The sequence below is a fragment of the Semicossyphus pulcher genome, unplaced genomic scaffold, assembly GCF_022749685.1.
Source record: "Semicossyphus pulcher isolate SPU_LCO1_2020_fin unplaced genomic scaffold, fSemPul1.0.p SCAF_19, whole genome shotgun sequence".
Taxonomy (NCBI): domain Eukaryota; kingdom Metazoa; phylum Chordata; class Actinopteri; order Labriformes; family Labridae; genus Semicossyphus; species Semicossyphus pulcher.
The window spans coordinates 10,743,124-10,872,416 of NW_027211692.1; the positions used below are offsets into that span (position 1 = coordinate 10,743,124).

The window sequence follows — 129,293 nt, forward strand, 5'->3', positions numbered from 1 at the left end:
GTCAGTTCGAAAATAACAAATAAATAAATATAAAATCAAAATGTCAAGTTTTCAGGAACTCTCAAAAAACACCCTTGTCTATCTTGATGACACATTTTTGACATTGAGCTGACATTGAATTGATGAGGTATTTACTGTTTTAAGGGTTTTTCAACCATTTATAGAAACTAAATTCAAAGATGAAGACTTTTCTTTTGAACCAATCAATCAATTAGATGATGGACAGAAAACCAATCTGCACCCATAACTACAATTTAACAGGTGATTAATTGCTTTAGGTTTGGGCTGTAAGTTTAAGACCAGTGATGATTTTTATTCCGTCGCTTATTCGAACAACCAATTATGATTTAAGGGAGTAAATCACTTACAGACTAATGCTTGGGAACATTTTACCGCTGATAATAAGACTACCAATGTTAGTTACACTTTGAATGCAGGTTGAGGATTAGGTTATTTATTCCTGCTCTGGTTTTCGGCATGAAACAAGTGTGAGGTGCTGCTGATTGAAGGTTTCCCTCCTTTATGTGTGTGTGTGTGTGTGTGATGGGGGGAGGGGGTGGTTAGGAAGAAGGGAAAGAGAGGAGTTGAGAAGATGAGAGTAAAGAGGGTGAGTGGGAGGAGAAGGGGGTGGGGTGTTTGATGGGGGGGGTCTTAAGAAAAGAGGTGGGGTACACTTGTGTGTGTGTGTGGGTGGGGGGTGCTGCTGGGGAAGGAAAGGAAGGAGGGGAGGGGTGGGGGGGAGAGGGAGTTGTGGTGGTGGTGGTGGTGGGGGGGGGTATCATGGGCGGAGCTGCAGACAGCCTCCCCCGCCCTCGCGCTCGTCTGTGTGCCCCTCGCAATTACCTGTTCCTCCAGAACTGATGTGAGCGCGTGTTAGCGAGCACATGCCACGTTGAGAGAACAGCCGAACCTGAATCGAACTGCCTTTTTACAGCAACAGATACTCGCGAGGACCATTTCTATTAAAACCACCTCCAACAACCGAAAACAACAAGAAAAAACCTCCACCAAGTGGTTTTTAACAAACCTCCGACACAAACTGAGGACCTGAGAGACTCGCAAGGATGCACTTGTTGTCCGCCAGCTGCGTGTGTGCCCTCCTCGTCACCGCTCTCCTCGGCCAAGGTAAGCTTTTGTCTCGTTAACCGGCCAGTGTGGCGGGGTTTCACGCGGGGTGCGCTCGTGCACCGGAGCCGCAGGTATATGTTAGGGAAAAGTCTCAGCAGTGTACACGCAGGTGCCATCAAAACTTCAGCCCGGGTTATCGACCACATTCCGGGGAGAAGTGGAGGTGGCACGGTGGTGTTTTTTAGTTATACAAGTTAGTTAGCTAGTTATAGTTCTTGTTACTTGTGTTTTATTACATCATAGATGCTTCTTTTGATATTTTGTGCTCGTCTAAGATGGTTTACATGTAAATTTTAATTTGAAATATTCCCCGAATTTAAAAAAAATCACACCAAAATGCTAGATAATGATCGTATTGCTGGTTTTGGCAGCTTGTAGACCTCGTATAATTCATTAACAACTTTTCTTCATTTCAACTGAGCTAAATTGTGAATAAATTCCTCCTTTAATGTGTGGAAAAGTCTAGATAAATACGCAGCTTCTTTTAACTTTGCTCGTCTAAGTAATGGTTAATTAATATCCTCCTCACATCCATAAAAGTGACTTTTCTGGGAATAAATCTCCTACGCGACATGAAATATTGCCCATTGTGCCACCCCCATTCTTTCTAAACCCCCCACACGATGGGAGAGGCAGGCAGTGAGGGAGGTACTCATCACCACCCATTCTTCACATGTGCTCGTGCCATGATGTCATCATGATGCCTCATTTTCTTATGTGTTTTCTGTCCTGTTAATGCCGGCTGTTGAACATAATGATGCTGCGTTCACATCCTGTCTGATTTATTGTAATTATGGGCTGCCTGTTGGATTGGGGAAACAGCTCCTGACAGGCTCCCTCTAGTAATTACACGTAGGATTGGACTCATTTTGGACGTGGATGTTTAATGGATTGTAAAAGTGAATGCTTCCGAGTTTTTGCAAGAAATCTTTAGTTTTGACTTGAATGCAGGAACTTGGCTTTAAGTGCTGATTAAAGTATGCTTGGATAAACCGCATATGTTGTCCCTGGTGGCGGATGAAACAGGGCTGCTTCTCAAGGCCTGTGTTTCCTTGTTGTCCGCTCTCTCAGGCCAACAGGTAGCAGCACCATGTGTTCCCATCACTCAGCAAGGCCATTAAGCAAAGCTACACATAAGCCAAAAGCACTCCCTCGGAAAGGAAAGGGGCGGAGAGGTTGATCCCACTGTACTCCCTTCCACCTCGTCACACTACGGTGGCGCCTGTTGTTGTAAATTAACACCATGCAGCACCTATCAGTCAGGCTCAGGTGGTTTATTTGAGAGGAAACGAATGGCCCTTTTAAGGTGCTTTTACAGCGCTCTGCCTCTGCAGTGCCGTGTGCTTGAGACTGGAAGAGAGTGCACTGAGTTGGTAATGAGGTTACACTTTATGGCTGTACTCACTGCTGTGTGTTTAGCAGACGTGCTGCCTGGAGTGATGGTCAAAACATGTGTGTGTTTGCGTACACAACAGATGGTCGCCTCTCCAGGTTGTTCAGAAATGATGAAATGATCTCCTGACAGACACAGAAACACTCCTGATTCTTTGTCAATTTCATCAGAGTGGTTAAAATGTGACTGAAAGGGTTTATTGAGTTTGGGATTTGCAATAAAAACTGCGTCGATACTCGTAATACTCGTGAAAGCCAGGCCTGCGTTTATTGTATTTGATCAGATGAAAAAGCTACAGCTCGCGGGGCTCTGGCGTTGAAGGCCACAAGGAGTCAGGGCCACGACCAGATAGACGAGGAAAACCAGGGGCCCCCGGTAACTCGAAGAACAAGCAGTCCAGGAAGAAAGATGCATCTGTTTTTTTTTTGTTCACTCCCCCGTCTCCACCCTTCCCCCACCACCACCCTAAACCCCCCCCCGCCTGAACAGACAGGCAGCGCTCGGTGTCACAGCTGGTATTACTTGTCGAGCGAGTGGGGCTCTCCCTCTCGCTAATGGACTAATCTCTTGCGGGGGGTCACCCAATTTCACCTGAGATAGATTCACTCTCCCGCCTTTCATCTTTAACCGGGTTATGTCCGGACTTGTCGCACGGATGTTTTGATGTTAATGAGCGGGGAAAAGTACACGTGTGATACATGTAAGATTGTGTACTACTGTGTTTGCCTCGCCTTGTTTGGTGGCGGTTTTCTCTTGATGTTTGTAGACTGCTGTTGCTTGTTTCTGCTTTGAACAGAGATTTCTTTGTGACTTGCAAAGTATTGTATCCCTTCATGCAAAATTCAGATGCAGTCATGAGAAGTGTGGCAACTCAGCCGAACCATGGCTTTGAATAAAAATGCAGCATCTGTTTTTTTGACTTTCCTCACTTAAATACTCCCTCTATTAAAAAAGTTATTTGTTGATCACATTACGCAGATGGCTTGCGAGCTAGCTACTGAACAAAAACTGAATTATGAATCAAAATTGACCGTCTAAACAACTGCGTAAACACACGAGGGAATAAGAGAATGTGCTGAATTTAAAGAGCTGAATTGCAAAAAGATCATAAACTAACAAAAGCAACAAACCTCCCATTTAATCCATAGTTCTTCTCACATATTAGAGCAGAACAGCTCGAAACGGCCCCAATGGGATATCCACAGATCTCATTATCCTGCTGGATGCTCAACCCAAATCTAGCAGCTCAAAATGTCCCTCAAGAGGCACTGTAGGGCTCTCAGTCCTGTGTTTGGAGGGAAAGTGTGAAGTGGAATCTTTTGTAGCATCACACACTTACTATACTTGTCTTTCTGAAGAGAAGAAGACCTTAGTATTGAGTAGATGGCACACAGATGCGATGACTCACCCAAGCGAGAGAGATATATGAAAGAAACAGATGTTCAATGAGGAGAATTAGTTTTTTTCGTGATTGAACGTCCTCACAAGAATAGGAAATAAGCTCATATGTGAGCGGAAGACAGAGATGCTGCTTTCAGGGACTCCTCAGACAAGAGACCCCCATTTAGACGTACTGTAAATTAAAGCAGTATTGGTGTGGGGAGCCCCGTGTCACTTCCCATCAGGGGGTGCAGGATTCCTCTCGGCGCCCCTGGCAGCGCCGCTTTATACCCGGGATGTGAGGATCAAGCTAAATTAACTACTCACATTAAATTACAGTTAACTTAAAATAGACTGCAAGTTCTGGGGGGGTGTAAAACCAAAACTAACCTGCAGATCTGATGAAATTAAAACCTGGCCGTTACATAATCTCTCTCATGCAGCGAGAAAACGAGCAAAGAGGTTTTAGTGAAATGTGGAAATCTCGGATTAGAGTCGATCATTAACCTGCTCTACTTCTGCGAGAGGAGAAAACTCTTTGGGTGCTTTTGAGTTTTTACTAGAAATCAGGTCAATGCACAAGCTTGTCCTCGGAGAAGTGATGCTTATAACAAATGCAGCCGGACCATATGGTTAGGAAACGTTAGACCTGCTAACATACAGTGGACCTAAAACTAGATCCAGGCTTATCAGTGCTCCTAGATTGTGCAAACATTACAATTGCATGGTAGTTCTTATGTAACACAGTTCAATATGGACATGCTTCTTTGGTTTTTGTGTGCCCTGCCCCCATGCAGTGGGTTGGAGTGGTGCGCACACACACACGCACACACACACACAGCCCCAGCAGGACGCTGAACAGGTGGAGTAATGTTGTTTTCTTTAGGGCCGTAGAGGGGCCGCGTGTCTCTTTATGATTCCTGTTTGTGTGTGCAGTTGTTGAAAGAAAAGCCGTCTGTTCCCACCACTCACATTGAGCCAAATTATTATTCTAACCTCATTGTTATCTTGATGGTAACTTAAAGAGGCGTTTCTTTGTGCGAAAAGTTCTTAAACAAGATGATACACGGTCTCAAAAATCTCACTCCAACCCAAACATCGTCTTTAGATTGGAAGCGGTGACAAACAGTGAAGATATAAGAGCTACCGCATGAACATGCTGAGTTTCCTTCATGTCACAGAGAGCAATTCCCTCTCAGCTGGACTCACCGAGCCGGGAGATGTATGAGAGGCTTTGCCTTGAGAAAATGAAAAGACTTGTGTGGCAAAAGTAATCACTCTCAGGCAACGACTCGGCGAGAAAAAAAGGCCTTTTGTTCGCCCGTGACAGTTTTACACACAGGATTATCAGTAAAACAGGAGCAAGTGAATCTTAATTACACTTTGGTGATTGGCTTGCCCCACTTCTCGAGCCAGAGTGGGAGATATACACAATTCTTATAATCTCACTTAAAATTGCCTCTTCAGCTGACTCTTTCTTGGTGTAATTTGCCCGTCAGGTTAAGAAAGGCGCGTTGGATTTAGAGCTTTATTGACTTTCATCATGCTGTTTGGCAGTTTACTAGTTTAAACTGAGGTGAGATCATTTTAAAGTGAGAGGCAGACTGGAGTCTCAGTTTTTCTCTTTGCCATTTTCACTTCCATCTTTTTCCGCACACAGGTTTCTCGCTCTGCCGTGCAAAATAATGGTTTATTTGTTATCCAAGGGGAGGGACCAGAGCTCTATTGTTTCAGCCATAAAGAAAGGCTTAACAACAGGAGAGAGATGAGTGTGCTATGCAGTAGTGCCTCCTTCTTTATGCAGGAATACCCCCATTGAAATGCATGAAGGTATCCTTGGTTTTGGTGAAAGACCAGCCGCACTCTGAAATCGGGCGGCCCTTGTTTCAGGGACAAAAAGTGAGGTTGTTTCTGTCTTTTGTCACTGACGCAGCCCCCAGCTTTCACTGGATTCCTGTGGACTCCCGCCGACTGTATTGTGAAGCCGCCTCTTTTTAAACAAATGAGTGTATGATAGCGACTTCTTGCTCCCGCTCCTCTCTTTGTCATTAATATGGAACAGCACACACCCCTCGGAGAGGGCACAGAGAAGCTGCTGCCTGTCCCCCGCACCTCACATGTGCAACCTGACGGAGGGAGAAGGAGGAGGGTGTGTGTGTGTGTGTGAGGGGGGGGGGAGCATCTCTCCTCCATATGAAAAGCCGGTGGCCACACCCAGCTCTAACAGGGGCCTGGATCTTTGTTCAAATCCTCCATTAGACTCATTGCTGCTGTGTTAATGAATTCTTTGAGAGGCCTCCATTAACTGTGATGGTAATTATTTGACCTCAGAGAATATTAGGGGAATATACCATAAAGAGGCGCATGTCTATGGAAAGCCGGAGGGCGTGTGCTCATGCAGCCTTTGTTTTTTGTGAATCACATCTAATGAAGTTCTTTTTCTCATTAAAATGTATCTTATAGATTAAAGAAAGACAAAGCAGTAACACAGTCCCCACTACTGACAGCAGCAGGGGCTCCCTCTGACCTATAAAGAGGGGTCAGTGTCGAACCTTTGATATTTATGCCTGCACTCCCATAAAGCCATTATTTCTACCTATTTATGGGAGCCAAGTGGCAGGACAGGAGGTTGCTTTTGTCTCAAACCTTTATTTTGACGTTGTCTAAGGTTCGGGAGAGTCAGTCAGGTTGACACAGCTTTTGTGCAAAGGTCGAATATTCATTTAGAGCCCTGGGCCAACTGATACAATGACATGGAGTTTTTGTCTTTCCATTCATTTCTGAATCATCCTCTGTTGGGTCCAAAGCTCTTTTGCAATACTGAGTGGTTGCTCTATTCACTCTGTTTAGCAATTTTTCATTCATGAAACATCACGCTGCTGTCCGTTACGTAGCGCCTGTGGGACTCAACAGAACAGTCTTGTGTCTACATTTGACCTCACATTCTTGCCATTTTAAAAGCTGTTTCTTTGTGTTCAGCTGATGTCCACCATCCTGCCTTTATAGCAGCAGCAGTCTGCGTTGCCCGAAGCTATCTTTGATTACACGCTGCTTCGGTTGAACTTGCAGGAGACAGGAGTTCTCATTCAGGGAGACACTTTCTCACAGGGGATTGCCTGCGTATATCTCTGATTGGAATTAAAAGCCTGCCATTTTGTCAGCACCTAAGTAAGATACAAGATAGAGGATTAAACGGTCGGACGGTTTCCCTGGGTCATCGATGCATCAATGCACTTGGGAGTATCTGAGAACACAATTGAAGTCTATAACATTGTCATGGGGGAAATAAAGCCCTAACCTGCTCTCAAACATTGTACATGCCTGCCTTGAAATTTCAAATAGTGGTGGGTTTGAGGGTATTTTTCTTACAATGGTGGTCATCTTGTTGTAAAACTTTCATTTAATGGATTTCAAGCTGCTCTATATGCCCCCCAAGTGGGTTCACTTCTGAAGCTGCCAGGGAGGATGTGGATTGTTGAGTAGCTTGATAATTCGAACAGAATTTCATTTAAAAAATGTGTGTTTTAGATCAAATTAGTACACTCTTAAATTGCAAGAGTTTTTAAGCTAAAATGGGGCCAGCAGCTTTTATAAAAGTCTGTAGTTTGAAACTATTGCGTGAATTTAGCAAGAGTTATGCTTTAAAACTAGACAATGACCCACTTTACACCACATCTTTAAATTGTAAAAGTACTGAATAAATGGTTTATTTGGATAATAGTCATAGATTAACAGTTAAAAAAGTTTGAGTTAAAAGTTTAAATGATTACTTAAACGTAACTTTAAAAGTAAATATTTAGCTTTAAGTTAATAATTGGTGAAAGTAAAAATGTGAACTGTCTATGTAAATGTACATTTGAAATGGTGAGGCAACAGTGAGTAGCTCACAGGTGACGGCTAGTTCAAAGCTGAAATAGTTACCTAGTTGTAACTCGAACAGATGAATAATTAAAAGTAAACTAGCTTAAATTAAATAATTTGCTGTAAGTAAAAACTTGAACTGTCTATCTCAGTGTACATATTTGTAATAGTAAGGTCACAGTGCACAGTTGAAATGGTTAGCTAACAGGTGACGGCTAAAATAGTAAGCTAACAGTGAACAGATGAAATGGTTAGCTGACGGGTAATGGCTAAAATAGTTAGCTAACAGTGCACAGTTGAAATGGTTAGCTGACAGGTAACGGCTAAAAAAGTTAGCTAACAGTGAACAGATGAAATATTTAGCTTACAGTTAGCAGCTAAAAAAGTTAGCTAACAGTGAACAGTGGAAGTAGTTAGAAGCAATAGAAAAACATTTGAATTACCCAACCAAAAGTAAAGGATAAACGGTTAGAACAGCTTTTGCCACTAAAGAGGAAGTATAAATGCAACATTTATTATGCAGTTGCATGATAAATAATATTAGCATGTAAGCAGTAGCCTACTTGCTATGATGTGCGATGTGGCAGCATCGGACAAGATTGAAAAACACTTAAGTATTCTTTGGGTTTTGTTGAAACTGTCTTGTGTATGTTCCAGAGAAGACATGTTCTGCATGTATTGAAAATATTACTCATTTTCTGACCCTGTCTGGAAGCCTTCCCTGCTCTAAACTGTTCATATATCATTAAGCAGTGATTCCCCAATGCAAGCAAGACATTTACACATTCCAGCCTATGAACGATCGGCCTCAGGGCATGTACTTCCTAATGTGCAACTTATTTTGAAACCATGATTAAGTGGAAGAAATGCAGCCCTCACAACAGATTACGGTTTATTATTACAAACAATCGAGTTGAGCAAAATGAATCAGCATTAGAGGACGTGTTTCCGCTGACTCGACGTCAGTCTTTGTTCCAAGAAGTGAAGTGGTGACTTTTTGATAGCAATTATCTGCCAGCGATGCTTTGGCTGATGCACGACTTGTGGATGTGTCGGATGTTTTATGATTCGATGCTGTGGTTTGCTGTTATGTATTCAGCTGCTCCATTGCTGGACCTTACGAGGAAGGTGAAGAGATGCTTGTCTGGTAATTGGATGCAATACTTAATTTTCTAATGGGACGTCTTAAGAGGTCAAGTAGCCGTCTGTTCCTGGGGGGAATTTTTAAGCATTACACATCCCCCGGGTGCATTTTAATAATGACATTTGCACTTACTTATCCTCTTAGCACTAAAATATAACTCTGATTTCACTGTGACTCGACTGCAGGGTGGTCGCAGAAGAATAAAGTATTAACATTTAACAGGAAGATCAGAAGCACCCCGTCTAACCGAGGCCTTTGCCGCATAAAAGTTGCCTTGCTTCTCCATGAAGTGTGAACTTTCCCTAAATTAACTAGAAAGTATTTAATTTTGAGGAATGAAGATGCCATAACCCATTATGCTCCCATTCATCAACCCCCGTTGCAGAAGTAGCTACAGAATAGATGACACATCATTTCCTCATGTAATGATAGTGACTTCATTTGGGGTCACACAGCCGATAATTTGACAGTGAAAAATGAACGGCAGCCTCTTTTCGGCAGGAAATCTCAGGATTACCTGTCTTTTTGTGAAGGGCTTGTTACAGCATGCTCACCCAGAGACAAAACCAGCAGAAACGGCAACACCGAACCACAGCAACATCACAGCCACAGTTTGTTATTACAAGAATGTTTGTTCAGGCAATATTATCCTCCAGAGGGTTTCTAATAATTGGACAACTTTGTTACCTTTCTGCTCAGGGACGCATATCTTCAGGTATCATGCTTGAATTAATACATTTTTTATGTATTGTGTTTTCTGCGTTTTCATATCTCAGGTTATTACAGCTGCAAATTTGCATTTTATTTATATTAATAAATGAAGACAAGTGGGAGTCGAGTAGCACACTTTAGTTATTTTTCCCCCTATTGTTCTGCTTATGTTGACATATATTTTCTGTTTTATGGAGACGCTCTTATTAACTATAAAATAATAGCTACATCCATGCTAGCAGCTCTGACTTAACAGCAATGCTTTTGCCAACATGCTAATAACAATAATGTTAAAATGATGATGTTAGCCAAGTATAATGTTATTTTAACCATTTTAGCATGTTAGCATGCTAAAAAATAGCCAGTTCCAACTGCAGTCAGTACTAAAACGAAGTTATAACAGTTAGCCTAATCCTGATTTTCATTATTAATTCATTTCATGATTAGGCCTATTCCTTGGCTGAGTGAAAACTGCATTTGACTAAATAATGCCACGAAATGATCAAAACTAAGGATGGGACTGAATATCGACATGGCAATGTATCGTCGTCCTGACCAATACAATTATTAGGCTGGCGCCAAATATCGGTATCTTAATTTACAAATTTCTGCGGCGCTCTCAACAGATTTCCCTCCGATTTTGACTCACCGCGTCACTACCTCATGACTCCTCGTATGACATGAATGAGGGTAAACATGAACGTAAATTAATTGGCCAAAGAACAACTTAACATATCATAATGCAATATATCTGTTATCACAGAATCGTGTATCGTGATATTATCGTTATTGTGGGCCATGTATCGTGAGTTACCCTGCGATTCTCTGCTGTTCAACTGTTAACTTTTACCTCTAACTTGTGTTAAATCTCATGGCAATAGATCCAATAGTTGTCCAGACGTCATTAAAAAATAACAACATTTTGGACAAACAGCAATTTTGACCTCCTTGTGACACTAGCTGAAACTCTGGGCTGTAAGCATCGTCTCTAGGCTTTTTCAGCTTGGCACCGTCAAACTTTAATGGCCATCCAACCGGATTTTTAGTTGAGATATTTTAGCTAGGACGAAAACAACGGACCAACATTGCTATCAGTAGAGCCATGCCGCTAGCACAAGCTAAAGACACATCCACATTGTATCGTCTAGTTTCCAATGCTAACACTGAGTTTTCCTAATCATCAGGGGTGTTTTGTTCTGCTACGATTTATAGCCTCTCTTGTCTTTCAGGGGAGCCTTGGCCCCGAGCTCCAGACTTTTTGTCTGACCCAGCAGCAGAGGCTCCTCCAGAGGACTCTGTGAACAGTGTTGACTCAGTTTGCTTGGAGGGGGAAAGTCTGTCCGTGGAGAATTTCCCTCTTGAGCGCTCCTTTTGGCCACAGTGTAGATATTTTTATAATCTGTAGATACATTTGAGGCGTACAAGAGTTGGCACATTTTTGCTTATTGACATGTTTTTTTTTGTGTGTGGAGTGTTTCTCTGCTGCTCCACTATCAGCTCCATCTGCGGGGCTTTTACTGCTCTGGTTTTGGTTGTTCAATGCAGCAGAAGAAGCAGAACGAGAGCGGTTAAATATGTGCGACGCTAGGCAGGATGGTTAAAAGCACTTACCTTGATGTGTGGCTTCTCCTCATGTCATGATGGACGGAGAAAATGTAATAGCCTCTACTAATGAAATTATTAGGCCCTTAAAGGACCTGTGTATCCTAGACGACTGTGACATATGCTGAATTAAACTGAGAGTGGTTATCTCATCTTACAGAAACAAAAGACGCAAAGAAAAGAGCAAGGCTGGGCTTGTTGGAATCTTTTTATCTGCTGTGTGTCGTTGAAAAAACACTGCTTGTGACCTTGCTTTTACAGAAGACAAATTGTTTTCAGACGTAATTTAATTTATTTCACATAAGCAGACATTTTCCCCTTTATAGAATACACAAATTCATCATACACAGAAACAAGCTCGGCCTTTAACCTCTCAGCCAAATCACGTTAGAGATTCTCCCGCCACGTAAATCAGAAAGTCCCGAAGTCGTAGGAAGACTCGGCGGTGTGACAGCGCGCGTTAATCTCCGACCTTTCACAGCCCTCCATCAAAGCACACGTTGGTCCGTGGGTATTAAACGTGAAACCACACAGATTTGATGCGCAAGCAGGTACATAATCCTTTGTATGTACTATCTGCATTCCATGTATTCCTCCCACAGCGCCCGGGCTCTCTTTAGCCAGCAGAGGCTTTAGGACCCCCCCCGAGTCAGGAGCTAAAGCGGGACACATCTGAAACCGTCCTGTCCTCTTAATACGAACCAGGCTGCTGCGCTTATTAGGATGGGGAGCATCGCCTGCGCTGTTTCACTGTGAAGGGTTAGAAGGTCATGTCTGTCATTATAGGAGCACAACAGCATACATGACTCTGCTCGACTAATGTGAGAGTATCTGCCTCTTTGTGGCAATTACCGCAGATGAAAGCTACACTGGCCGTCTGCTGAACGGATGAAAATATTTACCTGTTAATATTTGCTGCTGTTTACAGCCTAACAAGGCATACATTATTGATACAGCAAAGTAGGTGCGGTGCATTACTTTCAGACCGCAGTAAGAAACTATCGCACACATTTCCATTCATCATCTTTTCTGTGTTGGGAGAATATTAGTCCATGCCTCATACGGCGTCTAATGAAGCACTTTAAGATCGATAAGTGGATCCGTTCTTGTTTACCCGCGTAGAGAAATGATGGGCCTTGGGCTGATTCATCTCCCTCTTTTTGCCAACCGCTTCGGTCAAGGCTGCGTGTGGGTTTGTTGTTGTGTATAAAAAGGCTCACTTTAACTCCAGCAGGGCACCAGGTTTGATTGGTATCCTCGGGCACTAACTGCAAATGTAATATGGTCATACAGATAGTATAATAGTAAACACAACCGCTCCCCCAGGACCAATACTGCTGTAGATGTTCAAAGGATTTCCCCACTGAAGGGAGGTGCGGGGGGCACGGACAGGGCGGGGCCGCTCTCACAGGAAGAGGAGACAGACAGGCAGGTACTTTACTGGAGCAGAAAGCTGATTGCACTTTGAGTAAATACTGGAGTCTGTATCTGCCGGCTGAGCTAATATTTTACAGACAAAAAAGGGGAGGCTAATTCACTGGAGCTGCTGCCAGTAGGAGGATGCTTTTAGTCTCATGGTGGAGTGGATGTTTCTATTTTGACCCTCCTGGCTGCACGTATATAAAATATGTTCACCGGGAGAGTTTTCTTTCCCCCTCACTCTTGGCTAGACCTGCAACCAACACTAAGTTTCACAGCTAATTCAGCCGCATTTCTGTTAGTAAAGAAACAGGAAGTGGCCATGACGTGTTCTCAGAGGCTGCCCAAGAGACTTTTGGGGGGGGGGGCGTGAAAGTTTTCTTTCCCCCTCACTCTTGGCTAGACCTGCAACCAACACTAAGTTTCACAGCTAATTCAGCCGCATTTCTGTTAGTATATAAACAGGAAGTGGCCATGGCATGTTCTCAGAGGCCGCCAGAGTTTTATTTCAAGAGACTTTTGGCGGGCGTTTTATTTTTGTAGACTAGATTAAAAAAACAATTATTAAACAAATCATTTCTGTACATCATCATTAGTTGCAGCCTTAATGTTTCACATGAGGATTTGTAAATGGGGTTTTAATTTAATTACAAAGTAATCTGTTGTTTATCCTTTTTTCAATTAACTAATTAGTTTATAAATGTCAGAAGACAATGACAAATCCATTTCCAGAGCCCAAGGTGACATCTTTAAACCGCCTGTGTTGTCTGACAAACAGCACAGAGAAATTCAGACACTTTTATAAAACAGAAAAGAAATCCTTCGACGTTAGAGCCATTATAAAGTTTGACTTCTGTGCGACATTAATGGTAAATGATTGACCGATTGCTCCAGTATCTGTCTGTCTCTCTTCCTCTTGTGCTGTTTGACGTTAGCGCTCAGTTCCCTTTAGGCTAATAATAAAATAGATGAAAAACTATGTCCAATCTTTCATCCGGAGAGCGGACACGCACACCCACACACACACACACACACAGGAGGTTAGCCCTCCTCGAGTTGGCCGGGTCGCTTCAGGCGAGCGAGGCTGACAGGTTCATGGCCTGTGTGCGAAAAAAAAAAGATCCGTCCTGTCTGATGTGATACCTCTTGAAGAGACCCGGTGAAACGACGAGCACTTTGATGTCAAGGAGGTTGTTTTGAATGTGTCAGGAATATTTCAGCGGCTCCTATTAGCACATCTGGCCGAGCAAAGGGGGGGTGAAAAATGAAAGTGTTATAATAACTTCAAGATTCATTTCCTGCACTTAGATTTATGGATATCAGTTCAAACGTGTCAGAGACTCAAAGGGCACTCTGCTCGGGAGCATTACTCACTGTTAAGAGTCTCCATCTGGAGCGTCACACCATCTGCTGCACCTCTTTAACCCCTACATTTATTTTATTAGGCTGTAAACATTTATTGTGTTATCAGAGTGGCTGTGTTTAAAGCCTTAATTGGGTTGATTATACTTCCTGTGATTGCTATGGGAAAGGTGATGTTTTATTTTAATTACGCGGGCTAAAAAAGGCTTTTCAAACAGGAAGTCGTAACCCTCGGAGGACCTGCTCGCCTCTATCTGCGCTTTATTATCTCCAAACCATTGAAAACACCAGGGAAGCATGTGATCAGATACCTGTTATCGCCGGCTCTGCTGAAGTCAGATGCATCCCCTTAAAGTGGCGTGGGTCTTGATTCATCGAACACCCCAGAAGACACACCATTTTTAGCATGAGCGGCAGGTGGTGTATTGAGGACATGTGTCGCCTTTCATGCACACACTCTAGCTGTATCCGTGCGGCTCAATAATCAACAAGATCTGCCTGTGATCGAAAAATATCTTTGGAATAACGATTTAGCTCAACTTAAACCTCAAACAGACTCTCAGAAGAACTGTTTCAGTGAGATTGACAAACTCGAATTCAAAGGCTCCGAGATAAGAAGCGGAGCGTTTGCTATGCATGCCAGCTCTTCATTAGGCGTGGACGAGCAGGACGAATTCAATAAAGCTCGTTGGATCTGCCACCATAATAAAGTTTGAAGGCTTCTCGGCGTGCGAGAAAGTTATCACATTTAAATTACGCGGAAATAATTAAGATTGAATGGGTGGTTTCTAATCGCACTAGTTGAATGGAGAGTTAATAAGGCCTTCAGCCCCGCTATCCTCTGCACGCAATCTAAACACACTCTAATGTTATAGGCGAGCTCTCTTGTGGGCTTTTACGTATAAAGGTGAAAGGGTTGTAAACTAAGTGGATGGACTTTTATAGATGAATCAAATGTAACATAAAGACACATGTTGATTCTAAGGCTGAAGGTCACTCGGTATTTAAATGTATGTTTGTGTATGAAAAGGTTTTAAACCCCTGATTGACCCGTCAAAGCTCGCAGATGCCTTTAAGCAAGTTAAGTCTGATTATCATTTGCACCACACTAATTATAATAAGCTCTATCCACGAGGAGAGGAATTGAAGTTGCCAGTTTTTCCGATTTAATAGCTCCGAATAATTTTCTAATCCCATTTTTCCCTGTAAACTAGTGATTTGCTCGCAGACAGTGTCTCCTCTTAATAGCTTTATTATCTCTTTGCAAGCGGCGGAGTTTTTTTAGATACTTACCTGTGAAAGCACGGTCATTGTGACACAGTCGAGGCATGCAGATCCGTTAAAAGCTTCTGCTACACGTTGGGAATTTAAAAATCTTTTTCATTCATATCCCGAAGACGCAGGTGAGGTAATGCCGGCTCTTCCGGACACAGAGTGAAGTCATTGCCAGAATGTTCGCCGCTGAGCTGCATTAGGAAGGGTTAATGGACAAGTAGGAAGCAGTGTGCTTAGTTAATGGCCTAACGCTGCCTTTAATGGCGCGTCGTTAATGGGAGTTCTCTGGATGTTTGGAGTCAGGACTGTTAGATCTCCTATGATCTGCCCTCAAGTCTTCCCACAGGCTCCTCACAAGCACTTCTCCCCTCGGGTCCCGTGGCCCCGCGCCCCTCAAATACATAATTCACGATATAATGGACGTGATTTCTGAGTGCACTTACCGTCCCGATCGCTCCTGCGGCCTGCTGTCTTAAGAGCAGTCCCTCCGCCGGTGCTACTCATCCGCACTCGGACGCAATTTATGACGTTTTTTAAGAGGGTTTTTACGGATGCTTGTGTGGTCGAGAGCACAGAGAGGAACATTTGAAAGACTAATGATCATGCCACAGGATCAATTTCTAAGAAACCTTATGGCAAGTCATTTAGCGTGATAATCACCCCTCTTGTAATATGCTTTTATCTTCCCCATCTGTCTCGCCCAGAGGAAGATGTAACAAAATGACTCTGTGATACTGCCTCTAATGCTGCAGGGCGTATAGAAAATTTAAATACTTTTTCTCTGATAATTTGTATTATAAAAGAAGTATCTTGCATCGTAATTGTTTGGTTTTAAGGGTTATGGTAACGTGTGTTTGTGCGTCCATTAATTCAAGCACCAACTTTCCCTCCCAGCTGTTAATTTTCTTTAAGTGCTTTGCTGGAGCTGAAGACGACAGTTTAAGTTACATCAAAGACGAATTTTCTGCTTTGATTGTGTTTTCAGCATCTTGAGTGAGACAGTGATTTAAAGGAACTTTAACATCATTTATTAAAAAAACGCCTCCTTTTAAAATCTCATATTACACTCAAATGCTAATCAAAGGGAAAAATGCAAGAGGGTTTTGAATCTGTTGCAGTTTCTGTATTCTGTAAATCTTATTCTTAAGCTTCAAATATTTATCAAATTATGACGAATAAAATTCACATTGCACTCAAATGCGGCATATTGTTGGAAGTACGAGAGGATGACTGTGCTGGAAGAGCTAATGAGACAAGGGTTTGCAATCTACCTGACAGTCTGAGGTCTGTTTTCTTGTGTTTTTTCTTATTACCTCAGATAACGCCTCAAACACCGACAACCTGACACCATGTTGAGATGCTTCCACTGCAGCCTCGTTAGATATTTAATGGAAAACTTTACGGTATAAATCTTCACCGGGAACTTTTTCATGACACTCCCACAGAATCAAACACCTTCTCTCATTATGTGAACACTTAGAAAACCTATGTAGACAATAAAAAGATAAATTACTCTGACAGTGTCCCTAATGGACCAGAATGCAATGCAGTCACAAGACATCCCGTGTTCTGAGCTGTGGAAAAGGACGCCTTTGTTCCTTTGGGCTTATTATTCCAGTACACATGCTATTATTGTCTGCACCTTCAAGATCTCACAGCTGACGCGAAGCGTTCGCACCGGTTCTTTTGGGATTGTTAACGGGTGTGCTGGGAATTGTAGGAAATCACAGTTAGAGCAAACAAGAAAGCTGTCTTGTATTGTGCATGCAGAAAGTCTTGTGAAAACAGAGAGGGAGAAAAAATATGTTGAAAAAAAAGCCTCTGAAAACTTGTATTTAAACACTGTTTTAAAGAATGTTCCACCTAAGCCCCGCCCCCTTCAAATCAGCCGAAAGGAATATATAAAAATCACATAGAAATCTCTCCTGTGAAACAACCAAAACTGACATAATTTGGGCATCAAAAATATTATTTTCACACTAGAATCCGCCAGTAATAATAAAAATCTGTTAAAAAAAATTATTTGAGGGGGTCCTTTAATACCAGTGTTTAACACCACACATTTCTTTTGCAACCATTTATTACACAAATGGCTCGAAACACCTGAAGGCAAAATAAATCTCTTCCTCCTTCTCGAGCCCTCCTTCTCTTTCCTTTGTCCCTTCGTCTCAATCCCCGACGAGAGGCGGAAGCAGCAACCTGATCCCTCCGCAGCAGGTCTGCACAGGTACTGAGCCCTCCTCGGGACCAGTCTGAAAACCAGAGGAAATGGAGCCAACGTTTTCAGTCACAAGGCAACAATGGGGGCCCGACAGGTGGGACTGCAGGCGATGCATTAGCCCTGTTCCCGCCTGCTGTCGTCTGCCGGTGTCTGTTGACCACACATGATGCGGCAAATGAACATTGTTGTCTTTCGCCTGAGGGGGAGGGAGCTTTCTATATGTCGCTCTATAAAATTCACAACGGAAACTGCATTTTATTTCTAGCTGGAGGGCTGTGCAAAGCAGGTTGGGCTACTCATTTTTCAGGTACATGGAAGTAGAAAGATGCATGAAGAGCACTGATGAGGGTTATTCACTGTGCTTTAGTCCTCTGTGCAGTTTGCATTTTTTGATTCTGTAAAAGCTCTTACACACACTTCAGACTTTTCCCCTTATTTTCCTGAATAGCACCGAGTAGTGATTGACTATTTTGTTTGCCGAGCATGAATGCTATTGTTGGTTTAGTTACACAGTGGTCTAAAAATGTGCCTGTGCTGCAGGGGTGAAGGACAGGAGCCATTATGTCTAATAGACTCAGACTAGTAATACTGCGTGTTGTATACTCTACATCATTCTCCATTTGCTGTCCATCCTCCTCCTCAGCAGAGCGCAGGCTTGCTTTGCCCTGAGGTGACAAACATGGCTCTGCTTAGTTTAGGCTCCGGAAATCAGAGGAGGTTTATTTATTTAACTTTACTCCAGCTTTTAAATTTGTCTTCCATTTGACGAAAAAGGTCAATAAAGCTGAAAAGGCAAAATAAAGTAATAGATAAGTGGATTGAGAGAAATCCTACCTTTATTTTGAATAGCGGAATAAATACCATTCTCTGGTTCCAGCTTCATAAATGTTCAGATTTGCTGCTTTGCTCTGTTTTATATGGTTGTAAACTGGATGTAAACTGGAGCTTTGGGATGTTGGTCAAACTAATAAGTAATTTAAAGATGTCCCAACGGACAGAGCAATTTATTAATCGAGAAAATGATAAATCATTGCTGAAAATGAATCTTAGTTGCAGCCGTGGTTAAAAATTAAACTGCATTAAGGACCATGTGTCTGCAGAGCTTTGTCATTATGATCGAGTTAAAGCTTTGGATTTGAGGAAGCAGGTGCAGTCATACGTGGGCTTGCCCTGCAGGGTTTAACCGTCAATACTGCTTCACATGAAACACGTCATTGTTTTATTCAGTAGATTAAACACAATTATTGTTTGGATCAATTTCAATTTCTTATGTCAGATTTCAGAAAACATTGCCTGGAGCCAACGCTGACATGCTGCATGTCAGAGATTACAATCACACAAAAGAAAAACAGCAAATCTAAGCTACAGTTTGTGTCCCTTTCCTTCTCGTCTAGATGCTTAAAATCTTTGACTATTTTATGATGCATAATAAGTGAACAGCTTCCTGGTTTTCTGACTGTTAGAAGCAGATGAGCTCGTTCAAAGTTTGAGGACAGACGCCGTAAAGAGCGACTTTTTCTATCCTTCACAGAGAAAATGATATTTAATTAGAGGGAAAATAAATTAGTCTGCTGTTCTTGAGACTAATTTCCCATTCCAATATTTTTATTGCACGGCTGTGCATCAATTCAACGCGATATTAATGTCAGAAAATATCACACTCTCAAACTAATAAACGTGTAAGACTTTGGACAACTTTTTTTATGTAACTTGTAGATGAGACTCCGCAGAGAGAGGTTCACTTATTAAAAACAAAAAATTACTAGACAGGCCTACTACAGCTGGACAGCAGAGAGAGCCTGTAGGGAACACTGTCAGAAAATGAAACCTTTGTCCCGAGGCGTCCTGTCTGTAAATGGACCGCCTTTTCAGATCGGTTCTCTCTTAACGACCTTTGCACCCTTCTGAAGGTCAACGAGGCGCAGGGCAACATCTTTAGGGTGTTCGGTAGACGGCAGATGGCGTGGTATGAAATGAGGCTTTGGAAATGGCTCGAAATCTACACGTCACTGCAGTTCATTTCACATAATGTGGCTTTTGTCAACCCTAAAGTACTTGAACAAACTCCTGCCTGCTGCTTACTCCTGCGATAATAGATGGATTCAGGCAGCTTGTCATCATCAGCACTAGACCTGAAAGTATTTTCAGCAATTATTTAGAAATCGATCATTTATCAAGACCAGATATTCTCCAGCTGCAGCTTCTTGAATGTCTTTAGCATTTGGATTGTATATTAGATAAAACAAGGAGATGGAAGATATCTCGGGCTCTGTAAATATTTACTTTTCTCTGGCATTGCGGTGAGAAAGAAGTTAATTGATTAATCAAGAAATAAAGTTTTTGTTTCTGCTTGCTGAAGGTGCTCGATAAAAAGTTAAGGGATTACCAAAGTGATGAGAGTTTACCTCAAGGAAGAGATGTATCTCTTCACCAAAGTCACATCAACGATCACAGCTGCCTGAATCTCTTGAAAACAACACGTCAACCAAATGAAGTTGGAAAGAAAAGTCAGGGGTTCACCAAAGTCACTTGGGTTCATCATCTGGGCACCATGAGTTGGTGTTTTGGGACCAAAAGGTCTTTGAACTCTCTGAGTTGAACTGCCCACAGAGAAAGAACTACACCCCGCCAAAGGCTTTTGTCTGTTTGCATTTGAACGCCAGTATGTACGCTGAAAAAACACAAGCTAGCATGCGGTAGGTATGGCAACGAGACAAAAACACCAAAAGCAAAAACAAGATGGAGAACGCTTTTTTGTGTATGTGTTGGGTTTCATGATAACAGACTTGGAAAAGGATAGTGCAGATTTAAACTTCCTTTTCAACCCAATCGTTTTGTTTGCCAGTTTTTTGTTTTAAAGATCCCAATTCTTGGTGCTGCATTGGCTCATGTGTTCCAATAATCAAATCAAATCAAATCGTCAAATTGTATTTGTATAGCGCCAAATCATAACCAGAGTTATCTCAAGACACTTCACAAAAAGAGCAGGTCTAGACAGACTCTTTGTTGTGTTATTTAAAGAGTAATCAACAACTATCTTTGTCTCGATCAAACACTGTATCCCTCAAGGTTCCTCTTGTCCTGGTAGAGTACCTACTCTGTGATTTGAGCTATAAAAGAACCTCATAATGGTGTTCCAAGAACTACAATTGCTCCTAATACTTGCAGTGGGAACACTAGAAAAGTGGTGGCCATCTTCCAACTGTGTTTAGAACTACAAAAAAGTTTCTCTTGTCCAAAAAAACGAAAGATTGTACAAAATTTTAATGCCATCCATCCAACAGTTGTTGAGGTATTTCAGTCGAGACCCGATTTGGGATTTACGGACTTGCCAACAATACCACCTCAAGGGCCATAAGAAGCGAGAGAGGTGTAATGTTTTGGGGGAAAAACTACTTCCACCCTCCGTTCTCTGAAACACACAGAATAGAGCTTTCTGGAGAATTTCCTCATTACCTGTTTAGAAAATGAGTCTTTCAGCTCTGGGCCTTTTTGACGACCGGCTCTCAACATATCCGCAAAAAAAAAAAAAAAAAAAGCGGGCTTGATGCCCTTAGTTTTATGCTGTAAAGACACTGACAGGCAATTACTGTTGGTAGGAAAAGGCAAAATTACAGAGCACACAATGTTGACGGTTGGATTGGTGCCTCCAGCCTGCAACAGAAAGAGAAGCATGTGTGAAAGGGATGTTGTGTGCTGTCAGTTATCCATCAGCAACATGATTACACCCTTTCCTTAGAGAGACGCGGACAGAGATAGTGAGGATTTAGGTGCCCCTTTCTTAAAGAAAACCCTCTTCAGCTGGTCCTGATCGCTTCCTCAGCATGAAGTGATACTGTAACAGAATTCAAATACAGTCATGTGCCTGTCATAGTTAGTTAGGAGTGAACTGAGGGTGTGTGCAGAGTGAAAGAGCTAACAGAACGGCAGCTGATTCAACATATAACAAAGCGCCCATTTTTACTGTGAGTGCAGGCTCGGATGTTAAAATGTTTTACTGTTTGTTTCAGGTTACAAGTTATATAAATGTTATCATATAGCATCCTCTTGATTAATGACCAACTGAGAGGACAATGAATAGTAAAAAGTTGGAGGGACATTGGTTAAAAAAACCTATTTCATTACCTTAGATAACAGACAACTACTTCCTAGCTTACATGACGTTAGCAAGGAATTTACACCTTTCCTTTAACCTGTTTGCTAACGTTAGACAACAGCTAATGCTAGCATTCAACCACTTCCTAGCTTACATGGCGTTAGCAAGGAATTTACACCTTTCCTTTAACCTGTTTGCTAACGTTAGAAAACAGCTAATGCTAGCATTCGACCACTTCCTAGCTTACATGGCATTAGCAAGGAATTTACACCTTTCCTTTAACCTGTTGGCTAATGTTAGACAACAACTAATGCTAGCATTCAACCACTTCCTAGCTTACATGGTGTTAGCAAGGAATTTACACCTTTCCCTTAACCTGTTGGCTAATGTTAGACAACAGCTAATGCTAGCATTCAACCACTTCCTAGCTTACATGACGTTAGCAAGGAATATACTCCTTTCTTATTGTATTGTGTAGCACTACTTAATGGTACTATTAGCTTTAAGCTGCTAACGATAATATTAGCGAGTAAGTGGCTGAATGCTAACATTAGCTTTGGTTAAATATGTGTTTTACTGGAACTTGAAATATTACTAGATTTTCCTCCTTATATTCACTGTTTATTGTCTTTTAGTTAGAATAAGACCAATTGATTAATTAAGTATGATATCATAAAACTGTGTCACATTCTCCAAGTTTATAAAACTTTCAGGATGTGAAACTGTGAAAGAGCCGTTTGACATTCAGACCGTGTTAGCTTCCCACCCTGAGCGTGACGTGAGAGAAAAATGGCTGCTGTGTGAATGTGGTCAGTAGAGCTAATTGATTATCAAACTGCTGCGGGGGTGCTCTGAGGACTTTTGTGGTACACTGTGCAATTTCCACTGAACCTTCACACACTTTCACTATGACAGCAGACCCTTTATTTTTCTTTTCAGCAAGTCATGACAGACTGCGTTTATTAAATCTCTGATCTCTAATTTCAGATACCCCGATAAGGCTAATCAGAACTCAGCACTTGTTTAATTATTTAAGAAAAGACAAGGATGAGAGGCAGAAAGTCACAGAAGGTTAGGTTTTCCTTTAATTCCCGCTCTTTAGGTGAGCACTATAAGAATCCAGCCTTTCCTCAAGTATTATCGATCCTCTCGGAGTGAATCTGTCTGCCCTCCTCACTGCCGAAGCGCTTCTGAAGCGAGGCGATTTGCCATCAAGTCTTTGTGGACATGCGCCATGGGATCTCTATTCACTGCACAATCCTCATTTTCAGCACTTAATAAGTTTAGGCCTCCGATTTCTTGTTGATGTTGGAGCTGAGAGACGTGCGCACACACACACACACACACACACACACACGGAGAAACGGGAGGGCGTAAGGTAGCAAAACAGGGATATAGAAACTAGTGTGGGGAGGTAGCTGATTTCCCCAGTGAGCTTATATCTGAGCTGTCGTCACCTGTCTCTTCTCCGGGAAAGAGGAGCCTTAATCATGAACATGAAAGTGTCTCCTGTGGTGCTGCCTCCTGTCTCTGTCACTCGCCTGTCTATTACTTGATACAGAGAGAGTACGAGCTAATTTTTTTTGTGTCCGTTATGAGAGGCCTGCTTTTTTAAAAGTAAGACAAAGTCGCATCAAACCTGAAGAGCAAAGTTATTTCAGGTTCAGAGGACTAAAGTGTCAATAAATGATCTGTAAAGACACAGATGTTCAACATTAGAACAAAGTCTTATTTACAGCTTTAATCTGCATTTTGGCATCCTGGAGACCCTGGGTCCTCCTTAACGGCTTTAAAAAATCACTTTTGATACTTCCTGACTCTTAATTTTCAGAGATTTGCTCATGAACAGGATTGAGAACGAATGACACTTTTGAGCAGTCTGACACAGCTCGTGTAAAAAATGATAAAAACAATGGATTTTCATTTCTTCTCGATCTGTGGTTGCCGTTGACAGTAGTTTTTATGGCGCATTATTTCTCCATAACACAACATTAATCTATTGAATTTGTTCATTCATAATCTCCCTCTGAAGCATTCATCATTTGTATTCCCTGTCACATATAAAACATGAGATATGGCATTATTTGGTGCTATAAAAAGGCTTTATGGTCATTTCTCTGTTTGTGACAAAGAGAAGTGTTACCTTTTCAAATTTTGTTTTATATATTGGGTAAAGAAGTAAAAGTTTTAAAGGTAAAAAATTGCAGCCGTTAACAGTTCAGTACACGTATAGCCGTGGGATCTGCAGGTCGCAAACAAGAAGGAAGTAAATCCAAGCCAATCGCAACAAAACACAGGTCACCACATCCTGCTGCCCCCTCATCCTATAGACAGCTGCAGGAGGTGATAATTTTATGTATGCAGAGCGTGCGCGCATGTGTTTGTCAACGTGAAGTCACACTGTTCACCTACTTTTGTTGCGAAGGATTACCTTATCTCAGTGAGCAGCAGGAGCTTTGTCTTCTCCAACGCAACATGTGCGATTAGTTCTCATTGTGCAACAGTGTAATCTGCGCAGATAAAGCCGCTTCCTTAATACAGACTCTTATAAAGTTCTCAGAGGCGCCGAACACAGCTTTAGTTGAATATTCAAAAATGCCCATTTGAATTTGAAATGTAAGGAGTCTATTATACAGGAAGTGCGATAACCTTTTCCAACACTGTGGTTCCTGCGGAGAAGCCTGAATGTAACTCAGTGTTGTTGTTTAGCTGTTGTAAGATTCAGCAGGTTGTGCAGCAATCTCTCCTGAGTCTGAAAACCAGGTAAACATATGTGGACGTCTGCTGCCAACTCGATTCTGAAAACAACATTTGGATGTTTCCTTGGCCATTACACTGTTACTGGCACCAACACGCCCAGGTGTAGCACATTATCTAGAGCCTGACAGATTATTTTTGGCACTCTACACGACTCTAGAAAATGAAATGTAGCAGGATATTATCAGATTTGACACATGCAAAACATGTCCCCGTGTCTTGCACAGAGAGCTCATTAAATGCCTCGTCTTAATAGATTCACCATGTCTCCTTTTTCCGCCCAGCGTGTACAATCTTCTCTGTCTGGTCCAGAAACCTGCGTGTCTAGCCGAAGCTTGTTCAAGCGTGAGACTCGGTTTCATTAGATTTACATCAGAAAGACAAAAAGAAGGGAGTGTGGGATGGCTATATGAGCACGCTGCGTTCGCAACAGCAATCTGCATTTCCATTTCAGGTGGATCGGACTGATGTGCACCCTGTTGACAAAATCCGGATATGTGCGAAAGTCTGTGAAATGCAGACACAATTTTACAGCCCAGCAAAGTGCCCATTTTCTGCTCTTGAACGATGAAATACAGGAACATAAATGTGCAAATACCTGAAGTTGTGATACACTAAGTGACTTTTTGACCAATCAGAATCCCTTACCGCGACCGAACAATGCATGCCTTGATTCTGGATAATCTTATAATCCTTTTATTCCATCTTTTAATGCAAGAGGACCAGATTTGATGTGTGGCAAATCATGGTCAACACGTGTAATTACTACAGGAAGTAGCTTTAATTCTGCCGCCGTGGTTGACAAGTGACGGTGCTTATCCCTGTGTCGGGTGAAGAATTCCTGGTTAGACTGTCAGCAGTTGAAATGAGTTGAGGTTTGTTTTGTCGCGTGCTGTCACTGTTAAATGTCGCCGAGCCTTATTGAAATGCAGGGAGCGATTCTATGTGGATGACAGGCTGTGGTATCTGTGTGTCTCGAATAGTTTTCAGCCGGTACAGCTTTGATGCTCACATTTGATATTGAGAAACCGTACCTTTTTAAAGGCCCTTTTGTTCTTTATCTCCTGTCTTAATAAGTTCTTTGTTTAGCTTTTATTTAGCATCCATCAAACTAGCTTTTTATAGGTATATCATGAGGAATAAGTAAAATACTCATTTTGTATTATTTCTTTTTTTCTTGGTTAAGACAAAGAGATTTAAGAAAGCTTCAAGAAATAGGAATAAAAATAAACGTACATGCTATGTGGAAAACTACTTGTGCTAGCAGCTAATGTTTTGTTGAGTTAATGTTGCTTTTAAAGTTTGGGATTTTGGAAAATACATCTAATTGCTATTTTCCCAATCTTTGGACGAGAAAATTGATACCATACTCGCATATTTGATTAATATGTAGCTTCAGTCTGGGTTTTGTTAGCTTAGCTTAGCACGAGGGCCCAAAATGGAGAAGCAACTAGCCTTGCCCTGGTTGTGAAATCACAATTTGTCATTTTTGCACTTAAATCTTGTAAAGATTAAACAAAAGAGGTGTGCCGTGTTAACTTTGGAGTTGCTAGCCGGTAATCAAAGACGAGGAAAGCTGTTCCTGTTTCCAGTCTTAAACTAGGCTAAGCTAGCCTGGAGCTGGCTGTAGCTTTATATTCAACAGGCATGTGCGTGTTATCGATCTTCTCATCTTCCTCTCCCCAACGGAAATAAATGCATTTCCTAAATGTCATATAATTCCAATAAAAAGTTGAACTTGTTGCCAGAGGGCAGTCTAATCTTATCAGTGACAGAAATGGCAGGAAGCAACTTCAAAAGAAAGTACAGCCGACTTAAACATGAAGCAGAACATGCCTCTTAAAATCAGATTATTGAATTGTCTGTTGCTTGTCATCTGGTAGCTGTGGCGGCTTTACTGACAGGTTTTACAACCGTCAGCTTCCGACTGGAGGTTGTTTCAGAGCTGACAGTTCATAAAGATGAGTGACAAGTGTCGGAGTGTGAAGTTTGTTCAGCTGAGTGTCAGGAGGACGCCAATAACAGCAGACCCTGAGGCAAACTGTGCCATGTTGAAAGTGCAGCTTTAATGAAGTAATGCAGCGCAAGAGTACACAACAATTTTATGAACTTGTTGAGGGGGTTTGAAGGAAAGTAAAACGTAACAAAATAGGGTTTACATGAGGGAAACGGCACTGACAGAGTAGGAAGCAGACATTTGCGAACTTCCGAACTTGCTCCCACATCACAGGCAACTGTGCAAATATGCCTTAAGGGTCCCAGTTGTTAGTCTACTCTCATGTAGACAATGGTAACCATAGTAAAAGTATTTACTTTCATTCAAATGGGATTCAAATGAGCATCACGCACATAGCAAATGAATTTTCCGCCTCGCCTTTGCACGACTCTGAGGAATCCTGTAAAGGCTGACGAGTTAAGACGAAAGTGAGAATAAAACTTTGCAGATGTTTTGTGGTTTAGCGTGAATCAGACAATTTGAGGGTTGAATGCACTCAGAGGATTTTAACATCTTTTTCCTGTAAACACACAAACATTGTTGTCACTGATCCCACAGATAGAAACTGATAGGCCGCTGCTTTGTTCTCCTACACTTTACTCGGCTGCTGATGAGCTGTTGTGGAGTTTCACTGTCAGATCCACGCACCCACCCATGCGTCTACCTCAGCCTGAACTCTGGGAGGTCTCAAATGTGAATCTGAATACAAAAAAACCCCCCCAAAAAAACAGCAACACCTCATTTTCAGTCGGGCCATGGCATCCTTTTCTTCCTGCGGCCCTCTAGCTTTAACCCCTCATCGCCTCATTGAGACACTTCTGCTGGCACCCTCCACCCCTCCCCCCTCTAAAGCACTTTGTCTCCATGGAGATGTTTTGAATGAAATTTAGGGCAGGAAAGGTTGTTTTCCTACAAAGCAAGCTGTAAAATTATCAGAACTCTATAGAAAGTGCTGTCCTTAGAGTATGTAGGCGAACACTAAGTGGTATTGATAAATGTCTGTCAAATATGCACAAAGAGGGCCGACTTTGAAGCATTCAGAATAATAACGGATTTCAATTTTCAGTCAAAACATTTCAAGCTGTGCTGGAGCTGACCAGATTAGCCCGTCTCTGAAAAAGTAATTGAAAATTGTGCCTCTGCTTTTCTCTTTCGCAGTCAGCGGTTGGGAGACTGTTACCGGCCTGTACGGGGAGACACTCGAGATCCCGTGCAACTATGGAACCATAAAAGCCGAAGAGGTCATGATCACTAAATGGAAATATGTAAGTCACAGCGGAGGTCAATGGATTCAAAATGGTGAAGTCGGTCTGACACCCACTTATCATGTCTGAGCCACGCCCAGTCTGAGTGCATGTGCCGTGCATTAGAGCGTGCATCTGTGCCTCCGTATGACACGCCATGAGCAGAGGGTGTGGAACAAAACACTGGAAGTCATTGCCATATGTGCCAGACGTGTAACCGGTGCACTCTGCTCTGCTTTCAGGACAAAGGAGAGGGGCTATCAGGAGACCTGCTGGTCAAGAAGAGAAACCAGAGTGTCTCAATCAGCGCCACTGATGAATACAAGGGCCGTGTGAGCCTGGCGGCAAACTCCAGCCTGCTGCTCTCTGCGGCCAAGCTGACCGACCAGCGCACTTTCACCTGCATGGTGGTGTACGGCACAGACATCACAGAATTACCCGTTATCGTGGTGATACACAGTGAGTAGAAGCTGCAGGAGGTCTAAATGAACTTTCCTTCGCTGGGTGACTGAACATGAGCAGCACACAAATCACCTAAAACAACACCCCATTCATTAACACATTTTTTATGTATTGCAGAGATGCCGGCAGGCCTGGAGATTTCTGACAAAGCAGGAGAGCTTGAGATTGGCAAGCTGAATAAGGTGGGTTTTTAATGATAAACATTGCTTATACCTACAGTATTTTAAAGCATCCAGGGGAAATCCCTCACTCGAGCTGAGGTATCTCGAGGCATAACAGCGACCATGTTACTACAGTAATGAGTTCTTTGAAGTGACTCTCATGAATTAGTAACGAGCAGATTCCCCCCGTCCTTCAATTAAAATACCCAAAGGATCTGAGGGGCCTTACAAACGCTTTGGGCATTTCACGGTCTGTTGCATAGAAAAGTGCTCAGTCCTCGAATGCCGGAGAGGTGCTAAAAAAGCGAATTTGCTCCGATGTTTGGTCTTTTAAAAAGATGCAGATTTGTTCTAAAGTCCTCAAATGTTTGTTCAGTATTTTTGTCATCTAAATCTTCTTATGTTTTTGTCTCTCAGCTGGGAACATGTCTCGCAAAAGACGCAAATCCAGCAGCAAATATCACATGGTTGAAAAACAACAAACCCCTGGTGGCTGATGGGAAAGGTGTGTATTCCTCTTCCTGTTGCATGATTCAAAATACTAACAGCTTTTTTTTGAGTACTTGTGACATTTCTAAATATTTCACACACAAATGTATTTATTCTCTCTGCTGTAAATGATTCTTCACTTACAAATTGTGCTGCATTCGTGGACAGTACGAAAGCATTGTTTCGGTCCGTAAACATCTTATTTTCCTTGTTAGAGTTTCAGACTGAGTTGTTTGTTTTGTGTCCAGGGGTTTCCATCCAAGCCTTGGTGCTGGCAGACCCTGATACTGGCCTTTCGACCACTACCTCCACACTGAAGTACTCAGCCGAGAAAGAAGACACAGACGCCCAGTTCACCTGCAGCGTTGTGGGCACAGAGCTGGTGTCCTCTCCGGTGACCTTCAGTATAACCTGTGAGTCAACGAACCCCACTAACAACTTCCCCTGGACACACTGCACAAACTGCTGCCTGCTGATGAGCTGTAACTTCTGATCAAAATCAAAGACTGAAATGATGGTTGATGATCATGTTTTTTTTTATCATCACAGCCTATGAAAAGTTAATCTTCTGTCCTATATTTAAGTTTCCAAAGGAAGTCTTTTTTTCTTTGCTCTTTTGATTTTTCCTACTTTGTGATATAAGTAATTCATGTTAAGCCAACTAAAAACTTCCATCTGACACAGGAAGTGCATGTTGTCCTAACCAACTTATTCCAGTGTGATTAACTTGAGTAGTAAACACGTGCAGGCTTCTTAGGTGTTACAGGTAGAGTTAGGTCGTGTTCCAGGGAGAACGAGGTTGCTTCTAAGATCAGGACTCAGCTGTGTTTTCACACATCTTTCACGAAAGGAAAAGAAGTAGCTCAACATTTGCTCTCGTCTTGAAAGAAACAAAATCAGGCACACATCTCTCATGACTGATCGCCTTGGGTATTTTGGCAGAGATCAGACTTAATATTCCTAAATATTTTCTATTATTGAAAAACAGTTGAACAGATTTAGAGCAAGTTTGTTTGCTCGGAATTCATTTCTATTGAAATATAAATAAACAACACTGGGCTTTTCCACTCTTACAAAGTCCCTCTGGCCAAACTGTTTTAAGGTCAAAATAAAGTGTTTCTATTGACTGTGATGTTTATTTGCCAATTGTTAGTTAATGTAACATAACATGAATTTAAAGTTATAATCTCGAAGATAGTTCTCTTTGGCGGCGCCTGTGGCGCTAATCTGTAATTGCGGGCTTTCATCAGTTGGCTCATTCGCCATTGTGTTACCTCATTCAGCAATAGATAGTGACTTGACAGATTAATTTAAATGAAAATGATATCTTTAATTTAGAACAACAGTCAAAAGTAACACTAGTTTGGGCTTTTAGCAGCTGCTGACCCAAAAGATCTCAACAAACACCAAAACCTCTTTATGTCATCTCAGCTGTAACCAGTGGAGACAGACTCATGCTTGTGTTACTTTTCAAACTGTATTAAGAAGAAAGACGAGTAACAGCATCTTTCATTGTGATTTTTTGAAACATTTGGAGTGGATACTGTCAGCCTGTAGTGGGTTGTATACCGAATGCAGCATTAAATATTGAAGTTACCAGCTCACTGAAGCTTTGTCAGTTTCTCACCAGAGATGTGAAAACTTTGTCTCACATGGAGCAGAAACATCGAGCACTGAAAGAATTGCTTGGTCGATTACCTGAGTGTATGACTGCACTTTAAACATCTCCTCAGCTGCATTTAGAAGTTGGTTCTACCCAACGCTGAAGCACAAAGTTACAGCTCTGTGTAGCGCGCCAGCACAGTTGGTTTCTGTAGTCCCTGCAGTGAGCTGTAAGGGGCACACGGTCCACTTAATACACCCACAGATACACCCCATCCCTGACCTTACCTCCCTCTCCTATATTCTGCACAGACTCCACGGAGAACGTCATCCTTGAGGTCATCGCTCAGGAACCTCTGGTGGAAGGTGACAATGTGACTCTGAAGTGTGTGGCTGATGGTAACCCAGCTCCGACCAGCTTTATCTTCAACCTTAAGGTACCGATCAATATCTTATTGAACACTCATTTCTTCCTTCCATTCATGCTCACTGCTCGCCTGAAGAATTACAATTGTAATTTAGTCTGGAACCTCCCAGTTTATTTTTGATTTCCAAGAGGCATTATCAACATATCAACAAGTTATTTACAAGCCAACACTTACCATTTGTATGTTGCGTAAACCAGCGTCAAGTTTGCAAATAAAGAAGTCCATAAAAGTGTCAGCCATCTCGGTTGAACAAGAAAATGTTCTAACAGCGCTTAAACCCGCCCCATTTTAGATGAACAGTTGTGATTGGCCTGACCTAAATCCGGTCAAAAGAAAATCAGTCTGTACACGACGGGGACTAGGCACATTTTTCAGCACATAAAACTTGAGCTAGCAGATTAGCTCTTTGCCGCGATGTATCTACCAAATGTTTTATAAATGAATCGCCATTTGTTTGTCTGTCTTTAAAGGGAGAGGTGGTGAAAGTGGAAAACACAGACAGTTACACCATCATGAATGTTTCACGCGACACCACCGGTGAATACAAATGCTCTCTGGTTGACGACCCAACAATGGAAGCATCGCAGGACATCACTGTAAAATGTAAGTGACCAAAACAAGTTGTATATCTTTGAAATTACTACAGTAATGCCTTACACCAGCAGCATGGTCTTTATATTTTTTCTGCCTGTAATCTAGTTTGTAACAATGACAGTGAAACAAGTTTGCTAGTAAGAAGAAACTCTTTATGTCTCTGCCTTCCTGTTGCTTTGTGTAGAAAAGTGTTGTGTCAACCACGCTGTCTCTAATAAGCTGCTTCAGCGAGGCTGGGGGCCAAGCGCAGGGATGTATGGTCAGGCCTCTGAACCATCATTTCAACTTCCTCTCGTCTCCTTTCAGACCTAGACATCAATTTAAGCCCCTCTGGAAACATCGTCAAGAGTGCCGGTGAGACCTTCGTTGTTAATCTCCAGATTGATGCCTCCGGAAAATCAAAGGTCTCCTGGACAAAGGTAAAAGCAAACTTTTACTCAACAAGGCTGAAGTCAATGGAGAGATTTTTGCAGTTTGTTATTAACAGGATTGATTTTCTTTTCATCTGATTCCAGGATAATGTGAAACTGGACAAAGAGCCACAGTTTACCAAGGTGACTTACTCAGACTCTGGCCGCTATGAGTGCGAGGTAACAGTGGGTCTGCTCAGCCGGAAAGCTTCTTTTGAGCTGTCTGTTGAAGGTAAGGGCTTAAATGAAACGATGTTGGGATATTGTATTATTTTCTTTGCTTCTGTGTGTTAGATGAAAAGGTTTATACCCATCTCATGCCTGTATGATAAATATGAAGCTGCAGCCGGTTAGCTTAGCTTAGCTTAAAGACGGGAAACACAAGAGAAACAAACAAGGTAAAAATAAAAAGTGCTTATAAGTGGATTTCTAAATCTTTAGGCTACTGGTTTCCTTTGCTACCTGCTTTTATGCTAAGCTAACCTAACAGGCTAATGGGTGTGGCTCTATATTTTCCGCCCAGATATTCGTGTGTGGTATCTTTCTTCTCAGCTTACTCTCAGCAACAAAGTGAGCAAATGAAATTCAGTAACAAAAAAACATTACTCACTCATTATTCACGTTGCAGGTGCTCCGATAATCAAACATCTGACCAAACAGCTCGGTGAAGACGGCACTCATAAAGTCCTGATTTGTGAGGCTGAGGGTTCTCCAAAGCCAGCTGTTTCCTGGAGCATCAACGGCACCTCGGTATGCCCCCACTCCCACTCGCACAGCATTACCCCTTATATATATTACATGAAATTCTCACATCAAGATGCTGTAGGCGGCTTACTTTATAATTTGCTGTATGGTTTGAGGTATCACACATTGCCTAAGCGTCACAAGGTTCAGTTCGATTCATGAGTACAATTAAATTAGAAAGCCTAGTCTGCACACACTGAATGTAATTACATGTTAGGTGTACACAGCCACTGGAAATAGTTCCTTCCATAATTCCCTATTTTTGCAAAGAGGTGTTGTTTACAAAGAGTTTAAAGTTATAATCCCAAAGATTTCTCTCCCAGTGGATCTGGCGACACCCGTGGATTTCATAGTAACAGTAAGCGTGACTTAAGACGATGGCAAACACTTCCTGAGCTGCTCTGTCAGAAACACGACAGAAGAGCAGCTGGTGTCTTTGCTTTCAGTGCATCTGAGCAAACTCATGTTTTGGAGGACTTGAGACGTTTTTGAGCAATTAAGTAACAGTAAAGCTGGATTTCATGCTGCATCGTGTCCTGTAAATCCCTTGAGCATAGGTAGGCTGTGTTACTATCCTGTGGGAAAGGCAGACTCCACCACTAACAGTCAAAACTGCTATATAGAGAGAGGTAATTAGTAACATAAATAAAGTACTTTTGGATAACTGTAGACTATACATGATATGAAAACGTTTTTTTTCATAACCATTTCAAGGATTATAAATTTTAAACCCAAATCTGCCTTTTCTTTTATGAAGTGTAGAGGATGTCTTGGTTGTAGAAGTCTGCCCTTTGCTTGAATCAGCTACGCTAATGTAGCATATGAATGTTTACCGGCCTAAAACTGCAACCGAAAGATGATTTGATTTATCCTGAAGTATCCTCCTAACAATATGTTCTACATCAAAAATGTCACAAAAGCCGTTCAGCGATTTCCAGACTTCCTTGAATGCATCAGAAATGATCGATCCAACCTCCTTTCAACAAACGAGCATTTTAAAAGCACTTCTCTTCTCCTCTTGAGGACAGACCTGACAAAGCTTCATTTTGACATTTTACTAATCTGCATCATGATGTTGAAATTTTCAGCAAAGACAAGACCCGTTAATTAAAGTAAAAACGGTTTCTTTTTCTGTAAACAATGCAGCACGCGGAAAAGGACGTCTTGTCTGAAGTCGTTTATCGCTAACCGCTGGCTACACGCCCGGCATGATCACCGGTGTCCCATCGTCGTCAGACTGTAGCCGATGGGATCCGAGATTGATCCTGAAGTAACAACTGCACTTTTTTAGGGGGAATCTAAATATTGTCTTCAAAGTCGCTGAGACATAATGTCTGTGATTTCTACCTGCAGCAGCTGAATGGACGACCAATTTTGGCTTTGTGTTTCGACGCTTATTTAGGCACACACCACATTTGTTCCCTCACCGAGCAGCTGGACATTTTAAAAAGAATCCTGAAGCAGGGAAACAAACATCTGAGATGCAAATATGATTGTTGAAATATAATAGCGCTGTTTTCCTCTAAACAAACCTCTGAATAACATCAGCAGAGGTGCGAAGGTGTGACTAAACAAAGGCCGTCTGTTTCAGCCTCCTCCCTCTGGACTCTAAGGAAACCAAACAATCCAAGGGTTACCTGTATCTCGGTCCTGAGACAATTCATGTTTTGCTTTTTGGCACTCGCGCTGTACTTCAGCATGAGTGAACACTCCGTTATGTGCATAGCTGTTTGCACTGTAAGTTTTTCCCCTGCTGTCACACTCTTGAACTTATCTAGTCCAACATTTCCAGGTGGTCGTGCTCAGTGTTCGGAAAGACAACATTTCTTCATTTTTCCCCGAGGCTCAAACACAGTATTTTACAACGAAACTGTCATTTCAACACACCTTTTCTCTCCTTTGTTTTTGTCGTTTACCTGCGTGCACACTGGCAGCAGATCCATTCAGCGAGGCAGCTTGAATTACATATGAACCTGAGCATGTGGGTGGGATGGTTAGGATTCTTTTCAGCCCTTCACTCAGTATCTCACCTCAAAAATAACCTCCAAACCTGAACCTGTGTGCCATATTTAATCAGCTCCAAAGGTGTGCCGAACTCTTTCACCTTAGGACAATGCATTTTGGAGATAACACACATTTTTACATTTCAGTCAAAGTTTATTTATTCTCCCCTCGTCCCATCCTTTAAAGCTTATTCAGAGAGAATAATGCGCGGCTTGAATACAGGCTCAGTAATGGGTATTTACTAAAATGCCTCATCCTCTTGTGTATGTAGAGGATGTGAAAAGGGTGTTGGCAGTGTGTCTTTGTGTCTGAGGTTTTCCTCTGAGACCCAAACTGTCTACATCCCACAGGCGCACACGCTTTGTCATGGAAAGGCTGAGTCACATTGAACCAACGTCGCCCCCTAGTGGTGCTAAATATACACTTCTTTCAGGCTTACAAATCCTGACACATACTGACGTTTTTTCTCTTGTCGTTCAGCTGGATGAGAGCCCCTTCGTCAACGGAAAGATCACACACAAGATCACAGTTGTGCCTCATGCAAATCTGACTGTCTCTTGTACGGTGTCCAATGAGTTTGGGGTGGATACCAAAGCTATAACTGTGTCATCCTGTAAGTACAGAGTGGTAATGTTCATTCATTCATTCAACCTTTCTTTTAACACATTGAATTTGAGGAATCCTAAACACGCAGAAAACATAAAGAAGAAACAATATAGTGTAAAAGTAGAACGACTTTAAGTTAAAATCACCTGATATAATTAACTTATATGTAGTTATAAAAGATAAGCTATCTCATCAGTACGGTTCCCTTGCGCCTCTGCTTCCTTCTTTTCCTAAAGCCTAACTCCTTAATCTTAATTTGTGGATGTTTTCCTGCTGTTCACTAACTCTTCTGTCTGCATGTTTACTTCACATAATATAAAGACGCCTAAACAAGCAACGAAGCAGCTTTTAACATGAGGTTAAACTTTAGGATATTTTTATGGATTAGGGAAATACAATATTGTGTTGACAGAAACCTTTCCGGTGTATAAACAACCACTAAGTTTACCTTCAAAAATCCCCAAATGTAGTCCATATTAGGGTAAGAGAAGGAATGAGAGAAAGCATAAGAACAATATGAGTACAAAGTCGATGCAAAAATAAAAGCAGCTTTTAAGATATAAACAGAATTTTATTACATCGTTGGTGGTGAGTGAAGGTCTAACTTTCTGCTATCGCCACATCCGAGTCGAAGTGTAACTGATGCATGCTCTTAGCTCTTTGTGCACAGTGTGTCCAAATGCATGCATTGTTATCCTTCATTCTCTGCTCTCTGTTGCTTACTCATTCCTGCGTGTTTGAGACAGCATTTCACCTCTCTTTCCCCCGCTCTCTCTCGGTGTGTGTACGTTGGGATGCTGGGTTTAATCTGTTCTCTCTCTGAACTTCTTGCATGCAGACGTAGAATAGAAGTAGAGTAGTAATTGTTTTTTTTTTCTTTTGGTTGGACGTTAATTTTATTTTATATCTGATTTCAGTAAATGGGGAGGTGATATTGACAGTGAATAAACAAGGTAAGTCGTAGCAATCTTCTTGCTTGTAAGAACCGGCGGGAGGGGGGGGTGAGGAAAATGTTGGCTACTGAAAGAAGGCTCTTTATTAAATAATTACCTTTGGACTCTACAGCTGGAAAATCAATGTTTGGACAGTGTGTGTTTTTATTAATAAAAGTCAGATATAAGAGGAATGGAGCTACCAGCATCCTGACAAAATGTCAACATTGTCCATAATCCCATTGGCTGATGAAACAAGTCATAAACTAAGATTTGTCATTAAACTCAGTGGGTCATAACCATGTGCAGTGCGGATGTGTCCACTCATCAATGCATTTATTGCACATTAAGACTTCTGCTTCTCTGTATTCACGTGCATTCAGGCCGGAGTTTGATACTGGAACGTGTTGACGCAGGTTTCTGATGTTTTTTCTCTTTTGTTTTTGTTACAGACTCATCGGACGACAGCGACCAAACCAAGCTGGTGGTGGGAGTTGTTGTCGGCCTCCTCGTCGCCACTATCGTTATAGGCTTGGCGTACTGGGTCTACATGAAGAAATCCAAGTAAGCAGTCAACTTTAACATCGTCCAGTGTACTTTTTTAGTCAATAGCTTTCTCACTTTTAATCTCAGAAACTTCAGACCAACTTTACAATCATTCAGGCCTTACTACATTATATACACAACCACCTGTAATATAGCAATTCTGACTCGGAAATTCATACTGTTAAAAGCTCTGACACAGCTTTTATTGACACTCAGGAACATCAACTAACAACTTCTGCAATAAGCCCCACCTGCCTCCATTATACATCCAAATACAGATGGTAGTTTTCCATTGCAGCCCTTGTTTAAACTCCTTGTTTAAACAGCAGACTGTTCATATCCACTTCAGTATAGGCCAAGAGAACTATGATATTGTTGATATTGATATTATTTTGGTGATTAAAGTAGAACGTAAAAAATTCTATTTAGAAATATGAAACACCTAAGCACAAAATAAACTACATTTACTTAAAAGTATATTTTCATATGCCAATTAAAGAAATAGTTTGACCTATAGGGAAATAACCCTGTTAGCTTTCTTGCAGAGAGAGAGATGAGAAGATAGATACCTCACATGCCTGTACATTGAATGTATAGCTGGAGCCAGCAGATGGTTAGTGTAGCTTAGCTTAGCATAACTGGAAACAGAAGGGAAAAAAGCCAACAAGTTGCCAGGTTATATCTCGGCCTGACTTGTCTACTTCTTGGAGTCTGTGGTCGCTTGCCAGGCAACATCATGCTGATGATAAGACTTTAAGAAGTCACTGCTTCCTGCCAAGAAATAGTTCATCACAAGCACCCTATAAAACTGCTGATAAGTACATTTTTATCTCTGGACAAATCCATGCCAGCTGTGTCCCCCTACTTTCAGTCTTCACGCTAACCTAGGCTAATCACCTCCTGGCCCCAGCTTTGTATTCAACAGACATGAGAGTGGGTTTGATCTTCTCATCTTACTTTGGGTTACTCCTTGAACAGAATTAGCAAACAGTTTACCTCATTAGGTCTTGGGCTTTTGAGGCCGTGTGGGATTTTGGGAATCGAGGTCCTTTTTGTCCGCCTGGTAATCAACATTGCCAAATTAAGTGAATTTGCTTCTGTTTTATTATTAACACACAACCGTTAAATAAAAGCTTCCATTTAGTGCAAGTGGAGGGAATTTATTAGATATGATTCTGCACTAAAGTAACACACTTTTATTTGTAAATGACTGTAAAGGAAAGCATGCTAACTCTCCATGCTTTGTTCTGAATAGGCAAGGAAGCTGGAAGACCGGTGAAATAGAGAACGGGTCCTCCGAGGAGGAGAAAAAACTGGAGGAGAAAGTGGAGGAGAACAGCCAAAAAGCTGAGGTGTAAAGAAACAACCACCATCCTTTGGGAATGTGAAAGGTAGAAAACAAAACATCTCCATCATACGCCAAAATAAAGGTCAACAAAGCCATCTTCTTTTTAATGAACATTTGATTCATACGATCTTTTCTTTCCAGTGAGAACATGGAACTTTTGCACATTTCTCTTCACCTCCTTCTTTGGGGGGAAAAAAATCGAGTGTACATTGAGATGAAGACGGTTTGGATTTGGTTTCAGGGAGAATTTTACTAAAAAGCATATCCAAACATCCCCGAGCCCCTCAAACCCACACCCCTCCATTCCTTAAAAAAACAGAAAAGAATGGATTCTGTATGTGATATACATAACTTGTCTGCACTACTGATACATGTGTAAACTCGTCTACTATTAGATTCATGTTGGAATGGAATTTGGGAAAACGGAGAAATGCTGATTTTTGTTGATGCAAGTTAAAATTACTTCTAGACCAGTTGCCTTTGCTGTAAGGATGTGTAGGCCTGCATTAATCTGTGTTTGACTCTTTAACATATTGCATTTTAGTTTCACGTCATCACAGTCAAAACAACCTCTGCCTTCAACATCACTGTACTGAACCTGTTTGAGTTCTCATTTAGTTCATTCAGGCGTCAAAACCACATTGAAATTGAGATGAAATTCCAGAAAGGGCTAAGGGTATGTGCTGGTACTCGGCATTAGTTATAGATGGTAATATGATTTTACATGTTGCATTGCAGGAAGTAGCTGATGTGCCACAGAGTTCTTTGGTGTTACATGAATTATTTTTTTTCCTTCTTTGATCGTGTGTACCTCTTTTTGTTGGAAAGTAACCAGGAGAGAAATTCTGTTTTCCAATGTACTGTACATTCAACATAACCACTGTATAACACACGCAGGTAGATTATTGAGAGAATGTAAAGCATAATTCAGCTCATTTACTGCCGCACACATCGTTTTACATTTGTTTTCATGCTTTTCCTCAAGAAAAAAAAAAGCCTCTAGTTAAAGGATTTTTCATTATATATGTGAATTCTCCACCAGTGTTGAGGTATCATTGTTTATTGTGTAGCTATGGAATAATTTTGTAATCGATCACACAGAGACGACGAGGTGTCGGTCTCAAAGTAGCCGTTATGATATGTTTGCCTTCTTTTGAAAATCTACCTGTACTTTGCTTCAGTTTGTGATGTGCACTAGCGTTCATGTTTTCAGACTTGTGTAGAATAAAATACGCGCAGCTGTACATGTCACCATTTTGGTCCTTCAGGAGCATTTACTACATTTTTGAAAATGGATCAAGACCAGGATGTAATTGTGAAGTATGTGATTTTGATTTTCTTTTTTGCTATTTATATTGTGCAAGATAAAAAAATATAAAAAAAACCCCATCCTGGTAGGCTAATTCAATAATCATATCTTGGATTGAAATTGTCGGTAAATTGCTTGCAGACTCGACAAAGCTATCATTAAGTTGTGAGTCATGAGTAGGTCGCTCAGCGTCTGGTTGAATATAGATTCAGCATGTGATAATCTCAGACCTCCAAGCTGCTGTTTGTTGCCTACATCGTTTCAAAACCATCAAATTGGAAGAATGACCAAAGAAAGTGAACATTGCCATGCAAGTATTGTAAATACCTGATGTTTGTTTTTGTACTTTTGTTTAAAATAAAGTGTACATTTGGAAAAGTTATGTCCACTGATGGTTAATTTTGTTGTTTTTCATCCTTTAAAATATAAAGAAACAATGTTCAGAACTTCTGGGATGAGTGCATGTTGTGTTTACTGTAGGTGTACAGTCATTTGACAAAACTGAATATTGTAGAAAATCAACTAACAGAGCGGATTTGACTGAGAGCAGAAACATAGTTGGAAATATGTGAACAGAGTGCATGTGAATTGTTCCTAAACGGTTTATTAGAAGTATTCTTGGAATTTAAAAGGTTCTGCATCAGTGGTAAAACATATTGAACAAAAGGTAACTGCTTTAGAAAATTGATTTCCTCTATTTTCATTCATTTATGGTGCATTCAAGTTCTGCTACTTTTGTTTCAACAAGAGGACAAAATGTAAATCATCCAAAAATAATCTGCACAAAATCCAGTCAAATTGATTTTTGTTCACAATATCAGGATGCAGGCTGCACGTGGTGCACGCGGTAGTGCTGTCGCCTCACAGCTAGAAGGTTCCTGGTTTGAATCCAGGTTCGGACATCGGGGACTTTCTGTGTGGAGTTTGCATGTTCTCCCCGTGCATGCGTGGGTTCCCTCCTGGTAACGTCCTCCCACAGTCCAAAGACATGCTCGATAGGTTCATTGGTGACTTGAGTGTGAAAGGTCTTTATGTGTCAGCCCAGTGATTGACTGGCCGGGGTGTACCCCGCCTCTCATCCAATGACAGCTGGGATAGGCTCCATCCCCCCACGACCCTGAACAGGATAAGCGGTATGGATAGTGGATGGATGGATTATTAGGATGCAATCTTGTGAAACCTTGTTTCTTAACAAGAAACCTGTATTCCTGACAGCTTTAGAAACAACTTGTTAATTGAATTGTTTAAGAAAACATTAACAGAAACAGTCTCGATCCTGCTGCCAGTGTGACCACAAACAAGTGGAGAAGAAATATAAGGAAGCCGAGGTACAAGACGCGCTTATAATCACATTCAAAGCCATTTAAACCTCTTTACTTTAAGGCAAGTGGAAAGAGTGTTTTATGTACCTGTAGTTTACTTTCCATTTCACTACCACTTTGTAGGAAATATTGTAGTTCTTACATTCACTTCGCAGCTACAGTAAGTTATAGTAATACATAAACATATTACCAACATATAAAATATCAGGTATTTGGTATGAATGAATTATAATGCATGATGCAAACTTCCCTTCAGGATATCAAGTAGTTTAAATCAGATTTTCCCTTGTAAAGATGCAACAGTAAATTGCTGCATAGGTGTGCATAAGCAATAGCAATCCACAAGCCAAATGTAACGTACAATGTGTTTCAAATAAATGTGCAACTTCTCCAGGAAGGGAAACATGTCATTGTTCTTTAACTCAGTCAACCCTCAGATGACACTCTACAATAGAGACTATTTATTAGTGATAGAGGAAGTGCAGCAGGGCTCACAAAATGCAATGTTTCCCTTGGTCATGGTGCAGACTGGAAATTCAGTCAAAAGCATGTTGGGACGCAAGGCATGATGGGCCATCACTACAATAGTATAACAAACTGTAAACACTGTAAAAGCGATTCTGAACGATGGATGTGTTTACTTTTCATATTGACTGTATATTTATATACTGCTAACATGTGAATACTTCTTCATATTCTGCCTTTAGCTTAGCATACCACACAGCAGCTAAACTGTGTCTTAATATATGTTTGACTCAGTAGTGTTGGTTTTACATTAGATCATAATGTAAAACATCATGGAAACACAGTTTAATTCATTAAATAGACACTGAGTGAAGAGGGAGGAGAAAAGGTATCGCTGTTTAAACGTCATCGTGAGGTTGGCTGCATAACGCCAGACTACATGAGCGTCTGCTGCCACCCTGTGGTCAGACGATGAACTGCTGCTGACAGTTGGAATGAAGGAAAAATCTTTTTTTTTTTATCAGGGAACAAATTTTGTTCTCCCAAAGGACTAAGGGCGTAATTGAAACCCAATAACTGCTTAAGATTTATTTTGTGTTCATATCAAAACAAAACATAAAACCTGATTACACCCATGACCTCTGTAGCCGGAGGAACTTTCAATGAATGAAACAATCAGTGGTAAAAGTATTTTTTTCTTTTCATGGTCGTGATGATATTGATCTTATGATTTCATGTAACAGAAAGATTTTGCCCTTTAAAACTGAACGTCATCTTTCTCAGGAAGTTTTAAGAGAAGACTTACATTTAACGCCGTCTTAGATTTATTAAACAAATTTCCTCAAGGAATAAGGAGTAAATTAAGGCTTAATAAACCCTTTAATGTGGTTAACATTAGGATAATGTTGTCTGTTCGAGCTTTACAAATGCTCCATCTGCAGATCACTTCAGGGCATTTAGCAATGTTTTCTATGTGCTCTTATTGTTAATTTTGTTTTCACACGTATATTTGTACGGAAGCCCTTAGCGGACACGCATCCATATATTTTATTTACTCTGTTTTCCCGTGTTAACTTGTAATTTCTGGTTGTTTTCTCGAGATCTTAACTTGAGAAAACAACACTGCACCACCATAACGTCCGACTATCATAACTCGTATCCCCAGAGTTGCAAAAGCACAAAACAAACATAGAAACAGGCTTAACTTACTTCATTAGTGTGGGCAGTGGCAGCATGGCATGTCCTGGTCTGTAATATCACAGTGACCAGCCTGTTGCTTTGTTTTCTCCGGAAAATGATCCTGTTTGGCCGAGATAACAAGAAAAATAAGTACGGAAATTACTTGTTATCACGAGAAAACTGAGCAAATTAAATATACTATATGGATGCATGTCTTCCGTACATTTGCACCAACATATAACCAACATATTTTTTGATCTCTTACAGCTGTTACGAGCACAATCAAGGCAGTAGGTGTGTGCACTTGCTCTCATTAATGAGGACTAACATCCCTTGTTGAAATGTGTGGCTTAAACCAAGTTTAGATCTTCATATTTAAACAATCTGAAAATAAGACTGAGGCCTGGACCTGGTTTACTGACATGTGTAACGCTCACAAAATGTATCTTAATCGTTATGTTTTGTACAGAAGTGAATATGACCTCCTGTCAGCGTTGGCTTGAGAAACATTGTAAACTTCACATGCTCATGTTTCTCTGAGGGTTTGAACATAAGATGTAGTTTGACAGTGGTCATGTATTCATCTTACAAACCATTTGTTCTCTGTTGTTGTCTGCGCATTACCGTCTCTGCCTGGCTTCTTTGTGATGCAGAAAGCTGCTGTGGTCTGTGAGAAACACTGTGTGGTCACTGATAGGACTCAGATACACTCTGCACAGACACTTGTTGACTTCTGTGTTGAGTTAGCACAAGGAGTTAAAGTGAAAACAGTCAGCAGATGAAATGGAAAGCACCAGAAGTAAAGTCTTTATGAGTTACAGTTAATAAAATTATCTTTCACTAATGTCTTGGCTCCGAAGCTGCTGTGATTAACTTGATGACTGTGATTAACAAATCTGGTAAAGAAGGTGAGTAAACACAATGACTGCAGGCATCTCACTTATAAACCTGAGCAGAGACACGGAGGAGGATATTAATGATTCATCTTCTTACAGAACTTTTTCAAGCTTCGGCCAATCAGAATGTGGCAGCATATATAGGATCTGCAGCAGTATATGTCAAAGTAAAGTCGTGCAAAAGGCCAACGAAACAACAGTTTTAATAATATCTTTTGAGGCCTTGAAGGATGTGCAGCTTGTTGTTTGGTCCAAGGAGGGAAGGATAAGACAGAAGGAACAATGAAAGGATGACTCGGGAGGTCTAAACATTTAAAACTAAAAAGAATAGAAAAATACATTTTCCAAGTTTGACATGAGGTGTTGTGTTTTTGTTGTGTAGGGCAATTTATGTATTTACCATGAACACCATAAACAGAGTGCTATATCTCCAATGCAGGTAAGTAATAGCCCTCTGCCCCCGTCCCATATATGTTACAAAAGATATTGTGTGAAGTATACTATGGAAGCCCTAAGCGGACATACATCCATACATTTTATTTACTTTTATTTTATTTCCATTTGTTTTCTTGAGATCTCAATATTTAATTTTTAATTCACTTGCGTCAGATGATCATAACTCGTATCCCCAGGGTTGCAAAAGCACAAAACGCACATAGAAACAGGCTTAACTTAGCTCATTAGTGTGGGCAATGGTCTGTAATATCACACTGAGAAGCATGTTGTTTTGTTTTCTAGATGGCCAGAAAAAGACGCTTTGTTATCCCGCGATAACGTGATAAAAATGATCTCAAGAAAACAACCAGAAATTCGTTATCACAGGAGAAAGGAATAAATAAAATGTATGGATGTATGTCCACTTAGGGCTTCCGTATATATCCTATAATTGTCTTGTTATTTTTATTAGGCTGCCATATTCTGCTTCAATTGACTTATGCTTGAAGTTTGATGATTCGTGTGACAGTGTACATACATGGATACTACGTCATGGTATGAATTGTGCTCAGTGGTGGAAAGTAGCCAATTTAGGGTGTTTTAGCAGCTGGGGCGGCTTTCTTCTCACTGTTTTCAATAAGAGGCTTTTTGCCTGCTGCTTTTGTGTTGCAGAGCGCCTTGCGTTTTTTCCGCTCTGTGCGCCTCATGTTTTTGAGGAAACGCTCTGAGCACCTCGAGTTGAAAAAACTGCAACTCAAAGCAGAAAACCGCCCAACGTCATTGCCGCTTTTTTGCATTGTCCAATTGGATGAATATAGAGGCGGGCCTTCTGTCAGTTTACAGTATAAGAGCTAGGTTAATGACAGCTGATAAAAACGCATAATGCAAAACGCGCTGTCTGATCGGGACCTTAATTTACTGAAGTACTTTACTTTGGTACAATTTCTATTTTGTGCTACTTTTTATTGCTCTACATGTCGGAGGGAATTATTTTGCTTTTTACTCCACTGTACTTAGTTAATAACTTCAGTAACACACGCTGCACACTAATTAAAGCTACCCTACCAGCATCAACATTAGAGTGATGGACGCATTATCAACAATTCAATAATTATGGTCCAGAAACAGAATTAACATTACTATGAACAGGGATATTCTGTATGATGACTTATTGTACTTCAGGTAATTTTATGCAAATACTTCTGCACATTTTCTTAAGTTAAATAATGAATATTTACTTTTACTTCACACTAGAATCTTTAGGCTAAAGAACAAATGTTTTGCAGTGTGAATTTGGTGTTGGTGAAACCAGGTGAGTTGTGACTAAATGAGAGGAAAATTAGCCTTAAAACAAACTAAACCTTGGAAGTAAACTTAATGTTGTATACGTCACTAAACCTGCTTTATATCATATGTGTCTCCATCATCTCTCATTGTACTTATTTGGAGCCAAATTACCCCCGAGGCAGGCACTGCCATCTTGCACTGGTGACGTGATTTGGAGCCAGAGACTGCGCACTAGAGATCGGCAGGTGAAGCTTTGGTAACGATGTCCCGCCCCTTCCGCTAACCAAAACACACATTTAACTTACTGAAAAAACGTCAAAGATCCCGCACGTCAGTGTATTTAACAGCAGAACAGCTTCTTGTTATGGTCTGAAGCTTAGACTGGATAAAGAGATAGACGACATGACAGCTCCCTAAAAGTGAAGCCAAATCATCTCTATCGCCCCCTGCTGACTGGCTGTAGTATAGGTCATACAGCCCGCCTCCTCCATGTTAACAGATGGGACATGAGTCAAACTATAAAATCCTCAGACCAACACAAAGAAGCTGTTCTGCTGCTAAACACACCGTTTTACCTTTACCTTGCTGTTTCTTCGGTAAATTAAGTGTGTGTTTTGGTTAGCGGAAGTGACCAAGGCTGCGCCACCTGCTGATCTCTACTGCGCAGACTCTGGCTCCAAATGACATCACCAGCGCAAGATGGCAGCGCCTATCACAGGGGCTATTTTGGCTTCAATTACAAGAGCAGATGGAGACGTGTCGTCCATCTATATATACAATCATTGGTCTGAAGCAGACGTTCACAGATATGGAAACTTCAATGACTATAGTGATTGATTTAATTACGTTTCCTCTTGTCGTTCCTCCTCCACTCTGCTAATCAGGAACAGATCGGCTGCCGTATTTGTCAACAGAGCTGTCAATCATCCTTTTGACAGCATCAAATAACTAATTAAAACTAAACTTTTCATAAAAATGAACACTTGGACGTAAATCAGCATGATAAGAACTAAATATAATGATAGAAACCATGTTTGAGAAACAATTATTTGGCGTGTATTTTGATTTTATAGTCTGACTCATGTCCCATCTGTTAACATGGAGGAGGCGGGCTTTATGACCTATACTGCAGCCAGTCAGCAGGGGGCGATAGAGATGTTGTGGCTTCACTTTTAGGGAGCTGTCATGTCGTCCATCTTTTTTAAACAGTCGATGGTTCAAACTGCTTTTCCTTTAAAGCACTTAATGGCGTTAAACCGGCCTACTTGTGTGACATTTTATTTGTTATGTCCTTTATTTATTTTATTGCTTTTATCATCACATTGTCATTTTCATGTCACATCATTTTCATTTCTTGTTCATTAGTGTCAAAAACTTTACAATAGAAAAGAAAAAATAGTAAAGCCCCGCGACTTGCTAACAGAGGAAATTGCAATGTTAGCAGTAGTGTCGGCCCTTGTAATAAAATATAAGAGAGAAAGTTTTCATTTGAGAATGACCAATGTTCTTTATGCGGCCAAATTTGTGAATTTTTGTGTTGTTTAGTTTCCCCTATAAAAAAGACCTCTCAAGAAGTTGGAAAGTCTTTTACAGTGGATGCAGTTGGTTGTGCTAAACTTAACTTGAAAAGTGGAAGCATCTGTACAAAGCATTAACAGGTCCAGAAGACTTCAACACGTTCTGAATCAGCTACTGGAACGTTTTCTCTTTAAGGAATGTCCCACATATTGATACTGATCCTGAGTCAGCATTATTCTGCATTGTAAATAAAAAGCAATGTAACATCTTAAAGATAGCACAGGCAAGCCCTATACTTGATCTACTGCACCTGGTGAGACGACAGCTGTGTCCCAATCCAGGGGCTGCATCCTTCGAAGGACGTATCTGAAGGCAGACTGCATCACAGCAGCGCGTAGACAAATGCGTCCTCCTTTTCCCGGGCCACAAAGGATCCATCGGGTGCATCCTTCGCGGCCCAACATATCCCAAGATTCATTGCACACCAATTCAAACAAGGTGGCGGACTCGCAAGTGGCGAAGTGGCGAAGGAACACACTTTTAAATGTAAAAGTTTTTGGTTTCATCTCAATGGAATAGCTAGCGATACAAATGTTTAAAAAATGAAAATAAAATGATACTTAAAATTATCTTAAAAATAGTTACGTGACGTTAGTTATGCTAGCTAGTTAGCCCACTAGCTACCTGTTGCTAGATGACAGGAGCACGTTTGGTGACGCAAGGTTAAAGGCGGGAACAGCTAGTGAAGCAAACAGGAAATCCTTTGTAGATCAGACCGTCTCATTTCAGTTCGGCCTTAGCGATCTACACAAGCTATGAATAACTCATCCTCCGTAGACTACGTCCTTCGAAGGATGCAGCCCCTGAATTGAGACATAGCTAACGTTGCACTGAAGCCAATCAAGAATTTCATCCACCAAACGGTCAGCAAGACGCTATCGTTTTTTTGTTTTGTTTATGAGCTACTGCAACAACAGTGGAGTTGAAAACTTCAATTAAAAAAAAAACATGATGTCTGTGACCAAGCAATACAACCTCTAGAAACCTCTCTAGTACAACAGGCTTATATCACCTCCAGTGGCGTACTAAGGCTATTTGAGGGGCAGGGGCAAAAAAGGGTACCAGCTGTACACCATGGGGCACCAGAGTAACAGAACATGTTTAAACCAAACCCTGGCTAAGATTAAAATGTTATATTATGTGAGTACAACTACATTACACGATTACGATTAAGTTTACAATACATTTCAATTCTACATGCTAACTTTTTAACATGCTAACAAACTTCAAAATGGAGTGTACTGGCTCCAACCAGGAATGAAAATGAGGTGGAATCATGCTGCTATACAAATGTTTTTTTAAAGGGTATATTTAAAAAACAACAACAACAACAACAACAACAAGGGCATTTTTAACTTGAGCTGCATACCATTAGGGCACATTGTCTTATGCTGTGTTCACATGGATTCAGACAGACGGAAGACAGCAGAGGGACAACACCTTTTGGACGGCACGGGAAAAGCAAACAAACACTTTGACGAGATGTTGCTATGGTGATGTTGAATAAACTATATAATCAATACATTTATCTCGTGTCATCATTTTATATAATTATAAATTATTGTTAGATTTCCCTCAAAACGTAAAGTCATTCATTAATTTCCAGTATGGATGGTGAAAGGAGAACTGTGGGATTTTAAGCTACTCATTATCCAGATCGCCCACGTGTTCTTGTTGTGTGAGGGAGGTAAGTAACATCCGGTTGTAAATTCCGTTGCGGAGGACGGCAATAAAGTACAACTTTTTTTTACTTTGGACAGCAATGCCGTCTACCGTTGCCGACAATCTCTGCTGGTCTCACCACATTTTACCATCCTGCTCTTGTCCACTAAAACAATATCTGGTTTTCTACCGTCTGCCTGAATCCATGTGAATGCAGCATACCACATAGGAGAGTGTGGAGGCTAAGTCATTATCCAACATGTATCATTTATCCACTAGAAGGGCACTTGATCATTTTCTATCTGCTACAGGGGCATCCATGAGGGCACTTTTTTCAAACATGGTGGCAATGCCCCCCCGTCCCCTACCATTTCCCTTTTATAGAACTAAAGTAATCAATAAAGAAACATACATGCTTGGATAACAAACAGGAAGGCCTCTCCCCATCAACATCATATCTTTAGGCCTTAAATGTCTGTATATGGCAACAATTTTTTTTTTTAAATAATTAGAATCTTAAACGTGTAATAAAGCACGTAAAGCAACTACGCCCATTCCTGTCTCTCAGTGTCCAGATTCAGCAGACAGTCCTATACATCTACTGTACGGAGAGAAAGTCATCATTACAGTGGTGCATTACAGAGCAAAAGGTAAATACATTTGAACTCATATTTTTCCAATTGTTACATACCCCTAAGATACTTTCACTAAAAAATACCGTTTGTGTGTGTTGTAATAAAATAAATCTCCTTATTGGGTTTGCATACAACAACTTCACCCTCTTGTGACTGCATGTTTCAGGGCAATTGCTGTTTGCAGTGGTTAAATGTAACAACAATCTGAGATGGTATAAAGGCAACAAAGTTGATGTTAAGAATGCATGTGATAAATAGCAATAAATTTGACTAAGAGTCATGCAACAGGAAGTAAAAGCAGCGTTTAGCAGTTTCCTTTTCACTCATTATTATTTGTAGGCTTATTGTAGAGGGACAACTTGTTTTATCATTTAAACTAGTTTTTCTCCTCTAAATCAGTGTGGCATATTTGGATCAACTTGGATAAATATTGATTAAACACTAAATGACTGATTTGAGAAGTGTCTATAGGCCTCAAAACTAAAGGTTAAAAAAAAAGTCAACTTAGTAAAACAATAGTCAGATGGGCACCTGCAGCAGGATGAAACGGGTTTGTCTTGCTGTTCCTGCTGTTCAAACTGGACAGTAAGAGACCTGAAGCTATTTTAGTGTCTATGATGTAAGGGACATAATATATTCCAAAGATTTTCCTGTGCTTATATGAGGCTTCAGCTAACCCAAATGAACAAGTGCTGTGGATTTCTTCCTTTTTTATATTGTGTTTAGTAAAAACTGTGATAATCGTACACTGTTACTTGACAGTGAGAGACTTAATACTGTAAAGACTGTATGTTTAAAAAAAAAAATTATATAGGCCTATTTTTCTATTAAAATATTAGAGGAAATAACATTTCTTTTATGAATGATAATATTCTTATTGTTAATATTATGATCAGTGTTAGGCCTATATTTGCCTTTTAGACAGAATTATTTGAGGGTGGTAAGAGGGTGTGCTTTTTTATGACCTGAAAATCCTGGCTATGACTCTATTGTTATGATGATTTATTCTTCAAACACTAAGAGAGAAAAAAGGAGAAGGAACGTAGACAAACTTACTGTCAAAGAAGTAAGGTTTCACAAAGTTACACCATGGAGGGCAACGGTAGTTAAAAATTGTAAAAAAATAAACACTGTCTGATAAAATACATCGCTGCTGGACGGTAGCAACAGGCCAAACTCGGTTTTAAAAGACAGTCAGGGACACCACTAGAGTTATATGTGTCCTGTAACTCTGGCCAGTTAGATTTTATTCGTCATTGGTACATCCGGGTACTTTATTTTTTGATTGACAGTTGCCATGGCAACAAGCTAGAGCATCGCCATTTTGTCAGGAGGGTTTTTTTCCCAGCTCAGTCTTTTCAAATGTTCTCCCTTCCCGCCGGAATAATGCTGTCAGTGGATATATATTTGACGTTTTTGGATATCGAATTGCGTCTAGTGGATCGGATTAAGAAGATCAAGAGGCCGACGTTTTAACATAGTTGAAATAATTAGGCGGCGCCGCACTAACTCAGTTGTCCGTGTCTCTGGTCCACCGGGCCGGTTCACTGCGCAGGTTTGGACCGCGCGCCATTTTGTGAAAATTGACACAAAATTCCTAACCAAAATTATCAGAGGACACGGATTCTGTTTCATGTTTGAAATACTCTGGATTTAACTGTATTGTCGTATTTATCGAAGTGGCCGACGCTAAATTTGCAAAGACAACGTAAAATCAGAATTTGGCTTAACGTTTATTTAGCGGCAGCTAGAATTGTTAGCTTGAGGCTAGCCAAAGAAGCTACAGCTAGCCAGGGCAGGTAGCTAATGTTAGCTGCGTTCATTTTGTCAACTAGCTAGCCAGTTCGCTAAGGTTAGCTAGTAAGTTATGCGTGCTAGTTAACGTTAGCATGTTGCTAGTCATCAGCTGATAGAAACGTTAGTCAATGTTGCTTTAATCGCCGATGATGTTAATCAAAGCTTGGGATATGAAACGTATTTTAAATCTGACTGGCGAATAATTTTAGAGTTTGCCGATCAGAGGACGGGGACTGGATTTATCGTTAACGTTACTCGCTAACCGTGCAGGGAGGGGAGAATCTCAAGCTGGATAAGTTTCCTCATCATACAGGTTATTGGACTTTAAATGAAGATCGTGCCATCAGAGGTAAGAAACTGTAAAAAATATTTATTTTGCATTTGCGTTGTTAAGCTCAGCTCCTCACGCGCAGATGTATATTATATGTAACGTGAACGGTTAACAATGATGGACGCGACAGTGAAGTTGAGAATGGTAGCTTATGGTGGCGGCTAGCTAACATTTTGTGGCGGTGCCGACTCCAGTGAAACCAGTGTTAACATTTGCTTTCAGTCAGTAGGTCAACAGACTCATTTTAATGTTAGACAGGAGCAGTTTTCCAGGTTGTTGTGGGCTTGGACCTAGAGTCATGGTGGTTCGCTGTAATCGTCAAAGCTAACCCAGCGATATTAGACACTGTCATTGTACGATTAAAGCAGATGTAGCCGTGTTAGCTAGCAGCCCCGTTTGGTTTACTGTCAATGTAATTTATACCAAAATGAAAAGCAAAGGAGTAGTTTGGGTTTAAGAGTTAAATTGTACGGAAGCTCACCTAGCAAACCTGGCTAAAGCCTGGTTGCTAATTCAGCTAACCTCGCTAATGGTTAACGTTGACTTGTTGACGAACCAGCTGAATGGGCCCCACAACCCGCTGGCTGCACACAGCGTCACTAGCTAACGTTAACGTTGGATTGGTGAGAGATATGCTCGCTTGTCCCGCAGTTTTCAGGGTAACGTTAACGACGACAACGTTAGCTAGTTAGACTGCTAACGTGAGCCTGTATGCGTTTATAAGAGGAACTGGAGGCACACACGAACGATATGTAGTAAGAGAGGACGCGGATTAATACTGAATATGCTTTCTAAATTCCAACCATGACGAGATCTACCCCATCATCTGTAAGTACAGAGCCGCTCGCGCACCGTCTTTATACACGCACGTGAGGCTTTTAATTGTTTTGGATGGGTTACATTTGATTCAGCTCTGGAATGGATCTAATCAGTTGGGCGTGAGAAGATGACACACAGGCTTGTTACAGAGGTCTTTTGCTATCACTTATGATATGTTACGGCTACTAACAGCAAGCTAGCTGTCGTTATATTTACACCTAAATGGGCCCGTTGATGCCGTGATGAGCAGAGCCAGGAGAGGAACTGTTCATATGTCAGTACTGAAAATGAAGAATAATCAAACGTTTCGGGGAGAGTAAAGAGCCACAAGTGCGCTTTAAAAATGGCATTGTGCTCAAAAGCAGCTTGAATTTTCCCAGTCGAGTTATTCATTTTTAAAATGCCAAATTCATCCTATAGATATGTTAGTCTGTTGTCAGGTATGTTGTTTGTAAAATGGGCTCAAACCAAACTTTTTCAGTTCTTTGCATAATCCTGCACAGAAATTTAAGGAGTATATTTCAGATCTTAAACCCCACTATAATTTACAATATATATATATATATAAATTATGGGAGAAGATCATAGGCTATTAAGTCCATAACAGTATTAATCCTGATTTGTTTTGTTAAGTGATAGATAGTCTGGGCCTCTGAGTGGACTATAACAGTTATACATTAGCTTCTTACTTCAGGAAATTTCCACAACCTGTTTATTGATTGCTTATGATTGTTAATCCACAAGCAGCTTAACTATTTATGAATTTCAGCTTTACATTTAAATTCCCTAAAACTTTAAACATTTTCCCCCAAAACACTTTGTAAAGTTCTTTAAGGGGCCCTCTCACCCTTTATTCTCAACAAAGTTAAACCTTTATGGAAAACTAAATATCAACCAAAGATGCACAATGATCATTAACTGTTTTTATTCTTTGTAGTGGATTGTGGTTTGCTGCTGGACTCTCCTCCCAGGATGATATGAAATTTAACAGGAGATGATGCATCCAGGTTAGCTGCTATACATTAAGCCTTAACCCTTTGGTGGAAAGTGCTGAATCTAAGATCTACTTCACTTTCACTTAATTTGCCTTTTTGAATTTGACATCCTCACTCACAAATTTTAGGTGATTATTAAGTTGGGAAAAAGTCAAACAATACTAAATCATAATTACATTTGTTCGTACAGTATTTACATTTACATTTAATTCAGAGTTTTAATGTAATGACAAAGTGATTCTTATTTATTTGACTTATTTTTAAGGTCTTAGCTTAACATTCAGGAACACAGACCGTCTAGTCATCTTGACAAATCATTGTAGTGCTTTAAATCGAATACTATATTTATAAAATGATTAAAATACTTGGATTTAGGCTTATCTAATTTTGCAAAATTATTATTATTTGTAACTGTCTACATATATACATCTCTGCAACATGAGGTTTTATTAAAACTCTATTTATACAATATAAAAATACATTCAAAAATAAAAATATATTTTTAAACATATATATCAAATATAAATTTATTTTTTGTATATGAATTTATAGGGATATATAGAATAATAAAAATATCATAGCTTCTTAAAATACAGCCTTTGCCTGTGCTCTATCATCTTACAGTTCCTCTTATTTCTGTCAGTGGATGTGTATTTTTTCCTTTTCCAAAGCTGGGTCAGCTTTCTAATGCTCTCAGATGGAGTGCAGGTTTTGGGCTGTGCAGCTATTTTGCTGTCAGGCTCTTGTGTTGAAAGCAGCGTCTAAGTGTGCCAAAGTTCAATTTTATTTCTTGTTTATTTCTTGTTTTCTCATTGGAAAATGGGAGCAGCTCTGCCCTGGCAACAAAAGTAGGCTATTTGCATACTGCGTTGTGATTGGTCTGTGCATTGATGGGCTTGCCAAATCACGCTGTATCTCTGTGGTGATAGGCTATGCTAATTAGGTGCTGTTGCTGGGATTCTGAATAGTGGTTACTGTGTAGCACTGGTGAATTGTGTTGTCTGGTGAGAGATGCTGATAGCTGAACATGCTATTTGATAATTTTTTGATTCCTTCTGGCTTAAAATGAAGGATGATTCACTGTATTGTGTGGAGATGCTTTCTTTTCAGCCCTTTTCACTGTTAAACCTGCTGTTTTGCTCCTTTTTCTTCACAAAGGTTGATATATTACTGTTATACTTTATTTTGTGCTTATCCTTTGATGCATTTTCCTGACTTTACATGTTTAACAAAAGACACTATGTATTAACCTTACATTTATCATGATAATGAATTAATCCTTTTTATTTCCTCAACATCTTAAGATCGTTTTTGTCTTTGTTAGAATGTGAGTTTGATCATTTCAACATACCTGTATTTATTGCAAGTGCATAATTTGCATTTTGCATATATTTGCCCTTCCTAGAGGTAAATTTAGACATTTTAATATTTAGGATGTTCTTCTTCTTGTCAGTTTAAGCAGCAGGAATTGCATGTTTGTATTTCATATGTACAATAAGTAGCAGATATCTTTACCTGTTTTATTTTATAGGCCAAACATCTTATGTGGAAAAATACATACAGCTGTTTTACATCTATATCTCCCTCTTTCTACTTCTGTGTGTTTTTATTCTATTTATATATAATGTCGAATTAAGGTAACATGCAGCTTATAGCAGTATTAATTTCTTTCAGGAGGAGAGACTTCAGCATGCAAACCTTCGTCCGTCCGGCTTGCGCCCTCTTTTTCTTTACACACTGCTGGTCTTCAGATGGCTGCTCCAATGCCCCATACGCACCAGCAGTACAGTGACCGCCACCAGCCAAGCACTGACCAATCTGTTACGGTCTTACCGTACAGCGACCAGACACCACAGCTCACTGCCAATCAGGTACACTAACCCGGCCCTACCCCTGATGTGAGATTTCTTTTAGTCTAGATGTGTAGTGCTACAAGGATTGCAATACTTAATGTGATATGAAAGTGTACTTCCCTTTTTGCTGCTGTCACCAGGCAGAGTAGCTGCTTGTCAAATGTTCTCTCAGTCCAGCCATTTAATATTGTGCAAAATGTATTGTGTGAATGGCCTCATAGGTTTAGCAGTAGCAATTAAGATATGCTCCTGTTGCTTACAAAAGTATCATGCATATTGTTTGTTTATGAAATGTTGTGATTTTCCCATTTGATAAAACAGAGGCACATGCCCCAGTGCTTTCGTGACCCAACTTCAGCTCCCCTGAGGAAGCTCTCCATTGACCTTATCAAAACATACAAACACATCAATGAGGTTAGTTCCGTTTTCACTTAATGCATCTGTTATATTACAATTTAACGATTCCAGAGACTTTTTAAGAAGAGTTACATTTCTACAAGTGTGCTGATGTTAATTGTTTGATTGCTACTTTCCAGGTGTATTATGCAAAAAAGAAGAGACGGCACCAACAGGGTCAGGGTGAAGACTCCAGTCACAAAAAAGAGAGGAAGGTCTTTAATGATGGCTATGACGATGATAACTATGACTACATCGTCAAGAATGGGGAGAAGTGGATGGACCGCTATGAGATTGATTCCTTGATAGGAAAAGGGTCGTTCGGACAGGTGCTTAATTACAAATTGCATTCACACATGCACCTAGTTTTAGAAAATGTCTTGATTTTGAGAAACAAATTGTAGTTAAATTTAGCTCTGTAGGGATAACCTGAAGATATGTTGTTGTATTTTTAAGACAACAGTTCTGCTTTGTCTCTGGGAGACATTAAGTTTTGCTTTTTTTCGCATCTTTAGGTTGTGAAAGCATATGACCGGGCTGAGCAGGAATGGGTTGCCATTAAGATCATCAAGAACAAGAAAGCTTTCCTCAATCAAGCCCAGATTGAAGTGCGCCTCCTAGAGCTCATGAACAAACATGATACTGAGATGAAATACTACATCGGTAATTAACGCTTGAAATTTTCCTCTGATTTCACAAGACATGTAAAAGACATTTAAGAAGCTTTTCCTTTATTTCACTAACTCGGTTACGGTTTTGTTTTTTTACAGTTCACCTAAAGCGTCACTTCATGTTCCGGAACCACCTCTGCCTCGTGTTTGAGATGCTTTCATACAACCTGTACGACCTACTCCGAAACACCAACTTCCGCGGCGTCTCGCTCAACCTCACCCGGAAGTTTGCCCAGCAGCTATGCACGGCGCTGCTCTTCCTGGCCACGCCTGAGCTCAGCATCATCCACTGTGACCTGAAGCCCGAGAACATCCTCCTCTGTAACCCCAAGAGGAGTGCCATCAAAATAGTGGACTTTGGCAGCTCATGCCAACTGGGACAAAGGGTATCTAGCTGCAGTTTTTTCCTCATCAGCAATAAAATGAATGTATGCAAGACTGTCCCTGCGAAGGCTGTGATAGTTGCCACAATATAATCGGTACAATACAGCAACAACTGAGACATTAAAGACAAGAGGGGGTCTGACTGTCCCTGCTTTCTTTTTGTAGATATACCAGTATATCCAGAGTCGCTTCTACCGTTCCCCAGAGGTGCTGCTGGGAATGCCCTATGACCTGGCCATCGACATGTGGTCCTTGGGTTGCATCTTAGTAGAGATGCATACAGGAGAGCCTCTCTTCAGCGGAGCCAACGAGGTATAAGGCACTGAAAGGGTGCTAAGATTTGTCCTGTGTAGTTTCTTGTAATGCATCAGAAAATGATGGTTCCATATACATTAATGGTTTACAAGTTTCAACCTGATGTTCAGTATAGATGTAATGTCATGTAGTTCTAAAGATTAAGAGTCCACAAGCTAAAAACATGCCATGTTCTTAGGATAACATTTAAAGTCTCAACAAACTAGGTCAAACAAATGCATCCAGTTTTTTGTCTTTCAAGGTGCAGATACACAGTATAAATGTGATTGTAAACTGATGATACCTTCTTCCCCAGGTGGACCAGATGAACAAAATAGTTGAGGTTCTTGGTATCCCGCCTAATCACATAATGGACCTAGCCCCCAAAGCCAGGAAGTTCTTTGAGAAGCTTTCGGATGGTACATGGAGTGTTAAGAAGACCAAAGATGGCAAAAGGGTGAGCTTAGTTTTTTTGCTGCAGTTGCGCTAAAATTTGAATGTAAAACCAAGGAAGACGTCTGATAAACAGAAGTCACTGCTGAGTAAATCTCTTAATCTGTGTGTACTCTGACTTAAACAGTATAAGCCTCCAGCCTCACGGAAGCTCCACTCCATCCTGGGTGTGGAGACAGGGGGTCCAGGTGGCCGGCGGGCGGGAGAGTCTGGCCATGCTGTTGCTGACTACTTGAAGTTCAAGGACCTGATCCTCCGGATGTTGGACTATGACCCTAAGAGCCGCATCCAGCCCTACTATGCCCTGCAGCACAGCTTCTTCAAGAAGACTGCGGACGAGGGGACCAATACAAGCAGCAGCGTGTCTACGAGTCCCGCGCTAGAGCAGTCCCAGTCTTCAGGAACCACCTCCAGCACCTCCTCTAGTTCAGGTGACTGACAGCTGGAAACTCTGGGCTGATGTGTGCTGTAATTTACAGTGAAACATGTTGACTTTTCAGGCTTTGTGTTTGCAATTTAGTAATGGGTATGAATTTTCTGGAACTTTGGATCAAGACTTTGATGAAGCTTTCTTTTAACCACAAAGGAAAACAGTTAATCTATTAAAATTCTGAGACAATTATAACCATTTCGCATATTTAGTGTCGTTTATGTTGATGTTGAGGATGAATCCGTGACACTCTTGTTTAACCCTTAGGAGGGTCATCTGGGACAAGCACCAGTGGCAGAGCGAGATCAGACCCTACCCATCACCACTTGCACAGTGGAGGACACTTCGGCACGGCCTTGCCTGCCATCGATGGTGACAGCCTCTGCCCACAGGTCAGTCATACAGCATGTGCACGCAGGCTGCCTCTATTATTTTAAACAGTTTGGTAAAAATATTTTCAGAACAAATGAAGAGAAAGTGAATAAAATACATTTATAACAATAAATCCACTTTATGAAAATGTGGTTTTGTCTCAATTTTTTGGCAAGTAACATCAAGAAAAACTCATCATGCCCCTGAATTATGTCAACATGTCAATAAATGTGCTAAAAATAATAATATATAAATAATAAAGAACAGATCATCTTATTGTAGATCATAACTTTGAAGCAATGCTGATGTAGGACCCTAATGATGGGGCAACCATACATCAACACTGACTGTTTATTCTGCTTGACATTGACAGGCGAGACAGCCTTACCCACCCCCGCTGGTGTGGGGAGGTGGCGTTGGACCAGAGTCAGTCACTGGAGAGACCCACCCAGTCCAGGAGACCACCTTCCATGTTCCCCCTCAGCACCCTAAGGCCCTGCATCCCCACTCACATACTCATCACCACCACGGGCAGATGATGGCTACGCGGCCACGCCCACGCCACTACACCTCCCCGACACACAGCTCCTCGACACAGGACTCCATGGAGGTGGTTCATGGCCATCTGTCCATGACCTCCCTGTCTTCCTCTGCCTCCTCTTCCTCTACATCATCCTCTTCCACTGGGAACCATGGCAACCAGGCCTACCAGCTCCGCCATTTGCCCGCCGGAGCCCTTGACTTTGGTCAGAACGGTGGGCTGAGCATGGGGCTAGGTGCCTTCTCGAACCCACGGCAGGAGACTGGCATGGCAGCGCACCCTGCATTCTCCATGGGCACGAACACAGGGCCCGCCCACTACCTAGCGGAGGGCCACCTGGGCATGAGGCAGGGCATGGACCGGGAGGAGTCTCCAATGACTGGAGTGTGTGTGCAGCAGAGTTCTATGGCCAGCTCGTGACTGCACTGACATTTGGCTGTGTGTTCCCCCCTGTGCGTCATTTTTAAGGTGGTGTTTTTTACTACAAGGTGTGTTGAGAACAAAAGCTGCTCACGTCAGAAGGGAGATATCACTGAACCGCTACTACAGAGAAAAACCTTTGTTAAAAAGTATATATGTAATTTTCATCAGTTTTTCTTTTGCAATCATTAGGCACAAAATAATACTGCGGAATAACCATAGTGAGATTGAGACATCCATCTTACCATTTCACCAGTTTCATGTAACCACCAAGTAATCACCATATGGTATTATGTGGCAAAATCTTCTAAGGAGCATTTCAGAGCAAAGTTTGAAGCTGTTTTGCAGGTAGCTGTTGGTGATGAAATGCTCGGCGTCCTCTTTCGGTTCAGACCGTGGACTGCCTGACATTACTGTTCCACTGGTTCTTAATTATTTTGCCCTTTTTAAGTGAAATTTCTCGTAAAAAGCTGCTTGTAAATCCTGTAGCTTGACAATGAGGGGAAGTGTTTGCGGTGATATTTCTTGTTGTTGGTCGGTTTTGTGTAACTCTGTCAAAGGGGAGCACATAGCAGTGGAGTCCCTATAGCGTGCGCTGGCCGGGTGGAGAGGAGACCCCGCAGGTGGATACTGACACCAACCGGGTCAAAGGAGAGGGAGGCACCACCCCTCAGGCCGAGAGCCCCCCCGTAGTCCTGCAAGCTGCAACCGGGCCCGGCACAGATGAGAGCAGCGATGGGCGCGGGAGACGAGAGGATCCAGCCCAGTGAGAGGAAGACAGTCAGCGGCTGGTTCTAGATAACCCTTTGGCCTTATGACTCATGGACTTGGAATGGGATGGAGCTGGACATTATCATTTGAATTAAGATGGCTTTTCTCTATTTTTCTCTCTAGACAGCCCTTAATTCTTTAAGGAAATTAAAACAACTTAGAAAAGGTAAATAAGAATGGTAATTTGAGGCCTTTCTCGACAAAGATTTCTTCTTCAGCAGGGCCCCACATAACAGGGTCTTATTGTACACAACAACCTCCTAAACATTACTTCCTTGAAAATCTTATTCACTGGTTAAGGATTTTGCAGTGGAAAGAACTATCTATTCCAGAGTCTACCCTTTTATGTTTCGTTATTTTTCCCTTTTGCATGTAGTTCCTCATCAGAACCACCTGCACAAGTCTCTCCATCCAAAACATGGAAACTGAAGAAAAAAATGAGTTAAGTGACTGCCTTTTTTCTCCTCAAATTATGCTGTGAATTTTACAAGAATTTATTTTCCCTTTGGATATGTTTTTATACCAAAGCAGTTGTTTTATAGCATATAGGTGTCTGTAACCAATAATGTAGCAGTTCACCACTTTGACGCAAAGTTTATCAAGATCTTATTTTAACGTCAATACAAACAGCTGCAATATATTACTTTAGCAAAACTGGAGACCGTTGTTGAGACCGTTGGCTATTGTGTATTCTGGCCAGATTTGTTTGCAACGTTTTACCAAAACTGTTTCCATATTAATTGGTAGATTATTTTGGGAGTCTTTTAAAACTTTGGTATGTTAGAGAATTTGGTAGTTACTCTGCAGGCTCCGGAGTAGCAAGATAGAAGCTGATGGTTTAAAAAAAAGGAGACTAATGCGTTCTATTTCTGTGTCGTCGTTTTTCTTTTGCCCCCATCATACTATTTCAAAGGGTTTTGCTGCCTTTCATACATCATTTGGTCAACTTGGCTAGTTTCTGCCGTGAAGCAAGACTTTATGTCATCGTCCTGGCAGGGTAAGGATAATAGTGGCAAATCAGTTTGTGTTGAATGGTATTTTTCTGATTTGGTTGGGCAGATCCCCCATGATTGTGTTCCTATTCAAAGGGAAAGGGTGTCCTTCAGCCCACAATCACATGCTTTGCCCAGGCAGACATGCATGTCCTCAAAACATTACAGTCAATAACCATTTTTTTTTTATATCAGGGATTTTGAAGTGCTTTCTTTCTTCTGTTGCTCATTTTACCAGCTTTGAAATTAGACAGAAAAACCTGCCCACAGCCACCTTTCAAACGAAGGGCAGGCCACAGGTCATGCTGTTGCCATTTATAAGGAGAAACCATCATAAGAAATCATGCTTGGTATTTCCACAAACACAAATGTAAAGCTACCTATATTGAGATTGGGGTTTTATCTGGATGTCAAGGTTAATTGCAAATTTGCAATCATTTTTCATACCCCGCAGAATTTGAGACATTTAGAAATTGCCAGTGGTTTTATGACTGGCACTCATACTGGTACTAAACATTCCAAAAATAAAGACTGAAAAAGAAAAAAAATTGACTGCAGTGACTCGTAAGTGTGCGCCTATTTCAGATCATGCTGATTGACCTCTTATTTAGAGCAGTTGTCATGAAATGCAGCCCCTTTTTAATAGTTGAAATAGAATTTATGTATATATTTATATTTTTTTAATAAAGGAAGTATAGAACTCACTACCTTGCTCCTGCTGGTATGTTGATTATGTTTGTCAATTTGGTGACCATTCAGTGGGCAGGAACTCCTGTTTTCTTAGTGGCAAAACCTTGCCTTTTGGCAAAGGTACTTGACTACATCAGGACAACACTATGAGGTAGGGTTTGAATCAAACAGGGAAAGCTAGATCTTCAAACCTTAATAATTTTCACAGGGTATATTGTAAGTGCATGTACATCACAAACCTTACTTTTTGGTTATATGAGAAGCACATGGTTGAAAAAAAAAGGTTCCATCTTTCATAAGCCTGTTGAGTTTGTGGGTTATACACAAACACGTATACTTGTTGACATATCTGAACACCCAACAGAAGTTGAAATCCTCTTATTTAATTTGGATTTATCCTTTTCATTTTTGATTTCACATTTTTTCACTTTTTTTGTACATGCAACATGCACTATAGAATTGAACAGCATGGGGGAAAGGATAAGTCCATGTATCCACAGATTGTAAGATCTAGTCAAGACTTTGCTGTGTTTATGACAATGCCCTTTGTATTATATTAAGACAGTCTTATGTATGATATATAAAAAGAAGTTAATTGAATTGCTCTGTGTGTCTTTATTCTTTCCTGACAACTCCATCTACATTAACTTCCTTCCAAGAAGAGTCCACTTTTCTTCTGTAGTAACATGATCGTGTGTAATCCACAAAAACAATTATCACAGCGCCATACCTAATACGCAAAAACTACAAAAACGGATAGTACAAGTAGAAACACAAAACCTGGTCTGAATCCAGTATTATATAATACAACAGAAGCTTAAGTATAGCGTTCTGGCTCGTTGGTCTAGGGGTATGATTCTCGCTTCGGGTGCGAGAGGTCCCGGGTTCAAATCCCGGACGAGCCCTGTTCCTTTTACTCGAGAGAGTACAACCTTGATGAACCTTCCTTTTAGAATATGAAGCATTCCAACCTGAATTCGGAACATGAAGTAAGAATCGTTGGCCTACGTAGAATCGTTAATTTTTTTGCTGTGGGATAGTTTAAAGGGGCTTATTATGATGTATATTTATTTACGTCAAATGCTGAGGTCACAGTTGATAATAGTGTCTTTCCTTATGCGCTGAACCTGTGATCAGACCATTCACACCAATTAGATACAAAAACAGGGCTCGTCCGGGATTTGAACCCGGGACCTCTCGCACCCTAAGCGAGAATCATACCCCTAGACCAACGAGCCAGATGACTACAACGTGACGTATGTTGAATTTTCTTCCTTTGCTTGTATATCTAATGCGACCTATTCTTACTTCGTCATATAATCGCACATTTTAGAAGCAGAAATTGTAGCAAATTAATTTCCAGTATGAGTACACCGTGGCTTGCTAAGCTATATGAGCTAGTTAGCTTATACCATGGAATATGGCTAATACTGACCGGGAGCAGTTAATGAGACGAAAGGTAATATAGAGCTAGCAATGGATTGATTTCTAAAATAGTTAGCCGATTATTTTCACTATAGATAATCAGTTACTGGCCTTTATACATCAAAATGGGTCATCGACGCACGGTTGCTAGCACCCCGTTTTTTGAAACGTTAAATACAATGACAATCAATTTGGTCGCCCTACCATCACAGCTAGCTAGCAAGCTCTTATCTTGAAGGACGTCAGCCAGCGGATGGCAGCAGTGGACCTAGAAGAGCTGCCGTCTCTACATTTAATGGTGAAGAAGAAAAATGAGTTGGCTATCGTTTCATTGGTCGATGGAATGGCTCGGTGACGCACAAGTGACCAATAGCTTTGCTTGAGAGTAGACGAACGTCCAATCAAGTGATTTGTGGGTGGGACATAATCCTGGAAATTGATCTACTCCAAATTCAACCGTTGTGAATTTGTTGTGAAGTCTTCGCTGTGCGATAGTTGTTTATGGAAACCTTTACCGGACTGTATTCGATGTCATATAAGTTGTCTGTTATTGCTAGCGAATCCCTACCGCCACGCGCGCCCTTAAACGAAGGTGCTAAAGTTAGTTAGCTAAGCTAACAACGTAGCCTGAAGCATGCCGAATTTTTGCGCGGCCCCGAACTGTACACGGAAGAGCACACAATCAGATTTGGCATTTTTTCGGTTTCCACGGGACCCAGAGAGGTAATGCATCAGCTCTTTTAAACATTTAAATATTCATATATCTACCCCTATCCTTGGATAGAATTACCGGTATGCCATTGGTAACAGAGGTAGTGATAAATATTTATGTTTCCTTATGGACATCATCTTGCATATCAGTGCTTATCTTATAGGTACTGGGCATGTATTATTCGTTTGTAATTTTCAGTAATAGACACTGCAGATATAAAACAATTTGTTTACTTTGATATGAAATTCACTGTCACCAGAACTATGTGCACCAAAAAGTATTATTGTGTTGTATACATTAGTCGAATAACAGTGTCCGTCTACACTACATTAACAGCATTTGTTATGCACATTGACACCTCGAGTCACATTTCTTGTCTGAACTTTTTGCGCTTATAAACAAAGTTTTTACAGATATAGCTTCTATGTCAGCGCACTACTGTTTTTAAAATAGCATATATGTTTTTAATATACGCTTCTTTTAGATGCCGAATCTGGGTGGAGAACTGCCGCAGAGCCGATCTAGAGGCAAAAACATCAGACCAGTTGAACAAGCATTACAGATTATGTGCCAAACACTTTGACCCAGCTATGGTGTGCAAAACAGTGAGTATTACACACAAGTCTAGCCACAAGCCTGGCACTAAGTTTCCACTTATTTCCCAGAAATGTGAGTCTCAGAAGTGTGCTTATGTGCCTTCATTTCTTTTCAGAGTCCCTATAGGACTGTTTTGAAAGATACAGCCATTCCAACTATATTTGATCTGACGAGCCATCTGAAAAATCCTCATACCAGACATCGCAAGAGGATTAAAGAGCTTGTAAGAAACACCTTTCATTGTTGTTTTACATGCACTGCCTAAAAGTTTGTCAAACTGGTGTCAGTCTGTTTTGTAAATTGACTTCAGTTTTTAATTTCAGACTGAAGAAGATATAAGGAAGATTAAAGAAAGGAGATGTAAGTAAATAATAGGAAATGTATTTTCATAAAATAATGGCATGTATATTTTTTCAGTAATGTTTAATTTATAATGATCACTGTTCCTTTCTTGTCTCTCTCCCGTAGTGGCATCCTCTATTGACCAGCTTGTTTCCAAAAAAGACGCAGCAGTTGAGGATGGCACAGGCACCAACGAGGATGAACCTCAGCTGTCCACAGAGGAGAAGGAGTTCCGGGAATACCTGAGATCCTTGTTTGAGGTCGTGGTCATGTTAGGAAAGCAGAGCATCCCGTTAGTGACCGACAAAGCATCTGAAGCTGACAGAGTGTCCAACAACTTCCAGGCCCTTCTAGATTACCGGATGAATGCTGGAGATGAAGCTTTGAGGAAGCGGTTTGAGGCGACAGCTGTGAACACAGAATACCTCTCTGCCACCCAGCAGAGCCAGCTCCTGGATGTCTGTGAGAACACAGTGAGGGAGGAGATGCTGATGGAGGTGCGAGAGAGTCGCTTCTTCTCCTTAGTGACGGGTGACCTTGTTGAATTTGCCACCGAGAAGCACTTGCCTCTCTTTTTACGCTTTGTGAATCAGCAGAACGTCCTTCGGGAGGACTTTTTGGACTTTATGTCGTTTGAAGGTGATGAGGCTGCGCTGGTGGAGAGGCTGGAAGCCCAGCTGACTGACCGATGGGGGCTTAGCATGGAGGACTGCCGTGGTCAAGCCCACAAGGCCACTGGTACCTCCACCACCAAAATGAAAGCTGTGGCAGTGTTACTGATGGAGAAGTATCCCCTGGCGCTGCACATGCCTTGCTCCCATCTGGCACTGAACATCCACCTGACCAACAGCCTGCCTTTTCCCAACGTCCTGGTTGTGATGGAGACTCTGAGGAGGATTGGTGCTTTCTTTAGATGTCCTCTGACCCAGGACGAGCTGGAGAACGCTATCTCTACGCACTACCAGAAAAATGAAGAGAAAGTAATGGCGCTGAAACAAGCCTGTTGCCCAGGATGGACGGAGCAGCACAGCGCCTTTGACGTGTTGCTAGAAATGTTGCCACCCCTGCTGCTGTGCATGGACAGCATTTGGGAAAATAATGAAGGAAAGTTTACTGGTGCTGCCACAGCGGATGCGTATTCAATCGCAGAAACTCTTGCTGACTTTGAGATGATTGTCACCATCGTCATTCTAAAGAACGTTCTCACGTTCACCAGAGCCTTTGGGAGGAATCTCCAAGGGGAGACGTTGGATGTGTTCTTTGCCGCCAACAGTCTAACTGCTGTGCTGCATTCACTAAACGAGGTCAACGACAACATCGATGTCTACCATGAATTCTGGTTTGAGGAGGCTGTGAGTGTGGCGAGCGTAATGGAGATTCCTGTGACCGTACCGAGGCTGTTTCTTCGGAAACAGCGTGCAGCCGAGGTTGCTGAAATCCAAGTGGAGGCGTATTTTAAAGAGTACGTGACCGTCCCTGTTATCCATGGCATCATGCAGGAGGTGGAGGACATGTTCTCTGAGACTAACCTCAAAGCTCTGAAGTGCCTGTCACTGGTCCCTGCCGTAATGGGCCAAATGAAGTTCAACACCACCGAGGAGAACTACGCTGACGTGTACCGCAATGACCTCCCCAACCCCGACACGCTTCCCGCAGAGCTTCACTGCTGGAGAATCAAGTGGAAGCACAGAGGCAAAGAGGTGCGCCTTCCCACCACCATCCACGAAACCCTCCAGCTGCCGGATGTCAAGTTCTTCCCCAACGTGAACTCCTTCCTCAAGGTGCTGTCCGCCCTGCCGGTGCTGAAACTGGTGGACAACAAAGGCGACACAGCGAGTGAGCGGCTGCAGGCTTATTTCAGCAACATGCCTGCTAAGCAGTGGAACAAAAGCCTCGCGATGCTCAACATTAACACTCACGTCAAACACGACTTGGACGTCATGGTGGACAAATACTGCAGACTGTATCCGGAGGACGATCCTGAAGCCGAGGCGGAGTCTGAGGAAGTGGCTGAGGAAGTGGCTGAGGAAGATGTTGAGACCAAATGATGTGACATAGACACTGAGATTGTGCTGTCAGTTGTCAGCACATCTACATTTCGTTTTTTCTTTCATGTTTTGGGTTGGATTTATTATTTTAATGCAGATTTGGAGAGGTGGAGGATGCAATTTCTATTCACAGTACCTAAGGTTTCCAAGAAAAAATGAATGACCTTTTTTATTATATGCCATAAAAGTAACATGATCGATACTCAATACTTCAAGGAGATTCCAACACCACAATAAGAAGTCCAAAAGTGTGAGGCAGTGTGAGGGCATGATGTGTAGATATTTAAATTTCTGAGTCTCTGTCTGTCTGTGTCTTTTATTAGACTAGTGTCAAGAATGATGCTTTGATCTAAAGGAAAGCATGTTGTAGGCTATTTTTCTTTCATCACTTCTTTGTTAAATTTTGTAGATTGATGTATTTTCAGCGTACACCCACAAACAGCTTATTTACAATAAGCTATTCTCTATTGAGTGCTTTTAATTAAAACCACATGATCCAGACAGGATGCTGTGTACTCATTGACCTACAGCACACTGATTCCTTTCCTCTGACTGTGAGGCAGGAGGAGCACAAGAGGGAGCAGTTACACCGACATCAGCGGCATCCTCCATGCTGTTTAGGGAAGCCATCTTTTTGTATGAATAAAATTGTTCTTGGTAGTTTAAAAGGTTGCAATGAATTGTACTTCTGTTAAGGTCACTTAATGATTGAAATATCTCTTCATCAAATTTCTGGCATTAAAAAGACGCAAAATTCCCTTCTGATGTAAAATAATGGGACGTGTTTGTCCCACCATGTGCTGTTTAAGACAAAAAAAAGTGTGCATCTGTGGATGTAGCAGTAATTGTATGTTCATAGGTTCATTATTGTTGATACTGGGATATTTATGGCCATATTGTTCTATTTTATTGCGCTTAAAGTTTTCATTAACTTGTCAGGTTTTACAAAAACTTCTGTTTTCAGTTATGTTAAATAAAAGCTTTTCTATAGTGTGCAAAATAAAGTACATTTGACTTTATTTTTTGCTAAATGTTACTTATTATTTTCTCTTTCTTCAGTTGTATGCACACTAAAAAATCTGTGCATTAACTGTAGTTTTTTTCCCCCCAGCTATATAATCGGCCATTTCCTGCAGATGGAACAACAGAAAGCTGCTGTAACCTCCATTGTTTTAAGGTGGCATGTTCTGACATGGCAGCTCGGGGGTTAAACGTGTCTCCTCCCTCTCTGCTGGCCAGACTATGACGAGCTCAGGTGATAGTTCACCGTGCACACTCGCGGTGCAGACCCCGGGCATCACACAAATGTGGGTGGGGTCGCTTTGATGCGCAATGTGCACTCCACGGCAAAGCCCAAAGTCCATTTAAACTTCCCTTAAGAACAAACAGCCTGCAGGAAGAGAGACAGAGGGAGGCGTGGGGGCTCCACTTTCCTCAGTGCCAGGCAAAGAGAATTACATAAAGCTAAAGGAACCCTGACTGGACAGAAACTGAGAGGGGACAGGGTGAGGGAGCGAGCACGCAAGTCTTTGAGTCGTGAGTAGGACGTTCATTGACACGGTTATCCCAGATTCAGAGCTTTTTTTCAGTGCATCTTCTTCCTGTCAGCCTCCTAGTATTCACTCTCATCATGGCATGGCCGTGCATCACGCGTGCTTGCTGCATCAACCGCTTCTGGACCGAGCTGGACAAAGCGGACATCGCAGTGCCTTTGGTTTTCACTAAATACTCGGATGTGGCCGACGTGCAGCATCTTCCCCATCACCCGCAGCCGAGGCAGAAGAGGGCCGGCGCCATTGCCATAGAAACCGAGCCCCATCCCGGCGGCGAGCACCAGGAGGCTGGGAAGGCACCGCCCGCGACGGGTGCCGCAGCGGGCAAAGATGGCTCTACTGCGTCCGTCATGCGCCAAGACTTCAAGGCGTGGAGAGTGCGCCCCGAGCCCAGCTGCAAGCCCAGGAATGAGTACCAACGCTCACAGGCCCCGTTCAATACCGAAACTCAGTATCAGAAGGATTACAAGCCGTGGCCTATACCCAAGAAGCACGACCACCCCTGGATCCCCAAACCTAGTCCCACCGCTACCTCTGGCGGCCCCGAGCGAAGCGCAGGTAGCGGTAAGATGGAGCACGCCGAGGCCGAGAGCGGCGTGGAGAAGAGCGAGATCGAGGAGAAGATTCAGGAGAAGGAAGCGAAGGAGGTGAAGAAGAGCGTGAAGAGGGAAAAGTCAGCAGAGAGACAAACAGTGGAGAAGACAGAGGGACAGGTGCCCGCAGAAGCAATGAGCGCAGAGCAGAGGAAAGGCAGAGCAGCTGCAGACGCTCTCAACAGGCAGATAAAGGAGGTTATGTCCACTTCCAGCAGCTACAGGTAAGTATGAGACAGAAATGTAATCGTAATTCATTTTCAACTTTATTTTTAAAGGCCACGTTTCCATATTGCTTTATTGCAACTTTACAACTATTGCTAAGCTATTAACTGCATGTAAGTTACACAACATCTCCGAAAGCAGCTAACAATATGTTAGCATCTGTGTGCACCACTACTATGCACAGTGATAAAAATCATTAGAGATTATCAAGGGAGATTTGGTGTTGCATGCTCTCTTGTTACAGTGATTTCTGAAGCAAACTGATATGGCCACAGATTAAGGTTGCACTATTGATTTTTTTTTCTGCTTAATCCTCCCTAAGAGTACTATCAAATCAATGCTGCAGCCCATGAATGACCCAGTAAAAGGGTCTGAATGTAATCATGTGTCTTAACTTGGTTTCTCTGCACAGTCTCTTCCTCCAAATTAAAAAGGAGCTGCATAATAAATGCAATTTAACAAGACACACTGGCTTCAGTCTGCCCTACTGAAATATTGAAGTTAGCATGCGTTGTACTAGTGACCTAAATTTCCTGTTTTGTTTGTTAAAGAGAAGCTAATTCCAAATGAGCTTAAATAACCTTAATGTTCCATGTTTTAAAGCAAAGTTACTATGATGTGTTTTGTAAGCAATGAAATAAAACTAAATGCAATTGCATGATTCATTGAAGAGAAGAAGAACAACTAAACAAAGAAACATTAGAGAGGAGATAAAACCCACAGGAAGGTCACATGACCTTTATCTTCAAACTACAGTGTCTTATCTGTTTGATAAAGCCTGTTAAATCTGCCATTAAACTCTTAATCACTGAATACAATAAATAGTATATTTAAATCAATCATTAATTTTATATACATTTTTATGATCTCATCTTATTAGCTTTTACAGTCCACTTCCTGTCCACTTCCTGTCCATGTGGACTGTAAAGAAATACATGCTGCCATGTCAGGACTTACCGAGGCCACAAAGTAAATTTAAAGATCACATTTTGACATGAATGCTAATCATAATAGTCAGCTAATATGAAGAATTTAATGGCTGAATATGTTACTGTGATATGAATCAAGTATTAAGCATTCAACGTGCAGCACAGCTCTGCCCTGCCTGGTGCTGAGCTATAGTCAGTCAAGTAAAATCCAGGCCAGCCCTGTCAAGTGGATTAAATTACATTTAGATTGCTCTTCCTGCCTATCTTAATCAATTCCAAGAAAAAATCCGCCCTCACATTTTTAATACACATTTGCTATCAATCCTGCCATTTTGTTAGCATGAGTGGCTAACAATATTGCCAATTCATTAAGTTTAATGGCTGGCCAAGGCAGTATGAAAAATGCTATCCTAATTTTCAACAGTTTGAGTAGTCAAACAATTTTTTCAGTTGTTAGTTTGAACCAAAATTGATCATATCCAGTTATTTGTTTGAGTCCATTTTCATGCAAAGAAACTTGCAACACAATAAGATTCAATTATTCCAAAAAATAATCACAAGTTGCAACCGTAAAACTTCTCTATTTGCCTTTTGTTCCATTTCTCTTAGGACCGAGTTTAAAGCATATAAGGATGTGAAGCCAGTGAAGCCCATCAAAGCTCCATCTCAGTACAAACCCCCAGCTGAGGAAACCAGTCTGGAAACCAGCTACAGTGCCACCTACAAGGGGGAGCAGGTGAAGGCTCAGCCCACTGACAACAAGACGGTGGAGCGCAGGAGGATACGCAGCCTGTACAGTGAGCCGGGCAAGGAGCCCGCCAAGGTAAGAGCACGTCCACACGCAGATCTACTGATGTTAGCTACCATCATTTACCATTTACATTTAGTTATAGTCACGTCTAACCTAGGTTTAGTACTTTGTTATTACCACACTGTTTGTCAGTCTTACTTTGTTTGGAACTTGAGTGCTAACACCAACAAAGCAGCTTCATATCTCAATTTTAAGTTTTTTTTTAAATTGCAAAGTAAACACGTATGATGCATTTAAATCAGTAAAATTTAAGACAGTAAAATGTTTAAAGAGTCACACTCAAACCACATGTTTTTTTCTAAACCTAACCTGGTAGATTTGGTGACTTAAGCTAATCAAACTGCTTGTAGTGATAAAAACTGATAACAGCCCTTTAATGATCTGATACCATACGAAGCTGTTTCTACTACACCAACAATGACGAGATATTTGAGCGAATCTTACAGACTTTTGCAGGAAATGTTTATCGGTTAGACATTTTAAAATAATATGACCAATAATATGAAATAAGTGACTTCATGCCATACTAAAGTAGGCATGTTTGGTATGTGCGTGCATGCAATTGGCAGTTGACGCAAACCTTGGTTAATGATGTGTCTGTAGTCGTGTTTTCATATGGCCACTCCTCTCTCATTCTTGTAGGACTTCTCAGAGACTGAGAGCAGCTCTGTTCTAAACCTGCTGTAGTCAGGTGTGTTTTCTGTTTCTTATAGAGAGCATGGAGGCTGACCTCAGACTGATCAGAAACAACCCTGCATACTGTAAACACACACACACACACACTCACACACAGTATGCGCCAGTCAAATCCAGAGTCATATTTATCACCCAGCTGCTAGATGCAAACCGACAAAAAGATCGGCCACATCTTCACTTGCCCACCTCTAAGCCTGCACCCCCCCACCACCAGCTTTCAAACAGTGACCATGCTAATTCTGTGGGTTCATGCAAGAAGGTGGAATAATTGTTAAAAAAAAAAAAGCTCAGATGATACCTCTTATAAACAGATATCAAAACAATATCAAAAAAGACTTGATTAGTTTTCATTTTAAAAATATATGCGCTGCTAAGGGCTCTATTTTGGTGAAGATGTTTGGTGAGAATTACAAAGGGAAGATACATTTTTGCACGTCTGAACATAATTGGCTCACCATGAGTTGAGCTGCATACAATCCAGTAAGGAGGCCAAGTGGGTGTAACTGGCAGCAGCAAGTGATATTGGAGGCATTGGTAACACTTGTATGCAGATGATGTTATCCTTTACACTTATGATGTCTGATTCATGTAGTGGTAGTCTTTTACATTCTTTAAGAAAAACGTCAACACAACCAGGAAAGTGTATAACTGTTGAAACTTATTTGCACTGTTGCATGGCGCATAAATGTTTCTTGGGTCGTAACCAACATAATCTGGTAGCCCACCATTCCTCCTAATTCCACCTGTTCTCTCCTTATATCAATGGAGGCGATGAAATATACAAAAGTATTTTCATTTGCCTTACGCACCACTTACCCAGAGGGAAAAAGGTTTTCTATAGCTATTTATTAATAGAAACGTGTATACAAGTTATTTCAACACTATTTCAATGTATTTTCATTTGAAACACATTCAAAACACACACTAATTACAGCCTACTATCTGTTATCGCTATGTTGAGTTTGCAACCCTGCTAGCTACCGGTGCGGTAGTTGAGCTCAGCCTACGGTAACTTTGATTGTTGTGAGGATGGCGGTCACACTGGCGATCATGACGCTGCATGTCTGTGATGAAGGTTCAGCTAGATTATATCGTCATCGCGTGGGTCAAACACCGTAACACAATAAATTACCGCTCTCTGCATTTTATACTGGTATGTTGGTTGCACCAGTATATAGGATGCAGCCAACTTTTTAGATGGAAAAAATGTATTAAAAATGCGTCTTATGCAACAAATTTTACGTTACTTTGCATCAAATCTTTTTATAAATAAAAAAAGAGCCCCTCATAAACAGTCAGGAACAGTCTTTTACAAACATTAAGGTTCTCCAAATATAATTACGTTTTTTTTAAGGTTTTTCATTCAGCAAAAGTTGAGCATGTTTGCAACTTCTTTGCTGTACGCCAACTCATTTAACAATAATAAACAAGGTCAATGCCTTGCTTAAAAGCACATTCATCTCAGCGCTCACATTTTACTAGTCGTGCTATTTGAACCAACGATCCTCTGGTCACACGCCTGCATCTTAACGCAGTTTTGCCAGCACTGGTTAATGATTATATTTTAGCAAAATGTTTCATTATTTATAGCGTTAACGACTAACACCATGTACTAATATGACTCATGTACCTTGTATGTTATGCTTTCGTTAAAAGTCGATTTTAATGAAAAAACTGCACGAAGCACTGTTCTATAAAGGTAAAAGCACAAATACACCTTTTGTGCTGTGTTTTGTTTTGTTTTATCCTCATTGCACTAACCACATGATGCAAATATCACCTGTAACATATGGTGTCATTTGCACTCATTATTTTGAGTAAGAGGATTCAAAAGGTATGTATTGCATGTTCAAATAGGACCTTGATATGATTAAGTCTCCATTAATATAGAAATTGTTTAAAGAAATAGTTGGACACAGTTTTGGAATACGCTTTTTTACTTTGTTGCTAAGAATTAAAAGATCAATTCCCCTCTTTTATCTGTTGTTAAACCCTTTTGTTTTTTCTGTGGTGAGAATCAGACTGACTGTTTCCTCCTGTTTTCAGTCTTTATGCTAAGCTAAGCTAATCTACTGCTGCCCCATAGACTGAACAAAAAGATGGACGTCGTGACAGCTCCCTGAAAGTGAAGCCAAAACATCTCCATCATCCCCTGCTGACTGGCTGCAGTATAGGTCATAAAGCCCGCCTCCTCCATGTTAACAGATGGGACATGAGTCAAACTATAAAATCAAAATACACGTCAAATACATTTTTCTCAAACATGGTATCTGTCATTATAGTTATTTATTATCATGCTGATTTATGTCCACATGTTCATTTTTCTGACAAACGTAGTTTGAACTATGTTGTAAAAAAAAAGGATGATTGACAGCTCTGTTGACAAATACGGCTCCTGCAACCGATCAGTTCCTGGATTAGCAGAGTAGAAGAGGATCGGTGAGAGGAAACGCATCTACAAAAATCACTCAGTCATTGAGGTCTGATTGCTGCTTCAGACCAACCCAAGAAGCTGTTCTGCTGTTATAAACGGCAACAATAGGGCGGCTCCATCAGCTGATCTCTACTGTGCAGACTCTGGCTCCAAATGTGCAAGATGGCAGCGCCGGTGCGGGAATATTTTGGCATCACTGGAGATGTGTCGTCCATCTTTATAGACAGTCATTGTGCTGTCTCATGAGAGTGGGATTGATCTTTTATCTATACTCTGCAAGAAAGCAAACGTGCATATCCCAAAATATCAAACTATTGCTTTTACAGTTTAAGTTTAGTGTACTTTTTTTGGACGGGTTTAATTTCACTCTCTTCTTCTTCTCTTTCAGGTGGATAAACCAGTGTCTCGCACCAAACCAAAAAAGACACCAACAACAACCACAGGAAAGATGGTGAAGAAGTCTAAAGAGAAGCTGCTTGCTAGTTCCCAGTCAGCCAAGAAGAAGCCGTCTTCGGGCGCCGCAGAACCCAAACCTGACGGAGCCGTGACAAAGAAGAGCAAAGAGATCAGCAACAGACTGGCTGAGGCAAAACAGTAAAAGTAGTTCATGTGTGCACGTGTGTGTGCGTGATGGAAGGCTACTTGAGGAATTAAGCAAACTTCTTCCCTTTGGTTTACTTCCTTACCTGTTGTTTTTGCTGACCTGTCATATATCGTTCACCTTTGAATGGGCACTGATGTTGAGCTTTTAGAATAATGCAAATACTTTCACTTTAAACCGTGTGTGTGCGAGCGCGTGTGTGCTAACGTGTGAATGTATGTGATTTCTTGTATTCTGGTGCACAGATCCGCTTTATATTATTGAGCACATAATTTGCACATTATTTATATGAGTTCTGTTTGGCATCAAGCTATAAAAAAGAGCCATCAGTACACATGTAGTGTGTGTATGAAAGCGCATTTTTACCCGTGTCTGAATGGACGATGATTCAGACCAACACTAAAATGATTGTATAAAATGTCAAGAGGATGCGTTTTCCTCTGAGACTGTATCACATGAGGTTTTGTTAAGTGCAAAATCTGTTTTCCTAGTTGCAGTGCCTCCGCTGTATGGTCCTGGTTTTCATTTCATTGTTCTGGATGATATCTGGTTTCATCAGTTTGGTTGCTAAGAAACCAAATGAACTGTAATATAATTGCTTGCATGCAGGACCCCGTTTTTTCGGTTGAGTAGCAACATTTAAGCCGACTATATGTCACAGTCACATTTTAGCTTGTAAATTGAGCCATTAAAGATAAATGTAAAGGGGCGAGACCCTTTCAAGTATAATGCATGTGTAGTAATAGATTCTGGTCACACTGAAAAAGTACACTGAGTCAAATCATAGTCTAGTGGCTGTTTAAGCTATAAAACAAACACACCAGCAAAATGGTTTCACCCACAAACATATTTCCTGCAATCGAAGAGGAGATCGACTCCTTTGATTTGAGGTGAATACTGCAGTTCTTACAATGACTCAGTATTTTATGACATTGTACTCCATCCTCTCCTCCGAGCTGTGACGTTGTAATTGTGCTAAATAAGAAAAAAATGATTCACCAACGCCCAGAACTTCCTGTATTTACTCGGTAACGTCCCCTCTGAGCGGGCTGATCTCTCCAGGTGTTGAAGGACAACGAATGTGCCAGGACTCGTAGTTCAGCTCTTTAAAATGCTGCTGTCTGAAAATGCGCAAATCACATCTGTTCATTGTGAGCGTGACATGAGGTGTTTTTACTAAAACGTCATAAACCCTTCCCTCTCTGGTTGTAAACACACTCGTCTGTCGTGTTGCCCCTCAGCAGCCAGCACGGCTGCAGTGTGTGAGGGCCGAGTCGAGCACTAACCACCGTAAGTCTGCTTCCAGTTTCAGCTTCTCTGTGTGAGTGACTGAGAGGGTTTCTGTGTCTGACCTCTACAGCCTGCTGCCTGCTAGCATCAAGTCTGACCCAAACACCAGACGTGCTGCTATGCACTCCAACACCCTGGTGCTATATCTCTCGTTGTTAATGCTGTCTGGTTTGGACTGATGAAATGATGATATGACAACGTCATACTGCTGCAGACATGTTGTGATGTTGTGCTTGTATTCTCAGCTTGCTCTGAATGAACTCTGATTAAAATGATGATGCAGAAACATGACTTGTGTGTCCTTTGTGTTGGGGTTAAATATTTCTTGTAGTCTATAATGTAAATACAATTATAGTATTTAATGAATAACACTCTAAAAATGACACACTGCTCCTTTTGAGTTAAAGTAAGTTATTGTATATTATAGTAATATATAAGTATAAGAAATATAGTATTTATTTATATTTTTGTTGTTATCCATACCGCTTATCCTGTTCAGGGTCACAGGGGGGCTGGAGCCTATCCCAGCTGTCATTGGGCGAGAGGCGGGTTACACCCTGAACTGATTGCCAACCAATCACAGGACTGGCATATAGAGACGGATAACCATTCACGCTCACATCCACACCTACGGGCAAGTTTAGAGTCACCTATGAACCTAACAAGCATGTCTTTGGACTGTGGGAGGAAGTCGGAGTACCCGGAGAGAACCCACGCACGCACGAGAACGTGAATGAAACCGGGATTCGAACTAGAAACCTCGTAGCTGTGAGGCGACAGCGTTGACCACTGCACCACCGTTCAGCCCTAATACAATAATAAAAGTATTCTATATGCTCTGTATATTTTATTTTTAAACATTTAGAAATATATAAACCCTAGAATTAATTGTCAAAGAAAAAGGGGCGGAGTTCACACTGACTTTATTGTAAAAAAAACACAAAATAACCGGAAAAGGTTATTACTGAGAGTTATATATAAATGCTCTAACTCTATATTTGCTATTGTTTTCTCAACCATGTCACAAATAAATTTGAACCTTTACATTTATAAAAAAAAAAAGCTTAATTTTAACTTCATTATCCCCAGTAAAAAGGCCTAATGCAGGCTGATGCTTAACTAATGGTGTAACAACAAGAAGCCACAGCAGTAAACGGGTAGTTAAAGATGTTACTGAATCTGAAAAATGCACTGTCATGCTCACAGTTTATATTATTAAACACAAAAATCACACAAAATATGGTTTGAACTTTATGGAATTTGTTTCTTATCAAAACGAGACTCAAACACAGAAATCAAGAATACTGAACCACTTTTTGAGTTTCATCGTCACTCGTTTGTTACAACTCTTTTATATTCTAAAGAGGGAAATCCTTTTGCAGGCCTGGATTATATTCCCACAGCACTCCTTGTGGCCCAAGTAAACACAGTGTGCAAGGTTTTATCTTTTTTTAAATAGAAGGCATTTTATGTACTGCAAAGGTTCATGTACTGAAGAGACAAGCACTTTGAGCCTTTAAATGATGTGTTCTTTGGTATAAGATGTCTTCATATTTTCATGTTTTCTCCATCCTTCCGGTTCAGGGAGTCAATTAACAATACATAATATTCTTATCTTTAAACAGAAGATGAATCTTAAATGAAACAAAGGGCAAACATAAAATAGAACTATTATTTGATTATCGTTCAGTTGATTCACTTGCAAGCTCTTCTGGATGCTGATTGTCATTTTCCTGTGAATCAGTCATCCTGACATAAAACTGCATGAATAATTCAGTTGTTATGGGCCCTTATGTTTGCAGAGCAGCATGAAATATTGAATAACAGATCAGCGATGGCACTGGAGCTGCCTGAGCTCCGTCCCCTCTTTGTAAGACTTGTCTGGCTGGTTACTGTTTTACTGACATAGTTTATTACACTGTGTTGAAAAGGTAGAATCAAGATATCATACACTTGTTTCACTGTGTATAAAATATGATGTCAATTGTTGTCATGCTGAAGCAGCAGACTAACTGCCGGTTAGTCCATAAACAAAAGAGTCATTTTAAACCAAAAAGGCGCTTAGGTTCACTTGTTTGTGTGAAAAACGCCATAAAATGAATGAAGACAAAATGTTCAGCCAGTTAATGGCAGCGTAGGAGGGACTACACATAGAAGTTTCCAGTTTATGTGTCTACACAAGATGTTTCTCGGACACACAAATGTAAGAAATCAATATTTAGTTGTGATGTGCAGCACAACATAAATGTATTTTATCTGTTGTTGATTTCAGCACAATATGACCTAATTTCACAAAGAAGACATGCACCCACATGAAAATACTGTATTTCTTGGACATGCAAGTCATCGTACAGTCTGGTGCTGATAGTCAGCAAATTATGACCTCTAGTGGTCAGGATCCATTGCACATCTCATAGCATCATGTGGACCAGGATAAGAAGTGAGGCGGCTGCAGGCCAAGAAAAGTAGCTCAGATTTCCTTTTGCTTAACCACCACTTCCTGGGATTGTCCCAGGTGTCCCACGCTGGCTGGGAGATGTAATTCCTTGTGGCATATATAACCTCACTTCCTGCTTGGATGTCTGAACACTTACAGATAGATATAAGCTTCGTAAGGCAACAATAATGTAAATATGAGGGTGCAATATTGTAACTGTAGTCAGGCTTTTAATGTCAGTCTTTTAGACTGATAGAGACAGTGGTGTTGGCTCACAAAAAATATGTGTGTTATGAAGTTAAATGGACTGTACTTATATAGCACTTTTCTAGTCTTCCGACCACTCGAAGCTGCATTTACACTACATGTCACATTCACTCTTACACACTCACATACTGATGGCAAAGGCCTTAGAGCCAATCTCCAATCAGATCTATGGTTATGCCACCAGGAGCAATTTGGGGTTCAGTTTCTTGCCCAAGGACACTTCGACATATAGACTGTTGCAGTCAGGGATCGGATCCCCAACCTTCCGATCAAGAGACCATCGACTCTACGACTGAGCCACAGCTGCCCCAAAAAAGTTATCTTTATTCCAGACATGTGGCTCAATAACTTACAAAGAGCAACTTCCTTTAAAAGTTTCCTTTAAAGTCTTTGTCTTCTTCTACATAAAAAATAAGGATGCAAGAGCACAAAAGTATCTTCTGCACAGATCCTCCTGGAGAGAATAACATTTATAAAAACATAACTTAATGGGCCACTACATGACTGAGTCAGAAAACAGAAAATTACAAAGGCCAGAAGTCTCTTCGATTTCAGACTCCTCAGGAGAGCCGGGGGAGCCTTGACCTCGACCTCGAACCTGTCCACTTCTTGTTGCTCCTGGATCTTTAGGATCAGATCCTTGATTTCCTCGCTACGGCTTCACAGGTTCACAGGCAGGTGGAAACTGCTGTTTGCAGAGGTTTTGTTTGGAGGCAGAAGTGGAGGCGTCAGAGCCGAGAGTGTCTTCTGCCAGAGTCCTGTCCTCACTGCACTCATCGTGACAGGAGCTTTGGTCATCAGAGAAGGTGAAGGTGTTATCGTTTCCTTTTCCTGAACCAAAGCAAACACTGATTCTGTGCAACTCACTTGTGTATTATTGCTCTGTGTCAGCCTGGCCGTTATGTGATGCTGTCGGATCTTTGAGGCCCCGCAAGCAGATGACAGCCAGGTACCAGTGAGCTGACTTGTTAATGAGAATAAAAATGAAGTCCTTCTGGAACAGATCGACGTGCTGAGTCCACGTCTTCACCCTGTTGTGCTTCCTTTTCTTAAACACAAGGATTCAACTAAATTGTGCCAAAAATGAATCAATGGCGATCAGGGAAGAAAGAATGAGGTTTTATGAATAGGGGGGCGGGGGGGAGAACACAAGTGATTTAGTCAGAATTGAGTTAATAGAGTACATCAGGTCATTAGACTACTTAATGCAAACACATCCTTGGCATTAAGAAACCTCTCCAGGCCTTTCTAAAGATAGGAATATGAATGCAATTTCAATCAAACATTCCTGAAATATCCATGGAAAATAAACTAAAGAAAGTAAGATTATAAAGGTAATAAGCCAGTGACATAAAGGATAATTTTTAAAAGCTTCCTGGGAAGGTCAATAGGCCTACTCCAGAGAATGTTATGTGGAGTTGGGTATGGTGCTAAAAGGTGAATGGAAGAAACAGAGCTGACAGGTAGGGCATATAACGTATTGTAACGGGAAACAGCAAAGTTTCCCTCTTTTCTCTTAAATGTAATACAAGTTTGGCTATTTCACAGTTTTTATTGAGATAACATCTCCATCTAAAGTCGTTCGCGGACTCCAGAACCTTAACCGTCGCTGTTGTTCTTGTAACTCAAACGAAGAAGAGCAACTTCCGGTTTGAGGCTCGCGCTCACAGGAAATAAACAAAGCCAGACAAGTTCAGAGGAGGGAACAAGTACAGAGCTGCTGCTGGAACTTACATTAATACCCGTAAGAACCATTTGCACAAACTCACGTATTATAAGTCTCGGAAAAATACGGTGTGTTTACAAATTAGAATTACAGGTTAAGGTGATGAAGATTTTTAACGTTAAACGGTTAAAAACGATGATTAACATCAAGTTAGCTGTTGAGGGCAAGAGATAATGACATCTCAGCTAACTTAAGCTAACAGTAACGTTGGTTAAAACATATTCTAAGCAAATTAAGCTATCACTGAATGCTATATATTGATATTGTATATAATCTCAAAGTATTGTAGCCTACACTTATTTTTTTCTTTCTGTTAAAATCTCAGTTTTGTGTTAAGGTGGTCAGGATTGGGCAGCAGCAGCAGCTGAGTACACTGTGACCAACATCATGATGACAGCTAAGAGACTGGAGAACTTCGAGATGGTGTGTGAGTGGGGTGGATGTAACTTCAAGGGCCACACTATGGAGGAGCTGAGCGATCATATGTCTCTACATCTAAAGGACTACCTGGGAGACAACGACGCCTTAGAGGATCTAGGTGAGGAAGAACAAAAACAAAGTGGCAGGCTGTGTCACTTTTAGGGCTGGGAAATAGCACCTGAAATCATATATAGATTATTTATCCAAACCTTCATATACCCAGGACATCTCATTATAATTACTTTTTGAACAACATGTTATAGCTTCTATTATCTGATTAAAACGGTTGTACTGTATCTAAAACATTGCTGTGCACTTGCACTTGCTGTGGGACCTACTCCTTGTGTTTCCTCACAAAGTCTCGTCTTTTTCTGCCCATTCAAAGGATCAACTTTTTCTATTTTCAACAACAACTGTTTCTATTTTCTAACAACTTGTAACAAAGCTTGTCTAAAGGAATTCATGCTAGCTTTTGTAATCACTCTCTCCCTCTCTTTGTTTAGATGAGTACGCTTGTCTCTGGACTGGATGTGAATTTCTATCCATGGGTAGCCCTGCAGAGCTGGAGGTCCATGCTTACTGCCACATTTACCACGGTAAGCTCAAGTTCATTGGGTCTGAGCTGCTCAAGTCCCGTCCTGACCTGCCCAGCTGCAACCAGGGCTTGCACAGCAACAACCTGGTTCCAGAAGGATCAGAGGGATACGTTTGCCAGTGGGAAAACTGTGACGTAGGTGCTTTTATTTCAAGTTACTAATTAGTCATCACATAATTAAAAGCACCAAGATGTAATATATTTTTATCTTTATACAGAGTTCATTTAACAACCCGGAGTGGTTCTACAGACACGTGGACAATCACGTAGAGAGTGCTGAGCCAGAGGCTCTCCCACAACAGCAGCAGGCTCTCTTCTGCCACTGGACAGGTATGACTGAGTAACAGAGGTTACAGAGACGTTCATGGCATGTCACATGCTTTGGCGCCGTTTTAACTATATTTCATCTTTCTTTTACAGGCTGTGATGCTTACGTCAAGATCAAATACCGCTTGAGAGAACACATGCGGAGCCACACTCAGGAGAGACTCGTAGCCTGTCCCACATGTGGCAGCATGTTCTCCAGCAACACTAAGCTGTTTGACCACCTACACAGGCAGGCTGAGCCAGTCGGTGAGAAGCACACTTACTTTTTCTAGGATGCTGATGTGCTACATATAAAGCATTGATGCTACCTTCTGTTCGTGTATCTCATTTGAACAGAGTCGCTGGTGTGTGAACATTGCGGCAAAGCGTTCTCCAGCGAGAGGCTTTTGAGGGATCACGTTCGTCAGCATGGTAACAAACATTTAACAACTTAAATTGTTGTTGGATTGAACATGTTTTCAGGAATGTTTCAGTCAGTTGTTTTTACTGTCCTCAAGATCAAATGTTAAATTTGGATTGAATAAATATTTTAAAGTAATCTGCAGTTAAAAAAGGTGCACAGTGGATCCCTGAGGACTTAAATTAATAATCCTTCCATTTGTGCTTTGCCAGGTATTATATTCAACTAGCTTATGTGTGTGTTCTTTCTTTCATTCTTTCTCAGTGAATCAGGTGAAGTGTCCTTTCTGTGACATGACCTGCACCACTTTGGCAGCTCTAAAGATCCACATCAGGTTCCGACACTGCGACGAGCGGCCGTACCCATGTGACTTCTGTGACAAGAGGTAGATTCTTCAAATCAGCTGATAACATGTTGTGTGCAACTGTGCTTTGATCAAAACAAGGCTCTGGGATATATTCTTTCACACTTTTAAGGGTGTCTCCTCAAAAACTGGGCAAGAGTGTTATCAAGTTTAAGGTGTTTAAATAAAGAAGCTGAAAGTTGACGGGATCGGTTTCTAGGATGCGGCGAATGAAGCAGAAATGCTCAGCCATGACTTTGACTAGTTACTTTGCTCCTGATGTGTGTTACAGCATTTGAAAACAGTACACCACTATCTTAAGAAGGTTAGGAAATGTATTTTATTTGGAGGGGACCTTTTTAAGGGTTTCTTTTTAACTATCTGATTTGCAGTAAACTTCCTGGCACTTAAATATGTTACTTAAGCCCTTTTTACACTGCAGTTCCGCCTCAGCGCCGCAACGAAGCTCCGCCGTCGTGCAACCTTTGCCATTTTACATTGGACCAAGCAACGCCCCCGTAAAGCCGCCCCAGTGTGTGTTTGCACAAAGCGTTCCAGCGCTGCGGAAGCAAAACGTGCACAAGGTGTAAACAAACAGCGCGTGCTTCAAATACACACACAGCGCTGTCCCGCCCTGCCAGCTCCGCTGTTTATACCAACACCGTTTCGCCTCAGTTTCGCCTCTGTTACTACCACCGATGCCAGCTCGGAGGCAGAACGACTTTGTCCCACCGGTACACTTTCGTGCGTTCGACATAGAAGACAGAACGTAACAGAGGCGTAATAATCCTGCTTTGAACTGGCAGTGTAAAGGGGGCTTAAAACTTGTCACTGTAACAATGCTTATGGTTGTCAGCACTTTTGAAGTTGACAGTTAAATTTGTATGATATCCATCTATATTAATAGTTAAGTAAAGTAGAATTCAAAGGCTGTAAAGTCAGACTGATTTCAGAAACATACAATAAAGTTCTTATATTTTGTTTTTTAACAGGTTTAAGAACCAGCGAGATCTACAGAAGCACACAGAGGTTCACAACGAGGGCACAGTGTATCACTGCACTGTGGAAGGTTGTGATTATTCCTGTCACACATTCCCAACCATGAGCCACCACTTCAAGAGAGTGCACGAGGTTCGTAAGCACCATGTTGTCAATTGTGAAGCATATCACCAACAAGCTGCTGTAATCTTGCTGAGTGTTATAATGCTGTATTCTCTTACTTAACATTTACCAACAGGTCGGGGGCATGTCCAAATATAAGTGCCATATCTGTGATAAGGTCTTCTCTTGGTGTTACACGCTCACGCTTCACCTTCGCAAGAAGCACGAGCTGAAATGGCCCTCAGGACACTCCCGCTTCAGGTAGGTCACAACAGCCAATCACCACTGATACAAGTGTTTACATCTTGTATCCGCTCTCAACCCTGTAAGATAAGTTTAAGGCAAAAGTAGATATTTTATTTATGGTTGTTGGGTGTGTTTTATTCACAGATACAGGAAGGATGTAGATGGCTTCCTCAAAGTAAACATGGTGCGCTTTGAGACCGTGGAAGTGACGAAGGAGATCATGAAGAACATGGCCAAAAAGCCGCAGAGCCTTCGGAAAAGTCAGAGAACCAGCAGCCGGAACAAAAGGCCCGTGGTCACGCCGGAGAGCGGCCTCAGCTCTCCTGCAGGATCCTCCTCGCCATCCTCCAGCTCCTCCTCCTCGTACTCCTCGGACCTCTCCGGAGGTGAGGATGTTTCGTCTCAGCCGAGCCCCAGAGGCAGCGACTCTCCCGTGTACTGCGTCATGAGCACCATCCCTGACATCGAGGAGGAGCCTGGAGGCTTATCTCAGGAGGACTGCGATGGTGGCGGGACATCTGGAGCGGTACAGGCCCTGACGAAGGTGGCGAGGGGGCTGGGCATGGACGTGGTGTGACTCTGCACTGCACCTTCTTCTGGCTTTTATGCAATTGAACTGGTTTGCCTCTTGTTTTATGTTTTGCTGGAGGCTGGACTTGAATGGATGTTTGTTTTTTAGCTGAAGCTTTCTTCGGTCTCTGTGTTTTTTAAGAGAAGTTATCTGCACTGTTTTAAGAGATGGTGCTTTCATCCTAGCAGCTCTTATACCTCAGCGTCTCCTGTTACTGAAACACCCTGTTTAACATAATTTAATATTCCTGACAAATCTTGTGTGAATGAGGTGAGTTTAAAGCACTACAGAGAAAGTTCTATTATATTGTTTTATACTTGTTTTTTACACACGTTCCATTTCCTGTCATGCTTTGACAGGATGTTGCCTGACGAAGGATTTCAGAAGACTTTTTTGTCATTGCCCTGGAATGTTGCTTCATTTTATTGTTGCAAATTTTAAATACATTTTGATACAAAAGCTTTTCTTGTTTGTCTTAAGTCAAAATTGTGAACATTGGTGTGTCAGTCTACCACTTTATTTTTTTGGCCCTTGTTGGGACAGAGCGGACAGCGGATAGCGTCACAGGGAAGAAACGGGGGAAGAGAGAGTGAAGACAACACGCGGCAAAGGTCAGAGGGTGGGAGTCTGACAAGGGGCTGCAGCATCGAGGACTGTAGCCTCTGTATAATGGCGCTAAACATGCGCCCCAAGTCAGTGTACCACTTTGATCCAAACTGAAACACCTCTTCGATCATTCCTCAGGATCCGTCCCACACTTTAGTTGATCAAAAATACCTGCAAAATGACGTCACCATCAGCCTCAGCTGTGTGTTCAGAGCTTACTAGCGTGCATTATAGGTTTGTGTTAGAGTAAAATGAACTTCTGTCTTTTATTTGCAGAAAATGACGACTAGTAAAGATAACCAAAAGATGCACAAAAAAATAACCTGGTTTTTAATTACAGCGTTCATGCGTCTCGGCTTGCTGTTGGGTGACGTTGGGCCTAAAGCAGCTCGGCTTTGTTCGACGCCTTGTGACGATCCATATTCCTCCTGATCACACTCAGGAGGGTTTCAATGGGGCTCAGAACTGGATTGGGCTGACTATGACATGATTGATTCCTGATTTAAGGAACATTTGGAGTGGTCTCTTTTCCGAAGCTGTAAGTAGGATGATAAACATTGTAGACATTATACCTGCTTAACACCATTGCCATTGTGCATGTGTTAGCATGCTGATGCCAAAGTGTAGCCTCACAGAGCTGCTAGCCTGTTTGTATTCTCTTAATCTAAGCGATAGCAGTAACCCCAGTTTTAGATTTGAGGATTTACAAATGTTTTTTAGACTTTTTCTTTCTCCAAAAGTAAACGTCAACACCACCTGAATCTTTAACAATTCAGAAATTAACCTAGAAACAGAGCAGGCACATCCATCTTAATGTTTTTAATCAATTAACCAACTTAACAAGGGAAATATTAGTGCAGAAGTAGCAGAAATCAAACCAAGAAATCAATACTGTCAATATTTTTTCAAACCATCATGCTTTATTAACAATCTTAATTGCCTAATTAAAGCTGTCAGTCATTCTTTCATATTAAACACAGCATGAAGCTCCGTTGAATTCATGCACAGACCAAAATGACCGGTGATCGTGTTGCAGTGGGACCAAACAGACCCTGGAGTCTCAGGGCCCGAGGTGGGATGTCTGCAGAAAGCCCGGATGGGGGAGTTGATGCCTGCGGTTGTGGAAGTGACAGCTCTGTTGGTGTGAGTGTAGAAGCTCCCTCTCTCTCAGGTAAACATCCTCCTGCTGCCTCAGAGCAAGAGGGAAATAAAGAGGTGTGGAGAAGTAGCCATGAAAGGCCTCTTTCTGCCTCTCTGATACAGGAGGAGGTATCCTGATCGCTTTGCAGGAGTAGTCTCTCAGGATATTTTGTCTACAGTAGAGATCCATCCTCTTGTTGGAGTCCCACATTGTTTGGTAGGGATACATGTCACCTCCTGGATAAGAGATGAATCCACCAGGAGTTCTTGTAACGTTACATCTACTGCTGTTAGCATACAAGACAGACACATCACTAATATGTTGCACTGGTAATGTGTGTGAAGAGTCAAACTTGTCCTCTCCACTTTCCTGCTTCGCCCTCTTCACTGTAATGAAGCCGTCCCACTCCAGCTTTCGCTTCCTGCTCAGCGAGCTGCCAAGCCTGCCGTCCAGTCCAGGAGTCGCCGTCTGATCCCAAGATTTGTCTCTAAGAGGTAAATCCTTTGTTGTGTTAATTTGTTGGCTCCTTTGTTTCTCCTTCTCGTCAAGTTTCTCCTTCCAGAGCAGGCGCGGGTGCTTCTCCAGGTCCTCCCTCTTGGTCGTACGGCAGGACGCGGGTGAAGACGTGTAAAGGTCAGAGGGGTTACTTCTCTTAGAGTGGCTGAAATGTTCGGCTGTTTTCCCCAAATATCCACATGGAGAGTCTGAAAAATAAGGAGGATATCAGCCTTGATTATATGTGAAAATCAGTCATACAGGTGTCACTCCGCTGATGTATCACTCAACCTATAAACAAGGGACACTGACCAATGTATCAGTTAACAAAAAGTATTGCCAATTGTATTTCCTGAATATGGAAATAATGTATTATTTTTCCAAATACAAAACAATATGACACTCTGTTAGAAAAGTATTAGTTCAAATACATTGGTGGCCTTAGACTCACCCAGATCTGGGTGTTTGCAGGAGGGCTGGTCGGACTCCTTGTGTTGCACTCTGTCGGGTAGACTGGAGGCTGAATACTCAGGTGTCGGTTCACTCTGGAGACTGTCAGGTTTTTGCTGCATTTTCTGATCAATTATGGATCCAAAACAGTTTGTAAAGCACACATTAGTTTTGGAATCAAAAACAACTTAATATAACAGACTCAGTGAATCAGAAGCAAAGAGTGTTTTGACTTGTGAGTTATCCTAAATATAAGTTTGGCTCCTTGAAACAGTTTGTAAATGTCTGTAAACTTAAAAATCTCATTCAGGCATCCATCTATGTACTGAGAGGGCAAATAATGAAAAAATACACTTGTAGGGGAGACCGGGGAGTGTTGTAACACTGGGTCAGTTTGACCAATCAGAAAAGAGTACACTCCCATTTCCTTTCTGAGCTAACAGGAGAAGTGGCATGTCTCCGTGAGCAGCATTGTTGGTTTTACGACCAGAAAACTGATTTTATTATTAGATTTTATAGATTGTTTTTTGCCGAGCATTCATTATATTGTAGATACAATGAGAGGAATTACATAACCTGAAGTCTGTGAAGGTTCTCAGTCATCCAGGTCATGGTAATTCTAAGCTTAATCCAAAAGGCAGCTGGACTTGGTTGAAGTTCTTGAAGATGTTTCACATCTCATCCGAAAGGCTTCTTCAGTTCTAACTGACTGGTGGACGGAGCTAGAAATATAAGCCTCTGTAGGTCATTAGTATGTTAATAGATGTGTAATCAAGGGTGAGTCGTTAACCTGAGCTGTGGACCCAGTATCACTGAGAGTCGTTAGTACCCACTGGTGTTGATGGGTCATTAAGCTCACATGATCATGAGTGTGATCTCAGCTGTTTGGGCAGAGAATTCAACACTGCATTGTAAGTGGGTGGGACAGGTGGTGTCTTAGGCCACCACCTCTGTTAAAGGAAGAGGTGTTGAGGAAGCCTGTCCACCAGTCAGTTAGAACTGAAGAAGAAATTACTGATAACAAGATGCTGTACAGTACATTCCCCTACATGCAGTTCACATAATCAACACTGTGTATCCACATGTCCTTTCAGTATGTGCCCTATATTCTGCACATGTAGGAATCAGTCATTAAACTCTCAATCAGTCCTTTAAAATAACATATCACGTTATTTCTACACAAATTACCACAAAATTAAAAAAAGGATGAAAACTTTCTGGATGTTTTAGTTTAAGTAGCTAATTTGTTGATGTATTTAGTTGTTACCTTGAGTCGTTCGTGGTAATAAATCTTCCATGCTATGCAGACGTGCTGTGCACCCCATCGTACTTGTTTCTTAAAGAAAACATGAAAACATTATCAATTCCTGAGTGCAGATTAATTGAGTTCAATAATGACAAAGAACATTATTAAAGGAAACAGTGGACTTGTATCTTTCTACGTTTTAGTAGCCGATAGACGCGTCATGTTTTGATTGATGCATCGTGGACTCACATTTTCAATATGGAAAAAAACAGTACAACTTCCATCTAAAAATAAGTGAATGAAACAATAATAATATAAGCGACAAAAGTAATGAAAGTAAGAAGAAAGAAAGAACTCACTGCGGAGCTGATGGACTTCTGTGCTGCTCTGTGGAAGGCGGTGATGGGAGCAAACGACGGCCTCAGCGTTCCTCTGGGAAGACGCGTGTTGAACTGCAAAAGGCAACAACTTCAGTTAGTCTTGGTTGCAAAGAAAAACATTAAGGAAGTTAGTTATAAAATATGGTGACACATCTGCTTACATTACTGTCCTGAGTTCCCATCAGAGCAGCTGGGGTGGTCGGAGATGGGTGCAGGATGGGCCTGAAGGCACGCTGGTGTTGACTGTGTTGAAGCATGTGGAGGTGATGCTGATCCAGGACGAGGAAATGTGAAGCTGAAGACTGCTGAGATACGGGAGGAGAAAGTAAGTAAAATGCATTTATGTGGAACTTTTCACAGACATAGATCACAACATAAGAACATTATGCGACATACAAGAATAAAGCATAAAAGATAAGAAGAGCCATGCAGTTAAAAATGTGCTCAAACGTGAGCTTTTAGCTTCTTTGCAGGGAAGATTGTATCCTCAAGAGCAGGAGTGTCCATAGTCTGATACTTACAACCCTCATCCTTGTCAACAGGAAGTAACATGTTGCCATGGAGTCAGTGAGTCAGCTACTGTGACTACAAATTGAGCCACATTTCTTGTAGCCTTGATTTGTTTGTGCGACAAATGAGCTATTATTTACACACATTAAATCACAGAGAACATTGAATAAAAAACTTTCCTCAGAAGGTGTAAGTCAAACTGGTAAAACCTTTTTTTCTTCATGTTGTTATTAAAACATCAGTGGGTAATGCTCTGGCACAAACGAGGACGAGGCTCCGACTGTTCTTCTGTTCTGACATTCAAACAATAGCTTTCACGTCTTCAACAATACCGCCACAAAGGCTGAGCGTTCATTGTCTTGAAACTGTAGAACAATATAATATACATTTCAGGCAATTTGCCTCCTAAATCTCTTCAAATGACTGCATCTTGTTAGATTGCATTACAGGCGGTAAGCCAATTGAGGCCTTCAGTGTGCCAATCCCTTTAATTCATTTTGGATCCATCCGTTCCAAGAACTCATGATTAGTAATGCTGTTAGTGAATCCGAGCGCTGCTATATGCAGTGTGTCTGTAATGAATGCAAACGTTCATGTCCAGGAATTACTGTGCATTAGGTGACTCTATGTGTGCAGCTAGAGGCAGCATTTAAGGCTCCGGAAGTTAATACAGAGTAGCTGATTTTTCAGTGTCAGAAGTCACTGATTAGTTTATCAATAGATGATTAATATGGACTTAATTGTTATTATTTCACACATTTTTAAGCTAATTTTCTAGAAGACAAAATTTAAAATTAGCTCCTTTTTTATTTATTATCATGTAAATTAAATATATGTGACTTTTAGATTGTAGGTTGGACGACGTCACCTTGTACTTGTAAATGTTTTAATAGTAGAGAAATAATATGAAACTTGATGCTTCTATAGTGGAAACATTCAGCAGAAGGATAAAATGCCTCTGATACACCGACACAGACGAAACCCTACAAGTGATTTTAGAATAAATATACTTAACACTGTTGGACCGTTACATCTATATATCCTATATAAATCCTGTATGTCCTCCTATCTGCTTTGAAATAAGAGACCAGAGTCGATTCGTCTCAATGACACAACATTTGCCTTCGAAGATCTCGCGCCTGTGCCAGAGTTTCTCCTCCATCCTCCTGTTTGTGTCCTTAAACCTCTCAAGGCCCCGGCAATCCAATCACCTCATCCCTCCCTTCTCATAAAGACGAGATTAGCTGGAGGTTACACATCCTATGTTCTTTAAATTTCGTCCATGTCAGCGCGCCACACGAATCTCTTAATCTCATAAAGGAGCTGTTAGGATTGCAAACAGAGTGAATGAGGCATCAGAAGCAGCTCGCTGGGGGCGCCTGAGGTCAGGGAGACCGCTGGTTCTCACCTCGGACACAAAACATCCTGCAGAAATTATCTGCTCCGTCTTTTTACTGTCAGGCCAAAATGTGTTTTAAGCAAAAAATGGACAAAATGTACCAGCTCAAGCTTCTTAAGTGTTAATATTTTCTGATTTTCTTAGTTTTATGCAGCTTAGACTGAAAATCAATCTGTTTTAGACCGTTGGTTCGACAAAACGAGACGTTTAAAGACATGCTGTAAATTTGAAACAGATAATTTCATGGATAATTCATTTTCAAATGCAAATTGTTCTAGCCGGCAGCCCCTAAAAAATACACCTATTTAAATAACCATAGGTTGATCAAATGTTGCATTTTAAACATAAAAGTGATGAAAATAATATATTATAAGAACTTGTTGGTTTAAAGGCTTTAAAAATGAGATAAATGTGCTGTTTAAATGTGTTTTGAATCAGCATTTTTTACAGTTACAAACATTTAACAATCTTTTAAACACATGAAAAAATAACCTGTTAATCTGTTGCATTAAATCAACATTTTCCCACACGTTAAACACATCAAAAGCATCTTCTCTAAACACGCTTCTTACCTGTGTGATGCTCTGAAGCGGACGTAAAATCCCCACTTCCTGTTGTAACAACCAGCAGCTCCTGCAGCCTGTTTATCAGCCAACAAAGAGCCTTCTAAAACGTCCTCTCGTACATTCACACATGAAACACTGTCTGCGTACAGGAGGAGGAATCCCCTTTAAAATCCTGAAAAGTACCTTCAGTGCAGCAGAGACACCTGTCGCTGTGGGCCAGCGTCAGCTGTCTGCTGCCTGTGGTCAATTAGTCAGTGTTACTTACCAACACCAGAAAAGACCATTAACTACTCCTAATGGCTTAACCTGATCCCATCAGCCCCCTAAACCCTTCTGATTCAGTTTAGAGAGAGACGGCTTATGTGACAACAGGACGGCCCTTCACGTAGAGATGCTGCAGACAAACTGTGACATTTATTTGTGGTTTAGTGTAAACAAACTGAAAACAGCTATCTGATTTATCTGAGTATCGTAATGCTCAGGGGCGGATCCAGAGGGTGGCTTCGGCCCCCCTTGAAATCTGATTTGCCTTGTCAGAGGCGGGACTTGTGTTAAAAACAACTATTTGGTCTGTGTATAGCAGCTGCTGGTAGCTTTCTTTGCATTTCAGTGTGGCACACTTCCTTTCGTTGGTACTTTAAATAGTTACTCTGGACTTTTTGAGTCCTTAAAGAGTTAACCTTAGAGGATTTATATGTTGCCGCTCTGTTGTGTTTCTTTTTAAAGTTATAAAATATGCACAGGAATTTAACATCTTTTAGATACTTTAATGTTGTTAGTACATGCCACCCCAGTCACCCCAGTCACACAAGTCTGGACACGCCCCTGACAGTGCTTAGAGGAGATGCTTATGTAGAACAAACATCTCCAAGAAAGTGATGATCAAAATAGGAAATTAAAATACTGAGATTAAAAAAGGTAAATAAACAGAAAGACACAATAAATCACACAATTAAAAACAGTTCATGCCAAACTGCAGGAGGACCAGCCTGTTGCAAAATGAACCAGATGAATGTGCTCCTGTCTGTCGTAATGCACTATGAACTCACCAGGCAGCGTTTACCTCAACTTTAATGTAAAGTTTTATTATAACATGATAATTATTAGAAGTTATTGTTATACTAAACTGAACCAACATGAAACAGGTCGGTTTAAAGCAGCTCTGAATCAAACTTTAGTAACATTTAAGAAACCTGATTTAACAATTATAAACAGCCTTAGTTATATTATTATTTGTACTGGATATTTAATGCATTATCAGAAGCATTTAATAAAATATGTAAAACATTAATGCTTATAGTTTTTTGTATTTTGAAATAACACATCATCGTGCACATGACCCCGGACACCCCTTTAATTCATCCTTCACACTGCTTCCCTCTGGTCGCAGATCCAGGACTCTGGCCTGTAAAAGGGCACGCGATGGCAGGAGTTTTGTTACCTCCGCCATAGCATCATTAAACAACACCACCCGGTAACTGAAGGGAGGGAAAGTGCTGTGACGTGTACATGTGTCATGTTACTTTTATCGGTGTAATCTATGTATCGAGGGGCACCGTACAGACTGTGGCAACACATTTCATGGGAAGGACAATAAAGAATCTAATCTAATAACTGTTGCTGTGTCCCAAAACATGTTATGTACATTATTTCTGCAGTAAATATACAAGAAATCAACATTATTTGTAATTTTTTTTTTTTTTAAGATTATTTTTTTGGCTTTTTGCCTTTATTCGATAGGACAGCTGAAGAGAGACAGGAAATGTGGGGAGTAGAGCGTGGGGGCTGACATGCACAAATGATCAGCAGACCGGGAGTCGAGCCTGCGATCAGTGCGACGAGGACTGTAGCCTCTGTATATGGGGCGCCTGCTCTACCGACTGAGCTAAACCAGCGCCCCTTATTTGTAATTTTGTCACCACAGAAATAATCAACAATATACTGCTGTACATAATTCAGACAGCTGACTTAACTTTACAAACATAAAGCAGCACTACTCTCTTATTTTGTTTTTCATCAACTTAACAGATTTGCATTTTATTTCTGTTTTTACAGCAGTGAGCGGCTCCTCCATTTATTTGGTTTATCGCACTGTGACACGTTTTAGTCTTCTTAAAGCACACTCAATAACAAAGCACATTGATAATGTGAAAAACATGTTACTGTCTCACATGAATAATATGCAGAACGATGCAATTAATATTGTTGAGCGTTAATAACAGATGTTTGCTGTCTTTTAAAGGTACTACTTATTCCATTAATATGTCACATTCCTTTTAGAGTTTAAGGGAGTTTTAACGTGCTGAAGACTGTGAAAGACTATAAAATACTTCTTCTGTTTTGAGACAGGAACCCTTTAATCTGGATGTTTTTGGTTAGGTTAATAAATCTGTTTAAAAAGTGTAACTTCACTGTTTTGGTTTCCTGGTGAAATGCGTCTAAATTGAAACACATTGTTTGAAATGTGCAATCAGGCTTGAGCGCATTGTCCTGAGTGGCCCCAGACAAATTAGGCTACCCTTCAATGGGATCCCATTCAGCGATACATAAGACGGTGATTGGATGAGGCTTTGGGAAGACGTGTTCTCCTTGATTAGCTAATTCCATTCTCACTAACCATCCCGATCCTGTTAGTATGGGCAGGGTTAAAGCTGCCGCTCCGTCTTCACCCGGCCTGAACCATTACCCTTTACCAGTCACAATCCAGCCAGTGCCAAGACTTGTTAGAAAACTCACTGCAGCGTCCTCTGCAGCAGGAAGCCACAATGTAAGACTCCGTTTGATCATTTATAACCATTAAAATGTTGTTTTAGTAACTTTGAATTCACTTAAAGGGAAAAAACAAGACACAGTGTCAGATAGTGAAGCAGTTATTACAGGGGTGATTATGTAAAAACAATTAAATGAATAAAGCAAACACAAGTAAATAAATAAAATAAAACAAATAAAGGTAAATTTATGTGATTCAAACATTTTAAAGAAGCTTTTTTATAAATATGAGTGTCGTCCTAAAATAGTCCATCACATATATATTTGAGGTAATTCAGAACATTTCATAGTTTGTCCAGCAGAGGGAGCTGACGACCTAACTGTAAAATGTCTTACACAGCACATATCTTGGTCACAAGTCTTTTAAAAAAGCAGAAAGAGATCTAGTTTTCTTAGCTTTTAAGTAAAAAAATAGCTGTCTTGTAACTTTCCTTAAAGCACAGCACATAAGCGGGAAAAAAGGGGAAAGCTCTCTGGGTCCCAAATGCTAGGGGGGAGGCAAGCAATAACCTTGTTCATCCTGAATATAAGCATCAATAACCTATTCTTAACTTAAATAGAAATACTCACCAGAAATTATTTAAATGTTAAAAAAAAGGATTCTACTTTTTGTTGCTTTAATGAAATGTGTTTCAAAACGTTGCATTACTTGTGCCACTACCTGCGCATAGATTGGGATGCCAGAAAAGACAGGAGAAGGAAAAGAGCTGGCACTTAACAATTTAACGACCAATCAGATAAGTCGAGGGCTCATTCACTGGATCTTTTCAATTGCCCAGCCATTTCTGTGTGCGGGCCTAAAGCACAGACCCGCAATGTGCAATGACCCCTGCATCTGTATCGTCATGGCCATCAAATGTTAAAGTAACCAGCTGTGGTTATCTAGTACATCCCCTTGGTTACTCTTTCTCATGTTAAGTACGTTTATAAATGTGCTGGAAGTTTTCTTACGTCAGACGCTGACGTGTTGTTCCTCATTGTTAAAAGGATCACTTACATGCTGTTGCTTCAGTGAGGTGTGTGTACGTGTTTTTATGGCTTCATTCTGTGAAGTGACAACGTTTCTGTGAATCTGAGGAACTGATTTAACATGTGAAAGTGTAAAGGAGAACTGCCTTCAGAGAAACCCTGTAACAGCAAATAGTTTAAGTCTATGATTCCAAGTAAAAGCTGCAGTTAATAAATATTTCTGTGGAGGTTTGACTAAAGTTTATGTGATGTATATTCAAACTTAAATACACTCAAAAAACACGAAGTATGCATAATAAAAACATGCTGTTAGGACACAATTATATCCTTGTCATGTTGTCTTCGTCTTGACATCTACGGAAGCCCTAAGCGGACATGCATCCAAACATTTTATTTTACCGTTTTCCTGTGATGTTTTCTCGAGATCTTGATATTTATTTTTAATTCACCGTCACATCAGATGATCATAACTCGTATCCCCAGAGTTGCAAAAGCACAAAACAAACATAGAAAAGGATCGTTATCACGCGAAAAACCAGCCTTGTTATATCGGGATAATGAGGAAAATAAGTCGAGAAAACAACCGCAAATTACTTTGTATTTTGGGAAAACATGACTTAATAAAATGTATGGATGCATGTCCGCTTAGGGCTTCTGTAGATATGGACCTATTTGTCTGAAATAAAGTATGTGTGATATTTTGACAAGAGGGCACAATGCAGAGGGAAAGGAGTAACATAAACTGGGATTGGTGGTGAAACAGCACCAGGAACATATTAGACAAAACTAAAAGTATTACATTTTTATAGATATTTTCTTTAATCTTCTTTAATTTGCTTCCTAGAGTTTCAGCTTGATTGACAGCAGATGATTGCATGTTGCCCTTTTTGTAAATATTTAATATTTGGCTACTAATTGTATGATTCAATAAGATCTTAACTAAGATAAGGCTCAAACTGTAGCACACACTGTGTGTAAGGAAGTACAGTTTAGGTATTATTGCTACCAAGTTGCATTATGGGACATGTATGAAGTGCTCTTGGAGATTGAGCCGTAAATGCATATATATCTCGCCTTTTTCCAGTGTTGATTTTGACCGGTTTCTCTTTATGGAGCCTTCATCGAAGAGTGATCCATCCATCCATCCATCCATGCTGTATACCACTTATCAGCTTCAGGGTCGCAGGGGGCTGGAGCAGATCGCAGCTGTCATTGGGTGAGAGGCGGCGTACACCGTGGACTGATCGGCAGTCAATCACAGGGCTGACGCGGAGAGACAGACGCTCATGAGCATTTAGAGTGACCAACGAACCTAACAAGCTTTTCTTTGGACTGTGGGAGGAAGCCGGAGTACCCGGAGGGAACCCACGCATGCACGGGACAACATGCAAACTACACAGAAAGGCCCCATGCGTCTGCATGGGGATTCGAACCAGGAACCTTCTACCTGTATAACTATTTATCTACCCAAAGCTGTTCAAACCTCCAAAAGAAGCTAACGGAGCGCAGAGGATAAGGTAGACGCACTTTATTCCTAAAACAGAAGCTGCACCATCAGTAGCGGCACACAATTATATGTACACATATACACACACAATTACCTAAATCTGTTATATAAAATATATAATCTGACAATGTACCTTTTAATTCCTCTTCAGAGCTCATTGAGTTACTGTGCGAGAGACTCTGGAGCCGAAGCAGACAGAGAGGTAAGTCTCATCCACTCGTCGGGTGGGACACAAATGCCCAGGCCAGCTTTTTACTTCATTTTTACAGCGTGGCGATAAAAAGGTCTGTACCCTTTGAAAAAATAATATTCTAAAAGCAATCTACAGCAAATTCACTCGAACAGGTTTTGTTCCGTGTTGTAATCGAGAAAATTACACTTTTTAAACCAATTCCTTTACAGTGAGATGTACACACACCCGCTAGGATTTGTAATATATAAAAGATATTAAGCATTAAAAATTCCACATTTAAAAACTTACAATAAATAATATATGCAGGCATTTCATTAAGATAAAATTTCATAGATTGCAATCTACAGTCATTAAAAAGACATTTTATTCTCCTTTATGAAACGTCCCTTGATCTTCCAAAGTGGATTCTTGGCATCTGGTTGATTGATTGGTTGAATGGAAACTTCCAGTCAGTCAGTCAGTCAGTGTTGTGTGAGATACATCAGGGAGGAGGAGGAGGAGGGAGTGTGAGGTCCTTTTGAGTGTCGGGGATTCTTCTTCGTACATTTCATCCAAAGACATCTCTGCAGTTTGATCCTGTTCGAGTTCAGAGCATGTTCATGATAAAGTTGTACATCTGTGTGAGCACCACGAAGTGAACGGGCAGACAGGAGCGTCGGTCCTGCGTGGCAGGGTCGCACGTCAGCCAGGAGAGGGCGTTGTACTGCTCCAGAACAAATCTGTCATGTGGAGGGCAGACACAGCAAGAGTTAATACAGGTATCAGCCGACTTACTATTTTACATTTAAACTTCTTCGAGATCCGAGCTGCACACCTGAGCACATCAGAGGTGTGGTTGGAGTCCAGCGGGTGGGAGTGTTTGCTGTGCAGGAGCTCGTCTGAAGAAGACACGTGCAGGTGCAGAGAGGCCTGGGGAAAGAACGATGGAGAAATCTATGATCGACTTCTGTGTGGGAACATTACAGGGACGCAGACCTTTGTAACAGTTACTTTCTGCCCTACTTGATGCGACACACTGATAAAGTTTATCGTGTTTAAGTACCTTGAGGAAGAGAGGGCACTGGTTCTGGGCTTGAGGACAGGCCGACCAGAACCAGTCGGGCAGTGGTCCAGCCTTGGCTGTGGAGACAAAGTAGCCCAGAGCCATCGGCTGCTGTAGGATGTTCAGAGCCTCCTCATGGGACTCCATACGGTCTGCACTCTGGCCCTGCAGGAGAACATGGATGGGATTTAGGAACAAGGCAACACGTGTTATAAAGATCATCGTTGATTCAATCTTCCCATCTCAAGCTGCTACGATCAAATCTACAAGCAAAGCGCCCCGACACTTTGTCACACTCTGCTCTATCTGAGCTTCTCTGGGTCACATCCAAGGCCGGAGATATACCTGCTTTTTAATCTGGAGTTCACGCACACAACCGGCTGCGTCATGAACGTAATTGTTCACATACTTGGTTTGCACTATGCGTGTTACTGGAGGATGCCTCTAGCGGGCACACCATAGAGCTCAGGCCGTATGCAACTACTGTATGTGCTTGAGGTGTTAACAAGAGACATGGCGACAATCAAGGAGGTCACGCCCCCACTCCGTTTCTCCAACATTTTCCTCCGTGCACGGACGCAACGGTCCCGGACTTGTTTCCATTTAGTTTTGCAGGTTTCCCCACGACTTCTAAATGGAACTTATCTGTCGCCAGCTGCTTTAACAGGCATGTTTGTCGCTGTGCAGCAGCAAGGACACATTGTACAGATGTAAATAATTGCAGACTTGATTTATCAGCTTGTCTTCAGAACATTCTGCCATCGTTGTCCCTGCTGCTGTGTTGACCCGGTCACATCCCCTCTGCCTCTACACTGCGCCTACTGTTCATGTGCATACTGCATGTTGTGTACGCGTATTTTTGAAGACGTGCACAGCTGACGCTCCAAACAGACGCAGGAAATGGTTGGCAGCCATCATGCACACGCGAATGTGTAGTTAAAAGCAAGTACATCTCCAGCTTAAACATCATTTTGACACAAAATGTTGTTGACCAAATTGAGGGTAAAAACGAACAAGAAAACTGTGTCTTAGTTCTTCATTGTAACAGGCATGCAGGTAAATAATCTGTGGTCTGTAACACAGACGTGTTTCTATCATTGACTTATAAAAAGGGGACAGACCTTGCTTCCGTCTCCCCCCTGGTGATAGTGGGAGCCGGGAGAGTGAACGGGGGAGGTCGTGGGTGAGTTGGGCAGGATGTTGATGAGGTCCTGATCCACCATGTCGTTGTCAAACAGGTCAAAGATGCCCATCCCGTCAGATCCATCTGCAGGGAGAAACACACAGAGAGCTCAGGGTTTGACTCATCAGCATCTGAGTCATGATAACGAAGTGAAGCCTCGTCAGCTCCAGAACGTACCAGGATTTATGGGGTTGAAGCTGATGTCGATGGGCTCTGTAGTGTTCGTGTTGACCTGCACCATGGCGGAGGTGGGGAACACCAGGATGTGTGTGCAGGATGTGTCCTGAGGGGTGCTCAGCTGCGACGTCTGCATGTTGAGTGTGGTGCTGCGACCGAACACTGAACCTGTCGACACGGAATCTGCAGAGACGAGACGGAGGGAAAAAAACATCATCAGATCTGGAGTCAAATTACAACCTTATCTAAATTTAAATACTGATTTTAATATTTGTTTTACCTGGCATGATGACAAAGGAACCCTGGGGCTCCATGGCAACCAGACAGGCGCTAAGGATGCTGGGAGTGTCAGCAGCAGAGATGCCACACATCCTACACGTCTCCTTCAGGCGTTTGCTGAGAGACTGCAAGTTCCTCCTGCTCAGCAGAATACTCCAGTCTGGAACGGGAACCAGAAAACAGCTCATGAGTGTGTGTTCATGTCACTGCATGTTCTACAAACACAGCAGTGTGTGTGTGTGTGTGTGTGTGTGTGTGTGTGTGTGTGTGTGTGTGTGTGTGTGTGTGTGTGTGTGTGTGTGTACCTCTCAGCTCCCCGTGACCCATTCTTCCAAGCCGCCCAATGACCACCCTCCAGGGCAGTGATGTCACCTGCACCAGGCCGAGACACCACTCCCACAGCTTCTGCAGACCCACCCGCCTGGCTGAGCCCTTTTTCCTGCGAGCCCTGAAACAAACAACACAAGCATTTTATTAAAGACACGAACACTAACACAAGACATTAACTAAACTAGCAACCCTGCAGGACTGATGCATGTTTTCTTTTCTCTACACAAGTGCACGTACCTGTTGGGTACATCGATGCTGATGATGCAGGTCTCCAGCAGCTCTCCGTGCTGGTCGGTGCAGGAGGCCAGCAGCCAGCGCTGGTCATGTGACAGACAGTAGCCGACAAACAGGACGTTGTACTTCTGCGAGGCCTCGCCAAACGTCTCCCCGAGCTCAGTCTGCTTGTCTTTGACTGGAGCCAGGATGAAGGGCGGCGTGTACAGACGCAGACATTCTGGCCTCTGAAGTGGGAAAACAAGTTAGTTAACAAAAGAAACCACAAATTGAGACTCGAATGTTAGATGCGAGCAGAGCGGCCTCTGTGTTACCTCTGGGTTCTTGAGCGCCATGTCGATGGCGAGGCCAGGGCCAAAGCCCGTCAGAGCCTTGAAGTTGGTGGAGTTGGGCAGAGGCCGACGGCACTGAGTGAACACAGAGAAGGCCAGAGACTTGAGGTGCTGGCCGTAGAGGTGACGCTCCCCACTGTGCACCGGCTGCAGCAGGTACTGACAGGGGACGATCTGAGGAGGAAACACGAGGGGAACTTTAGACGGGGTGTGATAACCGTTTAGTGCTCTTCATTTGTCAAATTAAACCTGCTGTTGCTGTGCTAAATGCTAACACTGAAAGCATTAGCACGTTCCCCCCTGTTGTGTTTTAAATTCCCTCTGGCATGTTGATGCAACATTGTGTCACTATATCACCTCTATTAGTGTCTGCTAATGAGTCCCCTGCTGCTCCTCGGCTGCCTTTGAGCCTGCTGGTAACCTGCTCTGTTGTTACTAAACTAATACGACATCAATCAACAGATTCCTCAAACACCTGTGAGAACTTCCACTAATCCCGTGACAGCCTTCTCGACCATAAAAACAGCTAATTGTGAGAGAATGAACCCATAAAACAGCGAGACTGTGACGTCCCGTACCTGCACAGAGACGGCGTTTCTGATGCGAGCAGGCAGGAACTGGAGCATCTCCATGTAGCAGCGCAGCAGGCCCAGCGTGTAGGCGCTGGAGTGGACCTCTCTGTCCGCGTCTTCGTAGCTGAAAGGGTCGACGATGTAGACCACGATGGCGGGCGGGTAAGACACGGCGTGAGACTCTCCGTCCGTCGGCTTCCCCACTTTGTCCCTCTCCATTGTGCTGTTGAGAAGAAACGCAGGTAATGAGTCAGAAAATGTGTAAATTAATACGACACAGACGGTTCAGGGGTCACGACACAGGGGAAATCTAATCATTTGTTAGCCAATAAATCTTTAAGATCTAATCAATTTGACAAATTGGCAGATCCAAACCTGTACGGGAGTTTACAAACTAGATTCAATATCACAGCTTTTCTTCTAATGTCACTTTGGTGTGACTACAAAGGACACAGCGCACAGTACACTGCATTTATATACCCAGCATGTTCACTACTTTATGAATGCAGAGCAGACAAGCAACAGGAGCTCCCCAACGTTTGAGCAGCACATCAGAATTTGCTCTGATGACCTTTGACCTAAGAAATTATTGAGCGTTTTTTTATGTTATGTTGTTGGAAGCTAATTATTACACCATAAAATGTGTTCCTAAAAATAACACCCTTTTTAAATCAGCAGGGCAATGTGGCATGCTGTGACTTTTAACAGCAGAGGTAGAGTCTTGTTCCTCTTCCTCCTTTTACTTTACCACCTAACTACACTGAATGAGTGAAAGTTAACCTCTTTGTCCGATACATTGAAACTACTAGAAATTTTTGGCCCAACTGTTCAATCAAAAAAATCAATCATTTGCATCCTTTCTGTCTGCTCACTTTTCCAGAGCATCATTTCAACTTAGCCGATCTCTATGTACAGTGTCAAGTGTCCTGGTTTCTATTTGAACTACACTTATAGTCCGAGTAATATTGTAATAATATACCAATCACGAATCAGCAGGCTGCGGTGTATGCAGGAAAAATGTGTGGAGACCGCGTGGAGAGCGCAGGCGGAACGTAATGTGCCGTAATGACATCCCGGCTCCCATCAGCGTCACCTGACAAAGATTTAGCTTCTTATTAATCTCTATAAACAGACATCTGCAGCAAGTTCAGCTAACAATCCGTTCTAGGTCAAAAATTCAACTTCAGATAAATTCCCTTGAGACACTGTGTCACAAAGCCGTTCAGATTTAGCAGAAATGATCGATCAGACCTCCGATCAAGTAGTTTTCTTCTCCTCTTGAGGACAGACCTGACAAAGCTTCATTTTTACTTTTTACAAATCTGCATCATGATGTTAAAAAATGCTCTGCAAAGCTAAGACCCGTTAAAGTAAATCACAAGAAAAAACTTTTTTTTTTCTGTAAACAATGCAGCACGCGGAAAAAGGAGTCTTGACTGGAAGTCGTTTAACCGCTGGCTACACGGCCAGCATGTTCACCGTTGTCCCCAGAGGCTGTATCGTCGTCAGACTATAGCCGACAGGAATCCCAGATTGCAACTCAGCTGATGAGTCTGACAGCCAGACGCTGTGATTAGCCCCTTTTACACTGTCAGTTCAGGGCGGGAGCATTACGCCTCCGTGACGCCTCGTCTTACAACGCACAGAGCTAGAATGGTTGGGTGATGTCGTTCCGCCTCTGAGGTAGTAACAGGGGCGTAACAGAGTGTGTCAAGCAGGGCGGGACAGCCATGTGTGTGTGCATATGTGAAGCTCGCGCTGTTTGTTTACATGATGCACGCCTTTTGCTTTCGCAGCACCAGAACGCTGTGTAAAAGTCTTTTGGATGAGTACTTGTGTGTACGCTGTGGTTAGAGTTGATTAGACTGTACTTAGTAAATTAACTCATTTTGTCAGAGACAGAAAATAGTTCATGAATTTCACTTTAGAAACAAGTCTCTCATGGTGGAGGGAGCGACGGTCGTGTCGCTCAGTCTGAATGATAAACAGACTCTCTTGGTGGTAACTGACCTCTCTGGTGCCTCCGTGGGCACTTGAGGCTGGTTGGCAGATGGTCCGTTCTCTGCTGCGCCCTGTGGGTTTGACTGGGGTCCGTTCTGAGACGCGCTGCCCTGCAAGCCTGTCGTCCCAAATGGCGAGAAGGAGGTCGGCTTGGCTGAGGCCAAACCCCCAAGGGTCTGGGAGCCTGAGGTGGACGTGGAGGAGGAGGAGGAGGAGGAGGGAGGGGTGCTGTTGACCTGGGCAGAGCTGGTGCTAGAGCTGGTAGTGTTGGCGCTCTGGGGTCCTGAGGAGGTGCTGGAAGAGCTGCAGGTCTGGGAGGAGGAGGCCACAAAGGGGCTGCGCTGGGACAACAGAGAGCTATCCAAAGACTGCTCAGACAGGTAAGGAGCTGGAAGGTGAACAGACAATGATCAGATATCCATTTTACAAACCATACTCAATTTGAGTGTTAAGATTATGGAGTGAAGATGTTACCTAGATCATAGCGGCACACTTGAGCAAAGAGTTTGAGCTTATTAAAGGCTTCATTGTTTCCGTCTCTGGCAGCCATCTTAAGGAACCAGTCACTAAGGGGCTGCTCTGTCATGCTCCGTCCGTCTGTGGTGCCAACCTTCAATACGCCCTCTGGGTGACTCTTACAGATGGGCCTGTGTTGCCCAAGCTGGCATGCCTGATGAGAAAAAAAAGCAGTGAATGTGAAAACGAAACAATGTGAATCATTTAACGAGCATGAGACGGTTTCTGTGGGCATGTCGGCACAAGTAGGAGCTTCATCCCACCAGGTGCGTACCTCATACATAGCACTCAGATCTTTGAAGAAGGTCTTCGCCCTGCCGAGCAGAGCTTCGTTTTCTGGGCAGATGACAACATATCCCACGTCTCTCTGCGAGCCGAAAGGATCCAGAAGAAGCTTCTCCCAGTAGGGCAACCCGAACGGAGACAGCACCACAAAATCATACTCATAACCCACCAGAAAGGTGGGGATGGGCAGAGGCTCAGGAGACTCATCTGTACCTGTAGTGAGAAGATAAAAAGTGTATGAACCACCAGAATCCTCGAACACAGATCTCTTGTTAGAGGCGGATATGCTACCAAACACTTCACGCACCATATGATCCCCTTCCAGCCATCTTGTGGAACTGCTGCCAGGTGAGCGGTCCCTGAACGCCCCACGAGCGCACACTCCTCTTCTTCTGAATAGTGTCTTGCAGCACAGGCTGGAGGGACAACAACACCCGCAGGACGTCCTGAGAGAACAGCTTGTTCATGTCTGCTGCTGCAAGAGGAGATGCAAAGAAATGTTTGAAGTTGGTAATAAAAACAGGGAAAAAAAGATTTAATAATAAGTAGAATTAATGATGTAAAAACACTTACATTTGCATTTTGGCCACTGATGAAGACACGTGGTTTTCACTAGCGCTTCATCGACTTTGCCTCCCGACATATTGTCCATGAACTGCCTGCCGTGCTCCAGTGCCATGTAGCAGTCATTGTAACAGTCTCTCTCTTCCACTCTCAGAAAAGAACTGGGGGCAGAGCTCAGCTTGGGGTACTCCACGCCCGCCATCGGGGCAAATGGGTTGGTGCACTGGTCCTGCAGCAGCAGGATCAGCTCGTCCGGAGGTTTCTCCGCCAGGCTGCCGGCTTTGTGCGACGCTGAAGCTCGCAACTCCTCGAAAGACCGCTCCGTGTCCCGACTGGAGTCCGAGCCCCGTCCCACCACGTCCAGTTCGTCCTCCAGAAAAAGCCCGGCCGATTGGCCGAAGCGTCGATTGGCGACGGCGCTGAAGCCGCAGGTGCAGGGGTACTGCGCCTCGCCGTTGTCCTTGAGGTACACGCCTACGTCTGCTCCTCTGATGTTCATGTTGCAGACGCACACGCAGCAGCTGTCAAAGTTGCAGTCCTTGAAGAGGTTCATGACCGACTCCGACAGGATGAGGGTGACGTAGAGGCTGTGCGCCTCGGGGATGGAGGGTACGGTGGCCGGCTCGACGGAGCTGAGCGGCCGGCAGGTGGAGGGAGTGGAGGCGGGGGAGTAAAGGTCGGAGTTGTCGTACTTGAGCGAGCCCTGGACGCTGGATGGGCCGCGGGGCGTCCGTGGAGTGCGTGGGGTGCGAGGCGTGGGTACGGAGAAGCGCGGCGTGGCCGGGGAGGGCAGGATGCCTGTGCCGCTGTTGCTGGGAGGGGCACTGCTGGACATGAAGGGCGTGTGGGTCTGAGGGGTGTACGTCTGACTGTAGTCTGGCTCCACACTGGGGACGTTACTGTCACAGAGAGATAAACAGTGAATCAAACGTAACTCATTTTGTGGTTCTCTGTTTAAAAAAAAGATGACAAATATTTCAAGACTTTATTTTCTTAGCTGGATTTAAACATAATAACAAAAACATGTATTTTTAGAGCGCTCGTTTTAGAAAGCAAGTTACCAAACGCTTCATAAAATCGTCCCCTTTGTTGCTGTTGTGAAATAAACCGACTGTCTGTTTAAAAACCGCATGACGGACAGCACCGACACCGCTGTTGACCTGAGCGCACTAACCTGTCTTTGGTGAGCAGATTGACGTTCGTCACCGGGGGTATGAGCTCCATCTTGCCCATGGTCCAGCTGGGCGTGTACACACAGTCTTCTGGCAGTTTGATAGGCAGCAGGCACTGGCTGGGCAGCGCCTTCAGGGGGGCGTACATGGAACAGCCCATGAATATCTGACTCGTCTCCGGCTTGTACACGAAGGAGAAGTCCTGAAGGCAAAGGAGGAAAATCGTAAAAAGCACTGAAGTAGCTCCACTTGCTCCACACTTGGCAGGTGTGCAACATGTCGTACCTTTACTTCACATGGCTTCGGGCTGCAGAATCCCTCCTCCACCTCCATCTTGAAGTGGTTGTTGAGCTGGCTGCCGTCCAACAGGGTGAGGCCCGCCCCCGCTTCCAGGCTGTCCTTGCTCCCGGAGTTCATGGGGGAGTAACCCTGCTGCTCCAGGGAGGGCGGGGTGGGAAACATCTGGTGCAGGTCTACTGAGCCTGCAGAAATAGGACGTTATTATTCCTCTTGGAAGAACATAGTCATAAAAATAACAATGCACACCGATTCACTAATGCCTCCTTACTTATGCAAGACAGGGGGTCCGACGCGGCTCCTTTTCCGTCTTTACAGCCAAACTTGTCCTCCGTGCCAGCTCCGGCTCTTTTGGATCCAGGCTGCTCGCACAGAGAGAAACAAAACTTCACACTCGATCCGTTTTCCATTTCAACAGGCTTTACAGGCCTACAGCAGCAGCTGAAGCACTTACCGTTAGCTCGTCCTCGTCTGAATTGAAGATTTTATCCAGGTCACTGTAGGACACGGCCAAGTCGTTCTCGTGGATGAGGCTGGTGGAGGCTGTAGGTTTATTACCTGATGGACCCTGACCATCTGCAGCCCAAAACAAAGAGGAGAGGAGACATGAAGAAGAGCCCGGACGCCAAACATTTCATTTACATCAAACATTGGGGCAAACTGATTAAGAGAGGGTATTCTCACCGTCTCCTGAAGCTGCGCCTTCGTCCCCCTGGGGCAAAAGAAGAAAACGATCACAGTTAAAAAGATGTAAACAAAGTAGGAATAGCATTGTAGGTCAACATGTTTGTTTGTTTACAAGAAGACTTCAACTCACCTTGTTTTTCTTGTTGCCCTCCCTCTCCGCTCCAGCTTTGTCCTTCTTCTCGGTGAAGCTGAACTCGTCGTCTCCCTCGATGAAGGCGTATGGGTCCGGCTCGTCACTGTGATCTCCGTCGCCGGTGGCGGAGGCAAGATGGCTGTTCCTCCGCTGGGCGTAAGTCTTCACCAGCTCCTGGGACACCTTTAGGGGGTGCGTGGAGCCCGACATCAACCTGAGAGGGGAGAAATGGTGCAGAAGTTCTCACACAGATGCTCAGCCACGTTTCTATTTCAGGCAGGTGAGATTAAGCGAACAAGTACTTACTCGGTGACAGACACTACACTGTCTGTTCCGCCACCTCCCCCTGAATCATCTCGCATTTTATCCAAGGGGAGCTGCGGCGTCTGGAAGTTTGTTGCCTTCTTCCTGGGTAGGTTGAAATACTTCCAAGGGTTGTGGGTCGAGTCTTCGTTAGGGTTGATGGCGGAGCCCACAAAGACGGTGGGCTCTAAGGTTTCGTTGTAGTTCGGAGGGAAAGGCAGCGGCAGGTGCATGTTCTCCAGCTGAGGCTCCTCGGACGAGCCCTTCTGTGGCAGCAGACAGGGCTCCACCGACGGCGGGTAGAACGGTTGGTGAATGGGCGTGGACGAGCTCTTCATGCCACCCGGAGTCATGTCGCCGTCCCCGGGATCGCAGGGGTGCGGGCTGAGAGGAGGCGGGGGCGGGGATCCGACGAGGTCCGCAGGGGGGCCGTGCGAGTGCAGCGTGGGCGCTTTGGAGGGCACCGTGTCCACGTGGTGCAGGCTGGGATACGAGCCCTCCTCCTGCGATCTTAGACAGAGCCTCTGGGTCTGCGGCTCCAGGGAGTCCTCGCTCACAGAGTTGCGGTGGTGGAAAGGCGTCTGCGGCCTCTTCTGCTGCTTCTCCGACTTCTCCAGCTTCTCGCCCAGCTTGTGTTTTGGGGCCGGCTGGGCGGGCTGGCCTGATGACGGCGTGTGTCCTGAGGTGCTGCCGGATCGCTGCTTCTGATTCTTATGTCTGTGGGAAACACAAACAACACTTACAGGATACTTTCTTTCAAAATAAAAACAAAAATCTTGAGTCGCTTCTGTTCAACGTACCTCGAGCAGTTACAGTGTGGCCTGTGAGTCGGCTCCACGAAATCCCAAAGTCCAGTTTTGTCCGGCTCCTCCTCACAGCTCCCGTTGGTCAAGGTAGTAAACTTCCTCCTGTTGAAGAAAAGACAGACATTTATCAGTCAGCATGGAGGCACGTCTTCCAGACAGATCGGGAAGAGATGTCTGTCAACGTACTTGTGCCCTGTACGGTTTATGTTGTACTCCTGCCACACAGACTCCACCATCTGGCTGGCCAGCCTGCGGGGGATTTTACCCCCATGAAGAGTGTTGTTAGAGCTGAAACCATCAGACGCAGAGGACAACTTGAGCCACCTCTGAGCAGGCTGGTAATCTATAAAAGGGAAGAAAACGCTGTTAGTACTCAGATTCTCACAGAATTAAAGCGGTTTCATTTTACGTGTGGCTCTAAGTCTTACCCGTCTGAGCCTCCTCTGGTGACGTCGGAGGAGTCAGCGTGACAGAGGACATGGCCGGGTCTCTGTGAGCGGCCTGACCCTGCTGAGCGCCGCACAGGCTTCCTGAGGTGTTGGCCGAGCCCTGAGGGACCACAGCGGGGAGGTCCGACAGGGGGAGGAGCACCAGGCAGGAGGGGTAAACCATCCTTACTCCCGCTGCAAGAAAACAAACAACAGAATGATTTATTCACAGTTAATGCAGCACTTTTAACAACTATTAAAAACGTCTTTAAACATTATGACGCCTTACCGACTAGGACCTCCACAGCCGCCAGAGAGTCGTCCTCCCAGTCCGAATCCTCCATCTTGTCCTCCGGGACCTCCTTAGGATTGGGGCTGATGGGATAAAACTGCCTCCACTCTTCGATGAGCTTCTGAGTGGGGTGGTCTGACATCTTAAAAGCCTGACCTGTGAGGGTCCCATTCAGGCCGTACGGGCTCAGGATGACTGGAGGACAGAGAGGAATCACAGATACTCATTGAGGATAACTGCAGAAATAAACGCACATGTGAAGACGTGTTTACATGCTGCACGCCTGTTTTGTTTTTTTCTCCTACCTTGCAGGGGGCTGGAGCTCTGCTGGGCGAGGCTGAGATGCTCCTCGCTCAGCCGCTGAAGAGGCTGATGCTGGGCGATCTCCACGCTCGTGCAAACGTTGCTGTCGCCGTGCACGAAGAAGGTGAACGCGCAGGACAGGTGCTCGCTGCAAGATGTGACGAGAATAAAGACATTTTTAAGCATACCCACTATGCTTCATTAAGGAAAAAAAAACTTGACTGAAACTTCCAGCTTATGTAAATCCCTGCAGGCTATTGAGGCTGTCAGTGCTCTCTCTCTCTCCATCAGTCATTGTTACAGGCTGACTCAAGAGGGGGAGGAAAGGGTGGAGACGGAGGGAAAAGTTCCTCGCATATTTGGCTGGGCACTTTGATCCATATCATGCTTCCAGGTGACAAATGCTGCCGCAGATATTCGGCAGAGACATGCAGGCCTCTCTCTGCGTCAACACATGTTCAACCTTCATCAAACCGCCTCCCGACGCAGAGTCAGAAATACACGCGAGAGATTATTACAGTCCTGAAATGTTAAAACAATATTCTGATTTATTTCCTAACTACTTCTGGAAGGCCAGGCGGCGAAATGCACTAAAATAGTACTTGTTGACATGGTTGCTGTAAAACCACAGCGCACACTCAGCATTTTCCAAAGACTGCCCTGTTTACCAGCCAGAGAGGGCAGGCGACAGCTAGGCTGCCAGACGCTTCTGTTAGAGGTGCTGCGCTGCTGCCTCTCTCACACACACACACACTTGTAGACAAGTTTATGGAAAAAACAGAAGCTAAACATCAGCGAGCGAGGAATCACCTCCTGCTCTGTTGCAACGACTCTTTCTGTAAAAGCTGCTTAAACTCTGCGAAGGCATTGACAAGGGCTGCCAGAGGGAGCCGAGCCAGAAGGGGCTGCGCATCAAACACAAGTCAGCCAAAAAGCAGAGGCTCAAATTAGCTTGTTAGGGAACTCCAGGATACACCAGCAGCCTCATTCATGAGCTGAATGTATGTCACCACCTTTATGTGCAAAAGGTAAGGAAGAGCAGCAGCGAGCCTCCCTCTGAAGCAGACAGTTATTTATGTGCGTCTGCTGCCTCACCTCGAGCTTGTACTTCTACAAACAGCAGCAACAACTACACGGACCTGTTTTACTTTGCAGAAGGGTGAAGGGGAGATGTGGACTCTAAACAGCCCCCGAAATGTGTTCCTCTACTGCCTTAGAAAACTACAAACTGAGAGAGAAGTTACACAACATGCCGGGTGACTTTTACTTCATGCTCTCATGTGTGAAACTGGGTTAAAAATGTGCCTGATGACGCAATTAGAAAATTGTACTAATCCTGTGATACTCAATCACGTTATTACAACTGATTTAGGTCCAGGAATCTGCTCGTTTTCTCTGCAGGATGACTCAGAGCAACCTGGATCTAGTTGTAGAAGCTGCATGATTCTGAATTACAACAAACTCACCAAGAAAAAAAAAACTTACAGGAGTTAAATCAGAGAGGCATGTGCAGCGTAAACAGCATGGTGTCAGGGTCACACTGCGTAACGAAACTCCTTGTCTTCCTTACGAATATGATGATATTTTCATTCCCAGAAACAGCCATCAGCTTATTACAACACAGTGGAAACAAAACATCTGCAAGCACTATTTCTTCACCAAATCCCAGGTGGGAATTTTAACAATTATTTCTGTCTGAAGGCCGCAGCTGTTATACGAAGTTTAAAGCAAACCCTTCATAACAGCGAGGACGTCTGCCCAATATGGCAGCAACAGTAAATCTGTCTCTTTATAAAAGACTTCTTCCAACACCAAACACTGACAAATGTTCAACCTCTCAATTAAAGTAAAATCCCCCACATCTTACTCTGCTGCCGGATTTATCTACAGCAACTGTGCTGATTCTTTTGCGTTAGAAATACCGCTTTCCCACCAAAATAAGCACCCTGACGCGGGATTTTCAGACCCGCTGATAAATGCGGATTGTGTCTTTTCCCATTGCCAGTGGAGTATACTCCTTTCGGTCTCTTTTCTGCTGCGTCACCGTCTGACGTCACAAACGCTCCAGAAAAAGGGTGAGTAAACAATTGTCGCCCTGTCGCCTTGTTCCTTCTTCCCCTCCGATCAGAAGACGCTCTCACATCGCTGTCTTGCCAGTGTTGCTGCATCGTGCGCGAAATAAAGAACAAATTCGCCGTTGAATGTTGTTCTTCTGTATTTATGCGACAGCAGCCGGAACTTTAATGCGCGTCATAGCATCGCGCAGGAAAGGGGGCGGAGATTAGTGTGTCGACCTGGGTTTTGTGTTCCCATCATTGCCGATGGATCCAAGCCGGGGCGATTATTACCCGGGTCTACTGCAGAGTCATTTGACCCGGGTCTGAATGCTGATTGTAACCTTTCCCATTAAGCAAAAAAGCCGCGTGCAAGCTGGTTTTTTGACCAGCGGGAAAGCGGCTAAAGAAAATGCCTTGACATACATGAAGCTGGACCTTAAAGTTGATTCACCGTCGCTATACTGGTTGAAATCGTCAACTTTTCTGTGCCATGACAAACCCTCCTTTCTGACTTCTAGATTGACACACTGATGTCTAAGCTTTTCTTTAAACTCTCCTTTTAAGTGTTAATTGTGAAACATCAGCAGGAAGTGATGCCATTCACTAACAGCAACTAACAAAAGAAGAATCAGTATTCTGTTACAAAGCAGAGCAACAGATAGCATCTGTAGGTTGCTGGAGTGAAGCGGCGGGAAGTTCCCAATGATTCAAACCGAACATACAGCAGCTTCACTTTGTGGCGCGAGAGGTAGCCGAGTGTTCAACTTATGACACGTCACATTACTTCTTTTTGTCGGAAGCAGGACGTACCTCTTATTTATGGTCTTCTCTTCCTTCTGGTATGGCTTAACAAACCACTTGCCGATGCGAACGAAGCTGCGGTTCATGAGGCAGCGCTCCAGCAGGTTGTGGATGGCCTTGAACAGGAGCGTCCGACACTCGTAGGACAGGCCGCTCTCCCACTCGCCGTCCTCCTCACCTGAAACAAGGCAGGTGTGTTAAACTGGGCACTTTTAAACAGACAGATAAAGAAAGCTGCGTTATGCTTATTAAGAACAACTGACCTGTTTTTACATTAAGAGTTAACATTGATGAATTATGAGACAGAGGATTAAACATGTCAAAGTTCTGAATTAGTTCAGCAGGTCTCGACTATTCAGGCCAACTCATGGAATTTTTCTGACGGCTGCGCTGGTCAACAATGTTTTGATTAATGATTAATTCAATGAAGGTTCCAACTCAAAGCTAAACTTAGCAACTGTCTTTGCAGTTTCACTCAATGTTGCTCTCTCCGTCTCTGCATCAGCACATCTGTGTTGCCTTCAGGTAACACTTCACCCTCCTTGAGACAGGAGACAGAATACCTGCACAGTGTGGCAGCACTTTGTGCACAGATAGAATTATTAGTTAGAACTTTGTTGTAAACTTAAGACCATATCAGCGATTACACAGCTCGCTCTTTTGCTACCAAACAAGCCTGTATCTCTGGGGCAGAGAGCCAACGGATTCCCGAAGGCTTTAGAGACTTTAAAAACAGCCGTTATCCACAATTTAGGTTGACTATCACGATGTATTATCATCAAACTTTGGATCATTAAAATTGCATTAGAGCTTTTTGCCACAGTTCAGAGCTGCTGGCATTGTGATCAACATGTTGAAACATGAACACAGTTTGAACAAATGGACCAATTTTGCCAGCAACCTGCTATCACACGCTTGATTTTTGTTTTCAAACTTTTAGATTAGTTGTGCCAACTGCTGAACAAACTGTTTCTATTGTATGGAAATTAACACAATGTTGCTGTTCACACAGAGGTATCAAATATATTTTAGGGAAACCAATCCTGATAATATGAGAGTCCCAAATCTTTATTTTATGCCAGAGAACACGCAGATGTTGCTCACACTCACCTGAGAGCTCATTGTGTATAAGCTCGGCAAAACTGGGGTCGTCGCCCCACCAGAAAAGCCAGAGCTCCCTGCGACCCGGGGTGTGGTGCCTTCTCCACACGCTCAGCACGTCTGCCGCCAGGCATCGGCTGAAACTACACAAGATAGGGTCCTCCTCGGTCACAGGGAAAAGGATTGGCGAAGAGGTGGGTCCTTGCCACACAAAACGCCGCCATTTTATTCCGGTCAAATCAGCCTAAAAAGAAGGAGAAAAACAAGAATTAACACGCAACATAGCTGCACAGCATTAAGCCAATCATCTGTTGTTGACTGCATAACTCAGTAAGTGTGTGTTTCTTTCTGTACACACAGGGAAATGAGAGGCTGCTGGTCCTGTCAAATAAACTATTTTCAATGAAAAAAAAAGTTTGAGAGTGAGATTCGCTGACATGAAAGTTTCGCAACACTTCAACATGTGACACCACAATCATGAGTGAAAAAACAACTGTCATGAAATAATTTACTCAGCAGTTATTATCAACTAGTGACGCACCACTGAAGTCAATCGGGGTAGTGTTGAGAATTACAGCTCTTTGAAGGGAGACAGATCTTATGGCTCTGTTCCTCGGAAAGGAACGGAGCCATAAGATCCGAGGTGAGAGAGTGGTCGGACTCCTTAAAATTCTGCACTTTTAAAATTCAAAAAGGAAACAGCTGAATAATGTAGGAACAATTAATCAACGTCAATGATTTGCCAATAATTTATGATACAACTCTGTAGGACTACAGAGATGTCAACAAACATGGCGGAGGGTTATAATATTGCTCACTGTCGGCACTATGTTGTGGTGACATGATTTCCTAGTACAGCGGAGTTCCAGTTGAAAAAAGCTGCCTGTGGTAATTCCGCATAAAGGGGAGTGGATCTTTTGGGCGGGCAGTGAAATTTGGGCACAACTATAAAAAGAGCGGCTCTCGCCTACGACTCGGTTCCCAACGTTCACGCCAAAGAACTGTTCAAAAGAATCGGATCGTTCGCAAACGTAACATTAATTTAGGGTAGTTAGTCTAATTCTGAACTCCAACTATGGGACATCACTTTTAACTGTATATAGCTGAAAAGTGCAGTGGCACTTTAAAGCTCCTGTGAGGAACTTTTTGTTTGTGTTCTTTTAGCGCCCCCTGCGGACAAAGCCGTGCCTCTTTTCTCTTCTCTGATTTTGTCCTGTACAATTGGTGTATTTTAACAAAAAATGCTTTCTTTAACAGTCATATGTATCACTCACTTTAAATTTTTGCCCTGGAAAATGTAAACAAAGGCAGCATGCAGTTAACCATTTCATCTGACACCTACCCCTTGCCAGCAGTTTCAGACATTAAAAATAACTATATAGAAATAATCAATCTTGTCGCTGATGGTCTGGTTTGCTTTTGTGGGTCATAAAGAGAAATCGGAATTAATTTCAGTCTGTTTAATAACCAGCAAAAAACTCCTCACATGAGCTTTAATGTGATAAAAATTTTTTATGATTTTGACAAGTTTTTAGTTACTCTCCTGACCTGTTACCATCTCGTCTCATTAATGCTAGTTGTATATTTCTGTAACCTGCAGAGTAAAGACGCGATCATGTCACATTAATGAGCAGCTCTTTAATATAGCTGCCCTGCAGTGTGATATCTCTGTTATGAAAGTTAGCTAGATCACGATTTGCAACTTGCAGGCCCGATGCCTTCACGCAGTCTGAGCTGCTTGTTGCCTGATTAGCTAAAATGGCTCTCCGGCCTCTCACAGCACAGAGCTCAGTCTCACCAGGCAGAAGAGGTTGGAGTGGCAGTCCTCCAAACTGGCCCCGTTTGGTACAAAGCACGAACTCATCCTTTCACTGCGTGGTGGTAACGTTAAAGTCCATTGTCTCAATCACCATCGGGGGCAATAGCTGGTCTTCTTGACTTGATGGCGAAGCGATGTTCAGTTGTAATTATCCCGTTAAAGCGCTGACCAACTTGCTAGCTACAGCTAGCTACCGCTAGTAAAACAACTTCTAACCGGCGCTAGCCTCCACTAGCCTGGAAGCTAAGCTAATGTTAGACAGGCAGTCAGATAGCGTCAACTGTAAGCTTCTAGCTATTCGATTCATCAATCCTATTTGAAATGTATTGTCTGATGTGGTTAGCCGCAAGCTTGCTGCTACATAACCTTAACATCAAATAGTCAACGTGAACATGGCCTGGGCTCACTATCGTTCAATCAAACACAAGAAAAGTTGTATGCGCAATAAAAAAATACGAGCTCAAACACTAAAAACTTCACCCCAAAAGCTCAGTGCCTGGTGTGCTAATGCTAACACAAGCTAGCTGATCTGAAACAATTTCAAAGCAGAGGAACTCTCCCCTCCCCCTGATCTCTGCTAGCCTGCTAGCACAAAAGCTAACATACCAGAGCTCCAGCGCTAGCCTGCTAGCTAAATAAAACAATTAGCTACACCACCCTCCTGTCCACTAAAACCATCACAGAGCTCCGTCATAGTAAAACTACTCTTAAAACGGACGAAATGCCAAAATAGCGAGACTACTCATCGGCTACTTGTCTCTGGCTGATCCATGGGTCCTGCAGATTTCCATTATTTCAGTTCATGGATTGAATTCTTTAATGGCGGCCAGGAGGACAACTCTGCCTCTCAACTCCTATTGGCCAATTTGCGGTAATGGGGGCGTCATCCGTCTTCAAGTAGCTCCATGACTTCACAGTTTACAAGATGAGAGCTCCAATGCATCTGTCATACAGTCAGTGGTCACTCCTCAATGAGGTCTGTTACTAAACATGTTTCACTGTGCAACATCTGCTGCAGATCACAGTTTGGAAAAACACAGAGGAAATTTTTGATTTAGTTGGGAAAAATATGGTTTCGTCTTCTAATAATCTTTTCATCATCTTTTATTGCTTTTATTCTTTCTTTTTTTTTATTGTTTTAAAGTGCCTTTCCTAGGTCTGCCTTATGGCTTTTATTGTTTTTATTTGCATTCATTCTTGTTGACCTTATGCATTGTCATTGTGTTCTTGCCTTTTGTTTAATTTTTTTTAGACTACTCTCTGTTTGGTCTGGCTGTTGATAATTAATCTGTTATCTTCCCGAGTTCCTGTTTTTACTTTGAATGTCAAAGCACTTTGTAAACACCTGTTTTTAAAGGTTCTATATAAATAAAGTTATTATCATTATTATTAATATTATTATTATTATTGTAAACAAAAAATGAATTGATATCAATACAAATTAAAAGGACATTACATTGTGTGATTGCGCACTTTGCTTTGTGCACTCACTTAAAGTGCAAAAATGAAGTTATCTAGGTCAAGTTGTGCAGACAAAGATGATCCCAGTGGTATTTATTAGGTTGTCAGGTTGATCCTCTGAATCTCAGCTACAATGTGCATGAATAACTTTTCTCATCCAGTGCTAAAATAAGTTAACAACTTTTTGTTTCGAGGTGCAAAGTGCATATTATTGCATCGTTAGGAGGGGTTTTATAACATACGTTAACTTAATGCATTCAGGCGCACATCAGCGCCATCCTGTCATATCCACCGGTGTAGTGGCGTTCGCGAACGATCCGATTCTTTTGAACGGCTCTTTGGTGCGAACGACGGAAACGAGTCGTAGGTGAGAGCCGTTCTTTTCAAACCCCTTTCCCACCAAAATTAGCACGTTGCCGCGGGGTCTTCAGACCTGAGAAGACCTGGATATAGATGCCGATTGTCTCTTTTGTCATTGCCACCTATACTCCTGTTTTCTGTTATGTCACCATCTGACATCACAAATGCGCCCGAAACAGGGTTAGTAAACAGTGAAGATGTTACGGTGGTTAGGTCTTTGTTGTATCTATTAATCATTCAGTCTGTGAATCAAACTCGGCATCAACAAATTTGGAACGATGTTCGAGCTCTGCTTGGGCAGACACAGGCGGAATTTGTAGCTGAGATGACAAGGAGTCACAGAAGTTTCAGAGGGAGCATAGCATTGCGCCAGAGAGGGGTAGGAGATTAGTGTGTCGACATGGGTTTTGTGTTCCCATCAATGTCGATAGGACCAGAGGCGATAATTACCGGGGTCTACTGCAGAGTCATTTGAACCGGGTCTGAAGCCTTTCCCACTCAGTAAAAAAGCCGCATGTTAGCTGTTTTTTTGACCATTGGGAAAGCAGCTTTATAGTTGTGCCCAAATTTCACTGCCCACCGTAGATCCACTCCCCTTTATGCCCAATTACCACAGGCAGCTTTTTTCAACTGCAACTCTGCTATACTAGGTCATGTGCAGTGGAATCATGTCACTACAACATAGTGCTGACGGTCACCAACATTATAATCCTCCACCAAGTGTGTTGTTTTTTTGTTGACATCTCTGTAGTCATACAGAGTTGTACCATAAATTATTGGCAAATCAATGACGTTGATTCATTGTTCCTATATTATTCTGCTGGTTCCTTTCAAATTTCAAAAGTGCAGAATTTTAAATATGTGTGTGTGTTGACAGGTGAGAATAGAGTGCCGACATGCGAGTCTGACCACTCTCTCACCTCGGATCTTACGGCTCTGTTCCTAATGGCTCTCGGAAAGGAACGGAGCCATAAGATCCGACTCCCTTCAAAGAGCTGAAATTCCCAACACTAATATCCACAGCAAGCCACAGGGCGGAGACTTCACACCAGTGTACGTCCCTCCCAAACAGGCGGAGCGTCATATGCGTCGACAGAAAATGTCAACAACATGCCGGTGTCTTCCAGAGAAACAGAAACTGAGGAAGCAGCGACAGACAGACAACAAAGAGAACAAGGAAGCCCGGCGTCTCACAACGTCGTATCTGTCATATCTCAATTCGCAGATGATAATTTAACGCTTGTGCGGGTAGGAGTCTCCTTTGATGCGTGGGGTAATATGGTAACAATGTGGTCACTTCACTGCCATACTGTACGACAGGCACCTCCGCCTACATTTTAGATGTCACTTGGTGGTGGGTAGTGGAGTTAACTAATGTACTGTGTATTCCCAGGGTCCCATGTGCCATATCTCAAAATCCTGTTAATATGACACATTAAGGAGACATTTCCCAGGGTTTCCCTGAATCCATATGTTGACATAACCCACAACTTATGCCCTTAAAACAGTTAGCAAGGCAATTGTATTGACTTCAAACATGAATTACCCAACAGTGTCTGAAAGGTGGAAGTTTAAGTTTTTAGCCATCAAGCTACATCTAAAACTTCCATTTCTTTGTTAATTTCCATTTCTTTGTAATAATATACTTTATTATTATTCAATTTGAACTGTGACGTAGTAAACATAGGACCCTGGAAACAGGAAACAACATGGTGAAAAGAAGGGACATTTAAATCTAGGGTTACTAATACTTTCTCGCTATCACGTTACAGTAGATGTTCAGCTAGGTTGGTGATATTGCTGACATGCTAAACCTCCCCGAATTTCCCCCCGGGATTAATAAAGTATTTCTGATTCTGATTCTCTCACTGCTCTCTTGTCTCTCACACAGAATATAAGCACTGGACTGGCCGTCGCTGGGGTTATTGTGATAGCAAGGAGTATCAGACTGGTAAGAGGGAGCGGCAACACACGGGAGCAAAAGGAATCTAATAAATCCGTATCTCCATATTTATAATAAAAGCTTCCCCACTTTGTTTCAGGCTAATTTAATCACCAAGTTTGAAATGTTTACCTTTTATTTTCCCCCATTTGCTCCCACAATCTCATTGTGTATTATATTAGACTTGCAGGATGCATTTTCAGATACATTTTTACTAAAGGAGTTATTAAATGATTCCACTCAGTTGTCTCATTCCTCCTCCTCAGATCACCAAATTCCAGGCTGCGTCAGAGATCCCTGCTCGTTTTATTGAGAGGAACGTCAGCCTACGTGGGAGAGTTCACTCGGTCACGGAGAGAGGACTCCAAGTGGAACATGTCCCAATTTATCTGCCTGTCCTGTCCCCGTTACTTTCCAAACACAAAGGTAATGTGGGAGCTATTCTTTCAGACACTCGCATACATTCAGACCAATGATGGAAAAACAGCTTGTTTGCCTCCCTATACAAGAATAACCTCTTGCGAGTCAAGTCATCAGATCTGAGCCATTAACACAAATCCCATCTGCTGCCCGTCATGTCTCCTTTTATCTTATTACACCACAAATGTCATTGTGAGATTTTTATTGTGTAAAGTCAGACCCTGTTTCATTTGATCATCTTTTCATGAGCGAGAGTGACGGGTAAGCTTGTTAGCTATAAGATCGATCAGCTTATGCTTTAGACAGATTGCTCCATCAGCAGCTGTAGTGTGAAGAACACATGATCAGATTGGGTCTTGTGTAGGTCTTTCAAATATTACTTCTGTCCCACTTGACCTTCAACATTTTAAAACAGTTTCATTTTTGAGTGTTGCTGTTACACAAACATAATTTAAATGGACTGTACTTTTATAGAACTTTTCTAGTCTTAAAGCTGCTTTTACACTACATGTCACATTCACCCATTCACACACACAGATGACAAACGCCTAAGTACCAATTTCCAGTCAGATCCAGTTGGGATTCAGTATCTTGCACAAGGACACTTCGACATGAGACAGTCAGGGATGGAACGACCAACCTTCAACTAGAGAGACGACGACTCTACCACTGAGCCACAGCCGCCTGTTTACCATTATAACAACTGATTTTAAGATTCCAATTCTAGACTATTTGATGTAGGCAAACTTATAAACAGCACCTCTGACTAACATTTGTGAAGTTTAGCTCCTTTTGTTAAATTTAGAACAAAAACATAGAGAGAAATATGTTTGCAATTCTAAAGAAAGGTAACAAAAAAGGTATAATTTAGTTTTTTTGTATCTACACTCTGGTCATAAAAGTGAACATGAAACTTTTTAACTTTTTATGCAACATGTAAAGTAGATGGCCCTTTTTTTAAATGTCTTCTGCAGGTGTTCCCACGTCCCCAATGCTGGTGCATCTTGCAGGAGTGGAGCTGACTCCAGAGGGCAGGACATGGCTGCAGAAGAATCTGGCTCCTGCACAAACAGTCTGGCTGAAACTAATCAGCCGAGAGGACGACACACTGCATTGTTTGGTATCTCAAAGCAGGGTAAGACATCTGATAACTGAGGCAAAGGGAAGAAATGATCAGTCTGTGAAACAGTGTCTGACAATGTCATAGTTTATTTGTTGTAATTGCACTCTTGATGTCAGACTGATCCTTGTCCCTCCCCCGTCTCTCCAGCAGGGGTCGATGTGGAGCTACTGTATGAACGAAGAGCTCCTCAGACTGGGCCTGGCTCGCACTGCGCCCGTCGTCGGAGTCTTGCCGGACTCTCGCCTCTACTGGCGTCTCCACAAACGGCTGCACAAGGCAGAGGTCAGAGCTGAGAGGAAGGGGCGGGGCCTGTGGAAGGAGGACAGCCTATGGGAGAGGGTCTCCAAGGCCGTGAGGGAGAGTGCTTTGTTAAGACTGATGAGGAGGATCTTTAAGAGGACTTGATGCACTAAGGGACCAAAACAGAACTGTTCCTGACAGCACACAATCTTTTTTACTAATACTGTATACCTGTTATTCACATTTGATTTACTAACACATCTTAAAGGAGTTTTAAAGTCTTACTACAGGCTAATCGCTTACCCGTCTTGTGTGACAGCTTTTCAAAGCTATATTAACACTTGAATATTTAGAATTTTACACAGAATACAAACTAAGATGTAAGTTACATTCCTGAAAACATTTGTTGCAAAGTTTAAAAGTGTATTTTTTTTTACTGTATTTCAAAGTCTAGAAGTTTAAAATGATTAAAAACTCCATCATAAACCCGGATAATCCCCTGGCTTTCACTTAACACTTTAAACCACCGCTTAGCACTGCCTCCTCTGTTTGTGTGTGTGTGGGACGCCCCACCAAACACAAGACGGGGGCGGGGTATGTTAATGGTGTTCAAAATGGAAAGGGGGGTCCACTTGTCCCTCTCTGTTGCCATAGAAACACCTAATGTGAAATACAAAGCGCAGCAAAGGCTAAACCCTATATTGGCCGCCCTCAAAACCCCATGGGAGCCTTACATGTTGTGTGTATGTGTGGGGGTCTTTAAGTACCCATAAAGAGGGTCCTTTTAGCCGTAATATGACCAGGACATTAGAGTGCATGAGCAGGGAGGAGAAAATGCCTGTAAATTGCCCTTTAGTTCACATCCAGGATAGTTTTGTTGCAGACTGAAAATATTGTGATTTTAATCTGTTGTTTTTGTTCCAATGAGTGCACACCAATTTCCTGTGTGTCCAGAATTACACTCATGTGATTGTCATTATGTTTTGCAGCACAAGTCCATTGCCAAAAATGACACCTTTTCCTTCCATGTGCTTTGATTATTATCCATGCAAGACAGAGCAGGAGGAGGAAGAGGAGAACCAGGAGGAGGAGGAGGAGGGCCTGCAAATGAGGCCAGACTGATGAGTGTCCTGTGGGGTGCAGGGTGAGGGGTGTCTCGGTGCAGTGAGAGGTAGAACCGAAGCACTCAATCCAATGGGTGCAAGGAGATTAGTGCAAAAGGGGGAGGAGGGTCACAGGGGGAGAAGGGGATTTTGGGTGCGAGCACAAAGGCAGGAGAGGAGGAGTCACACAGTGGAAGGGAGAGGGAGCGAAGGAAAGAGGAGGAGGTGGAGGCGGAGGGGGTTGATGAATCAGCTAGCCTCTCTTTTGTTGTGCAAATGTTACTAGCGACTGTTACGGCCGAGGAGGCTCGTGATTGGTGGGCCGGTTTAAATTGTAAGGTGCATTTCAGGCTGATGGCTGTTGCTGCCAGACTTTGAACTGTCAGCGAGGGGAGGAGTGGGAGGGAAAGCACGGCTGAGGTGGAGAAGGAGGAGGGAGGGAGAGGAAGGTGTCTGAAGCTGGAGATCACAGAGAATCACTGCTGTTCACTGAAAAGGTTATATACAGTCTTTATTATAATAGCTGTGGCTGCAACGTTCGTCTCTACGCTGATGATAATGTCATATTTGTGCAAATGTCAAATTCATTGAGGATAATCAGTGATCATTATTTGAGCAGAGACAAACAGTGCAGCAGTGCAAACTCATATGATTAAACAAAGAAAGATAAATTAGGTGTTGCTACATTTGTATAAAGGACAATAAGGATACCAGTATATGGATGTTTATGTCGGTGCTTTTAAATCTTTATATACGAAATATTAAGTTTATTTCCACCTGTTTTGTCCCCTAAATTTAAATGGAAAGACTGAATCAATGTCTTTGGCTCTCTTGAGGAAAAGTAGTCCACTCCAAAACTCCATGCCAGGTTTTCCCGCCTCCACCGGTCCCACACTGGTAGTAGTCGTTTGAAAAGGCACCCTGCTTGATGTAGTGGTGGGTAGTGTACTTGCCCTCCCCAGTGAAGTTGTTGGGACGTCCCCTCTCTCCCTGAAACAGAGCTGCTGGGACTATCTCTGACTTACATGACATGTGTGCCTCCCTGTGCCACGGACGCCTGAGGGACTACTGCTGCGGTGAACGTGGCACGGTGTGGTGAGGAAGCTGACAACGTGGGTACAAGATCTGAAAGTGACAGAAGTAAGTGTGATGCTTAATGTGACATTGTTTTCTCAGTAAACAGCATGACATCGTGTCTCCTAAGGCGTTTTACTAACTTTAAAAGCATGTTTCTGTGACTTACCTTCACTTCTCTGACTGTAACAATCCGCCTAAAGTTAGCTGTCACTTTAAATTTACTGTTGTTAAGACACTGTATACAGTATCCAAGCAGATGTGCACCTGTTAAGCCAGTGTGCCTGGACAAAGGCTCTGTTTAATAGACAAGCATGACATTTGAATCCTTATCTTTATTGCACCACTTTTAGGAACGCTGCAGTCAATCAGGCGCGAAACATGTTTATATTCTTGGACTATTATGCTGCCTGAAATCATGTGATCACTTTAATGTGTTTGTCACTTTCTGTTGCCTTTTTTTGCTACTAGAATCAATAATCCATCCATGTGATTGATAGTGTATTTTTGCCACATTTTGCTGCTCCTTCCCATTGTGCTCCAACAACAGAGGTTTGCAGCAGGGCAGCTTAACAAAGGCCTTTATCACACTCAGCCGGTAGCCATCCCTGAGAGAAAGGAGATGGGGCACTCCCCCGTCCGAGAGAAGCAGGGTCCTTGGGGATTTTTTTTTTTTGATTTGATTTGAGTGGGCCCGGGTGTGAGAGACAAAGAGATTTAAAGAGACAGAGAGCTCTCTGAAATAAATGAGCCCCCAAAAACACAAAGGTTAAGTCTCCATCTTTGCTCCTTCGCCTGATAAACCTGACACGGTGTTGTCTCATACAAGACACAAGGGGTGTCTTTGTCAGGCTGGGCTGGTGAAGCTTATATGTAAACTGATCCATGCATAAAGGCCAGTGGATGTCACTCTTTTAATGTGCAGGTAGCATTGTTCACAGGAAATTCCCCCAAACGTGGCAGATATTTGCTTCCACCTGCTGTCACAATAAACACTTACTTTCAAGCAACAATAAAACAGAGTAGCTACTCAATCACACACCCACATGAACTGTAGTGTGTGTGTGTGTGTGTGTGTGTGTGTGTGTGTGTGTGTGTGTGTGTGTGTGTAGGAATGCATGAGCCGTAAAGTGACTCCCTTGTTGTTATGTGACTTGCAGTATTGTGAGCAGTGTATCAGCTTGCTGGTGTTGGGTTGTAGGAGTGGAAACATGAGTCTTTGTGGGTGCTGTGATCCGTCATGAATAATTGAAGTTTCTCAGTGGAAAGGAAGGGAGGAGGACACTTTGGGATTGAATGAACCGAACTGTGGATGTGGGAATTATGTCATATTGTGAACAAGCTGTCGCTTTGTGCTACTGTATCTATGACGCAGATAACACTTGCAGATATGCATTAACACACACTGAAGTTGGGAACTGCCAATGTACTGGTGATGTCTAATTATTGAACAGTTCTTTCTTGTTGACATTAAGCAGACAGAAAGTAAAAGGATAGGAACAGGGATGGGATGTGTTTGTGTGTGTGGGACGGTGTCTGCTTCAAATAGTTCTGAGGGTCTGACTTATGACCTTACCCACCCCTCAATTCCACGGTGAAGCAAGACGACCCCACCACACACACGTTCTACCACACACACGTGCACCGAGCACACTTTGTTATTCAAGCTCTGGAAACAGAAAGATCACCTAAAATTGACTGTTCACCAATTTTTTAACCTCAGTCGTATCATGCTATTATGGGGAGCTAATGTCGTTATGGTATCAAAAAAATGCTATTTCGCTCTGTGCCTTTGGAGGACGCTATCCGCTTCTTCCCTTGGAAGACCTCCACCAGACTACGTAAAATGCATCATCTGGCGGAGGCCAGCGAGCTTGCTTAACTACACTTCCTCAATCTAGGACGCCCGCCTCCGATGTCATGTCTCATTCAAAATTGTCAGGTTTGAAATGTAGACTGCAGGCCCCAAAGATTTTTTAGACAATCCAGACAGTGGCTTTTTCCAGGGGCGAACTGCTCTTTAATCAGTTCGGACACAGAGCAGAGGAGAGTCCACAGTTTGCATCGTTAATACAGCGTCTGTTGACAAGCTCTGATAGCCTGACTGTCTCTCTGCTCTGTAACAAAACTCTGACCCCTGCGTAACCTCGCTGCCCTGAGGTCCAGTCTGTCTCCTTATCAGGTCAAAGGCTCACTGGAGCAGCACAAGCCGCACATTTTAGATGTAACAACTTCCTCTTCTCTCCCCCTTACTTTGCATGGTGAAAACACATCAAAGCTGTCTGCAGGCATGAAATGATCAGTAGATAAATCAATTAGTTCATCTTCAGAAAATTAATCAGCGATCATTTTAATAGCTAGTAACATATAAATTAATATTTCAAGCAGAAGGGTCAGAAAATTCGGTGAATCCAGCTTCACAGATGAAAGACATAAATTAGTGAGTAAAATAATCTGAAATAATGAAAATAATTAGTTTAATCAGGCAGGCACAGCTCTCGTGTTTTGAAGACGATGATATTCTGTCCATCAAAAGTAGAATGGTGAACTTTTAAGTATCAAAAATATAATCAGTAAAGAAATAAATAGGCAATTAAGCTTTATTGATTGTTATCAGGGATACAGACTGTAGTGCTGAACCACACACTACAAATCAATGTAAATTCCCCAAGCGTGTCTTCAATGAGAATGCCAATGCCTAACCACCCCTCACCCCTCATGTGTGAGTACACCCAGAACACAAACACACCGTATTCTCACATGGGCTAAAACGTTGCCCCTGTCCCCCATGTTGCCTTTAAAGGCTGTACTTAAACGAGCAAGTGAGTCAAGGAGCACTCAGATTGGAGCGTGAAACCATCTGTCTAGCCATCAGCATACCAACACTGTTTACTCTGTGTTCTGATAGCTGCTCGACAACGCAATTACAAGCTACTCATTGACTGTGTACAACTTCAAGGTGGTTAACAGGCCGAACGCCATCAGGATCCTCATCCCAGCTGACTCGAACAGACACTAATAACCAGTTGACAGTTACAGAGTTAAAAAATGTAAACGTAATCATTCAGTATTAAAGGCAGCTGGTCACATAAAATAGAGCAACCATTGTATATGTCATTAATCATGATTAACTCGAGTGCTCTTTGGCATGTGTCAATATGTGATGACAGATGCTGCTCTCTTTGTGTCATGAGAGGACCATTGTGACATACATTGGTGCTCATGTGAGGGGTGTATTCATGAAAGCTAAACAGCCCGTTAATTTGGAAAATGATTCCTAGAAAAACAATATTGGATCTCATGTTCATAGTTCAGGGGATAATTTTAATCAGATATGATGATAGGAAACAAGGAGACACTGAAGACTGATGGGGCCAAGAAAATGAGCAGTTAGGCTAATAGATAAATAGTCAGCAATCCAACAATAGATTAGCAGATAGTCCAGGATTAAACTTCATATTCACTAGATATAAAAGCGTGATTCAATAAATTCTGATTGACATTTACTTGGATTTATTGAGCTGATTCTGATGTATTATCTTTAAACGGCCAGTTTGCCGATTTTCAACCTCAGTCCTATCATGCTATTATGGGGAGCTAATGCCATCATGGTAGGAAAAAAATACACTTTCTCTCTGTGCCTTCTCCAATGGCCCTGGAAAACCTCCGCCAGACAACGTAAAACGCGTCATCTGGCGGAGGCCAGGGAGCTTGCTTAACTACACTTCCTCAGTCTAGGACGCCCGACTCCGATGTCATGTCTCGTTCTGAATCATCAGGTTTGAAATGTAGACTGCAGACCTTCAGATTTTTTAGACGATCCACCGGTATATTCTCGTCGTATTTCGAATTCTGTACCGCTCCGAGCCATTGCCTGCAGTGAAACGGTGAAATGGCGCCAATTTCAAATATTATTGCTTCTATCAATTACAGAGAACACAAGCTTTGACTGACAGTGGCTTTTTCCAGAGGTGAACTGCTCCTTTAAGTACTGGTCAACTCATCAATGTAGGATTGGGCAATTTATTCAATTGATGCGATTAGTTTGTCACTGTGAAAATCTAGTTATTAAAAAATGCACGAAAAAATAATGTACATGAACGCTGGCATCTGAAAAGTGATCCTACTACTGTTTACAAGAACATCAAGTCTCAAGCTTGCTTTGTGTCTATTAGTGAAAACTGCATCCTCAAGATGGATGGACTGAAAAAGGACTCATCTCATTGATCTGTGCTCTCTGTTTAGTTTATGCTTTTATTAGTTAAACTTTCTAACCAATAAAAACTGATGAAAATACGATCATCTTCTTGCACTTTACAGAAAATATAATTGCTTTAAATCGTAAACTATCTTTGTGGCCACATTTTAACAGCCCTACATCCATGTCGTGATTGTTTCAGTTTTTTGCTTCTGTTAAATCCTGATTGCAGCGCAGCCCTGCTCTCCAATGTTTGAAATACACAATAGTACCCCACAGAGCTCTCAAGAGTGCAGTATATGCAGCCAACTGTTCAGCTTGAAATGACATGTGCTGTATTTACACTGCATTGACTTCCACAGCCAGTAGAAAACAGAGATTACTTTCCAGTCAGATAAAATGTGTGTTTTACATTTAGGACAGACTGAAGAAGTGGAAGTCCTTACATGCTGCGTCCACAAGTTTCAGATGGTATTACTCCGTCTGATTTTTAACTTGGGGGCATCCTCGACCTACTTCCTGTCGAGGCCTGAGATAGAGTGACTCACCAGCCGGTCTGCCAGTGAAACATTTATTTTTAAGCTGCTTTCTGTAGCCTGATAGACCAGAAAGAACAGACTGTCGTCCCCGGAGGTTTGGGCCCTCCTATAGATGAGAAGGCTTCTAGTGTTTCACGCAGTCAGAGGAGGAGAAGCAGAGTCATTTTACTGACTCACACACGCGGAGACACACACATGGTTTGAGCTGGTTTGATTTATAAACAACCTTTTTTTTATGAAGATAAAGTTTAACATTTTGGCAAACTTACATATTTGGTTTCTTGCCTCAAGTAAGATGAATACCACTCTCATGTCTGTACAGTAAATATGAAGCTACAGCTAGCAGCCCCAACCGCAGTTAGGTTAGCTTAACATAACAACTGGAAACGGGGGAAATAGCTAGCCCGGGTCGATCCAACAGTCACAAAATCTATGTCCATCTAGCTAACAAACTAAATAATTATTTCTTGTTTGTTTTATCTTTGCAAAAACCTGTCTTTGCTGTTTGCACTCTACCTCATTATGATGTCTAGACCACAAACAGTAACTGCTCTGGCCAAGTCCCGCTCTCCAGACAACCACAGCAGCATTTCCTAAGAATTTTCATCAGTATTTTAAAACCAGTTTAACGGAGGAGAATTTACTTCTTTATTAACCTTCAATGTGCTGGTAGAAGGATAGTGTTTACTTTATTAGACAGCCTGGCTAGCTGCTTCCAGTACGCTAAGCTGCGCTAACAAACTGCTGGCAGTGTAGCTTCATAATGAATCTTTAAAACGAATTACGTATCTGCCCTCAGTTACACTTCACTGTGACCTCCTTGTTCAAGCAACGTTTCGAAGCTGCCTTTTCATAAAAGTAATACAATAATACAGAAATATGTACCTGAACAAGAACAAAATATGGTGGTTCAAAGTAGCTAACAAGCCGTTACATAAAAGACTGCAAGTTACTTGGCATAGAGGCTAGCTAGCTAGCTAGGGGATGCGTTGAGCTCTTTAGAATTACACCAACCCACTCGTAACTTATCACAATAGCAGTTTCATAAGTCAACATCAATTCTATAAGGTCTATGTACAGACATTTACACACTATAATGGTAGACAATACTGCGCTCTGCAGCTAAATTTGGTGTGTCTCTCATGAACTGGCAACGCTTTAGCTGCCAATAGAGTTTATCTACCCCAGAGAGAGGGCTCCCTTGAGCCTTTAACTCCACATAAATACATGGATATCAAATTATAATAAGCAAAATTATATATTGTTCATGAATTTTTCATGCAAGCAAGAGTAATAATGACATTTACCAAAACACTTTTTCTTCTAGTAACACTCATGCATGACTATCACTGGTGAATGAAACCCAGTATACAAATACTGTATGTAGTTTTCACGTGTTACGTATGTGACACAGAAATACTTAAGACTTAACAGATATGTAACATGATTTGAAATTTCATACAAACATTTTAGACGCTTTATGATCTATTATCAGATTTGCTGTGTATCTTTGTGCAGCATCTGTAAAAATCACTATCTTGCACATTCATGTGACCTCCTCTCACCATGTGACTTCAGTGTTTATGGTTGATTCATATAACCCAGCTGTATCACGACCTGCCTTGCCATCAAAGCTGCTCAAACAATGTCTCCAGTCATGTTCCTCTGCGCGGCTCCTATCTCTAATTTGGACTCTGTTACGAAAACAAACAGTCATTTAGAGACATTATTCTATAATTAAGACAGAAAGCCACGAGGGGCCGAGCTCCGCAGCGAGTACAGAGCAGCTTCAAGGCGATGCAGGCAGAAGGTGAAGGAGAGTTTATGAAGAGCCTCAGATGACTTTCAGTGTTTATAACCTTATAATCTATAAACCTTTTATTATTGTGTTTTTTTTTGTGCAAGTTAATCTTGCGCTTCTTTTTCTGCTAAGTTTTCCAGGAACTTCCTTTTTCTCTTTTTAATTTCTTTGAAAGTTAACTTCCTTCCCAAGCAGCAACTTCGAGTCACCAGAGTACAGCTTAATATTTAATCAATAATAATAAAATATTACTGATGATGAAAAAAGGATACTCCTACATTATTTAGAGGAACAGATATAAAAAGTTGCTAATATAGGCATCTGTGCTTTAAAGTGGGGTGGTATCCAGGTCACAGGAAAGTGCTTTTACCTCTAAGATACTTGACCTATGACCTCTACGAGTTCGACCAGACAGTCACCTCCCTTTAGGTCACCCGGCACCAGACGCCAGTAACTGTCCCGGAGACTCCAAGTCTTCCTACATAGATATATCTCCTGTGTGTGTGTGTGTGTGTGTGTTCTGAGAGAGAGAGTGTGTGTGTCAGAGGAAAGCAGTAAATCACAGGAAGACGGATTAGCAACAGGTGGGGAAACACTAAGCAGCAATGGAAAGTGATCAGGAGGAAGTAGTGGAAAATTGGGAATCCGGGAATAATGGCGAGGAGAAACGGAGAGAAGATAAATGAGAACACATGGAGAGAGATGGATGTTGAAAATCAAAGGGCGGAAAGGTTGAAGACCTGGCTGAAGGTTGACGGTAGTAAAGAGGAAGAAAAGTAAAGAAGAGAAATACTGACTACCTACTGAATGTCTTGCTCATAGGAAGCCTAAATAGCTCAACTCTGTCACTGTCATTCATTTAATTCTTCTTATATGTTGATCACATTCATAATAATTCAGAGATCCTGACCTCAATGTAAAGAGTTAGAAGTTGAAGAGGTGGTTATGAAGCTACATTTTTACAGGCCTACAAGATGCAGATACATGCAGATTATTTTTTCCTTATATAATCTCACAAATGGTGAAGATGTGTCCTACAAATCTGTAATTGTAATCATTCGCTCTCTTTAGCTCCTGATGTAATTAATACTGCAGAGGGTGCATGTTGGGTGTCATTTAACTTTAAAGCTCCTGTGAGGAGTTTTTCATTGTTTATGAAACAGACTGAAATTAATTCTGATTACTCTATATGAGCTACAAAAGCAAACCAGACCATCAGCGACAAGATTGATTATTTCTATATAGTTATTTTTAATGCCTGAAACTGCTGGTGGGGGTAGGTTACAGACGAAGCAATTAACTGCACACTGCCTTTGTTTTCATTTTCCAGGGCAAAAATTATTAGTGAGTGATACACATGACTGTTAAAGAAAGCAGGATGAGGGCCAGTTCACCAATTTTCAACCTCAGTCCTGTCATGCTATTATGGGGAGCTAATGCCATTATGGTCGGGAAAAAAATGCAATTTCACTCTGTGCCTTTTGAGGACGCTATCTGCTTCTCCAA

The 129,293-nt window shown here is 42.2% G+C and overlaps 7 protein-coding genes and 2 non-coding genes across 13 annotated transcripts; 7 read left to right on the forward strand and 2 right to left on the reverse strand.

Moving 5' to 3' along the window:
• Nucleotides 1–875: 875 nt before the first annotated feature.
• LOC138596884 (CD166 antigen homolog A-like) lies at nt 876–39,593 on the forward strand. 2 transcript variants are annotated; one of them, XM_069668329.1, is made up of 16 exons: nt 876–1,125; nt 27,504–27,610; nt 27,832–28,048; nt 28,169–28,233; nt 28,630–28,717; nt 28,950–29,114; nt 30,616–30,740; nt 31,202–31,334; nt 31,632–31,744; nt 31,841–31,967; nt 32,364–32,485; nt 34,964–35,096; nt 36,007–36,042; nt 36,474–36,585; nt 37,823–37,958; nt 38,057–39,593. In XM_069668329.1, exons 1-15 carry the CDS (start codon nt 1,065–1,067, stop codon nt 37,923–37,925), a joined length of 1,707 nt encoding a protein of 568 aa, XP_069524430.1. In that variant the 5' UTR covers nt 876–1,064; the 3' UTR covers nt 37,926–37,958; nt 38,057–39,593. The 2 variants fall into 2 exon arrangements, with proteins under 2 accessions (XP_069524430.1, XP_069524431.1); XM_069668330.1 differs by lacking the exon at nt 36,007–36,042.
• Nucleotides 39,594–50,024: 10,431 nt separating this feature from the next.
• On the forward strand, nt 50,025–61,492 carry dyrk1ab (dual-specificity tyrosine-(Y)-phosphorylation regulated kinase 1A, b). Of its 2 annotated transcripts, XM_069668209.1 has the most exons (12): nt 50,025–50,829; nt 52,568–52,637; nt 54,300–54,496; nt 54,800–54,892; nt 55,015–55,203; nt 55,390–55,537; nt 55,645–55,931; nt 56,095–56,241; nt 56,540–56,680; nt 56,804–57,107; nt 57,374–57,498; nt 57,852–61,492. In XM_069668209.1, the coding sequence occupies exons 2-12, from the start codon at nt 52,625–52,627 to the stop codon at nt 58,437–58,439; spliced, it is 2,232 nt and encodes a 743-aa protein (XP_069524310.1). In that variant the 5' UTR covers nt 50,025–50,829; nt 52,568–52,624; the 3' UTR covers nt 58,440–61,492. The 2 variants fall into 2 exon arrangements, with proteins under 2 accessions (XP_069524310.1, XP_069524311.1); XM_069668210.1 differs by lacking the exon at nt 52,568–52,637 and having other exon boundaries at nt 50,750–50,829.
• A 233-nt stretch (nt 61,493–61,725) lies between these two features.
• trnap-cgg (transfer RNA proline (anticodon CGG)) lies at nt 61,726–61,797 on the forward strand. Its single transcript has one exon. It is a non-coding gene; the product is annotated as a tRNA-Pro (tRNA).
• Nucleotides 61,798–62,058: 261 nt separating this feature from the next.
• On the reverse strand, nt 62,059–62,130 carry trnap-agg (transfer RNA proline (anticodon AGG)). The gene has a single exon. It is a non-coding gene; the product is annotated as a tRNA-Pro (tRNA).
• An 821-nt stretch (nt 62,131–62,951) lies between these two features.
• thap12b (THAP domain containing 12b) lies at nt 62,952–67,035 on the forward strand. The gene is made up of 5 exons (XM_069668720.1): nt 62,952–63,040; nt 63,514–63,634; nt 63,742–63,849; nt 63,950–63,986; nt 64,095–67,035. The coding sequence occupies exons 1-5, from the start codon at nt 62,952–62,954 to the stop codon at nt 66,014–66,016; spliced, it is 2,277 nt and encodes a 758-aa protein (XP_069524821.1). The 3' UTR covers nt 66,017–67,035.
• Nucleotides 67,036–67,641: 606 nt separating this feature from the next.
• On the forward strand, nt 67,642–75,434 carry map6b (microtubule-associated protein 6b). Its single transcript, XM_069668527.1, has 3 exons — nt 67,642–68,386; nt 69,926–70,139; nt 73,646–75,434. Exons 1-3 carry the CDS (start codon nt 67,647–67,649, stop codon nt 73,853–73,855), a joined length of 1,164 nt encoding a protein of 387 aa, XP_069524628.1. The 5' UTR covers nt 67,642–67,646; the 3' UTR covers nt 73,856–75,434.
• Nucleotides 75,435–79,544: 4,110 nt separating this feature from the next.
• LOC138597236 (histone H4 transcription factor) lies at nt 79,545–84,007 on the forward strand. Of its 2 annotated transcripts, none has more exons than XM_069668811.1 (10): nt 79,545–79,596; nt 79,904–80,116; nt 80,502–80,728; nt 80,812–80,923; nt 81,014–81,166; nt 81,257–81,331; nt 81,585–81,705; nt 82,656–82,794; nt 82,901–83,025; nt 83,155–84,007. In XM_069668811.1, the coding sequence occupies exons 2-10, from the start codon at nt 79,966–79,968 to the stop codon at nt 83,585–83,587; spliced, it is 1,536 nt and encodes a 511-aa protein (XP_069524912.1). In that variant the 5' UTR covers nt 79,545–79,596; nt 79,904–79,965; the 3' UTR covers nt 83,588–84,007. The 2 variants fall into 2 exon arrangements, with proteins under 2 accessions (XP_069524912.1, XP_069524911.1); XM_069668810.1 differs by having other exon boundaries at nt 79,547–79,596; nt 79,916–80,116.
• An 11,624-nt stretch (nt 84,008–95,631) lies between these two features.
• Nucleotides 95,632–114,337, reverse strand: LOC138596947 (mediator of RNA polymerase II transcription subunit 13-like). The gene is made up of 30 exons (XM_069668427.1): nt 113,506–114,337; nt 111,717–111,951; nt 110,616–110,784; nt 107,751–107,896; nt 107,443–107,640; nt 107,154–107,348; nt 106,912–107,068; nt 106,720–106,827; nt 105,923–106,636; nt 105,614–105,830; nt 105,481–105,508; nt 105,251–105,372; nt 105,068–105,158; nt 104,785–104,981; nt 104,502–104,701; nt 103,337–104,226; nt 103,071–103,238; nt 102,753–102,976; nt 102,437–102,632; nt 101,972–102,350; nt 99,968–100,184; nt 99,372–99,563; nt 99,061–99,284; nt 98,799–98,941; nt 98,495–98,653; nt 98,215–98,397; nt 97,976–98,121; nt 96,855–97,019; nt 96,627–96,721; nt 95,632–96,531 (listed from the first exon to the last, which is right to left on the reverse strand). The coding sequence occupies exons 1-30, from the start codon at nt 113,569–113,571 to the stop codon at nt 96,399–96,401; spliced, it is 6,357 nt and encodes a 2,118-aa protein (XP_069524528.1). The 5' UTR covers nt 113,572–114,337; the 3' UTR covers nt 95,632–96,398.
• Nucleotides 114,338–116,446: 2,109 nt separating this feature from the next.
• Nucleotides 116,447–119,520, forward strand: c18h3orf33 (c18h3orf33 homolog (H. sapiens)). 2 transcript variants are annotated; one of them, XM_069668938.1, is made up of 5 exons: nt 116,447–116,595; nt 117,239–117,298; nt 117,556–117,715; nt 118,684–118,844; nt 118,980–119,520. In XM_069668938.1, the coding sequence occupies exons 1-5, from the start codon at nt 116,458–116,460 to the stop codon at nt 119,235–119,237; spliced, it is 777 nt and encodes a 258-aa protein (XP_069525039.1). In that variant the 5' UTR covers nt 116,447–116,457; the 3' UTR covers nt 119,238–119,520. The 2 variants fall into 2 exon arrangements, with proteins under 2 accessions (XP_069525039.1, XP_069525040.1); XM_069668939.1 differs by having other exon boundaries at nt 118,983–119,520.
• The last annotated feature ends 9,773 nt before the right edge of the window (nt 119,521–129,293 follow it).

Bases quoted from the DNA above. Each gene is read 5' to 3' on its own strand.
- c18h3orf33 (XM_069668938.1), top strand. From the start codon at position 116,458: ATGCCGGTGTCTTCCAGAGAAACAGAAACTGAGGAAGCAGCGACAGAC. The intron at 116,596-117,238 runs GTAGGAGTCTCC...TCTCTCACACAG, and splicing joins ATAATTTAACGCTTGTGCGG to AATATAAGCACTGGACTGGC. The intron at 117,299-117,555 runs GTAAGAGGGAGC...CCTCCTCCTCAG, and splicing joins TAGCAAGGAGTATCAGACTG to ATCACCAAATTCCAGGCTGC.
- dyrk1ab (XM_069668209.1), top strand. The intron at 54,893-55,014 runs GTTAGTTCCGTT...GCTACTTTCCAG, and splicing joins CATACAAACACATCAATGAG to GTGTATTATGCAAAAAAGAA. The intron at 55,932-56,094 runs GTATCTAGCTGC...TTCTTTTTGTAG, and splicing joins CATGCCAACTGGGACAAAGG to ATATACCAGTATATCCAGAG.
- LOC138596884 (XM_069668329.1), top strand. From the start codon at position 1,065: ATGCACTTGTTGTCCGCCAGCTGCGTGTGTGCCCTCCTCGTCACCGCT. The intron at 28,049-28,168 runs GTGAGTAGAAGC...TATGTATTGCAG, and splicing joins CGTTATCGTGGTGATACACA to AGATGCCGGCAGGCCTGGAG. The intron at 28,718-28,949 runs GTGTGTATTCCT...TTTTGTGTCCAG, and splicing joins CCTGGTGGCTGATGGGAAAG to GGGTTTCCATCCAAGCCTTG.
- LOC138597236 (XM_069668811.1), top strand. From the start codon at position 79,966: ATGATGACAGCTAAGAGACTGGAGAACTTCGAGATGGTGTGTGAGTGG. The intron at 81,706-82,655 runs GTAGATTCTTCA...GTTTTTTAACAG, and splicing joins TGTGACTTCTGTGACAAGAG to GTTTAAGAACCAGCGAGATC. The intron at 83,026-83,154 runs GTAGGTCACAAC...TTTTATTCACAG, and splicing joins TCAGGACACTCCCGCTTCAG to ATACAGGAAGGATGTAGATG.
- LOC138596947 (XM_069668427.1), bottom strand. From the start codon at position 113,571: ATGAGTTCGTGCTTTGTACCAAACGGGGCCAGTTTGGAGGACTGCCAC. The intron at 104,227-104,501 runs GTTAGTGCGCTC...TCTCTGTGACAG, and splicing joins AATCTGCTCACCAAAGACAG to TAACGTCCCCAGTGTGGAGC. The intron at 98,654-98,798 runs GTACACACACAC...TTCCCGTTCCAG, and splicing joins GGGTCACGGGGAGCTGAGAG to ACTGGAGTATTCTGCTGAGC.
- map6b (XM_069668527.1), top strand. From the start codon at position 67,647: ATGGCATGGCCGTGCATCACGCGTGCTTGCTGCATCAACCGCTTCTGG. The intron at 68,387-69,925 runs GTAAGTATGAGA...CATTTCTCTTAG, and splicing joins TCCACTTCCAGCAGCTACAG to GACCGAGTTTAAAGCATATA. The intron at 70,140-73,645 runs GTAAGAGCACGT...CTTCTCTTTCAG, and splicing joins CGGGCAAGGAGCCCGCCAAG to GTGGATAAACCAGTGTCTCG.
- thap12b (XM_069668720.1), top strand. From the start codon at position 62,952: ATGCCGAATTTTTGCGCGGCCCCGAACTGTACACGGAAGAGCACACAA. The intron at 63,041-63,513 runs GTAATGCATCAG...CGCTTCTTTTAG, and splicing joins TTTCCACGGGACCCAGAGAG to ATGCCGAATCTGGGTGGAGA. The intron at 63,987-64,094 runs GTAAGTAAATAA...TCTCTCCCGTAG, and splicing joins GAAGATTAAAGAAAGGAGAT to TGGCATCCTCTATTGACCAG.